We start from the raw sequence: 128,656 nt of genomic DNA on the forward strand, positions 1-128,656 counted from the left end.
AGGGTGTTGAGAGGGAAACTTAGCCAGAGCAAGTTTAGCCAGAGCAAAGTATTTTTCTGTTAGATATTGAGAGAGATTTTAGGACTCCCCCAACTATCCTGTTTTATTATAGCACTGCACTTAATACCTCAGATAAACCATTGAATGTGACACTGCATAAAGCCATTTATAAATTACTTCAGTGTCCGAGCCCCCTGGGAAGGAGGCAGATCTTACATTTTACAGCTGGGGAGTCTGAGAGGTTAAGGCTTGATCAGACTAGGTGCAGAATTTCCTCAATTCCCACGGACTTCAATGGGAGCCCAGGGGGTCAGTTAGTCTCAGGACTGATCTCAAAGTGATACCTGTTAAATCCACAGAAGAAGAGAATGCAGACATCCTGCCTCTCGGCTCTGTGTTTTGTCCAAAAGACCATTCTGCTGGGCCTTTTTATTTGGTTTCTTTGATGTAGCACTGCTGATTTCTGGTCCTGCCTCATGGCACCTCATCCAAAGCACATTGAAGTCAGTGGGTTTGGGATCAGGCCCTAAATACGCTAGAGACTGTTCCTGAATAGCTTTCAGAGTAGCAGCCGTGTAGGTCTGTATCCGCAAAAAGAACAAGAGTACTTGTGGCACCTTAGAGACTAACAAATTTATTTGAGCATAAGCTTTCGTGAGCTACAGCCCACTTCATTGGCTGCATAGAATGGAACACATAGTAAGATATATATATATACATACGGATAAGTTGGAAGTTGCCATGCAAACTGTGAGAGGCTAATTAGTTAAGATGAGCTATTATCAGCAGGAGAAAAAAACTTTTGTAGTGATAATCAAGATGGCCCATTTAGACAGTTGACAAAAAGGTGTGAGGATACTTAACTTAAGGAAATAGATTCAATATGTGTAATGACCCACCACTCCTTAATGGCTCCAGGCCAAAATATTCATGCCTTGCTCCCTCAGGTTAGGTTTCAGAGTAGCAGAATTGTTAGTCTGTATTCGCAAAAAGAAAAGGAGTACTTGTGGCACCTTAGAGACTAACAAATTTATTACAGCATAAGCTTTCGTGAGCTACAGCTCACTTCATCGGATGCATTCAGTGGAAATGCATCGAATGCATCCGATGAAGTGAGCTGTAGCTCATGAAAGCTTATGCTCAAATAAATTTGTTAGTCTCTAAGGTGCCACAAGTACTCCTTTTCTTTTTGCCACAGGTTAGGCTTTTCAGTCTATAATTAGGTGTGTTAGTGGATATGACCTGAGTACCCAGAAAGCCGTCTGAAGTCAGGGGGAGCGCCAGGTGACCAGAACAATTGGGAATCTGATCATTTCTGCTTAGGTGTCTAAATATGGATTTAGGAGTCTGATTTCTGACATATGCTGGAACATATTAGTCCTAATTCCTTCTCTCCAGGAATACAGCCTTGTTGTGGGTTTGGGTTTTCCGGGGAGAGATCAGTTTATTTTTTACTATTTCCATGTTTATAAAGCATGAAAAGGCTATATATTATTTATAGGTGAAAAGGCCAATGAATAAATATGGTCATTAACTTTCATAATGCTGACACTTTTTTCTGCTCTAAAATAACAACATTTTATGTCCATATGAAATATGGCCAAGGATATATTGGCCTTACGAGATCCTGGAAGACTTCTGGTGTTTTTTCAGTGTGAGAGTATTTTCATTGTCAAAGGCCAGCAATCTCCATGGTGTGCTGTAGCCCTTACTCTTTGACTGTAAGTTTACATTAGAAAAATGTTTGCAGTGATGCCCAATCTGTCAAATGGGGCTAATATTACTACCCCACAGAGAAGCTGGGAAGTTGAATTGTTAAGTGCCACAGAAGGAGCTCAGATACCGTGGGGAGGGGGTGAGATAGATTTGTTTAAGGCTTCACTGAGGATTGCAAACCTTTCCGCTAAGCCTGGGGACAATGTATGGTCTCACATCCACACTATGTGAATCTCAAGAGACCTAGATAATCCTGAGTTTCACCTCCTGAAAACACTCCTTTTCCGTGATGCCAAAAACGTAACGGCTAGGCAGCTGGTATCCTGCGAACACAGCCTGTCATTCTGACCAACGCTGTTTCAGGGTTTCCTTGTGTTCCTCTGTCTGTCTGTCTCTATCTGGTGTCTCTTGTCTTATGCTTGCAGTCAATGTTCCCTCTAATTTTTTACATCCGTGTGCGGAATGAATTTTGTTATGTGCACCAATATGGCGGTGATGTGTGGCGGGGGTGGGGCTGAGGGGTTTGGGATATGTGAGGGGGCTCAGAGCCAGAGGGTTAGGGTGTGTGGGGGGGTGAGGGCTCTGGCTAGCTCTGGGATGGGCCTGGGGCAGATGGGTTTGGGGTGCGGGAGGGGCCTCGGGGCTGGGGGTGCGGGGCTCTGGGGTGGGGCTGGGGATGTGGGGTTTGGAACGCAGGCTGTGCGGTCTGCAGTGGGGAGAGAGGACTCTCCCCAGCCCTCTCTCGCTGCAGCATCCCAGGGCAAGTGGAGAGGTGCCTCTCCCCGGCTGCGGCAGCTCCGGGGCTGGGGCCAGGGCGTCTCTCCCCGGCAGCTCTGAGGCTGGGATGGGGGACAGGCACCTCTCCCCATCTGCGTGGCCCTTGATAGTCTGCTGCATGGTTTTCACTTAGTTTGCAGTGTAAGCTCCTTGAAACAGGGACCTTCTTTTGTTCAGCACCTAGGTCTTGGGACTCTTAGGCACTACAATTATACAAATAATTAATCTCCCACTAAGATCTCAAAATACAGCTTAAGTGGAACTCAAGTGGTGCCTGGGTATTGTACTAGACCTCTGCATAGGAGTGATTTCACCCTTGGATTGATTTGATCTTTGTTCACATAGTCTCCCCCACCCCACTCCTACCACCCAGTTTAAGCAATCTTTGAGCAGCACTCTTTTCTCTCAGGAGGAATAGCAGGAGATCATAGAATCATCACACAATCATAGAAGATCAGGGTTGGAAGGTCATCTCAGGAGGTCATCTAGTCCAAACCCCTCCTCAAAGCAGGACTAACCCCAACTAAATCATCCCAGCCAGGGCTTTGTCAAGCCTTAAAAACCTAAAAGGAAGGAGATTCCACCACCTCCCTAGGGAACCCATTCCAGTGCTTCACCACCCTCCTAGTGAAATAGTTTTTCCTAATATCCAACCCAGATCTCCCACACTGCAACTTGTCCAAGTTTCCATTTCTTGTAAGCTTCCTTTATGTGTTTAAGCTCACTGAAGATTTCTCTGTTAAGCCAAGCTGGTCGCCTGCCATATTTGCTATTCTTTCTGCACATTGGGATGGTTTGTTTGTGCGCTCTCAATAAGGCTTCTTTAAAATAAAGCCAGCTCTCCTGGACTCCTTTCCCCCCCTCATATTAGCCTCCAATGTCACAGGTGATAGGTGAGCTGCATTGGCAGAGCAGTGTGGGGATCCGAGCTGGAAGAGCAGGGAGCACTGGAGTTTAGGAGTGAGGTGTATTAACAGAGCACAGGCTGGAGTGGTGCTGTAGACTCCTAGTTCCAATCCCCGCACTTAGCCTCTCTCTTTCAGGAGTGCTAAATTCCCTCACTTCCCCACCCCCAAGCCACCTCAATGAGAATCCAGAGTCCAAGGGGGGGACCCACTTTAACCCTTCTAAGGATGATGGCTCCTGTTCTGCTCCTATCTGTGGCCAAAGAATCAGTCACGTGAGGTAACACTGACGTGTATTTTGCCCCACAGCATCTCAGTCAAATCCGTGGGAGAGGCTGAGTAGCTTTTATTCTGCCACACTTGAGAGGAGAATTCTCATGTATCGTTAAGAGGCCTACCTAAAAGTCTAAGGGTCGAATCCTGCTCTCATTTACACCAGGCTAAATCCAAAGCCACTCTGTTGAAGCAAATGGAATTTGCACCAGTGTGAGTGAGCGCAGAATCAGGCCTGACGATCTGTATGTCACGTCAGCAAAATTAATTTCTTTTAACACTGGCATTATTGAAATGAGCCACATTAGCATTCAACCAGCATCACCAAAGTGTTGATACCAGGTCTGAGAGCCGCATCCTCCCCTGCCTTCCTCTTCCTCTGCTACCCTGGCTTGATCTGGGCATAGCTTACGTCAGTCCTGGAGAGATTTCAGCAAGTTTAAGTGCTTGTGACAGAGAGAGGAAATTGCACGAGTTCCTGGTAAAGCTGCCATGGAAGATGGGGCAGAGCGCTGCCAGTATCTGGCCCAGGAGAGAACATGCACATCCTCAAATCCAGGGAATCAAAAGGAGACGGATGTGTTGCTGCTTTTGCCATTAAAGAGACATTGCAATCATTTAGGCCCCAGTTGGATTGATCTTAACATTCTAACAGTCCGGTAGGGAAGCATCTCTAGACTCCAAGGCCTCCAATTTCAGGCACACCTCAGCTCAGCTGCCACTTTTACAGCACACAGGTTTTCAGGCTGAAATAATTGCAGGTGCATTTTATTGGATTTATGGGTTTAAACAAGTGATTTGCCGGTACTGTCAGGTAGGTAGCTGTCTGCCTGAGCTATCTAGCTCAGCTTGCCTGCTATGCTCATCACCGTGGTACCTGAGCACCTTCAGAGTGCTCTAAAATTCTCCTGCAAGAATTTGAACCCATAAAAGGTTGCCCTTGAAAAATCTGCCTGAGACTGCCAAGAAGATTGCTAATTGTGCTCCCCACTGAGCTGAGAGAATCCCCAGGTAGCCAGAAAAACCACCTTAAAACCTGCTTTGCACTTCTGGGGAGCCAGAGATCAATCTTAATGGCCCAAACTGTGATGTGGTCCTCTGGCCAAAGAGGTTAAAGGAAGACTATTGCCCTACAGTCCTTTTGCCAATGAGGTTTGTTTCTTTTTCGAGTCAATAGAAGGCCAATAAATACAAATGCAAGCCCCACGGAGTGGGTAGTTTTCTGTTACCGCTGAAGTCTGGAAGCACACGTCTCATGATGGGCCTGGACAACACTTCAGGACTGAAGAATGATGCATTTGCTATTTCTTTACTTGAGAGTCTTGTCTCAGAATCCTGTCTCTAGCAGTTTCCAACCTTTCACAACTAACCTATGTCCTATGTTTGTGTGACATGCCACCCCTGTCCTGAAGCTTGATCATATGCATCTATTGTCTAATGATGATAAGACCCAAGCAGGGTGAAGTCTCTAATATTGATATTCAGCCTGAAATCCCCAGTGGTTTTTGCTTGGGATACAGTTGGGTTGGTCTTGCTGAAAGCCTGATTTATTATAACATTGTCAGTAATATTTTACAGTGGATTCCTGGTTTCCTTGATTTATTCTTCTGCCCATGGATGATAGAGTGTCTTTCTTCATGTAGTGGTTCTGTTCTTATGCACTGGCAGCACCTTGTTCACAAGATCCGGGTAGAAGAATTTGAGAGCTGGCTGATTCAGGCTGAGTTTGACTTCTGCTCTTGGCACCTGCCAGGCTCTCTCTTTAAATCTGGCCAGAAATTTGCCCAGGCCTTTTAAAATCCAACCCTGGTAGTGCTTTACCGATGGCAGGATCAGATCAGGATGCAACTTGAGACCTCTAGGGCCAGAGCCTCTGTTGGTGAAAATTGGCATCACCCCACTAAAGTCAATGTAGTTGATTTATACCAGCTGGCAATGTAGCCGATAGTCCCATAGACAGACAGACAGACAGACAAAGAGCCAGGCTCATCCCCTCCAGCAGGGGGCAGCAGGCACACAGACAGACAGACAGAGCCCCAAGGGATAGTTTGCAGAGTAGCAGCCGTGTTAGTCTGTATTCGCAAAAAGAAAAGGAGGACTTGTGGCACCTTAGAGACTAACAAATGTATTTGAGCATAAGCTTTCGTGAGCTACAGCTCACTTCATCGGATCCCTCCCCATTACCCTGCTCTGGCAATGTGCATAGAGACAACCCCGCCCCCGCAAGAGCTCCCCCAGCCCAGGGGTCTCCCCAGCAGGTGTCAGTGCTCTGCACTAGCCCTGCTCCCACCAGAGGAGCACAGAGTAGATGGCTAGACTCTGTTTTCCCTTGGGGGGTCATAGCAGGCCTCTGGATGGCCCCAGGGTATGGGAATCAGAATGGTGGCTCAAAAATTGCTTTAACGCCCCTCCGCTGCATCCCAGCCCCAAGTAGAGGGAGACTCAGGCCCCTGGGGTTTGATTTTCAGGCGTTCTGAGCACCCGCAGCTCCACCAGCAACCCAGCAGGCTGGCCGCACTCCTGAAAATCAGGCCTTAAATATCTGCGGTTGGGCACCCCCACCCCCACCCCGAGGAACACCCCAAACCAGTGGGATTTGGGAATAAAAGACACATCTCAGGCTTCAGAGGGGATGAGTGTCAGAGCCGGGGCTAGAACTCAGCAGTCTTGTCCTGCCCTCTGGCCGCTGGACCATGCCTGGGAGTGTTCAACCATTCCGAGCGATGGATTGAAAACTTGGCCTTGATTTCAACGAAACTCCCCTCTGGCTTCTTCATGATTGGCCGACCGAGATCCAGAGAGGCCACCAAACGGCCACGGGGGATCACTGGGCTAGGTTCAAACTAACCATCTAGAGGTGAAAGGTTCCTCTGCCAGTTACCAACACCCGCCCCCCCATCCCTTCTCTGGTAGCTGACGTGCTATTTCCCTGCCAGTGCCCACAAGGGGCACAGAGCACTCATTCGAGGAGAGTGCTTGCATACTGTGGAGCCGAAGGGCTTCCCTTTGCACAGGGCGAGGGGTCAGCACAGGGGTGCACTTGCAGAAACAGTGATGTTTAGCAGCAGTACAATGGAAGCCTGTTTGCTAAAGATTTAGCTAAGGATTTAATGCAGCTTGTGGGTGCCATGGTGCGTCTCAGATGAGGAAGGGGGAAGGTCTAGCGAGCAGTTAGATTTGTTCAAACCCACATGCTGGCCTCTTGCCTTCCTACCCCTTTACAACCAGCAACAATGCTATGATTTTCTCCAGTGTGGTCTAGCGAACATAATCTGAATGCACAGACCGACAGCCATGGAGAATGAACCCCCTCTCCAGAGAGCAGGCGGGAGTGGTGCGAGACAGCTTGGCTCTCTTTTTTCTGTCCACTGGGCTTTCTGGACACTTCTGTCTCAGACACAAAACAGTTCCACCATTCCAAGCCCCTGTCCCTGCATTTGAAATCCATTGGGCCGTAGTGTTCAGCTTCCCCTCGTGCCTGTGTTTTGGATGCTACTGCTGTTGTTTCTGCCACTTCTGTATATTTACACTGAATGAAGGTTACACCCAGCCCATAACAAGGAGGTTTAGCCCAACCCACAATAGTATGTAGTGTGAGGAGAGGTTCCTTCAGCTGTTGATGAGTCTCACCAGAGAGACAGCAGAAGTCCAGGCACACCAGACATTTATATCTAGCCTGTTCAAAGCACTGGAAAGCATGTTGCAGAAAAGAGGCTGTGGAGGGGTAAAAGGATGGGCAAGTGCTCGCCCTGTTCTGTGACCTAGCTTTCTGTGAATACTAATAAAGGAAAAGGCCATGTGTTTCCAAAGACTGCGGTGAAATTCACCCCAGCACAGAGGGCCAGCCCATGTCCTGCCACCCTTTCCCACCCGCCCTGTCCCTCCAAACAGGATGGAAGTGGAGCCTAGGCCTGGCGCTAACTCACTGAATGGGGTGAATCTCACAACCTTGTGTGCGACATTGACATCTCACCTGCAAAAAAGAGCTCATCCTTCCAGTGCAAGAATGGGTCCAAAAGCAAGAAAGAACTGCCACAGCCCTGTCCAGGACAATGGCAGTCCCCTCCCCACCCCCAAAAAACCTGCCCCTTCTCAAATGACAATGATTCCTAAATTAACACCAGGAAAAGAAAATATTCACATGTCTTTGGGGTCTCAGCCAAAGCCCACTGAAGTCAAGGGGAGTCTTTAAATGGGCATCCTTAAAGAGCTTGCAGTGTAGTGTAGTAGCCTGAGGGATCAGAGCATTCTTCCGAGAAGGGATTCACTCTAACAAGGGACTGCTCTCTGGCGCTGATGTGATGAAATAGGGGGGAAGCACACAAATAAAAGTGTTTTCCTTAGATGTGGTGTGCAAACAGTCCTTGCAAGAACAATCGTGTCATCTCTTCTGTGCTATTGTTACAGGGTAGCCCACAATCATTTAAGGAACAGTACTTATCATCTTGAAATGAATTGTGATGCAGGCATTGAGGTGGAGCAGGTGAGGGTGGGGGCCGCGCTGGGATGTAAAACAGCCTGCTTTCCAGATAGTATTTTGTAAATTAAAATAACTGAATGGAAGACACGTATTAAAAAAAAAATCTATCGTACTCAGTGTATTAGAACAAAACTTCCACCCCTTTAACGCTCATTAAAATGCAGCCAGAATTAATAGGTTGACTATGGAGAAAGGGGAGAGATGTGAGTCCTCATCTTCTGGCAATGAAATATTAGATGATTGTGATAATACTACTTCCCTCCTCAGCACCTTTCATCTGGAGATCCCCAAGTGCCTTATGGGTGAAGTTTGTTCCTGGGCCGACGAAAGACTTGCATGCCACAAAGATGGAACTTAAGTCTTCAAAACAAGGCTTAAGTCTGACTTTTCTGGAGCCTCGGCTTTGATCTGGCATTCTGCGCTGGGGGAAGCTTCATCCTTAGGTTACTAAGGCTCCTGTTTAGCCAAGCGCTTAAGTAAGTTCTTATGTCCTCCGCAGGCTTTATGCATGGGTTTAAAGTTAGGCATAGGCTTAAGTATTTTGCTGAATCAGGACCAATGCCTCTCACTGCCTCCTCAAGCCCATAAAATCTTGTTTTGTAGGTGGGGAAACTGAGGCACAGAGCAGTACAGTGACTTGCCCAGGATCACACAGCAAGTGAGGGTGGAACATAGACTAGAACAAAAATCTCCTGACTCCTAGCTTCCTGCTCTAGCCGAACAGGCAGCACTGTCACAGTCTCCTGACCTTTTCAGTCGATGAAAAGAGTTCTGCTAATTTCATAATGCATTCAAAAAAGTCTTTAAATGAACAGAAGCAGAATTTCAATACTCCAAATGAGTTCCATTCTTCCCAGGATTTTGGAGCATTATGCTGGGCCTGGATTTATGGCCTTATTCCCTTATACAGAGCTATCATTGATGCTTTGCAGCAAAGATTTAGCTTTGTAAGCCATTTGTTTCTGAATTCCTCGTGACCTACTTACTTTAAGTTTCTGTTGCTAAGTGGCTGGGATTAAAGATGGCTGGAGCAATGATGTAACCAATGTCAGACTTTGAGGCTTCGTGGCAAAATGGGACACCAATATCAGCTGTAGGTCAGGGCATTTTGCAATGCACCGCCGGGTTAAATCAATCACTTTGCAATAAAGATGACGAGGAGCCAGCAGGCAGGTATTTTTCACATGGCTAATTGATGCAGTAATTCTAGCAGGAAGCCTTGCTGTTGATGAGCATAAGCTACACCTCTCCATAACAACTGAAGACACAGCAGTAACAAGCATCTATGATAGCACATTATCTGCAGCCTTCATTTCTTCAGTAGCGCAAGAAAGTGCTTCTTGAAGATAGTCCAGTTACTAATTAGCTTCACATAGCATCAGGTGGGTTTTACTTCCACATGAATGGTAGGACCTGGAAGCTTCTAGTGGGAGAGGTGTCCTAGCAGGAAGTAAATGAACTGGGCAAAAATATGTACACAAAACCACACAGAGAGTTATGGAGTCAGGACTCCTGGGTTCTCTTCCCAACTCTGCCACTGGCTTTCTCAAGCTAGTTACTTAGGTCCAGCACCTCACAAGGCCTTAGGCACTGAACTGCCATTGAAATAAATGGGACCTAGGCCCTAAATCCCTTTGAGTACCTGGACCTTAGCTTTTCTGGGTTTCTGTGAAACTGGGGCGAGAATGTTTAGTCACAGGCTTACGGGTCTGCAGATGGAAAGTGCTACACGATGTAAACTGTTGTTAATATACTATGGATAACGCTCAGTCCAGGCTCTAGGATAGGACGAGGCTGAAGGGGCAGACATGACAAAGCACACAAGGCAAATGTTTCTAGTAACAGAACTAGGACACCTGCATTTGGCAGTTCTAGTGAGTAATCAGATTTAGAACAGAACTCGGTACCGTACGGAGGTGCCATCCATAGTCAGTACTAATGCTTTGTGCTTTTAGATCACAACCTCTTTACTTCCCCAGGGAGAAAGAAGTCACAACTCCAGTTTTCTAGCTGGGAAGTGTAAACCAAGAGGGTTTGTCTACTCTGCAGTGTAAGCACCGAGAGGCTGAGTGACCTGCCCCATTTCATACAACAGGTTGGCAGTAAAGCCAGGAACAGAATCCAAGGGTGAAATTCTGGCCTCCATGATGTCAGGGACAGAACTCCCATTGATTTTAATGGGGTCAGGATTTCACCCCAAGAGTCCCGACTCCCAGGTCTAATCTCAACTTGCTAGCCAAGTGTTTAGGTCTCATTCCTCCCAGGTGTAAGCCGTGGAATCACTGGACCATCCTTGGGGCTGTAACTCCAGGGATGAACTTGGCCCTGTGTTGCTAAGGGTGTTATAGATGTTATGTCGATGTTTTTATGAGGCTCTGTTTATTTTTCATTCCTCATTTGTCCTCTCCCTAAGGCTACACATCAGGTTCCCCTCAGTGTCTATCAGGGCCACTCCTGGGTCAGCAAGTGTGGAGCTCAAGGATAAAGCAGCATTTCCTCCCTGCAGGGGCTGAGTGCAATGGACTGGAAGTAGCCGCTCTGCATTGAGCCGGGATGGCTCTCGGAGGGTCCTCCCAGTGCATGCTGGGACAGGACGCCTCAGGTGTTTCGATTAGTATTCTGGAGGCAAGCCAAGCGACGTTCCCTTTAATTCTGAGCAGTCCTGTGTATTAACAAATAGGGCCTCCACAACGCTCAGTCAGTGGAGTCATTGAGGTTGCACACGGCTCTACGGGAGGGCAGAGTTTGGGATTTTGCTCTAAAAATCACAAACGCTGGACCTAATTCTGGGGCCCAGACTCTGAGTCAAGCTAGAGTCTGGCTAGAATCCAGGGGAGCTTTGCTAAAGGAAAGACTCTTGCAGTCAGCTTTACAGTTTGAAAGTAACGAAGATGAATTTAAATGGCTTGGTTTTTCCCATTTGAAAAAGTCCTGTGGAATGTAAGAAGGGAGACACTGAATGGGTTCTAGAGCAATTACACAGCGCGTAATAGAGAATGAGATTTTTGGAGCAATCCTATGGGATTTGATAGCAGGGAGCAAATCGTCTATTGAATTCTGTAGAATGGGCATGGAGGGAGCCAACAGACAGTGGTCACTTTCTACTAAAGTCTAGAAGGCTTGTCCATAAAAGATATTTTAAAAGCTATTTACTTACAAATACTTGCAGGATTCTCTCTTATAATTAATCCAAAACTCTATTGATAATGGGTGTTAACTAGGGTAAGTAAAGCAAAACTAGAAAGGGAAGAACAATGGTCAGGTTTCAATGCTATGTGAGAAAGTCCCCACTTACTCAGGACCAGCATGGAAACTACAAGAGTCCATGTCCATATCCCTGTCCATAATCCCATCCTATGGCCAGGCTAAACAGAAATAAACTAAGTCTCCAGTGGTGCCGGGGGGCTCTGGGCAGGCAGACCCCTGTACCCACCCAAGCCCCACAGCTCTGAGTAGGCGTAGGGGACCCCCTTGGCATCACATCTTGCCCGATTGGGATGTAAATGGATAATATTGAGCCACATTGCTCCTGTGCACGTGTGTGTGTGGAGGAGCCCTCCTTGCAGGCTTTCCTCCACACCTGTGAGGGAGAGGGGTCAGACTCATGCTCTGAGGCGGTTCCGTGTGAGCCCCATTGTTCTTCACATTGCTATTATTAGTACCAAGCATTATTAATTGCAGCAAATAAAACTCTGCATTCCCATGGCACTTTTTATCTATGGATCTCAAAGCATTTTACAAAGGAAGAGAAGAGTATCCACAGCTCGGAGATGACTAAGTGACTCTCCCAAGCGCAGGCTGTGTTTCAGTGGCAGGACTGGGAATAGAACCTGGTTCTCCGCAAAACCACTGTCCTGGACTATCCTTAGAATCACACACAGTCTCCAGCAGGGCCTGGGCCCAGGCCATGGCATCAGAACCTGCCGCCCTTCCTTTGCTTCTGGTAATCTTAAATGTTTAGAGCCAAATTCTTCCCTCAGGTACATGGGCGTAATCAAGTAGCAATCTGCCACCCAGTCAAGAATGGACAACGACACATGGATGCAGGGGACCAGACTCCAAATACAGGGTAGAGTCTGGCTCAAACCATAAACCCTTAGGGACATGGACCATCTCCTTATAAAGCTCCTAGAACAATGGGGCTTTGGTCTCTAGGTGCTATAAACAATAAAACCCCCAACTGGGGCAGGTTGTATCTGCCTCTGGCAGATAACTGCAGTGTCTGTTTCTATTTTACACTTTAGTCATGCTAATAACATCTCATTGAATTGGAGCCCCCATAAAAAGGAAAGCAATGTTGCTGTGTAACTAACATATCCCCCCTTAATGGTCTATTTTCTAAGTTGAACCTCCTATGGAAGCTGTTCCATACCCCTACCTTTTCCAGTGGATCTTTTCTGAGATGGGGCAACCAGGACTGCACACAGTATTCAAGGTGTGGGTGTACCATGGATTTATATAGTGGCATTATGTATTTTCTCTTATTATCCATCCCTTTTCTGGGAGCAGAATTTGGCCCTTATTTGTGCAATGATTTGCTATCTATTCAATATTAAGAGCGAGGTTCTCTCTAAGTGAGGCATTTGGAAACTGTTTAGCACTATCCAATTCCTGACTGAACCCCCTGCATTTTCCCCTCCCTTTCTGGGGAATTTCTTCTGTAGTGAACACTTTTCCTACCAGCATGGGGCATATCATAGAATATCAGGGTTGGAAGGGACCTCAGGAGGTCATCTAGTCCAACCCCCTGCTCAAAGCAGGACCAATCCCCAACTAAATATGCAGTACTCGGCCCTCCAGGTCAGATCCCACCATTATGAGTTCCTGGTGCCTTAATGAGGTTAGTGCTTCAGGGCATGGCACTTCTGATGGTGAGATACTTTGAAATGTCACTTCTTCAGCTAAATGAGTGACAGCAACATCGTATTTCCAGGGCTTTCTTCTCTGTTTTAGCTTCCTGGGCTTTTCTAGGGGTTTCTTGCATTCAGTAGTGTCACAGGGGTGCAAGAGAACAGCCAGGTCCCAGTGCCATACGGGGTTAAGTTCAGCACCTCTTCCTGCTCCCCTTGCAGGAATGCTCAGAATAAGGGCTATAAAGTGTCTGCCTGATGACCTATGGGAGGGTCAGGCTTGACAGCTAGGCTCACATGCCCTGGGTCAGGTGGTATTTCTGTTCCCTTTTCTGCATATGTTCATTTATTTTGCTTGCTTGTTACAAATATGATTCCTTGAGGAAAACACCTTGCTGACTGCAGCTGTTTTCTTTTCAGCAGGCTCATCATTCCACCGGCTGCTGGGGCCACACTGAAACAATGTCACCACACTTCTGAGTTCTGCCAGATCTTCTCAGTTTGTTTAGAAATGGCAGCTAATGCCAGCAACAGAACCTGGACGTGCTGGAAACATTCAGATCAATGCAGCTGCCAGTAAACTTCCAACCCTCTTCCCTGCGGCTACAGGAGGGGCTGAAGAGGAAGGGGGAAAGCTGAATTTGTCTGTCAGGGGGCTGAAGTTTGGGCTCTTCCAGCCAGGTAATGTCCACATGCCATGGTGGGAGAATAGCAACAGCTGGATGTACTTGGCCTGTCAGCTCACTTCTAACATCATGGGACAGTCTGGTTTTTTTTTTTTTTTTTTTTTTTTTTTAAAGATAATTAAACCAGGGAAAATGCTACAAAGTTCATGTTGAACTTCTCCTGACATTCTGTTCCTGTACACTGAAAACCAGTGTGTCACAAACACCTGGCCTCGGATTACAATAGCTTGGAACTATAGAACATCTCTTGTTCCCAGAGGGACTCTTCCAGACGTAGGGAGCTCACCTACCCAACCGCTTCCAGAGACCCAGCCCCTTCTACAGGGCAGCACAGCAACATACATGTAATGGCATGGCACCCCCCTTCTGGCCAGGTGTGTCTGCACTTCTCTCCTTTTATGGTGACCCCTTCTGGCAGTTTCTAGTGACTCAGCCCTCTGGCCAAGTCACACACAGTCTGTACAAAGCACAACTCAAACAGACCCCTTCAGGGGGATTAGTCCACCGAAGTCTTTAAGCACTCCCAGCCCTGGTAGGGGGCTGTGCCCCCAGTGCTTCCTTCTTGGAGACTCTTCACCCACTCTGATCTGTTCTGGCCCCTGCTCTTCAGCTGAGCCTCTTAACAGTTCAGATCCCCTTCTGGGGGTTGATCACTGTCCAGTTGTAGGCCACTTCCCCAGTGGCCTATGGGCAATGGGGGAGAAACCTAGGCCCAACCTCTATTCTGGGTCACTGCCCAGGGAAAACAGGAATAGTAGCCACACACCACCATGTCCCTGTAACAAAATTGCTTTCAATTCCCTGGGCCGCTTCCCCAGAGCCCCAGCCTTCACCAGTGCTTCACCCTTTCCTCAGGGCTCTCCTATGTTCAGGCCCAGCAGCCAACCAGGAGCGCCTTCTCACTCCCCCAGTCCCTGCCAGCACTTAGCTGTCCATAGTGCTGCAGTTCCTTTTGGCCAGCCAGAAACACCCTCTACACTCCTCTGGCTCCAGCAAGGAAATTACTCTGGGCTGCACTGCAGCTCATTTTATACTAGCTTGCAACCCTCTGATTGGCTAGCCCCTTGCAGTCTCCCTCCCAATTGGCTACTTCCTGCGCAGTCTCTCTAGGCTGCTTGGAGGACTTAGTTCCAGTGCTCCTTTCCTGGGATGTGTGTAACAGAACCCTGAGGCCTCCAGCAGGGGCTCTCTGGGCCTGGTCCACCCCATCACAATATACAATACCTTAGCAAAGGAAGTGGAAAAGATTCCCTTACATCATTGGAGTTATAGTATAAACTGAATTGAAGTGCACAGAATGTAACCATACAAATTAAAATTTTGGCCAGGATCTGGGCTCTATAGACCTACTGTTATGAAAGCATTATGGGCTGGGTGTTCACCTGCTTCGCATCTCATGTCTTCATTCACCACAGTGCAAAGTGAGTGTGAACTGCTCCCAAACCAGAATTTGTCACCAACACAGAGGTTATGCTTGGCACGCGCTTTGCACAGGCATGAATAGGGGTAATAACAGGAAGAACTGGAAGTCTTGGTACACAAGCTAAATTATTACTTAAATGGCATCACTGATGGTGGGATAAAGCTCATGACTGGAATCTTGGAGTAGGGGAGTTCAGCTTGTTCAGGAAGAGCTGGAAGGGAAAAAAAGGAGGAAATGTTATATTATACCTCATAAGAACACAAGAACGGCCATACTGGGTCAGACCAATGGTCCATCTAGCTATACCCTGTCTTCCAATGCCAGGTGCTTCTGAGGGAATGAACAGAACAGGAAAATTATCAAGTGATCCATCCCCTATTGCCCACTCCCAGGTTTGATCAGTCAGATGCTTAGGGACATCCAGAGCATGGCATTGCAACCCTGACCATATTGGCTAGTAAACATGGATGGACCCATCCTCCAGGAACTTACCTAATTCTTTGTTTAACCCAGTTATAGTTTTTGCCTTCACAACATCCCCTGGCAACAAGTTTCACAAGGTGGCTGTGCACTGTGTGAAGAAGTACTTCCTTTTGTTTTAAACCTGCTGCCTATTAATTTCATTGGCTGACCCCTAGTTCTTGTGTTATGAGAAGGAGTAAATAACACTTCCTTCCTTACTTTCTCCTCACAAGTCATGATTTTACAGACCTCAATCATATCTCCCTTTAGTTGTCTCTTTTTTAAGATGAACAGTCCTGGTCTTTTTAATCTCTCCTTATATGGAAGCTGTCCATACCCCTACTGATTTTTGTTGCTCTTCTCTGTATCTTTTCCAATTCTAATATATATTTTCTGAGATGGGGTGACCAGAACTGCATGCAGTATTCAAGGTGCGGGCTTATCATGGATTTATATAGTGGCATTATGGAATTTTCTGTCTTGTTATCTGCCCTTTCCAAATAGTTCCTAATGTTCTAGTAGCTTTTTTGACTGCCACTGCATACTGAGAAGATGGTTTTGGAAAACTATCCACAATGACTGCAAGATCTCTTTCCTGAGCGGTAACAACTAATTTAGACCCCATCATTGTGTATATATGGTTGGGATTATGTTTTCCAGTGTCCATTACTTTGCATTTATCAACAATGAATTTCGTCTGCCATTTTGTTGCCAAGTCACCCAGTTTTGTGAGATCCCTTGGTAACTATTTGCAGTCAGCTTTGGACTTAACTGTCTTGTGTAATGTTGCATTGTCTGCAAACTTTGCCACCTCACTGTTTACCCCTTTTTCCAGACCATTAATCAATATGTGGAACAGCACTGGTCCTAGTACAGATCCCCAGGCCCGCCAACAGGAGGGGACAAAGGGGACAATTGCCCTTGGGCCCAGGCAATTTAAAAGGGTCTGGAGATCCCCAGTGGGGCTAAGGCAGGCTTCCTGCCCACCCTTGCTCTGCGCCACTCCTGGAAGCAGCCGGCATGTCCCTGTGGCCCTAAGGGAGACTTGATTGTGATCATCATGGAAGAACTGGTTGCAAATCTGAAGGAGGGAATGGAATTTGGATGACTGTGAGCATGAAATGATAGATTGGTTAATGGTTAGCAGATACGCCACATGATTAATATTAACGAGGAAGAAACTGCAAGCCAAAATAGGGAAAGAATGGGTTAAAGAATAGTGAAATAAGTTAGATGTATGGAGTCAGGAAGGCCTGATGAAATTCATCGGCAGGTACCAGAGGAACTAGCTGAAACAATCTTGGAACTGTTAGCAATTATCTTCAAGAACTCAAGGAGGACTAGAGAAGGGCAAACATAGTACTATCTTTACAAAGGGAAACAAAGAGAACCCATGGAATTATAGATCAGTCAGCCTAACTCCTATGTCTGAAAAGATACTGGAACAAATTATTAAACAATCAGTTTGTAAGCACCTAGAGGATAATAGGGTTATAAGGAACAGCCAGCATGGATTTGTCAAGAACAAATCTTGCTGACCCAACCCAATTTCCTTCTCTGACAGGATTACTGGCCTAGTACATGGGAGAAGCAGTACATGTGATATATCTTGATTTTAGTAGGGCTTCTGACATAGTCCCACATGACATACTCAGGAGCACTCTAAGGTGCTTTTTGTTTTTATTCATCTCTGAGGCCACCTTCCTGGAGTCTGAACCACCCTGTTGGGCAATGCCATGCTGAATGCAGCCCCTCATTTACCCAAAGCCACAGGCTCTGAGCAGATGTCTGCCTAGAGACATGCTCGAGTGGTCCAGGGATGCATCTTGTGCCATCAGAGACTGACAGGTTCTTGGAGAAACAGGGCATTTAAATGCACTAGAGCACTCTTGCCCATTGGATTGCTTTTCTTTTTGTGTTTGAAAGCAAAGATATCCAGAGAGCTCTTACATTTTCATGCTATTAAAGGGGAAACAGATACAAAAGTCAATGGCTTTAAAAGCAATCTGTCACAGGCTAGACAATTTTGAACAGAAGACACATTGGTGAGGGTTTTGCTAGACATATACTGGGGAGAAGGAGTTTACAGCCTTCTAGCACTGAAAGCACAATGGAGGAACAGTGTTTTATTGCAGTGCCATGGATGCTGTCAGAATTCCTGGAATGTCAGCACTTCCCTAACCACCCTCCCTCCTTTCCACACCTGTAGATCACTGTGTTTTGCAAGGTTTCAGAGTAGTAGCCGTGTTAGTCTGTATTCACAAAAAGAAAAGGAGTACTTGTGGCACCTTAGAGACTAACAAATTTATTAGAGCATAAGCTTTCGTGAGCTACAGCTCACTTCATCGGATGCATTTGGTGGAAAAAACAGAGGAGAGATTTATATACACACACAGAGAACATGAAACAATGGGTTTATCAGTTAACAGTGTGTATGATGGTGGCATTTGGCCTTTGTTCCTAGATTTGCTAATATAAATTAGAAATGATAATGACAGGCTTTCATTATGTGTCTGTACAATGCCTAGCACAGCAGAGTCCTAATCCTTGACTGAGTCCTCTGAGTCCCCAAGGGTCGGTCCTCGGCCGGTTTTTCTTCAATATCTTCATTAACGATCTGGAGGATGGCATGGACTGCACCCTCAGCAAGTTTGCAGATGACACTAAACTGGGAGGAGAGGTAGATACGCTGGAGGGTAGGGATAGGATACAGAGGGGCGTAGACAAATTAGAGGATTGGGCCAAAAGAAATCTGATGAGGTTCAACAAGGACAAGTGCAGAGTCCTGTACTTAGGATGGAAGAATCCCATGCACCGCTACAGACTAGGGACCGAATGGCTCGGCAGCAGTTGTGCAGAAAAGGACCTAAAGGTTACAGTGGACGAGAAGCTGGATATGAGTCAACAGCATGCCCTTGTTGCCAAGAAGGCCAATGGCATTTTGGGATGTATAAGTAGGGGCATTGCCAGCAGATCAAGGGACGTGATTGTTCCCCTCTATTCGACATTGGTGAGGCCTCATCTGGAGTAGTGTGTCCAGTTTTGGCCCTACACTACAAGAAGGATGTGGAAAAATTGGAAAACTTCCAGCGGAGGGCAACAAAAATGATTAGGGGACTGGAACACATGACTTATGAGGAGAGGCTGAGGGAACTGGGATTGTTTAGTCTGCAGAAGAGAAGAATGAGGGAGGATTTGATAGCTGCTTTCAACTACCTGAAAGGGGGTTCCAAAGAGGATGGATCGAGACTGTTCTCAGTGGTAGCAGATGACAGAACAAGGAGTAATGGTCTCAAGTTGCAGTGGGGGAGGTTTAGGTTGGATATTAGGAATAACTTTTTCACTAGGAGGGTGGTGAAACACTGGAATGCGTTACCTAGGGAGGTGGTGGAATCTCCTTCCTTAGAAGTTTTTAAGGTCAGGCTTGACAAAGCCCTGGCTGGGATGATTTAGTTGGGGATTGGTCCTGCTTTGAGCAGGGGGTTGGACTAGATGACCTCCTGAGGTCCCTTCCAACCCTGATATTCTATGATTCTATGAGTCCACTATACAAATGAATAACAATGAATTGTTTCTCAGTTCTAATTAGGCTGAGACCTGAAAGGCCAGCATTGTTACAAGATCAGCTGTACTTGAGAAATGCTCCCCAATTTAGGCAGAAATCTTGCAAGAATGGCATATGGGATTTCAGTGCCACTGAGCCCAAACCTGAGTCCTGGTTCTGCTTTGACTCCTAACCTAAACATGATCCAGATCTAAATGCCATCTCCTACTCCTCCACCCATCTCTGGTATATGTTGGGAAAATCACCTTGACGACCTTTCTAGGTGTAGCTTAGTTCCACTTTCCTGCTTTTCACTGACTCTGTCAATCATTGACTTCAATGGAGATGCATCCTCTTAGCTGGGGACTGAATTTGGCCCTTTGCTTTCAGTCAGTATCCTTGGTGATATAATTTATTAAGTGTTTTATGTCAGGACTGTAAGAATAAAGGTGTAATGTAACTGAATACAATGTCATATATTTGTGAATTTCCCAGACAGGAAGCACAATCCTCCCAATGGGTGGGCCAAGGTAAACAGCACAGTGTACGTGGCAGATGATCATACAACCCCCAGGACAGCAGACTGAGCAATACATCCTCAGGCTGAAAAATTAGGCATTAAAAATATATATTGAGAAGAGAAGCAGTGCGGTCTAGTGGACAGAGCACTGGACAGGGAGCCAGGAGACTGAGATTTTTATCATCAGTTTGGCCACAGACCTGCTATGTGACCTAGGGTCAGTCACTTCCCCTCTCTGTGTCTCTCTCCTTTTGTCTTGTCCTTTCACCTGTGTCTCCCACCTTTCACCGTGTCTGTTTAGATTGTAAGCATGGCACAATGGGGCCGTGAGCTCAGTTGTCCCTCTAGGCACTATCGCAATACAAATAATCACTAATGTCCTATAGAACAGCAGTTCTCAACCAGTTGTCGGAGTCTGCGGACTATGTTTAAGGCAATGGTGCCCACACTTTTCCTCTCACGCCCCACCTTACCTGTAATGGAATGTGTCTGTGTCCCCGCCCCTCCCCAGCTGGGAGCGGAGTCGTGGCTGGGCCTGGGCCAGGAACGGAGCCAGAGCCAGGGGCTGGGGCTGGAGCAGAGTTGGGGGCAGAGTGGGACTGGGTGGTGCTCCTTCCCTGTGGGGGCTGGTCCAGGCCCCACCACACCCCCAAAACATTCTTCCATAGGGAGGCATGCTCCACAGTTTGGGGACCACTGGTCTAAGGGGTCCGCAAAAAATATTAATTCTTTTCAGTCTCTCTCTATATACCAGAGGTGGCAAAACTGGCTCATGAGCCACGTGCAGCTCTTTTACAATTAAAGTGCAGATCACGGAGCACCTCACCCCCCACATTGTGTAAGGCTGTTGCAAAAAAAGCGAACATCATTCTGGGGTGTGTTAGCAGGTGTGTTGTAAGCAAGACCCGGGAAGTAATTCTTCCGCTCTGATTAGGCCTCAACTGGAGTATTGTGTCCAGTTCTGGGTGACACATTTCAGGAAAGATGTGGACAAATTGGAGAGTCCAGAGAAGAGCAACAAAAATGATTAAAGGTCTAGAAAGCATGACCTATGAGGGAAGATTGAAAAAACTGGGTTTGTTTAGTGTGGAGAAGAGAAGACTGAGCGGGGACATGATAACAGTTCTCAAGTGCATAAAAGGTTGTTACAAGGAGGAAGGGAAAAAATTGTTTTTCTTAAGTTCTGAGGATAGGACGAGAAGCAATGGGCTTAAACTGCAGCAAGGGAGGTTTAGGTTGGACATTAGGAAAAACTTCCTAACTGTCAGGGTGGTTAAGCACTGGAATAAATTGCCTAGGAAGGTTGTGGAATCTCAATCATTGGAGATTTTTAAGAGCAGGTTAGACAAATACCTGTCCGGGATGGTCTAGATAATACTTAGTCCTGCCATGAGTGCAGGGGACTGGACTAGATGACCTCTCGAGGTCCCTTCCAGTTCTGTGATTTTCCACCTACCAGACTTGGGCGGGGAGGAGCTTGGGGTTTCTGCCCTACAGTATGACAGGGTGGTAGGGCCCACAGGAGGAGCCTTGCCAGGGCTCGGGGCTTCAGCCCCACTCTTGCTGAAGCCCTGTGCTCCAGCAGCTGTCTCCCCTGAATCTGAAGCCTTGCCCTCCACCCTGCCGCAGGGCAGAAGCCCGAAGCCCGGGGTAGATGCGCCCAGCTCTGGAACTTCTTAAGATTATCTCATGCAGCTCGGAGGGGCAGTATGTCTGGCCACCCTGGATATATACGGCACATAGATTTCCCAAGGGGCTGGTGCCTCCCCTGGGAATTTCCAAAGGGTCTGTAATGAGAAGCGGGTGAGCCCCCGGCTATCGGACCAACTAGCAGGGGGCCCAGTGGCAGGAGGAGGGAGACCCCCTAGAGTGCTGCTCTGGCTGAGGTTTAATTACAAGCCTGAGTCCAGGGGCCCATCTCCGAGACCCTCGGCCAGGGCTGGTCCCTGGGCGGTGGCGAGCTCGGGGCTCACCCCCTCCTGGCCAGGGCGGTGCCAGGGATTTCCCTACACCCTGCCCCCCGAATTTCCCCAACACCCCCCTCAGTTTTGTGAACTAGTTACATGAAGTGTTGCCAATTTAGTGATCGTTTGGAAATTTGAATTGAAATTTAAACATTAATACACGCTTTAAAAGCACATACAGTATGTGATAAAATACGTGTATCTGAAAAAGTATAATAGATTTTAAAAGTATGAATATAGACTAGCTTCCTTATATAGCTTTTGTTTTTATGACCATGTCAGTGCATTCATTTCGGTGATGTTGGCCAACCTAATAATTTCAAATGATGATTTGTAAGCAAAGTCTAAATGAGCTCTCGCTGACAGCTAGTGATGAGCTGGGGGGGGAAAGGCTTCAGGACCAGATTGTATTTACATTCACACCTAATCTACCTAGGTATCCAGCAAACAGAGCTGCCTTGCCCAAGTGATAGATTTTGGCTGGGGTTGGGTTACAAATCACTTGAACGCGGGGTGGGGGGGGGTAATGAAATGTTGTTATTCTTATTTCAGAGTAGCAGCCGTGTTAGTCTGTATTCGCAAAAAGAAAAGGAGGACTTGTGGCACCTTAGCGACTAACAAATTTATTGGAGCATAAGCTTTCGTGAGCCTCAGCTCTCACGAAAGCTTATGCTCAAATAAATTTGTTAGTCTCTAAGGTGCCACAAGTCCTCCTTTTGTTATTCTTATTGTCTGAGTATAGGGCAGTAGAACTGTACTTAGCCTGTGCTGATTGAAGGCATCAAGAGAGAGGGTGGGGACGGGTGTTTTGCTTGATGGTCTGTCTGAGTCCCAAGTACTATTTGAGCTGCCCCACTCCACTGTTTAAAGATAGAGCTGATTAGGCTCCATAGAGAGTCTTTTGTTTCGTTAAGTGATCACTACAGCATCCGATGAAGTGAGCTGTAGCTCAGGAAAGCTTATGCTCAAATAAATTTGTTAGTCTCTAAGGTGCCACAAGTCCTCCTTTTCTTTTTGCGAATACAGACTAACACGGCTGCTACTCTGAAACATTACAGCTGAAATCACTGATAATCAGGTCTAAGTGCTTAGATCCGCTGTGGGACAATGTTTCTGTGGCAGAGATGGCCCAGTCTGCCCTAGCAGCGAGGTTCCCCCACTGAGAGTTCAGCTGAAATCACGGAGAGCTGGGTGGAACCTCAAGAGACCAACTCGCAAAGGTCACAGTGACAGGTGGCAGCAGAAGGTAACGGTGCAGGGCCATTGGCAACAGAGCGATGGAGTGAACAGTGGCACAACGAACAACAGTGCCCAGAGCGAACAGTGAGCAGCTGGAGGAACAAGCAAGGTGCCTTCTTGCCCCACACCTGGAAGGTGAACTCATGTGAAAGCACCTCTGAACTCTGAGTCTCCACTGACCAAGGACAACACCGGTGAGCGTTAATGAGGCTGTTAAGAATGCTGGAGATATAACACAGTTCATGCGAACCAACATGGCTGTGGCATCCTACTTTCTATAAAGCAAGAGATACCACACACTACAAACTGGAAGCCAATGTTAAGTGCATTGCCACTTGTTCATCCTGAAGTTGAACACTGGTTCCAAACAAGACCAACAAATGCTCACCTATCTTTCTGCAAGAAACTCAACTGACTGGCTAGAAGCATGTGGTGCAACAGTGAAAGATTCAACAGTTGAAAAAGTGAAGACCTCTCTCACCACATTCAAAAAAATTGCATACATGGCTAATAAATGCACCGATGCAAATGGGCATCAAGTATTAAGTCATTGTGTACGTTATCTTGATGTCAGTAGTATGCCAGTAGATACATTTCTAGATGTTCAAATCACAGAAGACACATCGGCTGCATCTGTGACAACTCACATCTTAGAAGAGTTAAATGCTTGTCAATTGGATCCCAAACAGATGGCTGCTTGTGCATTTGATGGAGCTGCAAACTTCTCTGGAAGACATGGTGGAGCACAAGCTTTGCTCAGAGAAAAGTGTAACCCTCGTCTCTCCTATACACACAGCAGAGGCCATCTACTCCAACTAGCGCTAGTATGAGCTGCAGACTCTTCAAAAGACATTTTAAAAGCTATAAATTTAATGTCTTCATTATATTCTTTTTTTAGCAGTGTCCAAAAAGACTGAATAACTTGAAAAATATAGAAATACACTGGGACTGAAGTTCAGATTAGTCCAATCTGGGAAAACCCTCTGGCTTTCTCATGAGCGATCCCTGGCTGTTGTCTTAAAATTACTCCAGCCGTTATTACTGACTTTGGAAAGTATCTACCAAGATGGGATGGAGCCAAGTAGTGAGGCTGGTGGATTACTTTTGCTACTATGTTCAGAGAAGACTATTGCCATTCTCTCTCTTGCAAGTCTATTCTTGAAACCACTTGGGTCATTAAACAATGCCATCCAGGCATCTGCTACAACAGTAGTAGATCTTTGTCCAGCAATAGAAGCTACATTTGGATCAATCAGAGAGCCTTCCATTGAAAACGTACTGGAAGAAGCAAAGATTTCAGTCCAGAAGTTGACCAATGAAGGCATTTATATTAAATCCTTAAGTGAAGAGGACAAGAAGTGTTTGTTAAGACAACTGAAAAAGTACACAGACTTGATTCTTAAAAATCTACAACAGCGACTTCTAGATTCTGCTCAACCTCTACGTAGCTTTTATAGATGCCTGTCCTACAGAACACCGACAATAGAGTGGAGTGAGGCACTACCAGCAATGGGGCAGCCATGTGCTCAGGACAGAACAGAGAATTTGAACACACAGTAGAATATCATACAACAAATGAATGAAGATTTGACTTCAACCTCTTTTTTATCATCACTAGTGGCTCGACCCGATCTCTGTGCTCTGTTTCCTGGGAAGAACGAAGTAGGAATTCATCTCTTGCTACTCCCAGTCACAACAGCTACAGTTGACTGTTCTTTTGCCTCATTGAATAGAATTTTGTGTTCTGAAAGAGGTTGCCTTCTGCCTGATTATGTGAATGAACTAATGAGCATATCAATTGAAGGAATGGAAGTACCAGACACATGAGAAGCCACCAAAGATGAACGCATTGCATTCAAGAAGTTAATTAACAGAGTTGTGCAAAATTATAACAAGAAACCAAGAAGGATGTAGATGTCGTGCTTCATAGAAGGCTTGAGTAGCCAACTTTAATTTGAAAGTAGCTATACTTGAACAAAAAAACTTCAGAAACAGACTTCAAAGAGAAACAGCAGAACTAAAATTCATTTGCAAATTTAACACCATTCATCTGGGCTTGAATAGGGACGGGGAGTGGCTGGCTCATTACAAAAGCAGCTCTGCCTCTCCTGGAATTGACACCTCCCCATCTCTTATTGGGAGTGGACCCCGTCCACCCTGATCGAACTGGCCCTGTCAGCCAGGCCCAGTCTCCCCTTGTGTCATTATAAAACGTCTCAAAAAAAAAAGAACAGGAGGACTTGGGGCACCTTAGAGACTAACAAATTTATCTGAGCATAAGCTTTCGTGAGCTACCGCTCACTTCATCAGATGCATTGGGTGGAAAAAACAGAGGAGAGATTTATATACACACACAGAGAACATGAAACAATGGGTTTATCATACACACTGCAAGGAGAAAAAAGAACAGGAGGACTTCGGGCACCTTAGAGACTAACAAATTTATGAGAGCATAAGCTTTTGTGAGCTACAGCTCACTTCATCGGATGCAAATGCATCCGATGAAGTGAGCTGTAGCTCACGAAAGCTTATGCTGCAATACATGTGTTAGTCTCTAAGGTGCCCCGAGTCCTCCTGTTCTTTTTGCGACTACGGACTAACAGGGCTGCTGCTCTGAAACCTATAAAATGCCTGCAGCTGTAACTTTCACTCCAGGCATCTGAACAAGTGAGGGGGCTTGAAAGCTTCTGCCCAAATCAATCTGTTAGTCTTTAAGGTGCCAGCGGACTCCTTGCTGTTTTGCGGATGCAGCCTAACAGGGCTACCCCGGTATTTCATGTGCGTGAGGCTTTCCAAACACGAGTTAAATGGAATAAAGCGGGTTATGAAACCTGTTTCTGTTTTTACTGCGGGCGGCACAGAGCCCCCCCCGCCCCAATTCCTGGGGAAGAGCCCGGGCGGTGCCCTGGGGCGGGGCAGGGGGGGCGCCCGCCCCGCTTTTCAGGCCGCACGGAGCCAGCCCGCTCCCGGCGGAGGAGGCGGCTTCGAGCAGCACCGACCCGCGCCTCCCGCCGCCGGATTCGGAGCCGGATTCGGAGCAGGCGCCGCCGCCGTCCACACGGGCTCGGCTGCAATTCGGGCTCGCGGGGCGCCGGCAGCCGCTTGTTGCTCCGCGCGCGGGTGACGCTCACGTGGTTTCCAGCTCGCGGGGGGAGCGAGGCTCGGGCTGCCGAGCCCGGCCCAGGCTCGCCGCCGCCCCGGCGCCTGCTGTGCACGAAGATGGCGGCGCCGCTCGCCGGCAAGCCCGGAGCCCTGGGCGCTCCCTGCAAGCCCGCCGGCCCCGAGCTCGACTTCCGCTCCGGAGCCCGCACGGAGGAGCTGAACACGCTCATCCAGGAATTCTCCAGGCACGAGCAGCGGGAGTACGACGACCAGCGAGCCCTGGAGATCCACACGGCCAAAGACTTCATCTTCTCCATGCTCGGTGAGCGGGGGCCGGGGGGCTCCGGGCCGGCCTGGGCGGCGGGGATGGGGGGGTTGATTCGTTGCAGGTTGACGCCCCCCCCCTTTTCTTTCCAATTCAAGCTCGCTTTCCTGTGCCCCGTGCGAGTGCATGGCACACCTTCCTCCCTGGCCATCGCTGTGCAAGCCCCGAGCTGGTGTGGGCTGCCTGAGATGCACACTCGTGCCTTGGGCGGCCGAGGCCACCCTGCCGCTCCCCGTTATTTATTTATTGCTCTCTCCTCACGTCTGGAGACTAGTGATAGGTTTGCAGACCTCGGGTATAGTTGTAGCCAGATGGCTAGCTGCTAGCACTCTCCCATGAGCTGCGTTTCTAGCCTTGGTCGCAAAACTTGCTACGGTATAAATTATCCTGTGGGAGGGACTGTGGCTGGGCTGGAGAATTCTAGTTTGCATGTAACTTTGATTCATCGCAGGTGGGGGATCCTTAAATGATACTAAAACAAACAAATGGCAAACCAGGCCACTGCTTAAGTCACCCATGCTCTTGGATGACCAAAGGGTTAGCACAGATCCAATGCAGAGTGACTAACGTTTTAACTGCACCTGCAGTCACTGATGAATCTTTACCCTGCATTGGTTAAAAATTATTCATCTAAACAGAAACCTTAAAAACAGGAAAGGATCCTTTGTAATGGACCTTGAAATCAAGCTTTCGGGTTTACATCAGCGTCACGAGCGTTTTTTCATTAAACTAACAGATGAGTGAAACCTATATTTGGCAAGCTTAGAGTTTTATCTGATATTCAAGAGTCTGGGGTCAAGCCATCAAAATAGAATGTAGGGTCAATAAATAGCTCTGTGCTTCAAGGTGTGTGTCTTTCTTTCTCTCCAATACATAATATATGTAACTAAATAGGTAAAGTACGTATGCATGTGTGTGGCTGCACAGAATCAATTTATTAAAAATTAATCTATATTGCATTTGTATATGAAAACATGATGCTATCATATTCCAGAAATCGCTAACTGATCCCCTTCCTCTTTACAGGTTTCAGAGTAGCAGCCGTGTTAGTCTGTATTCGCAAAAAGAAAAGGAGGACTTGTGGCACCTTAGAGACTAACAAATTTATTAGAGCATAAGCTTTCGTGAGCTACAGCATCCGATGAAGTGAGCTGTAGCTCACGAAAGCTTATGCTCTAATAAATTTGTTAGTCTCTAAGGTGCTACAAGTACTCCTTTTCTTCCTTCCTCTTTAGTCATAAATGTACAATACTTACATTAAACAAGTGATAACCAGAGTTCAGCAGGTAATCTAGGATGACTAGCTAATGGGTAATTGCTTGCTTTGGGATTCAGATAGTCAATATTATCATAGGGCCTAATCACATCAGCCACAGTATTAGAGGCTCGTTCACCTGCACATCTACCAATGTGATAGATGCCATCATGTGCCAGCAATGCCCCTCTGCCATGTACATTGGCCAAACTGGACAGTCTCTACGTAAAAGAATAAATGGACACAAATCAGACGTCAAGAATTATAACATTCAAAAACCAGTCGGAGAACACTTCAATCTCTCTGGTCACTCGATTACAGACCTAAAAGTGGCAATTCTTCAACAAAAAAACTTCAAAAACAGACTCCAACGAGAGACTGCTGAATTGGAATTAATTTGCTAACTGGACACAATTAATTTAGGCTTGAATAAAGACTGGGAATGGATGTGTCATTATGCATCCATTAAAGGGAGCTGTAGCTCACAAAAGCTTATGCTCAAATAAATTTGTGAGTCTCTAAGGTGCCACAAGTACTCCTTTTCTCTTTGCGGATACAGGCTAACACGGCTGCTACTCTGAAACCTGTCACCTTACCTGATCACTCTCCTTACAGTGTGTATGGCAACCCCCATTGTTTCATATTGTCTGAGTATATAAATTTCCCCACTGTATTTTCCACTGCATGCCTCCGATGAAGTGAGCTGTAGCCCACCAAAGCTTATGCTCTAATCAATGTGCAAGTCTCTAAGGTGCCACAAATCCTCCTATTTTTTTTTTCTTTTTCATGTAAGGCTGGAGAGAATGTAACTCACTAACTTTGGCTTGAGAACAAGGGCAAAGCACTGAAATGCTGCCTGGCACGGGTTATAACTGCGGTTTGTGGGTGGGTTTTCTTTTTCCTGCTTCCTTTTTTTTTTTTTTTTTTTTTTTTTTTTAAACCCTCCCTACATGGAATTCTGGCCCCAGTGAAGTCAATGGGAGTCTTGCCATTCTCCCCAGTGAGGCCAGGGTTCCACCCACCATCGTGATCTGACAAACCTCTCAGCTGGGATTTTGGGGGGAAAACATCAACAAGTAGAAATGAGCGACTGCCTCACAATAACGTGTCTGCAAAGCTCTTTGCTTTGTAAATAGCGACACAGCACCTATCAGAACTGCCAGACCGTGCAGAAGAGAACACTGTAGCCTTTCTTCACCTTTACGTGTCCCCTCCCCTGGCAGACATTGGGTGCGAGTACAGAAACTTGGGTGGCACCACACCTTCTAGTTCTTCCTAGCCATCCTGACGGCCAGCTGCTCAGGATAGATCAGAAACTCTTGGATATTTGGTGCTTACACAAATTAACAAAGCTTCCTTGCCCATATAATGCCCAAGGGGGACTGCTTCAGCTGTAATTGTGGAGTCTGAAATCTATCAGAATATACATCAATCACTTTCTGTCAGAATGCTGCATGTACTAATCTGCAGGCTGAAGCATGCTGTTACATACTGACATGGGGTTTTCACAGAAGCTAGGTTCTCTCATACCTCACGTCGGGCAGGTTTTGCTTGCGTCCCATCTTCAAAATTAAACCACTTCCAGTGCAAGGAATTTTGCCAGAGAAAGGGGCCTGGGCCTGGAGACCATGGAAGAATACCCTCTCGCATCGCTATTTAAAAGGTTGAATTTCTTGCTTCCCTGTCCCATACGCTTTTTCTCCCTAGCTATTGGACAGCTGAGCTCTGGAAGAGTTAATGAACTGCTGTTCTGCTACCTCAGACCTGGTACCGTGGTCCCAACAGCCCGTGTCCCCAAACGCTAGGGAAGATGTTCGTAGCTGCAACCTTCTGACTCTGACCTAGATGGAGCAGGTGTTTGGATTGTGGTAGCACAACTAGATGCTTTTCCAAAGAGCTTGCAGTCCTGTTAATGATGTAGCACTGAAAGTGTGCGCGCAGGGGAGCCCCTACTGGGTAAGTGACCCTGTTTATGCTGAGCGTCACTTGAGGATTGTTTGAAGTTTAGCTGCATGGTTGTATTTTCTGTCTGTTAAGTGATGGAGATGGATGGGGTTTGCATAATTAGGGCCCTAAATGGGGAAAATTGGGGAGGAAGAATGCTCTTGTACTATTGGGACTTTAGAGATCAGGGTCTAACTTTTAGCTCTGCCACTAACTTCTGTGAGACCTTGGAGAAGACGCTTATACTTGCTCTCGGGTCTCTGTGGATAGGTTAAGGAAAGCAATGGTTCCCGACCTCACGGTGCTGTTGTGATGATGAATTCTTAGTGCCTGACAAGTGTCATGGATACTGTTGTGATGGCGACCATATTAGTATCTATCCATTGGTGTCCATCCAAGGTGGGACTGTTCCCTCCAGAACAGCTGGAGTTGTGGCTATCGCTGCCTCCTACATTCGCCAGAGCAGTTCAGTTCTTCTTTTGTTCTAAACCCCCTGCGTAGATTCTTCCTTGATCCACAGCTAATTCCTCTCTGGGGTTCAAGGCCTGAATAAAAATGTGCCATGATGCCCAGATGTGCAGAGAAATGTTAAAAACATACGCTGAGCTCTTGGGAATAGGAGCCCTGAGTACTAAACCGACCTCTGAAATTCCTAGCGCTGCTGCTGCTGCCTCAGACTAGCCTGTGGTTTCTTTCTTAAGGGTCCCGACTCTTGGATTCTTTTCTAAGGGTGCTGACAGTCTTAAGTAAATCTGTAACTGTCCCTTTGTTCCAGGTGGGCTTAGGCTTGCTCCTAGCCATATAGAGAAGGGGTTGTGGGGTTATTCATGTTGATCCTTTAGTAAGGCCATTTTCACAACCTTGACTGTTTTGCTTGTTGCTAAATAGGTCTAGTCTCCACAGAAGGGAAGGGACAAAACCTCAGCTCCACACAGCTTTGCGTGCGTGCGTGGGTGCGTGCGCGCGCAAGTCCAAACCTTGCAGCTTGAGTCCATTGACAATCTCATGGGCATTTGAAAGGATGGTGGTTGTTCTGTCCTCTGACACTGGGCAGGTGGTGGGGCGGGTAAGATTTTCCAAAGCAGCTCATATGAGTTTGCAGGTTGAGTCCCAGTGACTTTCTGCAAGACCTTTGGCCTTGTCTACATTTAGAAGGGCTTGCTGGGATAGATGTACTGGGGGAGCTATACCAGAAAACCTCCCCAGGGGAGAGACAGCTTATCCAAGTGAAAGGACACTCCTGCTGGTGTGACCGCAGCTACACCAAGGCTTTTGTTGGCGTAGCTATATTGGTTAGAATGGTGTTCTTGCTACACCCTGTGGTCCCATCCCCCCACTTGCTTCTAACAGGCACAGCTAGGCCAGTAAAATTGTCTCACGTAAATCCTGCCTTAGGCTCAAAGACACTTCTCTTAGGCACTCTCGGAAATGTTACCCACCGTCTATTGAAGGCGAGAGAGAGACTTTGATTCTGGTCCTGTACTGAGGAGCAGAAATAGCTACCAGAGTGGAATGATCTCTCTGGAGTCAAGATTTTGTTCCTCCCTCTTTTGCAAGAGAGGCCAATCACGATAGGAGCCTACCGTATTCCTGAGGTCTGTATTACTAAACACGCCTTGCTGATGTGCCTCTGTGCTATTGCATACATACTGCACAGCTGTTAAAAATAACCTTATTCTGCATCACAGTATCCTTCGTCTCTGGCTTTTTCTGGGTCCCTCTCCCTGCAGGCCATGTGTGTCTGGATTTATATTTAACCTGTCCCTTGGGTGCAGAAAATGGTAGCTATCTCAATACAAAATCCTGATGGAAACAAGGCATAGGTAGCTCATACCTCGATGTAGCTAGTTGAAGTCAACCCTCTCCTTATGCCCGCCCCTGCTCCCCCCCGGGAATACTGTGATGTGGCTTGTCAAGATTTAAAAGACGTGGCTTGTCTCTTTTATCTCAGTATTAAAAACCCTGCACCTTTTGTGCAGTGAAGTCAGCCTTGAAAGCTTTATCCTACCTGCCTCTGAGACAGGTGAGCGAATGAGCTGGAGAAGTCACTCAGCTACTATTTTGAAAGGTTAGGTGGTGATGCAGGCAGTTTAGTTTAATAGCTAAGAACGTGTCTTCCGGGCACAGAAATTCTCAAGGCGGGATTGTCAAGAACTTGCCCAAGAGCCGCTCTTAAAGGCCGGGGAAATATTTGTAAAGGATTTTGGGAATTCTTGCCAAGCCCAATTATGCTTTAAAGGCAATTGATGATTATGTTCCTACAGAAGGATGGTAACTAGGATACGTGAATTGTTTTTTTTTCTCTCTTCCACATGACTTTGCATGAACACCTAGCACGAAAGCGGCATAAACAAGACAGATGCGATTACCAGACTTGGAATATTTCTAGCCTGGAAACAAGTTGTTCAGCTTTCTCTTAGCTAGCTGGTTAGTTTTATTTAGTAGATCCAAATCAAAGGGGAAGCAGAAATAAAGAGCAATGACACAAGTGGTAGAGTTGCTTAGGAAGGTTGGTGGGTGGGGGGGATTAAACTTTGCAATTCCACCTGAAGATTTTTTTCTCTAGTATGCAAAAATGTCTCTCTAAGAAAGCTATTGGTGGCAGCTCTGAAGCTTAATGGAAATTTCTGGGGGCTCTACTCTGCAGTTTGGCCGTCATTTCTCTTGCTAATCACTGCAGAGGAGACGTTTGATTTAATTCTAGCTTTGAAGGTTTTCTTTTCACACATTCAGACCCATGCAGTGTCTCTGCCGGTGCATACAAGATGTGTCCATGTCCAGGATTTCCTTCGGGGTCCACGGCTATAATCGCATCCCACTTCAAAAGTATTTTACAATCGGGAAAACGGGGCTCTAGCCAAATTGCATCTTGTTTGTCACAGAATCGTAGGACTGGAAGGGACTTCGAGAGGTCATCTAGACCAGTCCCCTGCACTCATGGCAGGACTAAGTCATCATAGTTATCAAATGACCACAACCAGAATTGTCTGTCCCTCCTCAGGCTCTCAAGCCCCCAAACACGGGGGAGGCCTGGGTAATATGGAAGGCAGATTTGAACAACACTTACTTTTGACTTTGCAGACTCCAAACCTCTGCTGGTTTTCCCTATCGCTGAACCCCGTATCAAGTCCATGGACAAGTGGTATCTAAGTTGTGTCTAAAACTTGCCGATTCTGTCTGCATAATGTCTCTGAGGTCTTGTCTACACTACAGAGAAAAGTAGATCTAAACTACGCAATTTGAGTTACAGGCATAGCATAACTCAAGTCGACGTAGCTTAGATCTGTTTACCGCGGGGCACACACCACGTGATACTGACGGGAGAGCGATCTGCAGTCAATTTAGCGGGTCTTCACGAGACCCGCTAAATTGACCGCTGATGCATCGATCGCTGCATGTCAATCCCCCAGTAAGTGTAGACAAGCCCTAAGATACAGCCTTTACTGTCCACCCACACAGCTAAAACTCCTTGTCCAGGCTCTCGTCTCCTGTCTCAATTACCACGACATCCTTTTCTCTGGCCTTGACAAATGCAGTCTTGCCCCGCTCGTCCATTCAGAATGCAGCTGCAAAGATCGCTTACGTAGCTTATGGCTTTGAGCATGTCACCCTCTCTGCATCCCTCCACTGGCTCCCTCTTTTTCGCATCAAACAGAGATTACTTCTATTCACTTTCACGGCTCTTCACGGGCTGTCCTCACCCCACCCATCATCACTCGTTCAGTATTGAGATGTCTACTCTTGCCTCTGATCGGCCCATGATCTCAGCCTCTGTCACTCACTTGTTAAATTTTCAAGCAAGCACCATCATGTTTTCTCCCATGTTGACCTGCAAGCTGGTGAGGAGCTCCCTGTAGACATCCACGAAGCTACCTTGTTATCTTCCTTCAGATTCCTCCTGGAAACTCTCCTTTTCCGTGATGCCTACAAAAAACATGACAGTGGTTAGGCCGTTGGTGTGCTGAGGCCACTGCCTCACATGCTGACCAGTGCTGTCCCGCATGCTCCTCTATCCATCCGTTGTCTCCTTTTACTTAGGTTATAAGCTTTGGGAGAGGGGACCATTTTTTTTTTCTTCTGTTTGGACAGTGCCTAGCATAGTGAGGGTCCTGGGCCATGACGAGGGCTCCTTTGTAGTACAATAATACAAATAAATAGTGACAGCATGTCCACTTGGAACTTCATGGCGGCAGCAGCAGGGGTAGAATCCAGCTCCCATTGTTTTTCAAGCACAATACCTACCCCTTGACTAAGGAAAATTACTGATGGCAATATAGGGCCTATGTCCCAGAGTTGAGTGATTCCGATTGTGTCCATGAGACGGCAGCGATGGATGCTAGCCTGTTCATTGGAGTAAATAGCTGACATTAAAACAAATCATGGAACTACCAAAATGAGATTAATGGTTTCGGGAGGAAAGAACCATATCTTCTACAATTCTTCAGCCCTTCTTTTCAAGCAGGAGATCCTTCCTGAGCTAAACTCTCCTTGATCTGAATTGGGAAGGGGCGGGGGGAGGGGAATCATGTTGCACACTTTGGAAAACACCCATCTTAATTCTGCCCTACTCTTCACCACGAATTGCCTACCATTCATCTAGTAAGGAGATACATCTCTCTCTCTCTCTCTCTCTCTCTTTCTGGGCAATGTTTTTTTTTAAATAGCCTCTGATTATAAATGAAAATGTAATAATCTTCTGTTCGGTAAAGAAGTTGTGTGCTAGCTTAGTTGAATTATTGGGGCACTATGCGGTTTGTAGGTGTACGGGGCTGTGTGGCTGGCGTGGATTGGGAGGGATGGAGCCAGGCGGCTGCTCGTTCTGAGGTAGAGCTGGGGAGCTGTGATGGGCGTTGTCGCACAGGGGCTATCTTGCAGCGTGAATGCGTGCATACCAGCGCTTACTTAATGAGGGAGGATGCATTGTCCCAGCTGGCTGGTGGATTTGGTGGATGGGAAATGACTCTTGGGCAGATGTATCAAACCACCAGCCCCAGGACTCAGCTTGGGCACTGAAATGTGATATGGGCCACATGTAAGTTCAAGTTCCTCTCTGTACGCGGAGACTATTAGAATATGTATCTACACTCCCTTCACTGGTCAAACCAGTTCAAATGCTTTGGGGGTCTTTTCTGAACTGGATAGTTCCTGTAGATGCAGAGGCTGCAGGTTTTAATAATAAAAATCTATGGTAACCTTAACGTACCAGTAACAAAGATGTGGGGGTTGTCTGCTGGGTGCAACTTGTAACCTGGTTTCTTCCAAGCCTTCAGAATAATTCTTCCAGCAGCTGCTGCTATTCTGACTCGCGGATGATGGCGTGGATTGCACTCTCATTAACAGAGAAACTCCACAGCTTCCTCTTTCATCTACGCTGCTCTGATGTGTTGCTTTTGACTGCAAATGGCAAAGTGTTCTGCAGTGAGTGGGCAAACGTATCCTTGCCCTCCTTTCAGACTTCTGATCTGCGGGTCTGTATGTGCAGCGATCTCGAGCTTGCCTGGCCTGATCCCTATGCTGCGTGTACTCCTTTTGGATACATCCTCTTTTATTTTCAAAGACCTGTTTCAGTGGATCTCCTCTCTGTCTTCTGCAGTAGCTTAAATTAGAAGGAACAAACCTTCCTTGAACTGATTTGTTAAACAAACGCGTCAAAGGTACCCTTGATGCTAAGTAAAGTACAGTGGTCTTATTAATGTGCTGTCTTTCATCTGTCAGACGGTATGATTTAGCCTAATTTAGAGCATTAATTAGAGTACAGTTCATGCGCTTTGTGCTGATTGGGCTGGTGCGGAAAGTACAATGCTCTGAATGAGGAGTGATTACTTAATGTTAAGGTGCAGAAACCCCGAGGCTGGGATCTGGACTAGCTTTTCTTCCCTCCTGCTCCTTTCCAGGCCTCTTTGGAGAGGAGGCTGCTAATAGTGCTGTGCTGCCTGGCATCCGGGCATAGAACAACGGAGACTGACGACATCGACTTGAATCACTGCCTCAGAGACTATAGTTAAGGCACTGGATTGGGAATCCTCAAACCTGGGTTCCGTTCCCAGCCCTACCCTAGTTGGGCAAGTGCCTGAGTCTATTGACTTTCAGTGGGATTGGGGCATTTTTGGAAACTTTACCTGTCTGTGCCTCAGTTGCCCATCTGTAAAATGGGGATAACAATTCTTCCTCTACTTGTGCAGCCTGTTCGGCTTGGTAGCGTCGGGCTGGCTTGGTGTGTCTGTATGGCCTATTGCAAGGGGCTGTTATCTTGGTTGGGGTCTCTACAGGCTGTTGTAATGTCAAAAGTGAGATGTAACTGCAGGAATATGACAGTTGTGGCCCAGAACTGCTAGCAACCATGTTCCAGGCAATGTTAAAAGGGAATAACATTTTGAAGACTAAGATCATGACCTTTAAGATGAATACTTCAGTTTGCTGTACTATTAGTCTAAAATAAGTAACTCTGCGTCGTATTGCTGCAGGTCTTGAGCAGCAGGACGCTGTAGGGCAGTTCTTTCTGCTAAGGTTGTGGTGAGCCATATCCGGCTTAGGGCATGCATTTCTACTGACCAGCAAGCTCCAGAAAGTATTCAAAGAAACATTAGAGGAAGGTACTGATGTGCCCTCCTTGTGTGCTGATCAGGTGGCTTGGCCTCAGAGAAAGATTACAAAGTGGCCTACTTTTTAAGGTCTAGCAAATAATCTTAGGTCTTATGCAGTAGGTTCCCAAAGCTCCTTACAAACTACAGTTAAAAGTACAGTCCTGGCTTCAGCCGGAGCTGGTGTGGAATGTGTGGGTCCAAGCTCACAGAGCAGCAAGGTGCTGCAGTCTGGGACAGAAAGTGTTAACTATCATATATTGTTGAAACCACAGATACTGATGTGGGTAACCACAAGGACCCAGGAAAGAGTGTAATCACACTGTGTGACAAACACGCAGCCTGCGGTTGTGATTTGAGATATGAAAAGCAGAAGTGGTTGAATGTAGGGTTTTTTCCTTTTCCAAGTGTATCATGCTAAGTAGAATACTCCCACCTCTTGACACAATGGGCACTCATTAATGAAAGTTAGCTTGTCCAGAATTGCTGAGCACGTACAGAATATTGTTGCTGGATGCAACTACTGAGAAGTACAAATATCTGTTCCTGCCACAGAGCAGGAGAGCTTGGACTGAGATACTAGCCCATGTGCTTTCATTCTAAAATGTCTCTTGTCTGAGGCCATCACTAGCAATCTTACAGTAGCACAGCTGTCCAGATGCAGCTGTGCCACTGTAAGATCGCTCGTGTAGCTGCTTCATGCTGGCGGGAGAGCTCTCCTGCCAACGTGTGCTGTCTGCGCCAATGCTTCTGTCGGTGTAACTTATACATTCCTCTGGGGGGTGGTTTTTTCACACCCCCGAGCGATATAAGTTATACGGACAAAAGTGGTAGTGTAGACATGGCCTTAGCTTTTCCATGCATATGGTGGGACCTTTTGAGGTTGTGCTAAGAACCGGCCTTGAGGGAAGGAGGTTAGTCAGTGTGCCCCTGTACAGAAAGTTTGTGATTGTAAGGAAGGAATGATTAGTAAGGAAACACAATCATAGTCTCAAAGGTTCAGACAAACGCAATTAACTTCTCTGCTTCTCTTCCGCCCCTTTAAATCGCTGCTTTTTGGGGCAGCTAGTCCCGGAATCCACAAGAGGAGAGGCAATTCTTGATTTAGTCCTATGTGGCGCACAGGATCTGGTCCAAGAGGGTAATAGAGCTGGACAGCGTGGTAATAGTGACCATAATATAATTATTTAACATCTCTGTGATGGGGAAAACACCACAGCAGCCAACACTGTAACATTTAATTTCAGAAAGGGGGACTACACAAAAATGAGGAAGTTAGTTTAACAAAAATTAAAAGGTACAGGGCCAAAAGTGAAATCCCTGCAAGCTGCGTGGAAACTTTTTAAAGACACCATAATAGAGGCTCAACTTAAATGTATACCCCACATTAAAAAACACCATAAGAGAACCAAAAAAGTGCTACCGTAGTTAAACAACAAAGTAGAAGCAGCAGTGAGAGACAAAAAGGCATCCTTTAAAAAGTGCAAGTTTAAATCCTAGTGAGGAAAATAGAAAGGAGCATAAACTCTGGCAAATGAAGTGTAAAAATATAATTAAGAAGGCCAAAAAAGAATTTGAGGAACGGTTAGCCAAAGACTCAAAAAATTAATAGCAATTTTTTTTTTAACTACATCAGAAGCAGGAAACAAGCTAAGCAACCAGTGGAGCCACTGGACAATTGAGATGCTAAATGATCACTCAAGGACGATAAGGTCATTGCGGAGAAACTAAATGAATTCTTTGCATCGGTCTTCATGGCTGAGGGTATGAGGGAGATTCCCAAACTTGAGTCATTCTTTTTAGGTGATTAATCTGAGGAACTGTCCCAGAGGCATCATTAGAGAAGGTTTTGGAACAAATTGACAAAATAAACAGTAATAAGTCACCAGGACCAGATGGTCTTCACCCAAGAATTCTGAAGGAACTCAAATGTGAAAATGCAGAATTACTAACTGTAGTCTGTAACCGATCATTTAAATCAGCTTCTGTACCAAATGACTGGAGGACAGTTAATGTGACACCAATTTTTAAAAGTGCTCCAGAGGTGATCCTGGCAATTACAGGCCAGTAAGCCTGACTTTAGTACTGGGCAAACTGGTTGAAACTATAGTAAAGAAAAGAATTGTCATACACCTAGATGAACATAATTAGTTGGGGAAGAGTCAACATGGTTTTTGTAAAGGGAAATCATGCCTTACCAATCTACTAGAGTTCTTTTACGGGCTCCACAAGCATGTGGACAAGGGAGATCCAGTGGAGATAGTGTACTTAGATTTTCAGAAAGTCATTGAGAAGGTCCCTCACCAAAGCTCTTAAGCAAAATAAGCTGTCATGGGATAAGAGGATAGGTCCTCTCATGGACTGGTAACTGGTTAGAAGATAGGAAACAAATGGTAGGAATAAATGGTTAGTTTTCAGAATGGAGAGGTAAATAGTGGTGTCCCCCAGGGGTCTGTACTAGGACCAGTCCTATTCAACATATTCATAAATGATCTGGAAAAAGGGGTAAACAGTGAGGTGGCAAAATTTTCAGATGATTCACTTGATGAATATCTGTTCTGTTCATTCCCTCTGGGGCACCTGGCACTGGCCACTGTTGGAAGACAGGATGTTGGGCTGGATGGACCTTTGGTCTGATCCAGTTTGGCCATTCTTAGGTTTGTATGTAAAACCTACATTTACAGCTGCATTTGGCTCTAATACATGAGGCAGATGTTTGGAGATGCTTCAGATTTATTTATTTATTTTTTTTTTTAGTTCCTTTAGTAAATCTGTAACTTAGAACAGCCGGAGAGCTGCATTTGCTGTCATTTCATGATGTAATCATTTAATCCTTGTGACACGTTACTGCTGAGTGTCAAAGTTGATAACTCTCTAATCTCCATCCTTGCCTTAGTGTGGCCGAACTACTGGGAATTGTTCAGGAACCTGCAAACTCTCGTGTGTGGTGAGATTGATGTCCATAAACTTGTTTTGCTGCTGCTGAATGAGTTTCTCTACAACACAGTCCAGTGCATTGAAGAATCTGGAGTTTACAGCAAAGAAGAAAGAAGCAATTGAGTGCAAATTAAGTAGGACTTTGTATTCAGGAAATGCCTTAATCTCCTTTTAAATGCACTTCTTTTGCCAACATTCAGAGTTATACCATTTCTGTGGCTCAAAGGTGTCTGAATTCACCTCTCTTCCTTTCTTACAATTCTTACAACCACCTCTGCTAGACCTGCACGTTGGGATAATTGTTGTGCTGTTTCCAGTTTTTCAATTGCTGAAATATTAGAATTCAGACTCGCTATACTGCCTGTACCGATCGTCAGTGAGTGGTGACTCACTACTATTCACAACTCAAGTAGTGTTTAGTAACTTCATATTGTTTGCCATGCACAAAGACGTGTTTGTATGTATATGGGGAGACAGGTAAGGACTGGCATTCCAACAGCTCTTCAGTCCTCTTTCCCAACTGAGCAGTAGTCTACTTCCCAAATCTTCCTTTAGTTCGCTGCACACAGTGCAGTTTTTAAAGATTGGTTTCAGAGTAGCAGCCGTGCTAGTCTGTATTCGCAAAAAGAAAAGGAGTACTTGTGGCACCTTAGAGACTAACAAATTTATTAGAGCATAAGCTTTCGTGACCTGTAGCTCACGAAAGCTTATGCTCTAATAAATTTGTTAGTCTCTAAGGTGCCACAAGTACTCCTTTTTCTTTTTAAAGATTGTAGGTATCCCTCAGCTCACTGGGCCAAACCTGAAGTTGATGGGGGAGGCGCTGCCTGCAGACATTTTCTAGCCACATGCTAAATGACTTCTAGACTAGAGACAATAACAAGAAAGAACACAAGTCTGAGTGCAGATTGTATAAGCTGCAGCAGCTCAGAAAACTAAACAACTGCTTTCTCTGCATGCAGAGGTCTCAGAAACTTAACAGGGCAGTACACAGAAAACAAAGGTATGAGGATTTCATAGCATTCATCTGTCAGAGGGAAGAATTTCGCTTGATTATATTTTTTTAGAGAAACCTGATCAGAATAGCTCATGAAAGTGTTCAAGTTCTTGATGTTGCATTTCTAATGCAAGTCAGATTCCCTAATGGCCCTTGTGGATATGTAAAGAATGTAAGGTTTCATAAAACCACACGTTCCCACTAAATTTATTGTTTTGGGAATGCGTACTCTCTTAGGGTGTCTGCCCCCTGGACATTGCAGCATTGACAACCTGAAGGCAGCACTGCCGACCCCAAACAGTTACGAATCAGAAGTCAGCCCCCAAAATCATGGGATTTTTTTTTAAAGGGGGTATCTTATTTGCCTTCTGGCTTTTGAGCTTTTAGGGTACAGTTGGGTCACATCTTCAAACTTTAGAATTAGCAAACGTGTATTAGAATTGGCTTGTTAAGAGCAGTTTTCAGCTTTAATAATCTAAGACACTTTATTATGCAGGCAAATAAACTTGCTTCTCTATGATGTATCTATTTTAAGATGACAGTGTTGAGATGGCACTTCTGTATATTGAATTTTGCACACTGAATTCACTTGATCTTTCCTATTTGATTAAACACACACATCTTGTATCACTTAAAACCAACAAAAGAAATCACTTCTTCAGTTGGGGCCTGATCCTACTCCCACTTGACATGGAGTGGCAACCCCGGATGAGCTCCTCTGGAAAGGGATGTATTTCTCTAATTTGGTGTCTGAGTGGGTGGAAGTGGAGCGGTGTTTGTCCTCGAACAGGCTCAGCCCACCCTGGAACTTCAGCCCCCTTTTCCGCGGCTGCGTTTGGAGAGAAGAAAATACAGCTTTTTAAGAGACCCCCTGTTGTTCTTAATTTTCCTCTCTAAATAGCACTGCTTCTACCCTTGTACACCAAGACAATAATAAATAACAATCCTCAGCATTTATAAAGCACTTTGCCAATTTCAAAGCATTCTAGGTACATTAACCAATTTGTCTAAGATGCAAATGCTCCCTCGCTGAAGATACTCTCCCTTCTCCCTAAGGGAATCCGCTATTAGAGCTGGGTCCAGATTCCGCCCCGTCCCCACCTTTCTTTAACTGCAGCTAAGAGGCATCAAAATTCCATTAAATTATGATTGCCACATACGCAGTCCCGTACAGCGGTCCATCAGCATATCTTCATTTTACTGCTGGGTAAAGCAAGATGCAGCAATTGAATGACTTATCCAACGTTGTGCGTGGAGTCAAGGGCACCATTAAAAGTAGAACTCGGGCATCCAACTCCCAGCCCCACAGCTCTAAGCACTGTTACACACTCAGTAAATCTGTAAGTGTCTGGTGGGGAGCTGCCAGGGAGAGGCATTGATGAGGGCCTCTGTTTGTTCATGCCCAATACCATCTGCCTTTGAAGCCCCGTGGAGCTGGAGGGGATGAGTGTTGGGCACTGGTGTGGGTCACTCGTGAACAAGGCAGCAGTGACTGAGGTCATTACGATCTTGTGCTGTTAACAGCTCTTGTAATTCATCAGCCCACCCGGCGGCCATAGGGTCACCAGCATTTGCAAGACCATCACCCACTGGGCGTGGCAGTACTGAGTGGAGATCTTGAGCCTTTAGCAGTTTGGGAGTGGTACCGTAATAAACCAACCCCATTTTAAAAAAAAAAAAAAGTCTGTCCCAGTAGGAGAACAAGGGACAGACTTTGTCCCTACTTTTGTAGCAGACAAGCCAGGTCCCCAGCAGGACAGAGGTGGTTCTGCCACAGGTGAGGTGGGGTATAACTTTAGGATGCCATGGAGGAGAAAAACCAAAGGTTTTTAACACTATCAGGCACAGGTCGGGGGGCTCACTGCACTCCAGCACATGAGGGGGCGGGGTAGGGTGCTTGGGAAGGAGAGACATGGACCAGTGGGTCCATAGCTAATGTAAGCTGGTCATTTCCTCACCCAGGGCTGGGGGTGGGGGTGGGGTGCGGTGCGTGTTAGAGCCGCAGTAATGTCTGCAGTGCTAAGCTGCAGCTCATGGTTTGGGATTACTTCCCTTCCCAGCTTGGTGCAGAGAATAGACGTGTCCCTGAATGCACAGAAATCTTGCATTTACATGCATGTCAGGATGGATGCTTCAGGCTCTAGCCACTTGCCTAGTTTGTCCTATGTTCTACCACCAACTTTTTAATAGCTTTAAATAACATTAACTAAAGTGAGATGTTAAATGCTGACGTTCATATGAATTGTGTACCTGCAGACCTGCACTGAAATTTCCAGGTACGCTATTGGACCCGAGCTAGCGTGCCTTCTCATGGGCCAGTGCACTGTGCAGAGGATACAATTAAAAACCCACAATTGCTGCATCAGCATGTTTCTAACACACAGGGAGAGAGACCAAGGAGAAAGTGGACAGACTATCGGTAGCATTTCCCCATCTGCCAGAGGCACAGTGTGTCCCCCTCATGGGCCAGGGGTGTAGAGACAGCCAGCTGACTGCTATGAATAGGGAAATGAGGTGGGGGAGGGAATATCTTTTTTTTTTTTTTTAATTGGACCAGCTTCTGTTGGTGGGAGAGACAAGGTTTCAAGCCTCACAGAGCTCTTCTTCAGGCTTCGGAAAGGAACTCCCAGTGTCACTGCAAATTGCAAGGTGGAATGGATTGTAGGTAGCACGTATTATAAGGGACTATAAAAGGCAGGGAGGCCCGTTAACACGTCTGCAGTCATAAGACAAAAAGAGAAGGTTAGTGGGTTACAGATTGTTGTAATGTGCCATAAATCCAGTGTCTGTTCAGTCTGTGATTTTTGGTGCCTGGAAGAGTAATGAATTTAAACTCCCAGGCTTGTCTTTTGGGGTGTTGTGCAGGTTTCCTTTGAGGATGAGGACTGATAGGTCAGGTATAGAGTGATGGCTTTGGGAAAAGTGTTCACCCATGGGTGATAGGGGTTTTTGTCTTTCTATCATTTTCCTGTACGAGTTCATCCGAGAGCGCAGTGATTGTCTGATTGTACTACATACTGTGTGTTGGGGCATTTAGTGCACCAGATGAGGAACACGACCCATTGTTGTGATAGACACGTGTAGGATGCCTGGATCTTGAAAGATGTGTTTTGGGGGGTGTTGATCATTGTAGCAGGGGAGAGCTGTCTGCAGGGTTTGAGCACAAAAGGCCTTGAACAGAGAGCACCATCACGAGCTGCCTGCTCCCATCAGCCAGTGGCAGACCTTCCATCAATGTGAACAGGTCCAATCTGAGCAGCTAGAAGCCGTCCCAGAGTTAAGCAAGACCAAATGAGATTAGAGTGCTATGGAGGGAGGGAACAGGGGGAGGATGCCAGTTTGTCTCCACCTTTTCTGCTCCATTTTCCCCACAGATTCCTTTTACCTCCTTCGACAGAACAGTGAGACCAATCCCCAGTTTAAATTACCCCTGTGATTTTTGGCGTTAAAATGTTAACTGCAGCCTCTTCACTAATCCGCAGTCACTGACGTCTGAAAGCTTCTAAAACGAGGGGGTGGAGAAAGACTCTGCGTTGTGCTAGGGACGGCGGAGAGGCCTCTAAACCAGCCCTTTGATGCTGGGCTCCTGCTGTTCCAATGCAACTTTCACAGGCAAATAAATCTTCCATTAAATAACCCTGTAAACAATTACAATGGGACTGGAGCACCAAGATCGCTGCCCCATTGAAGCTTTTTACATTTTTCAGTCAGAACGGAGAGACTAGAGGTAGCCCAGGCCACATTCCTCAAATACCGCCCCAGAGGAGCTGTGCTTAGAACAGACCACGCCTGGGGCTTTGCTCAGAGCCCACGTTCCCTGGGCTGGCGGTGAGTGGGGTGTGGGTTTTTTTAACGCCCTGTTTGTGAGTTAGGACCCCACAAGATGATGGGTTAGTGTGCACATGCAGGCAAGCTACTCATTGTCTCATAGCCTAAGGCACAAAGCCATGAACTCCTGCTGAGCCTGATGCCTCAGGGCTCGGCTCACTCTCTGGCGCCCATAGGCTTAGTTCGCGGGCTCTAGAAGTGGGAGCCATCCTTGGTAGATTCATTTGTAGGCCTGAGTTTGAGCCTCCAGAGGAAACAGCCACTGTGGAGGGAGATTCCCTGGCCACTTTGGCTGAGAGGCCAGCTGGTGTTTCCCGGGTGGCCCATTTCATGGATATGGAACAAGCCAGGGTTCACAAACACATTGTCCATCACACTTGGTCTGGGTGTCTTTGATGGGAACATTTTGCACAGGGCAAGAGATTAACCACTTTTCCCAAGACAACTGCTATATCAAAAAGAGCTGAAGGGCTCTGCTCCACACTGAGCTAGGTCAGCATAACTTACGGCGCTATTTTAAACTGGTTGAAAAAGGCTGCGTGGAAGTTTTTTATTTCAGTGTAAACCAGGTTTACTTCTGTTTAACTGGAGTCAGCTAGGAACAGGTGTAAGCTAAACCAAAATAAACTGCTCTGAAACCAAAATAAGATTTCCACACAGGGGCCTGCACTGTTTTAACTGAACTGCTGCAAATGCATGTATGTAGACAAGAATGAAATTGCATTATTCATGGAACCGTTTTCTGGCCAGTCCAGACCTGCACATAGCTTCCCTTATCCCATACAGATAACTCTGCTTTGGCAGGAAGGGATTCGGGAAAAGAGAGGACTCAAGCGCTGAGCACCTTCACACTCACTCTCTCCCCTCCTTCCCTGCCCCCCAGGACCCTCAGCTCAGTCTTAAAACATTTCTCCTTAGCACCCTCATGAACAGCCTACCAAGCAGTGTCTCCCCAGAGATGGAGTCAATACCAACTGGGGCAGAAAACACCAAGACCACGCCTGTGCATTGTGCCGCTGAAATGTGGTCCATGCAGAATTGCCTAGACCACTGCAACACACTCATAATAGATCAGATTTGGGTTTTTCCTTCTTTAAGTAATTTTCTAACGTGACTGTGGCCAAGAAAAGTTTGAAAAATGTGACCTGAGTGCATCCTAAAGGCTTGAAGAAAAGAGGAGACGTAGAAGAAATTTTTTTTTAATCTCATAATTTTTTGAATTTTTGCAGTTGACCATACTGCTTATCTGACCTTTCAACTTTTTGGGAAGAAATGGGACACGAACCAAGTGGTCAGATAAAACTGTTTGTTTGAGTTTTTGGCCCATCTCTGAAGAGGAAATAAACTAACTCCTGATACATTTCAAATCATTCTGCTCTTTGTAGTTTAGACATGAGCACAAGTGATGCAGAGGACTCCAATCTTAAGTCAAGAAAAAAAAATTCCAAAGTTCCCAATATACCCAAAATATTTCCCAAATATAAAGTCTTTAAAAAAAAAAAAAAAAAAAAAAAGTCTAAGAACTATTTTTAAAAAGGCGTGGAATTGAAAGCTGAAACTTGTACAAAATAATTGTGATTAAGAAAGTCTGCAGCAAATTAAATCCCAGCATTGCAGTTCAAATCACTCAATTCTTTCTTTTTCTTTTTAAGTCCCGCTGGTCCGGTGTTTAATGGGAACATTTTTCACTGTCTTCGTCTCCATGCTATATTTGGAAGCTAAAAAGCTAATTTAAAATCCTCTTGCTCCTACAGTCGACCATCTCCATTAAATGTCACATGGCAGAAGCAAACGTTCTGTTTGGCCAAGACAAACACATAACTCGCAATACATCACATGCAGAGGCAGCTCAGACAATTGTATTGTGTGATTGCCCCTAGCAATCTACACAGGAACCACAAATATACATCTATTTAGAGGGTTAATGTCACTGTCAAAACATGTTTTTTTCTGCCATGTACAGCTGGACAGAGTTCAGGAAAAGCCATAACAAACAGAGTTTTGATCTGTGAAACTTGTTGCCAGGGGATATTGTGAAGGCCAAAAGTATAATTAGGTTGAAAAAAGAATTAGCTAAGTTCATGGAGGATAGGTCCATCAACAGGGGGCTGGAACAATGTTTATAGAGGGGGTGCTGAGAACCATTGAACCAAACTATATACCTTGTATATAATGAAAATCACTTCAAGCCAGAGGGTGCGGCAGCACCCCTAGTTCCAGCACCTATGTCCATCAATGACTATTACCCAAGATAATCAGGGATGCAACCCCATGTTCTGGGTGTCCTAAATCTCTGACTGCCAGAAGCTGGGAGTGGATGACATGGGATGAATCACTTAATAATTGCCCTGTTCCCTCTGGGGCATCTCTCTCTGACACTGTTGGATGAGAGGATACTGGTTAGATGGACCATTGGTCTGACCCAGTATGGCTGTTCCTATGTTCTTATCAAGGTTGGTGGATTGAGGCAATTCAGCTTCATGACCTGTGTTGGGGGAAAATTAGTTATCAGATGGAGATTCAACCAACTCCCCCACATGTTAGCCAACATCTCCTCTGCTTGAGGAATGTCTGAAATCTGGATCCAAATGCTGCATCTTGGGCAAATGTCTACGTATTATTATTAGTATTTAGAGATCCAACTGAGATTGTAAACTCTTTAGAACAGGGCCCATCTTTTACTGTGTTTTGAATCCCATTGTGCTGGGAGCTGTACAATCTAATGAGGCAGGGGAGACAAAAGTGTGTAGGGGACACAGGTGTAGAGAGGGGAAGAGACTTACCCGAGGTCGCCTAGCGGGTCAGTAGTAGAGGCAGGCATAGAATCCAGGGTTCTGAGTCGTCTTGCCGTGCAATAACCACTGCAGCGCCATGCCTCCCAACGCTAAATGCTCTGCGTAGCATTCTTCAGCTTCCCAGAGATGATTGTACAGAGTTTTTCAGTGAGAAGTCAATATTGCTGTCCCATTTCCTGTGTGGGGAGACTTGGGGAGAGATTCATTGATCTGCCCAGCGCTCTCAAAAGTGGGGCACCTGTCGCTTGTTTCTGTGTAGCTGTTAGATGAATGGAGATGGAGAGATAATAGAACTTTCCATGAGTGTGAGAGCACAGTGGTTAGGGTTACCATATTTGAACATTCAAAAAAGAGGATACTCCACCAGGGAGGGGGGGGGGGTAATTTGCTAGCACCCCCGGCCTCATCCCAACTCCACCCATTCCCATGTTGCAACTAATTCCATACGTTCCATAGTAATTCCATACATTCCATACTAATTCCCTACATTATGCAACAAATTCCATAATGAGCACAGTAAGCTGTAGAGTAGAGCAGGTGAGAACATGTTCATGACGGTCTTGTTGTATGTATTTAAATGGAATACGTGGGCCAAAAGTGTTAACGTGATAACATATCACATAACAGTGATAAACAAGGTTCAGGGTTTTGCATACAGAGACTTCAGCCTGCCTGGCACCATGGCAAACCCCTATTAAAAATCTTTTAAACCTTTTATTAAAGATCCAGAAAAGAAGGGAAAACAGTTAAAGCATTTGAAATGTGTAGTATTAAGGCTTTCATTTTAACGGCATCCCTTATCCCCTTTCCTTTTAGCTGGAGAGTTTTTAGAAGGAAAACCCCCCTTGTTTGACAGGCACTTAAATGGTGTCAAAGATTGTAATAATGGTGCTTTGGGGGAGAAAAGAAGTTAGCTGGGATGGGCCAGAGCTGCAGCTGTTGTTAATCTGATGCCATTTCATCTCAGGCAGCGTTTGGCATTCAGCTGGAGCTGGCAGAGGTGGAGATGTCGTCTGGGTACCTCTCTTTTGCCTGTCTGGTCAGGGCACCCCTGGAGATCGGGATGATGAAGGCCCAGGGACTTGGGAGATAGTGAAACATTCTCCAGTAGCCACTTTGAGGAGAAAAAGTCTTTCTTTAAGAATACCAAAAGAGGGTGAGGGGTGCAATTGCCAGTCCCCTCGTTACTTTGTCGATCAATTTGTCCAAGTTTCCAATACACAAGTTTTGGTTCACGGATTTTGGGTCCCACACTTCTCTTGTTTTTCAGGCCTGATGTTAACACAGCCCTTGAGTTCTATCAGGAGGCATTTTTGTTTGGATTAATTCAGTCTGTCTCGTTTTCATACCTTTTTCCCATCAACATTTATTTGTACAGCATTTGTGACATCTTTTGAATTTTCACTCACTCTTCCCAGTTGAGCTCACAATTTAGGTAAATTTGTAGACCCAATTATTGTAACAGTCCTTCCCTCCTAATGTTAATATCCCAGGGTAACCTGCTTCATCTGCTAAATTCTTAGGTAACAGGAAGAGTTTCCCATTAAAATGGCGTACCAGATGGGTACCTAGATTTCTTAAAGCACCCAGGAGTTGTGTGCATGAGAGCAAGGGGTTTAAACCAAGAAGGTGCATAGCAAAGACTGTGCAGAACACTTACTGTAGAGCCTCAACTGGGCTTGGCTTTCCCATCAGGAAGTCCTGTGGAATTTAAGAGGGGAAAAAAAAAAAACACCTACAGAAACTTGAAGATGGGCTATATAACATGAATAGAATTCTCTTTTTGAATCTCTAGGCTCTAGTATATATGGCACCCTACGTAACTTCTGGAGAGTCCGCTTGCTTTCATGTTTATAGGACAACTTCATACAAAAGTCATTATCTGGCTTCAGTGCATACAAAATTTACCTCCTCTGTCAGGATCAGGCCACATACAAGGAGGGGGTAAATGTAGCAAGAGCTAATGCCTAGAATGAGCCTTTGGAAAAGCTGCACCATGCTCCCCATCTTTGTTTAGGAAGGAGTGGGGAGCTTTGTGCGTGTGTGAAGCTAGGCATCACGAGATGAAAACGCTCTGTGTATCTATCTGTAAGGTAACATCCTGCTCCACTGAGAGAATCTTCACACCCATGTGTTACTCCATCGACTCCAATGGGATTGGCCTTGGAATTAATCTGGTGAAGGGAGGAGCTTTAAGGAGAAAAATTGATGGGGATCTTGATCCTACATTAGTTGAGCTTCCTGTCTCTGACTGATGTGATCAATCTAAACATGCATTTTAGAAACCATTGAGTTCTGCTAATTGGCTTTATCCTTGTAAATTAAAATTCTAGAGAATCTACAAAGAAACTGCTTATTTGTCAGTAGATCTTCTGGACACACATTGGTCACTAATATCTGATGCTATTAAGGGTGTAGCTAGAATCCAAGAACTTGCAGCAAATCTTGCAGGAAGTGGACCCCACATCTCACCAGGAAGAGCAGCAGGCTGGGAGCCTGGAGCTTCTGAGTTCTAAAGCTGGCTAGGACAGCGACTCGCTTTGTGACAATCTCTCTGCCTCAGTTCCCTGTCCATAGCCTGAGCAGGTGATAGCACTTGGATTAAATTACATCTTCAGAGCCATTTGTTCCCTAAAGTGCAGCAGGATCCTGTGAGCACCTTGTAACTCTAGGGCCCAGCTGAGCCTGGAACCATAGGGTGTTTGGCACTCTGCAAACTCTTCATGAGAGATGGTGCTTTATGCCAGCAGAGGGTCGGAGAAATGAAATGCTCTTATCCCCTCTGTACAGGCAGGGGACGAAGGCACGGGGAGAGCACAAGACTTAGTCTCTATTGGTGTAAATGGGTGATGCTACACTTTAATGCTGTGATGCTCAGCTCAAGTACAGATCCTGACTGGCTGTTGCTGACAGCCACACGGGGCTTGTGGGACACCTGGGCACTGGACCTGATGGCCCGAGTCCCGGTGTGGAACATCTAACCCAAAGGACACCTTCATAGCAGCCTTTGCACTGACCCCAGCATAACCTCCAGCTGCTAATAGTGTAGGTCGGGAGCTTGAGATCACCTTTTAATTCTGAACAGTTTCCCCCCGCACTCCACCCCTCAGATGGTTTTTTCTTCAGGGTTCTTTTTGCCCTGTGTTTGATTTGGACCCTTTTGAACATGGAAGAGGCCCTTGAACTTCATTGGGGAGGGCAAGCTGTGATGCTAGCAGGAGAAGCCACTTCCACTAAAGAAACATATTTGTAAAACGATTATCATCAGGTCAGGAGAAATAGAGGCTGTCGTACTTTATTGCTTATTTTCACAACCACCATCAAACAGCGGTAATAGGCAGTTCTAATAACCATATTCTATAGCTTAGTCTCTTGGTAGAGAAGGGGGACAGATGACTTTGGATACCATCTTAAATGCGTGCCTCTGTCTGTCTTCTTGTCCCATCAATTAACCAGCAGCTGACATTAATATTTGAAGGTCAGCAGTTTTATAACCTAATATTACCATATATTTTTTTCCCTTGGCCTATTATCTCCTTCCAACCCGCCATCTGGCGTGAGCACACAAGGGAGAAAGATTAGAGGGGACTAAAGAGGCTTTGTTCGTTTCCCCTCACTGGTGCTTGGAAGGAGGAATCAGCACTGTTTTATGATGTTGAATTTTATGTGGTGGGGAGGGACTGTAGCATTTTACCTGGGGAGGGGGAGTGGGGAATACAGCTAGCGGACCTATCCACAGTTATTAGTGATCTTCCAGAGAGTCTGTCAAGCCCAGTGATTAGGCAGGAATCTGCCTGTAACCACTGAGCACAATATACAAGCCTTATTCTGGTGGCCTACTTTACCATAACTGTGTCTCCCTTCTGTCAGTTGCTGAAGCACTTCTAACAATCAGCACAGTGGGCTAATGATAGCCAGAGCAGACTGCAATCCTCCTATGACATGCATCTATGGTCTTTTTAATCCATTTATACTGGACAAAATCACCCCGACTGGTTCAGTGTAAATGCATTACATTGCATAGGGACACCAATGTGCTCCGCCTGATGCTGATCACAGCTAGCCCAAGCTTCTAGGGCCAGACTCTGGGAGACACTGAGCATCTCGGACAGGCTCTTTGCTTCCCAATTTGCATTTGGGTTTGGATCCAGACTCAAGTTTGGGCCTTGGCCATAGAGCCAACAGCAGGTGGGGATCCTCTACATCCAAACTGGGAGGGGTTATGTAAAAACAAATGGCTGTTTCCTTATTCCAAGAATAGAGAGGTGTCAGCAGTGCTTGTCTCCCAGACATCTAGCACGAGATAAAGAAAAAAGAATAAAAAAAGAAAAAAGATGCTGGGTGGCGAATCCTGTGTTTGATTGCTCTGTTAAATCAAAATATCTCTGGCCATAAATAGCTGACTTACATTTAGATACTTAGAATAGATGATTGCCACATGCATGAAGCCACTGATTTAAAGTCTATTCTGGTATCTGCTAGAGGTAGGGGTACAAAGAGAGAACACAAGATCTGAACATCCAAGCCAGGTTTTGAAGACGTGCGGATTGGGGATCTAACTCCAGGATTTGGGGGGAGTTTGGGTGGGTGTGGCAAATAACACACATTCAGACTGTCTCCATTTATCCTTCACTTCAGTATAGCAAAGAGCCATGTTGCCCGCTGTCATGATTCTATTGTGAGTGGCAGGATATTCGTTTTACATAAATTCCCCAGCTCCTAGAGACAAATGCCTACATGAGAATTTCCACTTCCATTTAAAAATAATAAAGTGAGTTTGCAGGGGAAGAAAGCTTGAAAAGGTGACTCAAGTGGAAAAGATTAAAAAACCAAAAGGCAAAGAGAAAGGACTCAACACCACTTTCTTGGGGGTCACACTCCAGATTTTTCAACCTCTGGGGCTAGCAGTGCTGAGAGTTTTTCTCATGTGATCCTCGCTATTGTGCCATATGCTTAGCAGATCACAAAATGAAAAGTGTGTTACAGGGAGGGGGAAACAAGTCAATTCTACAGCTGAAGAGAGGTACTTTTAATGTACTTAGACCGTCTCAGATATGGTGTCTTGTACATGCCCGCACCCTTCAGCAGAAAGGATCCTTGTGCATTAAGTACAGTAAGGGAAAAGGCTAAACTCTTGTTCCAAACAGTCTGCGATTTTTCCATCTGATGTGAACGCTCGGCACCTTTTGCTCGCAGGTATAAATACCTGACCTAATGAGTTTTCATGCTTAATTACAGCCATTAAGATGAGGCGGCTTGAAAATGAAACTGGTGAATGCATACATAGCCTGCCTTTGGATTTGACTACTCTGACTTGATTGCTTTTTTTAGGTCACAATCTAAAACTCTGCAAGCTGTGTAATACGAACCAGGATAAGAGTAGCCACATAAAGGGCAATATGCCAGTGTGTGTGTGTATTTTGTCTGCATAACTGTGTGTGGTGGTTCTTATGGAATAAATTATGTTAAGGAAACGTACACAGTCAGATAGGTAAGCAGTTGAGTCAGGAAATGTCAGAATTCAGGTTTCCATGTACATTCTACATTTTTGTATCCCCCTTTCTGTGTATGCTTTGATACAGCTCCATATGCTGTAATGTTTAATTATCTCCCATTAGTTCCTATATACAACAATAAGAAAAGGAGTACTTGTGGCACCTTAGAGACTAACAAATTTATTAGAGCATAAGCTTTCGTGAGCTACAGCTCACTTCATCGGATGCATATACAGTGTTTTCTGAATGTTAGATAAATGTGTAGCATCTTTGCAGCATACCATGATTTCTGAAGATTGTTTGTATTGAAGATACATGCTAAATAAGGCAAGAATTCCTAACCTTCCTACAGGGTTGTAGGAAAAAATTGTGCTTTACCAATGGTATATGGTCACTTAATAGGACTGCCCCATAAATACAAAGGACCTGAGTTAAGATACAAGTGTATGTTGAGCACTTGCATTTTGTGGATTTGATGTGCTTAATCATGTAGCCATTGCTTTCTAGGAAAGTGTGTGTCTTTCTCTTTAAATGGAGAAGAGAGGTTTTGTGTGTGTGTGTGTGTGTGTGTGTGTGTGTGTGTGTGTTAGATTCCAATTTTCAGTTTTAAACCAACACACACAAACTAGCAAGATGCATCAAAATTTTAGAAGAACTGTTTTTTAAATGGTTTTAAAAAGTAACCTTCGATGGAATTCATTCTCAGGTCTCGCTGTCCACTGTCATCTACATCCGATAGCCCATCCTGTTGATGCTCCATGGTTCAGTCCTATTTTACATTACTAGTGCTGTATGAGGGAGGGAGTGTACTTACACACAGTGGAGAATGCAGGATCAGAGAACAAGACTGCTGAAGTATTTGTGTATGTGAGCATGTGAGTGTTTTAAACAAATCCTGAGAGTTATGCAGGTGTAATTCCTGTGGACTGGAATGAAAGTTTTCCATAGGCAAGGACTGGAGAGAGAAAAAAACAGAGTCTGGAGCTCAGGACTGGGCCCTCGGGTTGGGTTGTAAAACATTCTCTGGTGTGTCCTTCTGGTAGAACATCAATGTATAAGAGAAGGGTTAAATGTGTCGTGGTTCCACACCTGTTTTAGCCAGCAAACCCCCTTTTTAAGAGATCCTCTTGTTTTGTAGCCCTCTTTTGTTACAAGGGTATCAGATTTTATATTGCTGCTTGCCAGGCATTGGGGAGGTTAACTAGTGCTCTTTCAGCAAAAGTGGATTCAACCCAATGACTTCAATATATGTCTATACTTCTCTCCTCCCCGCCCCACACCCCCTCTTGCTCTGTGACCGTGAGAGCTTTTGCCAGCCCTTCGAAATTGCCATGAGCAGTCTCCCATTGGCATTACTGATTTGTCTTTTACTTGGAATTCTGTTTCTGTTTAAAATGGTGGTTGCTCCTAGTGCCTAGTTCTTTAGCTCTGCTGAATTCTTGCATAGCGTGTGGGTAAACTCCTAACTCGGCAACGTTCTACGTTGCCATTTCTCAGCAAGGAAATGTTACTCTTATGATGATTGATCAGATTAATGGATTTAAATACAACATTAATATTCATCTTGTCTGACTTGTGCTGCTCATACTGTCAGTCAATCCTTTTAGCATATGGTGATTGACATGCTCTGTCTTCAGAAGCACCCGGTTTTGCCTAACTCAAGGCTGTGTTGGCTTCTTGCCATGCCTGACTTGAATAAAATGGACCAGGTTGCAGTTACTCTCCACTTCAGCGGAGATGGGTCCAGTTCCAAGCCCTGATCTGAACTGCCCCCTCATCTTCCCTCCCACCAACCCACCATCCCAAATTCTGTAGCGCTGATGCACCACTTCTAGTAAGACGTATAACTTCTGGGAGCTGGCCCCAAGCCCCAGGTTTAACAGTGGGATTAACGTTCTTGGACTACAAGCCCCAGGGTGTATTTGTATCCAGACCATGATTCTGTACATGCGGTCAACATACGCCAGTGGTGAGGAATAGAGCCTGTGGCTCTCAACGCTACAATCCCAAACCTAGTGTGCCTGTATTAAACTTTGTCTCCATTGGTTACGTGGACATGCCTGGGGCAAGCCCTCTGGAGGGAGGTGAGAGTGTGGATCAGGAGTCAGCAGAAGAAAAGGCGTATGGTATTGGCATGAGGGGATACAGTACCAAGTATACAACAGTCTGTTCTTGGCGATCCTGGGGCCAGTGTGGACCATTATGATCTAGTCTGACTTCCTGCATAGCCACAGGTAGGAGAACCTCACTCTGCAGTTCTTTCATTGAGCCCAGTAACTTATGGCTGAGCTGGAGCAGATCTTTAACAAAGGTCTCTAGTCTTGATTTTAAAGATCCCATGTGAAAGAGAAATTTACCCCATCCCTTGGCAAGTTGTTCCAGTGGTTAATTACCCTCATTTAGATGTGCCTTGTATTGCTAGTGTGAACTTTTCTGTCTTCAAATTCTAGACACTGACTCTTGTTCTGTCTTTCCTCATTAGATTAAGGATCTCTCTTGCATCAGATATCTTGCAGACCACAATCAGGTCACTGAAAGGAGTTGGCTCAGGCAATGGGGTCTCTTAGCTTTTGGTGCTGAAAGTCCCAGGTTCATTCCCTACTGATGCCCATGGCACCAGATGATGTTTATGCAGCCATGAATTGCTTACATTTTTAGTTGATCCTATGCATCGGGGGGGGGGGAATGTTCCATTATCTACTGTTTCCTGTTCAGTGCCTGGTAATGTTCTGGCATATGCCAACTTCCTTTAGTGATCATCCTGCATTGTCTAAGGCTGCTTTCTGTAATGCAATTGCAGGTTCACTCAGCAGTTTTGTGCTCAGATTAAAAACTACTCATTTTTTCTTCTCGCCTTCTTCAGTTCATAATATGCCTTTCCATCTTGAAATGGCTCTCTGGCTGTTTGGTGGTGGTCTTTCAATTGGTTTTCTCTGAGCAGACCTTCCAGACTCTGTTTCAAGGACCGCATGAGATGATTCCATGGCTGGGGTCTGTGTGGGAGGGGAGGATCCCAAAGCTGCTCATTCATGTTTATCTTTTCAGTCTCTAGTTTTCCTCTTTTCTGCTGTTGAAAGGACTCCGTCAAGGTTGATGGGGACAAAACTTAAACAATAACTGACAGACTGAACAAACTGTATGAAATTAAGTAAAATCTTATTGAACTAGGGTTAATACCTTTGGAGTACACTGTATTAAAAATGCAGTTGGGTATGTATTTGTGACATTGTCTGTATCTTTATAGTAGGGAGGGGATGCCAATATATTTCCTCCATTATCAGCCCTTTGAAGCCATCTCCCTCGAGAGGTGTGGATACACTAGTTCAAACTGGATTCTCCAGGGACCAACCAGTACATAGCCTGGTTTTAAACGAGCTTGGGGCCTTCTTCCTGATTGCGCAAATGAACAGGACCCCTGATCCGCCAAGGGCCCCCCTCCTTAGGGAGTGATTGGAAGGACTGAGCCCTTTGAGCGCCATGAGACTCTGACCTGAAGCGCGGTTGAACTTGTAACCACAAGAAAACCCCTTGGATGGAAATTTGAAGGACAACTCCTGCCAGAGCCATGTTTAAAGCAGGGGTGAACTCCGGTAAGCTTATTAACATAACAGGGATAACAGAAACATGGTGGAATAGTAGTCATGACTGGACTACAGGTATTGAAGGGTATGTGCTGTTTAGGAAAGACAGAAACAAAGGTAAAGGGGGTGGAGTAGCATTGTATATCAATGATGAGGTAGAATGTAAAGAAATAAGAAGCGATGCAATGGATAAGACAGAGTCCGTCTGGGCAATAATTACATTGGGGAAGAAAACTAGTAAAGCCTCTCCTACGATAGTGCTTGGGGTGTGCTATAGACCTCCGGGATCTAATTTGGATATGGATAGAGCCCTTTTTAATGTCTTTAATCAAGTAAATACTAATGGAAACTGTGTGATCATGGGAGACTTTAACTTCCCAGATATAGACTGGAGGACCAGTGCTAGTAATAATAATAAGGCTCAGATTTTCCTAGATGCGATAGCTGATAGATTCCTTCATCAAGTAGTTGCTGAACCGACTAGAGGGGATGCCATTTTAGATTTAATTTTGGTGAGTAGCGAGGACCTCATAGAAGAAATGGTTGTAGGGGACAATCTTGGCTCAAGTGATCATGAGCTAATTCAGTTCAAACTAAATGGAAGGATTAACAAAAATAAATCTGCAACTAGGGTTTTTGATTTCAAAAGGGCTGACTTTCAAAAATTAAGGCAATTAGTTAGGGAAGTGGATTGGACTGAAGAACTTCTGGATCTAAAAGTAGAGGAGGCCTGGGATTACTTTAAATCAAAACTGCAGAAGCTATCGGAAGCCTGTATCCCAAGAAAGGGGAAAAAATTCATAGGAAGGAGTTGTAGACCAAGCTGGATGAGCAAGCATCTTAGAGAGGTGATTATGAAGAAGCAGAAAGCATACAGGGAGTGGAAGATGGGAGGGATCAGCAAGGAAAGCTACCTAATTGAGGTCAGAAGATGTAGGGATAAAGTGAGACAGGCCAAAAGTCGAGTAGAGTTGGACCTTGCAAAGGGAATTAAAACCAATAGTAAAAGGTTCTATAGCCATATAAATAAGAAGAAAACTAAGAAGGAAGAAGTGGGGCCGCTTAACACTGAGGATGGAGCGGAGGTTAAAGATAATCTAGGCATGGCCCAATATCTAAACAAATACTTTGCCTCAGTCTTTAATAAGGCTAAAGAGGATCTTGGGGATAATGGTAGCATGACAAATGGGAAGGAGGATATAGAGGTAGATATTACCATATCAGAGGTAGAAGCGAAACTGAAACAGCTTAATGGGACTAAATCGGGGGGCCCAGATAATCTTCATCCAAGAATATTAAAGGAATTGGCACCTGAAATTGCAAGCCCATTAGCAAGAATTTTTAATGAATCTGTAAACTCAGGAATAGTACCGAATGATTGGAGAATTTCTAATATAGTTCCTATTTTTAAGAAAGGAAAAAAAAAAAGTGATCCGGGTAACTACAGGCCAGTTAGTTTGACATCTGTAGTATGCAAGGTCCTGGAAAAAATTTTGAAGGAGAAATTAGTTAAGGACATTGAAGTCAATGGTAAATGGGACAAAATACAACATGGTTTTACAAAAGGTAGATCGTGCCAAACCAATCTAATCTCCTTTTTTAAAAAGTAACAGATTTTTTAGATAAAGGAAATGCAGTGGATCTAATTTACCTAGATTTCAGTAAGGCATTTGATACCGTGCCACATGGGGAATTATTAGTTAAATTGGAGAAGATGGGGATCAATATGAACATCAGAAGGTGGATAAGGAATTGGTTAAAGGGGAGACTGCAACGGGTCCTACTGAAAGGCGAACTGTCAGGTTGGAGGGAGGTTACCAGTGGAGTTCCTCAGGGATCGGTTTTGGGACCAATCTTATTTAATCTTTTTGTTACTGACCTTGGCACAAAAAGTGGGAGTGTGCTAATAAAGTTTGCAGATGATACAAAGCTGGGAGGTATTGCCAATTCGTAGAAGGATCGGGATATTATACAGGAGGATCTGGATGACCTTGTAAACTGGAGTAATAGTAATAGGATGAAATTTAATAGTGAGAAGTGTAAGGTTATGCATTTAGGGATTAATAACAAGAATTTTAATTATAAGTTGGGGATGCATCAATTAGAAGTAACGGAAGAGGAGAAGGAGCTTGGAGTATTGGTTGATCATAGGATGACTATGAGCTGCCAATGTGATATGGCTGTGAAAAAAGCTAATGCGGTTTTGGGATGCATCAGGAGAGGCATTTCCAGTAGGGATAAGGAGGTTTTAGTACCGTTATACAAGGCATTGGTGAGACCTCACCTAGAATACTGTGTGCAGTTCTGGTCTCCCATGTTTAAAAAGGATGAATTCAAACTGGAGCAGGTACAGAGAAGGGCTACTAGGATGATCCGAGGAATGGAAAACCTGTCTTATGAAAGGAGACTTAAGGAGCTTGGCTTGTTTAGCCTAACTAAAAGAAGGTTGAGGGGAGATATGATTGCTCTCTATAAATATATCAGAGTGATAAATATAGGAGAGGGAGAGGAATTATTTAAGCTCAGCACCAATGTGGACACAAGAACAAATGGGTATAAACTGGCCACCAGGAAGTTTAGACTTGAAATCAGACGAAGGTTTTTAACCATCAGAGGAGTGAAGTTTTGGAATAACCTTCCAAGGGAAGCAGTGGGGGCAAAAGATCTATCTGGTTTTAAGATTCTACTCGATAAGTTTATGGAGGAGATGGTATGATGGGATAATGGGATTTTGGTAAGTAATTGATCTTTAAATATTCAGGGTAAATAGGCCAAATCCCCTGAGATGGGATATTAGATGGATGGGATCTGATTTACTATAGAAAACTCTTTCCTGGGTATCTGGCTGGTGAATCTTGCCCATGTGCTCAGGGTTTGGCTGATTGCCATGTTTGGGGTCGGGAGGGAGTTTTCCTCCAGGGCAGATTGGAGAGGCCATGGAGGTTTTTTTGCCTTCCTCTGTAGCATGGGGCATGGTTGACTGGAGGGAGGCTTCTCTGCTCCTTGAAGTTTTGAACCATGATTTGAGGACTTCAATAGCTCAGACATGGGTGAGGTTTTTCATAGGAGTGGGTGGGTGAGATTCTGTGGCCTGCGCTGTGCAGGAGGTCGGACTAGATGATCAGAGTGGTCCCTTCTGACCTTAGTATCTATGAATCTATGAACATGTATGTAGGTTCTCTTACTGTTTACAGTTTCTCTGTCATGCTTTTTGCCTTAAGGATAAAGTGGGCTTGTGTACGAAGTGCTGTGTGGTACCGTATAACTGTAGCAATTACACCTGTTATCTGTCTCTGACAAAAAAGCAAGCAGGTGTCCTTGGGCAACCTGTCTGTGGTAGGAATAACACAGTGATGGCAGGGAACTGTTCAGCCGGGAGAGTCTCTTCTGGGCAGGGAGAGAGATGCAGGTCTCCACCCAAGAGAGGTGAGGGCCAGGGAGGCCTTGCTGGACCTCTATGGGGAAATTCAGGCACAGTTGCCCTGAACTGTGACAGTGGCCAGTTCCCATTTCAATCTCTTCTGTTTTTAATTTAGGAGTGGCTGGGAACAGGCAACATTTCTAATTTCATCCCCAGGCAGCAAGAAGGTTTAATCTGCCTTTGACACGAGGGCAGCGTGGTCACTGCACTGAACGGTGTACTGCATCCCTGGCAGTGCTGACCCTCCTGCAAGGGAAGGGTTCCTGGGCCACTCTCCTCCAGGCTCCACGTTGTTCCTCTATCTGGATGGGAGGGGAATGGATGTTGACTAAGTGTGGTTCCGCCAAGACCTTCAGCCAGGGTCTGAGCCCCCTGCAGCTGGGGTCTACATAGACTCCTATGAAGCCCCGGTCCCTGCCTTGAAGATATTTCTAGAGTGTTGGTAACAAAGGTGTTTTTAAAAAATGGTTTTAACCCTTGTGCCCCTCTGTGAACTCGCTTTTCACTGGTATGGAGCATTAACTCGATGGTTCTTCTTTGCCACTTGCATAAAAATCCTCACTGTTTCATCGTTCCTCTTTGCGTCTCATGTAAAACTCCCCACTATTCCTGTTTCAGGGTCTGTCCTGCTCCTTTCAGGAAGTTCTTCAGTTTGTTTTTTGCTGCCTTTAGCAACCACAGTGGTGGCTTTCTGAGTTATGGGAAACAAAGTGAATTGATTTCCCCTTTTCCAACCTGGAATAGAAACTGTGATTTCCTCTGTCTGCTCTGTGCTCGAGGCCACTATCCATTTTACCTTCTTCTCCTGTGCAATTGCTGTAGAAAAGATGCTTTCCTGATCATGTGTGTGGAACTAATGTGGTTTGTATTATCAGATGACTTAGATAAACTGGGTGCCAAAACATATTCTAGAATTCTTGACTGGCTGCCAGGTTGAGCAACACAGTAATGCGATTAAAATGCTGGCCAATGCTCAGCTCTTGATGTGTCTCTATAACCACATACCTGCCAGTCCCGTTCCCTCTTCTCTCTCCAGTCTAACGAAGATGGAAAGGAGCAGCCAGAATGAAGGACATACGCACACGTGGGTTCTTGGGTAGCTGTGGCTCACAACAAATATTGATCACTTGTTACCGCGAAGCACTCATCAATCTAACCTGTCACTTTTTCTAAGGTGCCGCCTGCTGCAGTTCTTCAGCACTCTGCAAACGCTGGTCTAATCCTGAGAAGTGCTGAGCACCCTGAGCTCCCACTGAAATCCATTTGGCGGTGACGGTGCTCAGCTGCTTGCAGGATCAAGTCCATTATTAATAAATTCTCATAACCTCTCTGCAAAGCAGGGAAATGTTATCCACTCTTTGTACAGTGGGAAAAAAATCAAGGTGAAGATGTCAAAAACCAGGGAGGACATCCGTGTTGGAGATGGTGCTCAGCACTTCTGGGCCTCGGTGGCTCAAATGGGGTACTCCAAATGAATGGAACCCTTTTTTCCTCCATTTCCCCACTTGTGAAATGGGGATAATAGTCTAGCCTCACCACAGCCTTGGGAGGAAGCAAAATTAACTAATGTTTGAGGCCCTTGGCTGTCGTTTAGTTACAGTATTTTCTGTGTCGCCTATCAGCATAATATCGATGTGTCATTGCAAACACCCTTTGACCGGGCATGTGAGTAATACATGGGAGTGTGCAGGCACACACACTCTGTGTCCAGTTCCATACATTGCTTGCCCCTTTCCTCCTCAAAGCATTAATTTATCTGTAAATCTGGGGGAAACACCAGCACCACAAGGGTTAATCAGGGACTCTCCGGTCTGCTGCATTTCCTTCCAGCTTCTGTTCACATGGAGGAAACTATTTTCATACATGAAAATGTGATTAGCTCACCTCTTCCTATCAAGCTGGCAGCCTCCCAGACACTAGCTGGCAGAATCATTTCTTGGCCTGGGCACTTGAACAAGCTCCTGCCACTGATGTAAATGTGCAGCTGTTCTGAAAGTCCAGTATTAGAGGGAAAGCGGGTGTGGTTGTGTGGTTCCTTTAAAAGCTCTCTGGAGTCTGGAGAATGAGTGGAGGTGCAAAGGTAGGAGGTTTTCTTCTTAACTTTACTGCTGCTGCTATAAATCAGGGGCATTTTAACCTCAATCCAGGTTAAACTTTTACACTGACCTCCAAGGCCTCCTCGTTGCTGCCTGAGGGAGTCTAGCTGAATGAACGCTGATTGGCTGCTGGAGCCAGTTATTGCTAAATATTAAGCTGGGATGCTGTGCCCTTGAATTAGAGTGGTTTCTACAGCACAAAGGGCACTTGTGATGGCTATGTCATTGCAGAGACTTAATTTAGCATTTGGTTAAAGAGACGCAGGTTTTTCTGTCAGAAATAGTGCTGGTGTGGAGGTGTGTGCAAAAGGGGTGCAGAGCTATTACTGATTCACCCTCCGCCCAGGTAGCCAGGTCCTGTTAGTCTAGCATAGGAGCATAACAGGGTTTGAGTATCTCTGGGATTGCGCAGGGAAATCCATAAGAACAGGCAAGCTGTGGCAAAAGTTTAGACTGAGGGTTTTACATTGTTAATAAAGGAAACCTCACAAAGGGGATAATTCTGGAGCCAGTTACGCATATGAGCATGCTATGTTAGGAGCAGAGTGGGAATGCCACATGTCTACAATACACAGCCCTTCCCCCCGCCCCCTTTAATAAAAAAAAAAAGGGGGGGGAGGATACCATTTGGTTAAAATGAGATGATTGCTCAGCATCTTGAGGGGCTGGGGCTGGGAGAGGTTTGGCACTCTGTACATGCAAAGGAACTGTTTTTCTACTGCTCTGTATTGCAGCTGTCTCTGGGGTGGAGCATGGTATGTTAGTGGACAGCAACAATAGCCAGGTTCCTAAGGAATAGTGACTCTTTTTTCATGAAGCCAGAGAACTGTCTTGCTTTAGAAACCAGAATCACTTCCCACCCCAACCCTCCACTTTCAGCTACAGTATATGACTGAATGAGGCCAGAAGCATCCTACTCGGTAGAGTGCAGACTGTATGGCTTCCCTCCAAAGAGCACAAGGAACAAAGAGCCTGTGATGTGCTGGAAAGAATTATGCGGTATGCCCTCTGCTGTGTTCCACTGTGGGTAGTGGTGGCAGTGCCCCCAACTGCTGAGGCTGGCACCTGCTCTTACCCAGTCTTCATCCTGAACTTGCACGGAACAAGAGCTCTGCACTCTGATGTCTCTTAGCAGGGCATGTGCTCTCTTAAGCTGGAAACTGGGACCTCTCTGCCACCTTGGCCGACTGACTTAACCTCTTTCTGTCTCCGTGCCTCAGTTTCTCCTTCTGGGAAGAATGGGAAGAATACTGCTGCACCATGTTTGTGCTAATGGCCGCCACCGTGTGGAATCAGAACTGTTTGGTCGTTATAGAGCCTGTGTTGCAGTAGCCATTTAAATAGTTTTTGAGCCCTCTAGCGGTGCTCACTGTGTTCTGGATTTTAGAAGCCACCAGGACCCAGCCAGAGTAGCTAGGGCTTGCATGATTGTGTCTATTAAACACTGTTGGTTGGGACCTAGCTGTGAACCTGTGGCTTCATTGCTTTGTTGTGTAAAGAACAGCAGGCACAACAACTGCTAATGGAGTCTCCGTTAGCTCAAGTGACCAGAACTGGTGGCTTGAGAACCGATGGCTTGGTTCTGTCCTTGCTGTCACTGCAGTGTCAAACTATGTTGTGTGCAAGTGTAATGACAACAGTGAAGTCCGGGGCCCGGCCTACACTAGGAGTGAGTTCTCCAGGAGACTTCTTTCTCGATCCTACAGTCCACTTGGCTAGTCTCTTACAAAGGGGGAAGAAAGAATGTTACCCAGTAAATGATACAGGCTAACAAGTGAATGTCCTTCATTGAAGCTCTCCTCCTCTACCTCCCCACCCACCCCACCCCATCCCATCACCAAAAAAGCACAATGAAGACATCTGTTCCTTTGAACCCACTACCAGACTTACTGGTAATAAAACGGTGGTGAGGAGAGCTTGTCCTGGTTGTTCAAGTGGCTGTTAATCACAGATTAAGTGCCGAGGGGGGCAAGCCATCATCACAATGACCCTCTCTGGGGATGTTGAAAGAGGCTGGCACCCAGCTAAGATTTAAACCGGGGAAATTGGTCTCTTTTATGCCCTGTCAAAGGGAAGGTCTGGGCACAGCTCTGTTGGAGCAGGAGCACCGAATGGGCGGGCTGCTTCTCTTTGGCTGCAGTTGCTCCATCAAACTGCTCGGGCAGCATCTGTCCCTAGTAAATGGCCATGCTCGTGCTGGAGCTGGCAAGAGGGCAGTAAGCCAGCTGATGGGCTCTGCAGACAGAAGAAGCCTCTTGTCCCCTGGATCAGACACTCGTTGCCTGCGACCTCCTCCGAGGATTTTGAAAGGCTTGTTGTCACGACCGTGATGTGGTGCCCGTCTCTCCCTCCCCTTTCTCCTCTCAGCACCCTGCATAATCTCATTCCCCTCCTTAGTCACAGGAAAGACAATTCTAATGGGTTTAAGTGCCCCCGCCCCTTCCTGGGGCTTTGTGGGTATATGGGTGCTTTGTTTGGGATGGGATGGCTGGTGTGAATTTCACACATTTTTGGCTTGAAAGCACCATTATTGTGTCAGCAGGTCTACACATGGATGTTGGGTTTCCAGCTTGAGTATCACAATAACAAACTGTAGCAGTTTGGGACACGCGCTCCCCACTTGCTGTGATGATGATGCACTGATCTCTTAGCTGATATGATGATATGACTCTGAACAGTCTGGTGAGTTACCTAATGGGTGCAAATGCAACAGATCTCCTAAATGGGTTTCTGGAGACCACCAGAGCAGAGACCGCTCATCGTGGTACTTATTAGTGCCAAAGATGTAGCAGAGAGAACCTGAAACTACACTTAAAAGATTGACTCAGTGCTCCTGGGGTAATTTTCTCTGGCATTCTGACGGTGCCACGCAGAAGACCCATTAAACAAGGGAAAACTTTGAAACAAGGGAAAACTTTGGTTTGAAAATGTGCCATTAGTGACTAAGGCTATGTCTGCACTACAGCCCATGTCGGTAAAGCTTATGTCGTTCAGGGGTGTGAATATTCCACCACCGCTTATACTGCTCGCAGAGATGTTTTTTTTACACCGAGGGGAGAGCTCTCTCCCATCACCATAGAGCGTCTTCACCACACATGCTGCAGTAGATGTATATGTAGACATAACCTTAGCAGCACCAGTCTCATTGAAAGTTCCTGGGACTTGTCACGTAGACTCTTGACCTCCAACCATTAAATAACGATAGGTAAAAGGCCAAAAACCTGTCTGCACCAATGTGAGAATTTCAGAAGCAAAATGAGGTGAACTAGATTGCCTGGCAGTAGAAGAGGACTCTTGACACAGATGTTACTGTGAATGATTAAAATCGATGCGAGTCCTGCAACACATGGCTATAAACTACACAGAAAGATCATCTTAGGCGTAAAGATGAGGGAGTAGCATTATAGCTAAAAAGGCTCTCTGGAATCGAATCCTTGCATAATGACAGGTTTCAGAGTAGCAGCCGTGTTAGTCCGTATCCGCAAAAAGAAAAGGAGTACTTGTGGCACCTTAGAGACGAACAAATTTATTTGAGCATAAGCTTTCGTGAGCTACAGCTCTCTTCATTGGATGCATGCAGTGGAAAATACAGTGGGGAGATTTTATATACACAGAGAACATGAAACAATGGGTGTTACCATACACACTGTAAGGAGAGTGATCAGGTAAGGTGAGCTATTACCAACAGGAGAGAGAAAAAAACATTTTGTAGTGATGATCAAGGTGGGACATTTCCAGCAGTTGACAAGAACGTGTGAGGAATGGGGGGGGGGGGGGCGGGAGAAATAAACACGGGGAAATAGTTTTACTTTGTGTAATGACACATCCACTCCCAGTCTCTATTCAAACCTAATGTAATGGTGTCCAATTTGCAAATTAATTCCAATTCAGCAGTCTCTCGTTGGAGTCTGTTTTTGAAGGGTTTTTTTTGTTGAAGAATTGCGACTTTTAGGTCTGTAAGCGAGTGACCGGAGAGATTGAAGTGTTCTCCAACTGGTTTTTGAATGTTATAATTCTTGATGTCTGATTTGTGTCCATTTATTCTTTTACGTAGAAACTGTCCAGTTTGGCCAAAGTACATGGCAGAGGGGCATTGCTGGCCCATGATGGCATCTATCACATTGGTAGATGTGCAGGTGAATGAGCCTCTGATATTGTGGCTGATGTGATTAGGCCCTATGATGGTGTCCCCTGAATAGATATGCGGATACAGTTGGCATTGGGCTTTGTTGCAAGGATAGGTTCCTGGGTTAGTGCTTTTGTTGTGTGGTTGCTGGTGAGTATTTGCTTCAGGTTGGGGGGCTGTCTGTAAGCAAGGACTGGCCTGTCTCCCAAGATCTGTGAGAGTGATGGGTCATCCTTCAGGATAGGTTGTAGATGCTTGATGATGCGTTGGAGAGGTTTTAGTTGGGGGCTGAAGGTGATGGCTAGTGGCTTTCTGTTGATTTCTTTGTTGGGCCTGTCCTGTAGTAGGTAGACTCTGTCTAGTGGCTACTTTGGCAAATCATAAACCTCTCAGAAGGCAGGCCTGCCCGTGAGCAAAAGAAGCAGGAAAACAAGGTTAAAACCCAGTGTGGCTTAAACTACAAGGGTTGAGGTCATTTCAGATAGCAGGTACCCTCCAGAAAATGGAAATTCACAGGACACCAACACAAATAGGGCTTGTCTGTGGTTGGAGGCCATCAGCAAAGAGCCCAAAACAGGCAAGAAGATCTATTGTCAGCAGGAGGAGGTCTGCAAAAAAACCGGTGGGTCCACAGGACTAACTGGGATAAGACAGCAGCTAAGCAGGATAAGGACGCTGCAGAGAGCCGAGCGAGGGCTGATAGCAGTGTTGACCTAGTTTCTGGGATGTTGGCTATACAAACCTGTTGGTTTAATTTAGTAGGAGGCGGGAAGGAAAAGCAACTGGGAAGGAAACCATGGCTTGAGATAACTTCCTGACAGTAAATGCTTGTGCATTGTTCTGGGACAACAGCAGAGCCATTGGCACTGAGGATTCTGGCTCCACCATCTGCTGAGCCCATCGGAGATTTGGATGCGTGGGGCCAAGGCCTGGAAACCAATCCAGTGAAAACTGGCTCGATTGTAAGGAGTGTGAATGTGTGTGCGGGTATGTGTGTATGTGTGCGCACGCTCTCTGTCTCTCGCTGTCTCTGACAGTAGCTGTCAGGGGGGCTGTTCAGTGAAACCAGACTGGCACAGATTCTCCCTGGGTTGTCTGAAGAAACTAGGTCCTAGGTTGCCAGTTAGGTAAGATTGCCATGGGTGTTCACTGTTAGAAAACCCTTTTTCTATTGACTAAATGTTCCTATTAACTAAAATTTAGGGATCTGGTTTAAGGCACCTGCCTGGTCACTCTACTAACCACTGGTCACAGACCCCCGAAGGGAATCCTCAGCAGTACCAAACCCAGTCCAGCCGGCTGGGTAGGTACAGTTGATCCCCGTGGTGCTGTAGGCCAGGGCCTGCCTAAGAGTAGGAGAACTGCGTAATTCCAACCCCAGAGAGGCACAGGCAGGCAGTCTGGTGCCAGAGGGGGTATGATGCGCTGAGGACTTACAGGATTCCCAAAACAGAAGCAGTTCTTCCATCCAGAGCTCTTCAGGCCCCAGGCTACTGCCCCCTTAGCAAAAAGATCAGGAGAAGAATAGCTTCCAGGGTTTTGCTTTTAGTCACCTATAGTTGTGCTGGGTTAACAAAATGAAATCTCTTTGCAACCTGGCTTGCCCATGTCCCACTTCCAGGTGCAATATTGGTGCATGTCCCAGTAGGAGAGAGGAAGCGCAAAGAGAGAATCACGAACTGCTATATAAACTACTGTCTGTCTGGCTTATCATGGCGTTCTAAATAGCAGGAGTGATTCTATTAGTTAGCACTCAGCATCCTCTGAGGTGTGAACTTTGCTGTTCACACCAGTGAATGTTGTGAAGAAACCCTTCAACAGCAGTCCTTCTGGTCTGGCTGGGAGAGATTTTTTCTTTCAGTTTCGTTTAGTCCAGATTATTCAGCGTAACAGGCAACTCTGCAAACTGAAGTGCTACTAAGGGTACGTCTGCACTATGGGGCCTATACGGGCATAGTTCTGCCGACACAAACCCATAGTGTAGATGCAGCCTACACCAACTTCCCTCCATGCAGGAACACCCCCTCCCTGAACAGTGGTAGCTACTTTGCAACTACGTTGACAGAAGAATGATTCTGTCAACGTAGTTGCATCAACATTGGGGACTAGGTTGGCATAGCTGTGTCATTTGGGGTGGATTTTTCACACCCCGTCTAGCGTAACTGTCAACCTAAATCTTCAGGTTAGACCAGGCTTTGGTAAGTAGCTCAGTGAATTTAGTGTCCTCACACTGGGAGAGGAAGTGCCATGGGCAAGGGTGATAAAACTGGGCCCTGGTGTCCAACTTCACATCTGTGTTTCGTTGTGTGGCTTTAGGCCGTTTTTGAAAATGGTGGTGTGCCTGCAGTTACCACTCTCATTGAACGGCTGGCTCCTGGGGTCCCTTAAGCAGAAGCAGATGGGGCTGCTTGTGAGAGTTAGGCTGACCGGCTGGAGAGAGCGTTTGTGGGCAGGCTGGGTGTCTTTCTGGCTTCCTGACAGCTAGTTCCACCAGGTAGGGATTTGACAGGCTCTGTCTCTGAGTCCTGCAATGGCTTAGACGGTTTTAGGGTGAAATTCTCTGCTCATGCATGCAGCAGTCCCCTCCACAGAACTCTCACTAATTGGGGTGCAATATCCGCCATTGAGAGAAGAGAACACAACATCTGCTCTTGGAGATATGTGTGTGTGGGAGGAGTGGGGGGAGAATTCACCGCCCCCAAAGCTACAGTAAATCTGTGGTTAGAGTGTGGGGCAGCTCTACAGACCTCATTCACCCCAAAGGTGGACTAACAGGTGCTCCTCTGGTAGGGTCCCAGTAACTAGGTCAGTGTAACCGTAGAGCCAGTGTCCACTGCTTTGGACCACTCCCTTTGGAACTGACAACAAGGTGTGGTTAGGGGATATCTTGTATTTAGCCAACTTCCACTGGTGAGAGAGACAAGCTTTGGCGCTGGGGTAGAGCTCACCTGGCAGGGCACAGGATATGCAGAGCCTGCTTGCCAGGGATGTGATGGATTTTCTGCAACCAGGAGGGCAGGCCCTATGCCATCCCACAAGCTTCACAGCATGAGATCAGTCTCCAGAAGTCGGGAAGAAACTTCTTCTGGTGGCCCGGTATTGCTGAAGTAGGTCACCAGGTGGTGTTACGTTCCCTCTTGAAGCATCCAGGTCGCCTGGCTTTGGAGGCAAGGTAACAGACTCGAAGGGCCATTGCTCCTCTTTTGGTGTGAGGGTGCCGATGTAGCAACGTGTGGACTGGTTCATCGCCACCAGGGGGCTGACAGGCTTCCACTAATAAACCACAGTCTCTCCCTCTTCACCCTGCCAACGTGCTTCTAGTGTAACTTCTCTTACAAATTCCTCAAATATCAGTTTGAATTTAGCAACAAACCAACCTGAAAGTTTCTTTCCCCCGGAGCAGAATTGGATTATCCAGCGGTGCTGAAAGGAACGTGCATGTCAGTGTCTCTCGGCGCTTCCCTCTTTCTCGTTATGCAATGGCTTTGGCTGGATTGGTAATATTGAGATAGTTTACTGGAGCCTTCGGCCTCAAGCGGTCATTGTCTGGTAGAGAAGACATAGACGTTTTACTTTCTGGACTGGATCTTAATATAATCCTGCCTTTTCTTTTAAAGTGTGGGATGGGAAGAACTTTTCCATAAGGATCCTGCTCTATAGAACTGGAAATGGTTTAAAATGCGGAACCTTTGCCCTGTGGCATTTGTTGCAGTGTTCTGGAATAGAACGTCCCTTTCTGCTGATCTGCCTCATCCCTGGAGCCTGATTGCAACTTTCTCTCATACCACCACGCTCTGCCTCACACTCAGCTCTTGCTTGGGCTCCTGTGTCACAGCAACCCCAGTTGGAGACATCTGCGTGATGCTTCCAAATCAACGACATTAAAGTGAGCCCACAACGAGGACAGTCATTCCAGGGTGGGTGGTGGGGGGCGGGGGTTTGGCAAGCAGACATGAGTATCGGGAGCAATAAGTGTGTCTAAAAACCAGTCTCCTCGCACAGACACAGATAAGCAATCTTGCTTTTTCTCCCTGATGTGAACATGTCCAACATGGCCATTGCCATAGTATTTAGGAGTCTGACACTCCCCTCGTTTCTCCTATCTTGCTGTCTTTGTCACATGGATGATATCAAAATGCTTTAAAGAGATTAAGCCTCTCCGCAGCCCTCTGGAATAGGGAAGGGTTATTACACCTTAGTTTATAAGAGAAGAAACTCAGGCCACAGAATGGTTGTGAGTTACCCAAGGTCACCCCCAGAGATGGGTATAGAAAGCCCAGGACTCGGAGCCTAGTGCAGTCACAACCAACTGCCCACGTGGTGTTGGCCCTATGCTAGTATCTGAGTGGCTGTCTTGTGCAGTGGACACAATGCCTGTATTGCATCAGCTAGGGAGGTTTGCATGAAGGCTGGGGCAATGAGCTGTGCAAGAGGTTCACAGCGAAATTTAATACTTTGCAAAGCTGGCCTGGTTCTGGGCTATGCATGAGATTTCTGAGCCAACTTGATCAGTTCTGAGAAAACCCTATGGGGGCGGGGAGGAGAGGGGTCAGGATGGACACATTTCTCGTTTTTTTGTTTGTTTATTTTGTTAGACTTGAGATGCTGGCTTCGCCAGCCTTTCACTCTGTTGCTTGGGTCTCTTTGTGGGAACAGCCCCCTTCGGGAAGGAGGATGCTCCACATTCCATGTACCACATTCCAGTACCCAGTGGCTCTGAGATTGCCAGTTGTGAAGGACTTGTCGATTGCAGCTGCAAGGAACTGGACTGAAACCTACAGACATAATCTGGCTAGATTGCTTAGCAGCCACAGGAGGGCAAAGACTTGGTTACTGGAGGTATGAAATGGCACCTTAGCACTGCTAGATGTGGGATTTCATATCCCAATATCACAGTGATGAGTCTGACATGGCATGTGATGATAGCAGCTGGATTTTTTGTTTTCAGTTGTCTCTTTATTATTTAATGCTTTTTCCCTTTGCTCTGGGCCACTGTTCACACCCTAGTTCTTTGTGCTTTCTTTTGTGCAAGAATCACTTAGAATTCAAGTAGCAGTTTAGAAGACTACTGCGTTTATTTGGAAGGTGTTGCCGCCTGTTCGGGCTGCAGTGGCGAGCTCACAGATGGCATCGTGCTGATCTCCAGTACACATTTTTTCAAATCAGAGTCTTTTTCTGTGAGAATAAAGACTACAATCTTTAAAGCTTTTGCTTTGAACTCCTCTTCAAATATTCCATTAAAATGCCACTCTGAGCGCACAGTGAGCGTGCTCTCTAAAGCTTCCCGCACCACGAGCCCTGACATGCATGACGCAAAAGGAGATGTTAGTAATTGTGCTCTCACCCTTAGCTTGATCCTGGTCCTTTCTGTGCAATACCCAGCTATGAATCCTCATCTCTGGTCTTATTTCCTCTAGATTGGGGAAAATAAATGCACTCTATATTACTGTGTATGTAGGGTAAACCCCTCCATATAATCTATTAACTAAATATAGGCTGTACACCGTGTTATCTTATGTAGTCTGATATGATTAATTTTTAGGGCCTCAGAGTAGCAGCCGTGTTAGTCTGTATTCGCAAAAAGAAAAGGAGTACTTGTGGCACCTTAGAGACTAACTCACGAAAGCTTATGCTCTAATAAATTTGTTAGTCTCTAAGGTGCCACAAGTACTCCTTTTCTTTTTAGGGCCTGATTCAGTTCCCACTAAAGCCATTGGAAAAATCCTATTGACTTCAGTGGAGTTTGGATCAGTCCCCTAATCCTATAAAAGAAAGTGGCTGTATTCTTGTGATGTTCATAGCATGACTGCATGCTGAATACCATAATGACTGTTGCGATAATAACCCGAGTATTTTCCATCTGGGTGTGAAATCATCTTGATGTTTCAAACCATTGCTTATCTCAGCATGGGAGTGTTGTCCCATAATAGCCTTGGGGTGATTGAATATTGCATGCCTCACAACCAGGCGTTTCCCCCCTAATCCACTGAGTTCCTAGGGTCTCTTTGAAAACTTGGATAAGGAAAGGGGAGGAGGATTGGAACAAGACTTTAAAAAGAATCTATAATGAACCTTCACAGACAGAGAATTGAGCATTGTAGTAGGTCTGTTAGTGTGGCTTTCGTTCTACATTGACTGATGTCTTACTTTGAAGCTATTCTGTAGATTTCTATCATATTTTTAATCTTTGTAGCATTACTAAAGTGTATCTAAAAACTGTCAGGAGGTCGTCCCGATTCATAGAGCTTTAGGCCTTCATTGGTCATGTTTTAGTAACAATATTTGTATATGTTTTATCTCATGAAGATGAAAAAACATTTTAAAAACAATTTTCATTAGGTGTGTTATTAATGACCACCTTCGATATTTTTAAAAAACCCTTTCTGTGTGACCAGTCGGAGTTCTCTGCTTCATGTTGGCAGGTTTTACTCCTTGCCCTTCACTCGTCTTGGAGAGCTAAGCACAGGCTGGCCACTCCCACTCCTGGCGTAGTCAGTTTCCCTTTCTGGTTTTCATGCAGTGCTAGCACAAGGGTTACTAACACTACAAAACGACACAACTCCTTTAATGAACAGTTATTAAAAACAAACAGGCAAATCAAAAAAACTTTCTGGAAATGTATTGTTGCCCTCTTATTAAAAACGGGTTTGTTTTTAACCAAGTTTACATCATTAAGTGGACGTACTTTCCTTAGGTGCCAGTTGTGACTGACAGGCACAGTTTAACATACGCTTTTGTGAGGGAAAATTCCTTGCAGTATGGTTTTGAAGTCATTCAGTTGTCAACTGTGTCTGATACCCATTGGCATGAAAGGGGGGGACCACTAAATGCCACACACGGAGTGAAGTGCATCGGATAGCAGTGGGCCACTTAGCAATGGAGCAGCTTCGAGAACTCTGACAGGAAAGCTGGTGTATCCAAGTTGAACTAGATTTTGGTCTTCTTCTCGCTTGCGGGACAGGTCCTCCTTTCGTCTCTGACTGGCAGCATGACAACCAGAATCTCCCCACACAGACACACCATCTTGGGACAGTTATTTGTACCTGGCACTACTGAAATGCAGCAACTGTCTGGTGCCGCTTGGGCTCCTTGCTCTGCACCGTACGTTTTCTGGTGAACTGAAGTGCAGAGAGCCGTTAGCTGGTACGGAGAGGCTAATGAGTACCTGACCTCATCCCATGACTGCCCTTCCTAGGCAGGCTTGCTCTTCATAACTCCTGTATCTCCCAGCAGCCCTGAGCTCCAGAGCCGGCTCCTTTCAATGCAGCTTACAGGGAGCTGGCAGGGACAGTTTGGGGAGATGGCTGAGCTGAAGCCCTGCTGCACTCGTGTTGGTGCCAGATGTCAGCCTGTTTCTGATTATGGGAGCGACGCCAGCTCCTGGGGAAGGGATGGGAAGGAAATAGATTTGGAGGGGAAGGGAGAGGCTGCTTGGTGGGGACATGGGTTAGATGGTAGGGGTCAGTCTAGGGCTAAGCTTTGATGCTTTGAGGCAAAATCTAGACTAGCTAGCTACTGAAATGGCAGATTCTTGGAGCCCAAGTGCTACTCTCTGCTCCCGTTCCAGTCTCTCCTCAGAGACGCATGAAAGGTTTGCTGGCTTGTCTGCAGCCCCTCAGCAGCCTCTGCGTGAGCATATCTGAGCTGTCCCGCTGTTTTTAACCCTGGGGCATGTGACTGAGATGAAATCCATGAATTCTGAGGCTCTGCCAGGAATGCCAGCACAGTTGGTACTTGTGGCACCTTAGAGACTAACAAATTTATTAGAGCATAAGCTTTCGTGAGCTACAGCTCACTTCATCGGATGCATTTTTTGCGAATACAGACTAACACGGCTGCTACTCTGAGCACAGTTGGTGCGAGTCAAATCCAGATCCTGGGGTCGTGCAGTGTAACAATTGGTTCCTCCCTGTCTCACCTTGGAATGGGAGCAGTTGTGGTGATCATAGAATCATAGAATATCAGGGTTGGAAGGGACCCCAGAAGGTCATCTAGTCCAACCCCCTGCTCAAAGCAGGACCAAGTCCCAGTTAAATCATCCCAGCCAGGGCTTTGTCAAGCCTGACCTTAAAAACCTCTAAGGAAGGAGATTCTACCACCTCCCTAGGTAACGCATTCCAGTGTTTCACCACCCTCTTAGTGAAAAAGTTTTTCCTAATATCCAATCTAAACCTCCCCCATTGCAACTTGAGACCATTACTCCTCGTTCTGTCATCTGCTACCATTGAGAACAGTCTAGAGCCATCCTCTTTGAAACCCCCTTTCAGGTAGTTGAAAGCAGCTATCAAATCCCCCCTCATTCTTCTCTTCTGCAGACTAAACAATCCCAGCTCCCTCAGCCTCTCCTCATAAGTCATGTGCTCTAGACCCCTAATCATTTTCGTTGCCCTTCGTTGTACTCTTTCCAATTTATCCACATCCTTCCTGTAGTGTGGGGCCCAAAACTGGACACAGTACTCCAGATGAGGCCTCACCAGTGTCGAATAGAGGGGAACGATCACGTCCCTCGATCTGCTCGCTATGCCCCTACTTATACATCCCAAAATGCCATTGGCCTTCTTGGCAACAAGGGCACACTGCTGACTCATATCCAGCTTCTCGTCCACTGTCACCCCTAGGTCCTTTTCCGCAGAACTGCTGCCGAGCCATTCGGTCCCTAGTCTGTAGCAGTGCATTGGATTCTTCCATCCTAAGTGCAGGACCCTGCACTTATCCTTATTGAACCTCATTAGATTTCTTTTGGCCCAATCCTCCAATTTGTCTAGGTCCTTCTGTATCCTATCCCTCCCCTCCAGCGTATCTACCACTCCTCCCAGTTTAGTATCATCCGCAAATTTGCTGAGAGTGCAATCCACACCATCCTCCAGATCATTTATGAAGATATTGAACAAAACGGGCCCCAGGACCGACCCCTGGGGCACTCCACTTGACACCGGCTGCCAACTAGACATGGAGCCATTGATCACTACCCGTTGAGCCCGACAATCTAGCCAGCTTTCTACCCACCTTATAGTGCATTCATCCAGCCCATACTTCCTTAACTTGCTGACAAGAATGCTGTGGGAGACCGTGTCAAAAGCTTTGCTAAAGTCAAGAAACAATACATCCACTGCTTTCCCTTCATCCACAGAACCAGTAATCTCATCATAAAAGGCGATTAGATTAGTCAGGCATGACCTTCCCTTGGTGAATCCATGCTGACTGTTCCTGATCACTTTCCTCTCCTCTAAGTGCTTCAGGATTGATTCTTTGAGGACCTGCTCCATGATTTTTCCAGGGACTGAGGTGAGGCTGACCGGCCTGTAGTTCCCAGGATCCTCCTTCTTCCCTTTTTTAAAGATGGGCACTACATTAGCCTTTTTCCAGTCATCCGGGACTTCCCCCGTTCGCCACGAGTTTTCAAAGATAATGGCCAAGGGCTCTGCAATCACAGCCGCCAATTCCCTCAGCACTCTTGGATGCAATTCGTCCGGCCCCATGGACTTGTGCACGTCCAGCTTTTCTAAATAGTCCCTAACCACCTCTATCTCTACAGAGGGCTGGCCATCTCTTCCCCATTTTGTGATGCCCAGCACAGCAGTCTGGGAGCTGACCTTGTTAGTGAAAACAGAGGCAAAAAAAGCATTGAGTACATTAGCTTTTTCCACATCCTCTGTCACTAGCTTGCCTCCCTCATTCAGTAAGGGGCCCACACTTTCCTTGGCTTTCTTCTTGTTGCCAACATACCTGAAGAAACCCTTCTTGTTACTCTTGACATCTCTTGCTAGCTGCAGCTCCAGGTGCGATTTGGCCCTCCTGATATCTTTCCTACATGCCCGAGCAATATTTTTATACTCTTCCCTGGTCATATGTCCAACCTTCCACTTCTTGTAAGCTTCTTTTTTATGTTTAAGATCCGCTAAGATTTCACCATTAAGCCAAGCTGGTCGCCTGCCATATTTACTATTCTTTCGACTCATCGGGATGGTTTGTCCCTGTAACCTCAACAGGGATTCCTTGAAATACAGCCAGCTCTCCTGGACTCCCTTCCCTTTCATGTTAGTCCCCCAGGGGATCCTGGCCATCTGTTCCCTGAGGGAGTCAAAGTCTGCTTTCCTGAAGTCCAGGGTCCGTATCCTGCTGCTTACCTTTCTTCCCTGCGTCAGGATCCTGAACTCAACCAACTCATGGTCACTGCCTCCCAGATTCCCATCCACTTTTGCTTCCCCCACTAATTCTACCCGGTTTGTGAGCAGCAGGTCAAGAAAAGCGCTCCCCCTAGTTGGCTCCCCTAGCACTTGCACCAGGAAATTGTCCCCTACGCTTTCCAAAAACTTCCTGGATTGTCTATGCACCGCTGTATTGCTCTCCCAGCAGATATCAGGAAAATTAAAGTCACCCATGAGAATCAGGGCATGCGATCTAGTAGCTTCCGTGATGTCATCCTGCATTCTGAGTTCAAGTGGGCGTTAATTAGAGATCCACAAATGTTCTGTCTGGCACTTTAATAGGTCCCTGTGAAACCCCAGCACTCACCTTCTCATTAGTCTGTCTGCTAGGAACCCTCCTTGCTGCCTGCCACAAGCCCAAGCTCCGGCTTGCACAAGGCGTATGAAAAAGCTGGTGACCAGAGTGGCTGAGCTGGTGGCTTTTTCAGAATTAGCCGCCCAGGGTTAAAAACATCCCCTTTCTCTCTGAAACCTTAGACCCTGGAGCCGCGGCATTGGAGTTGGGGCTGCCTGACGCCCCCAGCCCCCCATTCTATTTCATGCAGTTCTAATAATACCAATAACTGCCTGGACTCTCCTCTGAGATGCACACCACACAGCTAGTGGACAGGGGCTTTAAGCCAGCTTCACGCTCGGCTGGTGTCAGGGAGCCCCTTCGGCCAGCACCTGGTTTGATGTCGGAGCTGCTGCAGGGGAATCCACCAGTAGCTGGGGAAGCCAGCGTTGGGGCAGCTGTGCGCTGCCCGAGTGGCCTTTGTATAGGGACCCTGCCCCATGGGCCCCACTGGGCTGTCTGGACCTCTGGCTCGGCTGTGTCTGTCGCAGCTCAGGCCTGTCCCTGCTGAATCTGGGGCAAAGGTTGGGCCTGGTCAGACACGTCAGAAGTAAAGAGGAAGCCATCTTCTCCCCCAGAGCTCCATGGGGATGTACCCACCATCCCAACAACTAGGCCAAATGAGAGGTGGCAGGACAGGCCTGTGGGGCTGTGGGGAAAGAGAGCTGAGAGTAAGAAAGGGCCTGCTGCAGTGGTTGCACTAAAAACCGAGATCTTTCCTGAGTGGTAACAGCTAATTCAGACCCAGTTTTCTGGCATGTGTCGTTGGGATTAAGCTTCTTGATGTGCATTATTTTCCACTCATCACCATCAAATTTCATCTGCCGTTTTGTCACGCGGTCACCCGGTTTTGCGAGATCCCTTTGTAACTCTTCGCAGTCTGCTTTGGACTTTACTAGCTTGAGTCATTTTTATTGTCTGAAAACTTGGCCACCTCCTGTTATCTGTGTGACACCAGGGACCTCTGGCTGGGTCCCCTCCTCCATGGGAACTGTCAGGGAGCCATAGGGATGTGCCTTTCTTATTGCCCTCCAATTCTTCTCCCCACTCGTTTGGGGATTTCCTTCTGGCGAGTGTTGTTAGCAGCTTGCCCCAGGCCTGGCTCCAGCTTGGTCTCCCCTCAGGGCTGGCAGTGGGTGCCTGGCATTACTGGCCTGGTGCCCTCTCTCGAAGTCTGTCGAATGGGGGTCACTGAGTTGCTTGTCCTCAGTGAGGTGAGTGTGGGGTGGGGACGCACACCACTGCCCCCCGGGTGGTTGGTTGGCTTACAGACAGTAAGAACTTGCCCATGCTGCCAGCGGCTAAGAGATTGCCCTCTCAGCCGAGAGAGACCCCTTTTGTTTTGGCAGCCAAAGGCTGCTCAGGGAGGTATATTCAATACCGGATTTGTGTACTCAAAGTACGTTTAAAATGGAGTAGGTCGGCTTTTCCCTTTGGGCTCGTAATAAAACGCAGAGAGGTCGAAGCGATATTGTGATCTTGGTTGGAGACTGGTGCCGCAGTGCTTGGGCCACGTTCTCTAACCCTGCACTTGTCCTGCCGCTGTTGTTGGTGGGAGCCCCCTGGGGCCCATCTGAAGTCAGGTTAATTCCTCAAGGCCGGATTCTGTGCTCGCTTGCCCTGGTGTCAGCACAGAGCCTCTTGCACTGGACTCAGCAGAATCCCCAGCTTCCCACGACTGTAGCTGGGAGCAGAAGCTGGCTCCATCGTGACGACTCTTCCTGCGGTTTAACCTACTTGGGCAGGAGTCGTAATAGCCATGTTATGGGGAGCAGAATGTAAAGTTGGTTTGACAAAGTCTCTCTCTTTACATGGAACTGCTACAAATAAAATGTCTTTAAACTGCTCTCAGCTAGTCTGCATTAGGATAGAAACAGACACTTCCTACGTTGGTAGAGGGTAACCCACCTCCCCGAGCGGCATCAGCTAGGTCCATGGAAGAATTCTTCTATCTATTTAGCCGCATCTATGCTGGGGACCAGGTCAGTTTACCAAATGACACACCCCGAATGACGTAGCTATGTCAGTCTAAACTCAAAATATAGGCCAAGGCCACAGATGCATTCTCTGTTCAGACACAGGCCAACTGCAGCACTTGGACTTCAGAGAGGGAGCTGCATGCCGTTAGCAGAAAGTAGAGTTACTCCCCATAACGTAGGTTGGTTCAGTCCAGGCCCCAAAGTCTGCAAACTTTGGCCTAAAGTACCAGTTGTAAAACTAGGGAAGAGTATGCAAGAACCTCTTGCGCAGTTCACTTGACACTGGCTTTATGGTCACAAACTCTGAATTAATTTTAAAAAACACTTGCTGAGAATTCAGATTGCAAACTTAGGAGCACACTCTGTGCTGGAGCTGGGGATCAAACCCAGATCTCCTGAGTCACCATTCAGTGACTTTGCCACCAGACTGTCCTTCCTTTCAAATGTCACGCTCCATGGCTTAATACCTCTTAACTCCATTTGTCTCACCAGCTCCGATTGATTCTTGAATTTTGCACCGCGTTTCGAATGTGCCGTTGTCATAAATATAAAGGAAGGGTAAACACCTTTAAATCCCTCCTGGCCAGAGGAAAAACCCTTTCACCTGTAAAGGGTTAAGAAGTTAGGATAACCTCACTGGTACCTGACCACAATGACCAATGAGGAGACAAGATACTTTCAAAAGCTGGGGGGAGGGAGAAAAAAAGCCTCTCTCCCTGACTGTGTGATGCTTTTGCCGGGGACAGAACAGGAATGGAGTCTTAAACTTAGTAAGTAATCTAGCTAGAGATGCGTTAGATTCTGATTTTATTGAAATGGCTGAGAAACTAAGTTGTGCTGAATGGAATGTAGATTCCCGTTTTTGTGTCTTTTTGTCACTTAAGGTTTTGCCTAGAGGGATTCTCTATGTTTTGACAGGTTTCAGAGTAGCAGCCGTGTTTGTCTGTATTCGCAAAAAGAAAAGGAGGACTTGTGGCACCTTAGAGACTAGCAAATTTATCTGAGCGTAAGCTTTCGTGAGCTACAGCTCACTTCATCGGATGCATTCGGTGGAATGCATCCGATGAAGTGAGCTGTAGCTCACGAAAGCTTACGCTCAGATAAATTTGTTAGTCTCTAAGGTGCCACAAGTACTCCTTTTCTATGTTTTGAAACTGAGTACCCTGTAAGGTATTTACTATCCTGATTTTACAGAGGTGATTCTTTTACTTTTTCTTCTATTAAAATTCTTCTTTTAAGAACCTGATTGCTTTTTCATTGTTCTTAAGAACCAAGGGTTTGGGTCTGTGTGGGTTTGGGCCTATGCAGGGGTTTGGGCCTATGCAAATTGGTGAGGATTTTTATCAACCCTTCCCCAGGAAAGGGGCTGTAGGGTTTGGGAGGATTTTAGGGGGGAAAGACGTTTCCAAGCGGGCTCTTTCACTGTTATATATTTGTTAGATGCTTGGTGGTGACATCAATAAAGTCCAGGGGCAAAAGGTAAAATAGTTTGTACCTTGGGGAAGTTTTAACCTACGCTGGTAAAAATAAGCTTGCGTTGGGGGGTTTCATGCAGGTCCCCACATTTGTACCCTAGAGTTCAGAGTGGGGAAGGAACCTTGACAGCCGTATATGAGAGAAACTGCACCAAATAAAGCCGTGTTGTGGTAACTGCCGGTGGATTTTGAAATGGGGGGTGTGTGTGTGTGTGTGTGTGTGTGTGTCAGAACCACCTGCATTCCCAGCGAGGCTATTCCTTCAGGACCTGAGCCTTTGACATTCTTCTTGAAAAATGGGAGATTAGCGCTGTGCTGTCAGGTGCTGGGAATTAGAAAGAGATCAGCTGACTCCTGCTAGTTTTGCATAATTCCTTCCTTTGTTGTGACTGCTCCTGTTTCTACCTGTGTTCGGAAACGCTTGTGAAATGCCTGGGCATCTGCCCACGCTCTTCCTTTCTCATGCTGTTCACCTTCTGTGCCGAGGAGCCCTTCCCTGTCTGGCAATGCTCTTGGGAGGGGCTGTGTTTGTACTGTAGGGGGGGTGCAAATGGCAAACAGAGGGTTCTGCTGTTGGTCTCCTTCACTGAATCCCGTCTCTGTGACCGGCAATGCTAGAAATGCAGAGGGAGGTAGAGAGGAACTGGAGGAGGAGGAGGAGCTATTCCTGCAGGTGAAGGCAAAGGATGAGACATTGTGGCCTGAGATTTCTCAGGATTCCCTAGGGAAGAAACTCCCTGCTGTACCTTGGTGAGGTGCTGTCCACTTACAGCACGGGTCTCGTAATGCACCTTCCTTCTGCTCTGTCTTGCACCTGCCAGTGTCTGCTTCCAAGCTCAGTGGACCACTGATCGATAGGACCACTCTTGCATTCTCTCCCAATGTGTGGTTCCATTGCTATTAAATTTCATCTGTCCCCAATGTGTGTGGGGACCTGAACAGACCAAGGTGAAGACACAGGCCTTTCCCCAGCTCAGAGTCTGTTTTTAGTTAAAAGAAAAGGAGTACTTGTGGCACCTTAGAGACTAACAAATTTATTAGAGCATAAGCTTTCTTGAGCTACAGTTCACTTCATCAAATGCATCTGATGAAGTGAGTTGTAGCTCATGAAAGCTTATGCTCTAATAAATTTGTTAGTCTCTAAGGTGCCACAAGTACTCCTTTTCTTTTTGCGAATACAGACTAACACGGCTGCTACTCTGAAACCTGTTTTTCGTTGGAACGTTATAAGCTTATAACACACGGGAGAGTCAGGAGAGAGAGCAAAGGTCACCGTGAAGAGTCAGATTATGGGATTTTTCTGCAGGTTATCTGTCTTTCCTGTTGGGAGAGGAACGGGTGTGGGTGGGGATGGCCTTGGCCAGCAAGAAGAAGCAGGGATGGGTGTGAGAGGGACATCTCTGAACAGGGAGGAAGGCGACAGACTGAGCGGCCGCTGTTTATGCCAAAGTGTGATGTCAGAGAAGGGATCTCTGCAGCTTTGCCGTGAATGCGGGCTGTGGGTTGGTCTGGTAGGACGATACGGGAGAGCGAAGTGAAGATGTTCTGTTGTCACAGCCAGTGTGTGACGTCCCACGCTTCAAACCTGGGCCCCCAAGTGCATTTAAAACCACAGTCAACGTTCACTGAGGCTTGAGCTGAGTTGGCTAGGTCAGGCCTGGTAGTGAGACAGTGAGTCCAGCCCAGCTCAGTCTGGGTGCTGAGAGGTCTCTGATGGCTGCTCAGCCGTGTCCTGCTATGTGCAATAGGCTGGGGGTCTCAGTGCATTGCTAGTGGCATTGCTCATGAAGCACAGATCAGCAAAGCGAGCTCTCCTGCGGAGAGGCCTGTTGCTGATCTGGCATGGAACCTGAGCTGCCCTGTGGCCCCTGGAGCTGCGGGAGGCAGGTTAAGTGCTGTGTGCCCTGCAGCTGAAGGGGCTGGAAGTGCTGGAATGGGAGGTCCTAAATGCACATCTCTTTCTGGCTGCCGACTAACCCCTGCCCTGGTTCAGTGCCGAGTCGGACATGCGGAGCCCTTCCAAGTACTGCTTCCAAGCTGACTGCTGCTCCCCTGAACACATCTGAGCTGATGGCTTCAGAGCTGAGTCCAGTCTGTGCATGTGTCAGGGAGAGTGACCGCCTGGCAGGCGCAATCTGCTTCAGCTCTGAGCTGAAGACCCAGGAGGGGACTGTGTGATCTTAGCTGGTGAGCAGAAGGGAGGGAGTGCTCTGCAATTCCCAGCCCAGCTTGTCCCTGGAGTGCAGCGCTCTCAGCAAATGCCTCGCTGCAGCTCTGAGTGAATTGTGCTGTGCTTTGTCACATCCAGACTGTGGGGCCTTCCTGTGACGTCCCCCTTCATTCCCTGTGGGACTTCAGAGTAGCAGCTGTGTTAGTCTGTATTCGCAGAAAGAAAAGGAGGACTTGTGGCACCTTAGAGGCTAACAAATTTATTTGAGCATAAGCTTTCGTGAGCTACAGCTCACTTCATCGGATGCATTCAGTGGAAAATACAGTGGGGAGATTTTATATACATAGAGAACATGAAACAATGGGTGTTACCATACACACTGTAACCAGAGTGATCACTTAAGGTGAGCTATTACCAGCAGGACGACCCATCACTCTCACAGATCTTGGGAGACGGGCTAGTCCTTGCTTACAGACAGCCCCCCAACCTGAAGCAAATACTCACCAGCAACCACACACTACACAACCGAACCACTAACCCAGGAACCAGCTTTCCTTCTGGTAATAGCTCTCCTTAAGTGATCACTCTGGTTATAGTGTGTATGGTAACACCCATTGTTTCATGTTCTCTATGTATATAAATCTCCCCACTGTATTTTCCACTGAATGCATCCGATGAAGTGAGCTGTAGCTCACAAAAGCTTATGCTCAAATAAATTTGTTAGTCTCTAAGGTGCCACAAGTCCTCCTTTTCTTTTTGTGTGACTTCAGACTCCCTCATTCCCCCCACCCAAGGAATCATACCTCTCTCTGTTGTGGAAAGAGACATTACAGGCCCTAGGACAAAGCAGAGCTCCCTATTTCAACATGTACTCAGCTATTGAATCCAATAGGAACCTTGGGGATGTTTAAAGGAACTAGAGCACATCCTGCTTCCCAAAGCGGGAAAGGAAGCTCTCAATCCTAGGAGACCCCTACCCTCCAGTGGCCGCTCCTAGACTTGCAAGCAGCCCTGGCTACAGAGGTTTTTGTGCTGCTCGTCCTGTGGGGATTGTGATACGCCGGACTCTGAGCACCTTCTACAAGGTGGTACCGTGGACCCCGCAGCTGTGCTTATCAAGGGTGGCTGCTATGCACCTTAGTCCACACCTAGTGAGGTCAGGCCTCTTGCACACATCACTGGCCTACACAATTGCCTTTATCAGATAAATCTGTGGGCATGGATGGGTGTCAGCTGTCCAGTGGGAGAGCGTTATGGGGAATTGGTTACTGGGTGCAGCATGGCTGACCCCAGGCAACCAGGAGTCCTGAACTGGGCTCCAGAAATAAAAATACCTCTGGCTTTCTTTATTTCCTTCCTGCTCTCTGAGCTTTCAGGTCTCACTTGTGTCATGTTTTCAGCATTTCTCTGGTGGTAGGCCTGGTAAATGGAAGCTGAAATTTGCACATCATCACCTGATTCCAGGAGCTGGGAGTTATGAGTAAAGAACCAAAGACCATGAGACTTGCGAGAGTTGGCAACAAGCTGTGTGTGTTAAAGGTAGTCAGTGCACGTGCTCATTGGCAAAGGCGTACCCTCTCCTAGGGCCAAATCCTGCAGCCCAAGAAAAGGATGTTGCATTTCTGCTGCTCAGGGGTGCAGGAGTCTGCATTCTTCAGAGCACAGCGATGTGGATGGAGGGAGAGGGGAGGGGAAGGACAAAGGTGGCTCTATAGTTACAGGCGTGCCTTTTGTAAGACCTGATTCAAAACCCAGCCTGGAACGCTTCCACCAAACAGCCACTGTTGTTACAGGACAAACAATGCACCTGCTGCCAGACCTGGTCACTGGGGAGCACAAAACATGGCTCCACACCAGGATCTTGGAACCCATCTCTCATTGATGTGCTTTGAGATTCTGAAGTTTGTTCCCTTTCACTCAGGAGGTTCAGATGCATGCAGATCAAAGGTGATCAAGGGTGTGTGATAACTGGGAAAGAGAGAGCTGCTTGTTTTATAAGTAGTGAATGCAGAGCCGATGCTGGTTTGACTGTACTGAAGGCAGAAGAAATTTAAACTATAAATAAACACTTTCACTTAAAGCTATTTGAAGCCTGTATTTTTCATGTGCCCCTGGGAGCCTGGGATACAGTGGAATGTTACTTATGAAAAACTACTAAAGAGTAAAGATCAGATGGGAGAGGGAGGGTGCGATGCAGTGTAGGCTTGTCACATGCCTAGATCTCATCCTGCAAACAGTCACATGTGATTTAACTGTCCATGTGAGGTAAGTGCAGTGAGATCAGTGGGGTGAGCATGAGCACATGTCTATGGCATCAGAGTCCTACTTCAGAGACTCCTCTATCCCTGAAGTTATTGAAATGAGTTGTGCTTGCATTTGCTGCAGCAGAAAGCATTGAACCTCCAGTCTAATGCACTGGCTCTGTCCTTGATACTGTGGGGTTGTCTGTGTGGACATGGTGGTGTGCTGGAGGGAACTGCATGCAGGGTTTACTCAGAGGAAACTTGGGCACAGGTCTCTAGAGGTTCCAACATCTTAGTCATTCAGCTGGGTACGGGGCAAAAAGACGTCATCTGACACTGTTGCCATCTCTGGTAATATTTGACTGGAGCAAGCTGTGGCATGCTGGCTTCTGATTGAAAATGCTCAGTGTGTATCCGGCTCGCAGGCCGGATAAGAGCACTAAGCTTGTGGTGCAACCTCTGTGGATTCAGGTCACCTTGGTCAAGCAGAAGTAGAAACAAATGCAGAGCTGACCGTTGCCTAATCCATTAATACAGGAATGCGGTGGCTTGGGGCCCGCTATAGCTGAGGTAACTTTAAATGCTGAGCATAGCAAACATCCTAGGCAGGCGAAGGCCGGCTGTCTCCCAGCGTTCCTTGATGGGTTTCCTGGTAATGTTCACTATGTTCTCTTCCCCATTGCCTGCCCCCTGCATTTTCTGCCTCTAGCGGTTTAAGCCAGCGCTTCTCAAGCTATCTGACGCGGGGGACCGACAATTTTATTTTCCAATGTGCGTGCAGACTGGCAGCCGATGGCTTGCGGACCGGCAGCGGTCCGCAGATCACCACTTTGAGTAGCCCTGGTTTAAAGCAATCTCAGCTCCTTCATTTGTTTTCACTTCTGCCTCTTCGTTGTGACCTGGATCTGGATGTTACCCAAGATCTCTGATCTGTGAGCCAAACTGCTGTGTGCTGCGAAGGTCTGGATTCCTAGCCCCGTGGCCAGAGAAAACGCAGCTGGCTCCTTTCCCCTTTCTGAGCGTATTGGAGCTCCACAGTAGGAGACTGAAATGAGGAGCCTAGTCCCTAGCACGATTGTTATAGGCCTAAATCTACCTTGAGAAACCCTAAGAATCCACTCCTGGGCCTGTATGACCCCACTGAGTTCACTGGCAGCTTCACCTGTGGCAGGGCTGCCAGTTTTGTCTCTGTTAACATCTGGTTTACTGTGGCCAGACACTCTCTTCACCCTTGTAGGTTGCCCTGTTGAATGCCTGTCTCCTGGCTCTAGGGACTTGTGCACGTACTCCAGATGCACAAAGCCAAGGCTGATGGTCCAACTTCTGATGGCTGATCTGGACACACGGACTCCCACTCACAATATGCAGAGCGTCCTGAGAGAACGGATCATGCAACAGTCCCTCCAGCCCGCAGAATACTGGCTCTGCTCCACCACAAGGTTAGGGGAGGGTTCCAGATGCCCTGTTACCTTCCTCCTTATCCTACAGGTTTCAGAGTAGCAGCCGTGTTAGTCTGTATTCGCAAAAAGAAAAGGAGTACTTGTGGCACCTTAGAGACTAACAAATTTATTAGAGCATAAGCTTTCGTGAGCTACAGCTCACTTCATCGTACAGCTCACTTCATTGTAATGCATCCGATGAAGTGAGCTGTAGCTCACGAAAGCTTATGCTCTAATAAATTTGTTAGTCTCTAAGGTGCCACAAGTACTCCTGTTCTTTTTCCTTATCCTACAGTGCTACTACCATGGGGGGACAGGGACCCAGCCCAGTGTAGCCTTTCTGTACCCATGCCACATTGCTCACAGTTGAGAGTCTACATTTTGAGTTCCTCTGAAGTCAGATTAGCAAGATTTTAATATAATTTCTTTAACTAAAATGCTAATCCTGGCTCCCAAATGCCTCATTAAATTAGATGCACTTTTAATTAGTTTTAGTTCAGAATCTCCCAAGTAATTGAAAGCTTTATAGACTGGATTCACACATTTACACCCTATTTTACAAGGATGCTGTCAATGTCTCTTTTAGTCGTCCCCCCTCACACCCCCAAATTGTAGATTATCAATTCAGTGTAGAACCAATGAATTCCAAAATCCCTGCATTTTTCCTCCGATTTATAATCCAAGCCTATGTAATAAGTAACATCTTGCAGTAGTTCAACAGAAACAATGTTAAATCTCTCCTTTCTCACTCATTATTAAAGCTGTTTGTTTACTTTGTCTGAAAAGGGTGAAATGCAACCAGACGGAAATGAAAGTGACTGGTGGGTCTATTTCACTTTCTCAGTGTTTGCGTTGCAGTCACCTCTATTTTAAAATAAAATCACCTGCTTCCACTGAAACTTTGAGCTATTTCTCCTCCTAGGTTTTTTGTGAATGCTTGACTTTTATTTCTTAAACAACCTATACCCTAACTTTTTGGATCAAGTTTCACTTGCAATTGCCCCTGTAAAGGTGATGGTTTCTTTTCCTAACTTAATATGCATTAGCAATAAATTCTTAACAATGCTGCTATAAACAAAGCCTGTTCTGTTCTCTGGCTCTGATAAACAGTGCCAATTGCCTGTTCACTGCTTGGATTTTATGATGCTATAAAGCACCATAAAGTGGCTACTAAATACTAAAATAAAACCAACACAAAAAAGACCTTGTAAAGGTGGTTTGGCCAAAATACCAGCCTTCCTTGACAGTTATTCCACACAGACATTCTTCTCCGTCTCTTCTCATCGCCCTATTTGCACGCCCTCCACCCCGCCCCCCCACACGGTGGTATGGCACTAGCTAAGGCACTCTCATGCTGGGAGAAAACCCATAATGGTGCTGTGAGGACCTGACACTGTAGGTGTTTTTATCTCCACCTGCCATGATTTGGTGCAGCAGAACTGATTTAACGTGCTCCTTAACCCTCTAATGGGTGGGGATCTGTCCTAGCCTTGAACAGCTCCTAGAACTGTGATGCCACATCCTCCCTTGGCAAATGGCCGGTCGGTCAGTTATTCTGTTCTTGTAATTCTAATACATTGCCTTGGGGTTTCACCTGGATTTCCTTGCCATGGCTTCTAACTTCTGTTCTGGGTGATTCCTTTGTGGTGGGGGGAGGGGTGGGCGGCGAGAGAGATTTCTCCTTCCTTCCCCAGAGGTGCAATAGGAAAAACCTAAACCGCCTTGTTTTCAGCTCTTCGCTGTCCCCACCCCCCCTTCCACACATCTGCTCTCTGCAGCCTTCAATGCGTTTGCTCCATCTGCTGATTGAAGAGGTAATTTCACAGTAAGGAAACTGCTGTCTTCTTGCTGTATCTTTCACAAGTGCTATGGGGATTGCTAGGGGTGGGCGAAGATTAAGAAATGGCATGGATATTTCCCTTCCTTAAATCTTGGATTTTAAATGGTTTGGATTACAGGTATGAGATCAGCAGCTGACTATAAAACTACATGTTTTGGATGCTTGTAAACTACCCATCAGCCTGGAAAGATTTGCAGAATAACTGACAAGTTCTTACATCAGGTACTTGGATGGATAGGGAATATAGACGGTACACACACGAGCTCTCTCGCTGTCTACTTTGTGATGTACCCCGAAGGCCAATATGATCCCTCCTTCGTCCCATCAGAGGGAGCACGCTCCAGGAGCTTTGGACCCCACCGTCTTCCCCTCGACAGTTTCTCTGAAGTCACCCCTCCCCTGTGGTCCTTTGGGGAGGGAGGGGGGCTAGAGAAGGGCACGCTTGTGGCTGCTGAACTGCAGTGAAACTTAGACATGGGTTCTAGTCTCAGTTCTTGCCGTGTCAGTTAGGTCGCTGGGTCTCATTTCCCCATCCACAGCACTTCCCTGCTGCTCGGGGTGTTGTGAGGACAGGCCCATTGAAGAGTTTTCGGAGACTAATGATTACGCTGATGAGAAGCACAGAAAAGCCTGTGAATGGATAAATAAACAGGCTGCTGTGTTTTATTGTGCACTCTGGCTTTGTTCTCTCTGTTTTATGCTTTGGCCCTGCTGGTGGCGAGGCCGGCCTTTGAGAGCTGGTTCTTGCAGGGCCGTGGGTGCTGAAGGCACCTGTTCTGTTGAGAGTGTCTCTGCTTTGTGTCGGTGTGCCCCAACACTCTCTGCGTGTGTGCAGAGCAGAAATGAAAGCCTGGGCGTGTATAGCAGCTGTCTGTCACAGCAGGATCTCTTCAGCTAGGCAGAGCGTGGCTCTCAGTACATGACTTGTGTTTGCTAGCTCCTATTTGCACGTCTTTTATTTGTATCCACTAAAAAGCAAGGGCTTCGTTCTCTTCTCAACTCTTCCCCAAAGCAGCCATGTTTGTATAAACAGGATTCTGGACACGATTTGGCTTCCTCATTTTGATATTTCTAATACCGTGCCCTTCTTAAGGGGCCAGTCTCCACGTTAGTACTTCTGCTTCTGGCATACACAGTTCTGTTGAATGAGATAGTGAATTGGGGAGGTCTGTGATCTTTCTCACCATGGGGTCCACCTGTCGGCAGGGGAGAGTGAAGTTGCTATTATCTGATGCCGTATATTCGGCAGAATGGTCTGCTGATAGTGTCCCTACCGAGGGACAGCCTCTGTGCTGGGGATGGTGAGTGCTGCGGAAACACAACCTCCGTAAGGGCACTTTCATCACAACAGCTATAAAAACTAGACCTAAAATGTTCGATTTCTTTGAGGTTCCTAATTTTGATTGTACCTGTAAAGATGATCTAGATCTGTCATATACCTTAAGCTTTTTCATCCGCCTTCTCTATTGTACGTTTCTTATGAGCAAAGCTTTCGTTTCAATTTGTTTAGTTATTAACATAAATCTAGAAACTGTTGGGGTTGAATGTCTTGGAGCAACATATAGTGAAAAAAGATGGTCTTGTGGCTAAGACAAATTAAACTAAATCAGCCAATCTGGCAATATTTGATGCTTTTTCTTGAAGCCCCAGCTTCTGGAGGCAATGATAGCATGAGAATCTCAATTTTCTTTTTTATAAAAAAGTTTTTTAGCCCTCGTATTTGCAGAGAAAAGCTTGAAAATGTGACCTGAGTGCACATTAAAGGTTAAAAATCCAGAATCAAATGAAAAGACACCCCCACCCCCCAAAAAGAAACCCTCATGATGTTTAAAACAATTGTCTGACTTTTTGGGGCCTGACTCTTTTGACCATATGCTGGCTTAGCAGTTCTGCAGCCTGAAACTCAGTGAGCTTGTGAAAAATTATCCCAATCTCTCTGTGCTTTTCTGGTTTCACGTGGGAACTCTGAGGTATCCAGATTCTGTGAGAGAAGAGAGCATGAACACAGTGTAACCAGCTGGCTCCAAACTCAAATGCACTGGCAATCTGGCAAGGTTTGCAGCTGGATTTCCTGACTAAAGAACTTCTTTAAGAAGAATCCAAGATTGCAGAGGTTTAACAGAATCTCCTGATTCTCTTGATGGTTGCACTGCTCTGGCCCCAAACTCGTGTTTTTTGCACAATCAGTACTACCGCTGGAGGGGGCAGGAGGGGGGTGGATGCAAAAGGGAATGTGGGAACCAACAGGCTAAAACAAATTGATTCCAGGAATAGCTTTTCCTGTGGGTATTTTTCATCTTTCCATCAGTGAAGTTACTGGTATCTCACCAGCTCATCAAGGCAGTAGGTGCTCTCTAGCATGATAGTGTGAGCTTGTGCCCGTTCTAGGCTTTGTTCTGGAATAGATCAAGAACGAAGAGATTAGACCTTACAGTGTATTACAACCAGCCTGCGGCCGCCTTGTATTTCCCCTTCCTGCTATGCCACACTGAGTGGAAAATGGTTGGTCGTGGGGGGGAGAATCCCCACTAGCTGACAGCAACATAGCCACACAGCTGAGCAATTCCAGCCATATACAACCAGCCAGTTGGTTATAGTATGGAAGGGATGTGATCAGTGGAAAACAGAGAACCTGTGAAGAGCAGAGTGTGACCAGTGCCAGGGTGTTACAGTAGCAGCTGGCTAAGTGACTCCTGAAACAGTCTTTATATTGTGGAAGTATTAAGCCTCTGGATGTGCCACAGCGCTCAGCGATATCGCCTCTGTGTTGCAATGCACCTGTCAATGAGATAGAGGTAGCTGGAGCTGCAGCACTTACACTCTCTGTTTTATTGACTCTCTAATTAACCTTTGATGGAGGAGCAAGAGCAACGCTGCAGCTGCCGTGCGCCTGTCAGGCCATTGTTCTCAGGGAGTGATGGACCGCTAGACGGAGCTAGTGAGTGTGATTCCCTCACTCTAGCTCCTGATAAATTGACATGGCAGCTTCTGCCAAATCCTCTAACACAGGGATTCTCAACCTTTTTCTTTCTGAGCCCCCCAGACATGCTATAAAAACTCCACGGCCCACCTGTGCACAATAACTGGTTTTCTGCATATCAAAGCCAGGGCCAGCGTTAGGGGGTTGCAAACAGGGCAGTTATCTGGGGCCCCACACAACAGGGGCACCCATAAAACTACATTGCTCGGGCTTTGACTTCAGCTCCTGGTGGCAGGGCTCAGGGCCCAGGGCTTCAGCCCCATGCGATGGGGCTTCAGCCTTCTGCCCTGAGCCTCAAGTGAGTCTAATGCTGGGCAGATTCACTTAGTCTGGACTCATAGTCCAGCTTGGCAGACTCCCTGAAATCTGCTCAGGGCTCCCAGTTGAGAACCACTGCTCACCTTAAGTGATCACTCTCATTACAGTGTGTATGGTAACCCCCATTGTTTCATGTTCTCTATGTATATAAATATCCCCACTGTATTTTCCACTGAATGCATCCGATGAAGTGAGCTGTAGCTCACGAAAGCTTATGCTCAAATCAATTTGTTAGTCTCTAAGGTGCCACAAGTCCTCCTTTTTCTTTTTGCGAATACAGACTAACATGGCTGCTACTCTGAAACCTGTCACTGCTCTAACAGATGACAACGTTCATTTGCACTTAAACTTCTAAATGACTATAAATGCCGAGAATGTACCAATGGCAAAACCTATTAGATTATCCTGGCCATTCCTCCACTCTTTAGCCTGGGGAAGCAGGGCGGGCGTTCCCACAACGTCACAGAACAGGCTTAGTTCATTGGCAGAAGTAGCAACAGCCCCACTTAGTATAACCTCAGTGCGATAAAACTGGAACAACTGCATGTGAGGATGCATGAGACTTGCAGCCACTTCTCAGGGGCTGTCCCCAGGGTAGTAATAAGTTCAGGGTTGTGGGGGAAATCCACTTAGATCCCCTCCAGTGGCTACATCTGTAATACTGTCTTAAGTGGAGCTGCACCATTTTCCACTATCTGAGAGTTTGACCCATTCTTGTATTCTTCCTTGTACATCAGAGCTAAGGAGGGTATTTAATAGACCTGATTCTGTAAAAATGTGGCTCTTGCCATTCTCTGCTGTGCTAAATAACCTGAGTGCCCCTGTTTGCTCTGCTGGGGAAAGATCCCCCTCTTCAGATCCTGGGGCTGCAGTCGCAGTTGTGTTTATTTCTGCCTTGATGCTTTGTATAGGGGTGTGGAGCTAGTTATTGCCTTCTGACCCAGGACCCAGCTCACCCCCGCCCACAACAAAAGTCTTGGGAGGAGATTTTTATTATTAGGAAATCTCTGCCACCCCAAAAGATGCCCCTTGGTTATCTGATCAGACAGGCCAAGGGTCACACGTGCAGTAGGTGGATTCTAGAGGATCTGTGGGAGGCCAAGCCCATCCTCCAGGGATGCTCCATTTCCTCCTCCCCCATTGCTCTGTTCTCTGGAGGACTTCCCCTAGTGTAGCTCCATTGGACCCCCCCCCATCATGCTGTCTGGAGCGCACTCATGATGGTGAGCACCAGCCTCAAGGCAGACTCCCCAGACTGGCTGCATGTTCTACAATTTGATTTCACCAGCCCGGTAACAGATGTGAACACCTGAAGCAATGTAACCGTCTTACCAGACAGTCCTCTTGGGCACTCCGGTCTGTCGTGCCACCCAGGCAAACTGGACTTGGTGATAGTTGCAGTGCGTCAAAGGGTCACAAAACATTCAGGTTGCTCCCAGTCCCAAGAGACCAGTCGCTTACCCCAGGTCAGTTTGTATCTCAGATCTCTCACCAAAGACAACACAAATAGTCCTATAGTAAACTAAAAGTCTGTCTACACAGCAAAGAAAAACCTGCGGCTGGCCCGTGCCAGCCAACTCAAGCTTGCAGGGCTGTTTTGTTGCTCTGTAGGCTTCTGCGCTCAGGCTGAAGCCTGGGCTCTAGGGTCCTCCCACCTCACAGGACTCAGGAGACCTGAGGTCTGTTCTTGACTCTGCCACTGGCCCACTCTGTGACCTCTGTCAAGTCACTGCACCTCTGTGTCTCAGTTTCCCTATCTGTAAAAGGGGGAAGAAAGACAACAAACTCATTTTACCCATGTGTGGGTTTTTCTCTGCTGTGTAGACATACCCTAGCTAAGGCTTTATTAACTAGGAAAAATAAATGAGTTATTTACAGGTTAAAGCAGACAAACGTGTGTGTGTGTGTGTGTGTGTGTGTGTGTGTGTGTGTGTGTGTGTGTGTGTGTGTGTGTGTGTATATATATATATACACACACACACACACACAAATGAGTTACAAATGGTTCCAAAAGGTAACTGAGTTGCAGTAATCTGTTAGCTCTGAATGTCTTTTAGGGCTAATCCAAGTTGACCCTAGGGTCTCTGCTTCTGTTTTGTAGCTCCAGCCCTGTGAAAGTCCAAACAGCCAAACTTTTCATGTCCGCTATCTTTATTTCCTTCCAGAATTTAAGTTGATGGGACAAGCCCTTGCACATAGCCCGCGGAGGGGCAATTAGCAAAGTCTTTGTATTGTGACATTGCACAATGGTCCATTTCATTCTGATAGCCCTTCCTGATGGGCAAGAGGCTCATTGGGGATTGTCAGGGTTCCCTCCCCACTCTGAACTCTAGGGTACAGACGTGGGGACCTGCATGAAAGACTCCCTTAAGTTTATTTCTACCAGCTTAGGTTAAAAACTTCCCCGAGGCACAAATCTCTATTTGTCCTTGGACTGAGGTATGCTGCCACTACCAAGTGATTTAAAAAAGAACCAGGGAAAAGGACCACTTGGAGTTCCTCTTCCCCCAGCAATCCCCCCAAGCCCTACACCCCCTTTCCTGGGGAGGCTTGAGAATAATATCCTAACCAATTGGTTATAAAATGATCAAAGACCCAAACCCCTGGGTCTTGGAAAAATCAATCAGGTTCTTAAAAGAAATATTTTATTTAAAAAAAAAAAAAGGTAAAAACGGTAAAAATCATCTCTGTAAAATCAGGATGGAAAATACTTTACAGGGTATTCAGATTTAAAACACAGAGGATCCCCCTCTGGGCAAAACCTTAAAGTTACAGAAAACAGGAATACACCTCCCCCTTAACACAGGGAAAATTCACATAAAACAAAAGATAAACTGAATCGCTTGCCTGGCTTACCTCTGCTGGTTGCAATATTGGAGATTTGGATTAGGATGAGTTGGAGAAGATGGATTTCTGTCTGGCCTCTCTGTCCCAAGAGAGAACAACCACGTAAACAAAGAGCACAAACAAAAGCCTTCCCCCTCCCCCCCCCAGATTTGAAAGTATCTTTTGTCCCCATTAAGAAAAGGAGTACTTGTGGCACCTTAGAGACTAACAAATTTATTTGAGCATAAGCTTTCGTGAGCTGCAGTTCACTTAAGCTTATGCTCAAATAAATTTGTTCGTCTCTAAGGTGCCACAAGTCCTCCTTTTCTTTTTGCGAATACAGACCAACACGGCTGCTACTCTGAATTTTGTCCCCATTGGTTCCTTTGGTCAGGTGCACGCAGGCTATTTGAGCTTCTTAACCCCTTACAGGTAAAGAGGGATTTTAGGCTACCCTTATGGTTATGACAGGGATTTAGCATTTTAAACGAGGTTGTCTTGGTTGGTGAGTTACACTGTTCAGAGCAACCATTTTACAGCTATAGCAGAAACGCTTCAGTATTACCTTACGGCACGGGATACAGGCATTGTAAGTAGGGTCAATACAGGCAGCAATTTACAAGCATTCCATAAAGTCTAAACACATTTCTTATGAGTCCACTACCCATCTTAACCATACTACCACACAGGTGAGCTGGGCTGTTTTGCAGCAGTGCTGAGGCCTAAAGCCAAGGCAAGAGCTGTCACCTGGTCTGCCAGTGCCCCCCACCCCCATCTCTGGCTTCCCCTGTCCCTGGGGGTAGATCTATGAAGCAGCCCCAGCCTGCTGTGCCTACATTAACTGTTCCTGTTTTCTGAGAAACTCTGTGGTGTTGAGAGAGGATATTCCAGTGTCATCTCCTCCCCATTTGCAATGCAGGCCCCTGGCCCCCCGTGGCAGCACTCCTGGAAGGTATTCAAGTCCCCTTTGCATGCGGGAGCAATTTGTGTGTGGAGTGTCCCTCTCAGTGTGGCTCTAAGGGGGTTGGTGGAAGGGCGAGCTGGTCCCTGGAGGTGGGGCATGTTGAGGACCTGTGCTGGTCTGTCAAGCACATTCAGCTGTTTAGGGAGAACCACATTCCAGGTGGATCCTAACCCCTTGCTTCCACCTCCTCGGTGCCTGCAGGTGCCTTGTGCCTCTTTTGTACCAGTTGTCGAGCCAGGGTTCTAGCTGCATTCACTCAGTGGTGATGAACACCATGGAAATGCCTGGAAACAATTTTAGAAACAGAATGCGTACCTAATATAAAGGTCAACACAGACTATTAAAGGGATCCTCACTGGGTCATCTCTTGTAGTAAAAGATTCTGCATTGGGACCGTCAGAGATGTCACAAATAGGAAGACGAGGAGGAAGAGAGATTTTTGGTGGAAGGAAATAATATGGGGGCATCTCTGTCGCTCCCACCCATGTTACAAGGAACCTGTTGCTTTCTAATAAATACCTTTCCTGCTCTCGCAGGCCTCTCCTGTCTGAGGGGGGTAATCTGGGATTCTCATCGCATACAGTGTGCTCTCAGGTGTCCCATGGTATACAGCCCAGTAGACTTAACCATAGGATAATGGAGGGTGTGAGAATGGTTTGCTTGCATATGAGCTGCTGGTTTCATGCTTGAGCAGTTGTTGCAGGGTTATCAGAAACTGGACACTAAATACCGAAGGATGTGATCAGGTCTCCCTCTGTTGATTATTTGTTCCTTATACAAATGATGGTGTGGGGGAAAAGGGAGTATAGCAAGTCTTAGGGCTGGTCTACACTAGAAAGTCAGGTTTCAGAGTAGCAGCCGTGTTAGTCTGTATTCGCAAAAAGAAAAGGAGTACTTGTGGCACCTTAGAGACTAACAAATTTATTAGAGCATAAGCTTCCGATGAAGTGAACTGTAGCTCATGAAAGCTTATGCTCTAATAAATTTGCTAGTCTCTTTTTACTAGAAAGTCAGGTTGACTCAGGTACTTTGGTCTCGGATGTGAACAATCCACATGCCTGAGCGACGTAGTTGAGCCGACCCAAGCCCCAATGTAGACCGCAGTCGGGCAATGGAAGAATTCTTCAGTGAATCTAGCTACCGCCTCTTGGGGAAGTGGATTTACTACCGTGATTGGAAAAAACTCCTCCCGCTGCTGTAGTGAGTGTCTACACTGAAGCACTACACTGAAGTTATTCTTGCCAAATGGTTTATGGGAGATTTTGTGAGGGAAGGACCCAGATCCTTGTGTTGCCCAGTAGCCGGGAAGTATTATTTTAGAACAGGAACATATCGGTGGTGGGCGTGGCAGGCCCACGTTTCTAGGAGGAGTTTACCCTGTCTGTAAGTAATTGTGTTGGGTTCCCCCACCCTGGGGTGCCACCTGGAACGGGGGTACCACTGAGCCCTCTGACTCCCCAGCCTGAGCTCCCTCTCCCACAAGCTGCAGATCCTCTCCCGGATCACCCAGCTGCAGTTACATGCAGGCTGACCAGCCACTGCATGAACCAACAATAGAGAGGCTACAGCCAGGATAATCCCCAACCCCGCAGGCACACATGCAGAGTGAGCCCATTTGAAATACAGATCCCTAGTCAATATTAGTGATACATGCAAACAGCAAATCATCACTTTTCCAATGATACCTCACAGGACCTGTCTTGTACAAAATGCGTCACAATTATGCCATAATCGTAATAATATTACTATGAAGAATATTGGATGCAGTGTGTCAGTAGTCTCCATAAAGAACAGCCAGACTTGGATACGGAAGTGAAATGTCATGGCTGGGTCACTGGAGACAAAAATTGTGTGAGATATCCATGTACAGGCCTAGCAGTAGCAAAACAATGTCTAGTTCTTATATAGAAGTTTTTATCAGTTGATCTCAGAGTGTTGTACAGAGGGAGTCCAGTATCCGTATCCGCATTTTACAGATAGTGAAACTGAGGCACAGAGGTGAAGTGACTTGCCTGAGATCACACAGCAGGCCAATGGCAGAGCCAAGAATAGACTCCGGGTCTCCTGAATCCCAGTTGGGGGCGCTATCTCTAAGCCCCACTGCCTCTCGCATTCGGTGCACCCCTGGGTTCACACTGACTGAAAGGGGGTGGGGGGGAACACTGGGTGTGGATGCGCTTCTGTCAGCATAGCACACGTGAGCTGTCTGCAAACAGGGCTCTGTGGACTCATTTAGCGATTTGTACCTCTAGGGACTAGAAGACAAATAGCAAACTGTATGTACCCAGGGCAGTAAACCATCCTGGAGAAACCCCAAGTGCTGTGCGTACTCTGGTCAAAGTCTGACCTGATGGGACTGTGTGCCCCTCTCCTTGGCGTGACTGGGAGGCTCCTGGGAGTGACTACGAGTGGAATTTGTTCCTTGTGTGGGTATAGAATTGCTGTGACCATCACTGGGAGGCAGCTGGACCTGCAAGCGGAGACACCTGGCAGCGACTGGTCAGTTTTGAGCCTGCGCTGGGTTTCCATTGCATGAAACACTGAGGGCTTTGAAGTCCTACTTCAGTCTCTTCCCAGGTACAGCCGCGGCAGCCCTCTGTTTCAGTGTCCCACATGATGCCACAGGAGGGCACCTCTCACCGGTAGCCCATGCTGAACCGGTGGACTTGTTGGGGAAGGCGGAGAGACTGTCCGCTAGGTGGGGCTTGGTGTGTGGTAAAAGCTGCGTCCCAGGGAGCAGATGAGCTGCAGACCAGGGCTGAGTTAACGCTACAGCGTCTGCCAGGCCAGATGACTGAGGAGCTGGCCAGGGGTCGGGAAGAGCAGAGATGCCGCTAACAGTGCGGGGACTGGAAGTACTGAATACAAGTCATAGGGGTCCAATCCTGGCAGGTGCTGCTGAGTCCTTCCTTCAAAGCACTCAGTCACCTTGCAGGACTGGGCCTCAAAAGAGTAAACGCCTTGAGTCTCTTCCAAAGCAAAACCTTCTGGGCTGAAGCCTCCCTCATGGTCACACCTGAGCAGCACCCCAGGGGCATGGGTGTGTTCTAATATTGCTTCTGGAGCTTATTTGGGATGCAATCTCCGCAGCAATGCTGAGAGGTTGGAAAACCCAAAAAAGATAAATGCTGTACCAGGGCACCAGTTAGGTAGTAACTTGGGGGTGCAAACATCTGTAGCTTAAAGTAGTTAGTTGGCAGGTACAGTGATTTGAGGTGTATACTACTTATGAGACTTTTTTAATGAAAATGCTGCCCAAACTATGTACTGGTGCCATCAAGATCAATGAAATTCCACTAACTGCTCTGTGTCCTAATCCTAGACCTGCAGCCTTATTTTGGGGACGGCGTGTGGGTGAATTGGATGGCTGGCGTCTCCAGCTCTTGGCTCTTTCAGAGTCATTATTTCTTTCCTATTGGCTCATGCTCCTGGCATTACATTACCCAATTTCCACAAGGTAGCAACACCTGACTTTTGACATGAGGTTTAAAAATAGTTTCCCAAAATAATATTTAAAAAAAAACAAAATTCTCTTGAGCTCTCCTTCAAAGGGCAGGTTCATTTAGTGACACACACTTTGAAAGAAAGTGGCAGTAAAACACTTCCTAAAAAAAGAGATTGAGTGAGATTACCAGAGCCTTGTCTGCAAAAAGCCACTTTTTGTCCCATCAAATTCAACAAAGATTTTGCCAGAGACTTCAGTGTTTTAGCCTAGTTTCTTTGGCTCCTGACAGGGGAGTTCAAGGTGTGTGGGTTTTCGGGTTTTTTTGTTTGTGCCAAAGCAGCTCACCTCATTAAGACTCGTGTTTCGTGCCCTGTTGAATAAAGGATCCCTTTTGAACTGGGTCACAGAGGTATCCTAAGACAGAATTGTCGCCACCTTCTATTTGGTTTGTAAATACCTGTGCAGGTGGAAGAAGGTGCATTTCCATCAGTGGAACAATGATGACTGAAAAGATAACTTGAGTGTTTATGAGAAATCATATTCTGCTTAAATAAACGGAGGCCCAATGTCAAGGAAACAGATTTCAAGGATAAAAGATACTATGCTTTCTAATGTTAAACAGAGCACCATCAAGCTACTTGCTGATTATATCTTTTCTATCCATTCTCCCCTCTCCCCTGCTTGGCTTCTGCCCTCCGAACTCATGGTCCTTATTCAGACCATGATATCCCTCTGTTCAATTTGTGATCCTCTTTCTGTGCTTTGCTTTCAGGGCCAGATTCTGATCTCAGCTTCCCTGGTGAAAATACGGGGTAACTCTATTGGATGAACAGCGTCGTTCCTGCACCATGAGTTGGTGATCAGAATCTGACTCCCAGAGTCTAATTTACATTTTTCCTATCACCATTAGGCCTCAACATACAGGATATCTGCTCACAGTAGGGATTCTGACAGAGGCATGCAGTTAAAAGAAAGAAGTGTCCTAGTTTCTTCCTGAGCTTGTAAAGAAAGCATAGAGATAAAAGCTTGACTTTTTTTTAAAACAAGATGCTAGTTACCTGCTAGGTCTGCCGCCTGCTCACAAAAGATGGCTAAAAGGAGAAAAATCTCTAGGGCTCCAGCATAGCAATCCACAAAGAATTGCTTGCTTGGCTTGCATCCCATATTGGACTGAATTGGCATCACATGGCTTATTCTCTCCATCCTGACTCCCCCAAGAGTGCTTCTGTCAGCACTCCCCTAATATGCGCTTTGTAACTAAAGACTGTTTTAAAGAGCTCACTCTTCTGTTTGCTCAATAGAATGGGAACTTGCACTGATCACAAATAGATTTACAATTAGCAAGAGGAATGGACGAATCTGTGCATACCTTCCCTGAGTGCACATCGCTTGCATTAAAGCAGACACATCAGCCTCCTTTAATGAAGCCCTTGGAATTAGGGGTGAGTCACTCTAGGGCAATGGTTCTCAAAGTTATTTGATCGGGCCCCACTTCTTTGTGTCTGTAGTCATTTTCGCTGTCCCCTGCCCCACAAGTAGTGCCGCCCAGCTCTGAAGGCAGAGCGGAGAGCAGTGGCTGCTGGCCGGGCACCCAGCTCTGAAGGCATGGCCGAGCCAACAGCAGCACAGAAGGGAGGCAATATGAAAAGTGTTATCTATCAATATCACTTTTCACAGCAGACTTAGCACCCCATTGCCACCCTTTCATTTGTGCTGCCGCCACCCTGGAGCTGACAACCAAAGTCCTGCTGCCTCCAGGTGAGGGATTGGAGTGGGGAGAGCCTGAGCCAGGGCTGCCTCCCAGTGAGGGATTGAGGATTGGAGAAGGGAGGAGAACCCAGGTGGTAGGGCTCCAGCTGTCCCCTTTATCCCCGCCTCCTGGGTGTGCCTGGCCCTTCTGCATGACCCCCAGCCATCCAGGGCTGACAGTCAAGGGGTGGGGGGAAATAAGCACACAGCTCGCGCCTCCCATGACATGTTCCCACACCTCCCTTCGGGGGCCCGCCCCATCGTTTGAGAAACGCTGCTCTAGGGGAAGGTGGGAGAACGCTGCAGTGGGTTTTCCTTTGCAGAATGTTCCTTCCTGCAGCAGGGAGAACGGTCCCCAGGATTTGCTGTTTGCGGCAGGATTCCCAAAAAACTGCAAACCGCCGGCTCCTTGCGCTCCTGTAAATGACCCTGGCCGTACCTACGTAACGAAAGCTGTGCCCCAGGTACCCTGCCTGAGCTAGCTTGAATCCAACTAGTGCGGGGACCAGTAGCAGTGAGGGCGGTACAGAACAGGCTTCATCAAATCACAGAAGATCAGAGTTGGAAGAGACCTCAGGAGGTCACCTAGTCCCCCTCCTGCTCAAAGCAGGACCAACCCCAACTAAATCATCCCAGCCAGGGCTTTGTCAAGCTGGGTCTTAAAAACAGTCTAAGGAAGGAGATTCCACCACCTCCCTAGGGAACCCATTCCAGTGCTTTACCACCCTCCTAGTGAAATAGGTTTTCCTAATAGCCAACCTAGACCTCCCCCACTGCAACTTGAGACCATTGCTCCTTGTTCTGTCATCTGCTACCACTGAGAACAGCCGAGCGCCATCCTCTTTGGAACCCCCCTTCAGGTAGTTGAAGGCTGCTATCAAATCCCCCCTCACTCTTCTCTTCTGCACCCAGTTCCCTCAGCCCCTCCTTGTAAGTCATGTGCCCCAGCCCCCTAATAATTTTTGTTGCCCTCCACTGGACTCTCTTCAATTTATCCACATCCCTGCTGCAGTGTGGGGGACCAAAACTGGATGCAGTACTCCAGGTGTGGCCTCACCAGTGCTGAATAGAGGGGAATAATCACTTCCCTCGATCTGCTGGCAATGCTCCTACTAATATAGCCCAATATGCCGTTGGCCTTTTTGGCAACGAGGACACACTGCTGACTCGTATCCAGCTTCTCGTCCACTGCAATTCAGAGCAGGTTGGCAAGCAGAGTACATACCTGGGGTCTGTGCTGAGCTGGTACCTGCCCATGCTGCCCGGTCTTCCCTGTTGTTACCTGCCCTGCTGGATTTGAGCTAGCTCAAGAAGGCTGGCCTGGATGCAGCTCTTGTTCTGTAGACAGAGCTGATGTTTTGTTGATTAGTCTGGAATTTCACGGCATTTCCCCCAGCAGCCGAGTGTGAGAATTGCCTGGGGAAGTGAAATGGTTTTATATTAAAGATGGGGAGAGTGAGACAAGGAGAGGCTATGTGTTGTGCTTGAGGTTACACAGCAAATCCAGCGGAGAACCCAAGAGTCTGACTCCCAGTTTCGTGCTGTAACCACTAGGCTGTGCCAGACCATGGCAGTGGGGGACGGGGGAGGCTCCCCTCTCATTCAAGGTGCAAGAGGCAGCAGCCCAGTGCCCCTTGGTTTCCCGAGGAGCAGCAGCAGCAGGGACCCCCTCCCCGTGGGGGCAGCAAGGATAGATATCTGCAGGGGTCACCTCCTCCCCCAACTGCCTGAAGGGGCCGGGGCGGCAACAGGCAGTTGTCCTAGTTCGTACTCCAGTGGCTGGGCTGTACCTGCTGGGTGCGGGGACTGGACACGCTGCACTTTTCCCCACCTACCACATGCAGCCTCTGCTGGGGTGGGGTTGTCAGGACACCTGCTTGGGCCTGAATCTTAACACCCATTGAGATGCACGAGGCAGTCCCATCTTTTCCCAGTCTGTTCCAGGCTCTGTGCAGACTCAGGCAGGCACCTCTGCCTCTTCCACATCTGGGTCCCATGGCCAAGCTTTTCTTTCCAACAGTGTGGGCTAGAAATGGGCATTTCTGTTTTAAACGGAAGCTGAGCTGTTGCTTTATGTGACTTCAGGAGCGGTGGCTGTAGGCGTGGGCCAGCAGTGCCGTAGCGCTGTCTCCTGGATGGTTCTGGGAGTATCCCAGGGTCAGTGAGTCTCCATAGAACACACCCAAATCCTAGGCCAAACGTGGGCAACCAGCGGGAGTGGGGCTCTGTGCACACGCCGGGGGGCTGTCTTTTCCAAGCTACACAAGGGCTGAGGGGCAGAAGCTGGGCGATTATCGTGTGGTGCAGCTATTTTTAACAGTTGATGCTATGTGGCTCTGTGCTTCGCCTCAGGTCCTATTTGATGGCAAAGTCAAGAGGTGACTGGAGAAAGTGCAGTAGCAAGGCATAATGGCTGGTTAGCACAGCTTTCTTGTTGAACTCCAGTGCACTGCTGCCAGCAGGCTGCATGCACTCACTTCCCATAAACTCTCATTTGTTTTCTTCTAGCAAGTCTCTAAGCTCTTCCCTCATGACCAGCCCCTGCCCTCCCTGCAGTCCTGGGTTCGCTGCTGCTGCTTTCACAGCAATCCTTTACCAGCTCTGGGCCATATGCTCTGTAGCAACTCGGGCTGGCTGATTTTCAGATGCTGCAGAGTTCAGTGGACTAGTGCTTGCCCTGTATCCTAGTAGGATATAAAACAGGCAGGGGTGGGGGAAACAATCTGATGCTGGACTATGTTAACACCTGGTTTAAGACAAAGCGTGGGGCCCAGCATCTGGGAAGATATGGCAGCTCAAGGTGCATGCTGCCTGGAGGAGATAGTCCAGGCTGAGCAGTGGGTGACACTGGGCTGGGGGGAGCCTGGCCGAGGTATGCATTTGCTTGGTACATCCCTTCTGCTGCTTCCACCAGCAGGCCACTAACAATCTGCGAAGCAACTTTCCCTGTCGCCTGGCGGAGATGGAAACATGGCAGATCTAGCCCCTGGAGCTCCAACTTGTCCCAGAGAAGCAGTGCATATTCTGATGCTTATCCAGAGCACACAAGAGACTGGGCTGTATGCTTTCTGGGGGGGCTCTTCCTCTTCCCCATGCAGCAGAAAGATGGCTTTTCTGCTGCATTCTGGGTACTCGGGCTGCACTAGAGGTCACAAGGTTTAACCTGATGAGACCAGGTTGGTCTTATTAGTATAGCCTATCTCCCTTTTTTTCAGGCTGGTGCTTGCTTTCCTTATTCTCTAGCTATAGCTGCTTAATTAAGACATCAGGACTAGATGAAAGATCAGGAAACGAATGGATGTCTGAGAAGACGTTGGTGTTTTATTTCATGGTCAGTTTCTCTGTAGAGGGAACTGTAAATCTGCTTATTTGCTTGAAGTATCTCCTTGGGTGGAAGCAGAGCCCTGCATGCACAGCGGCTGCTGTGAAATCAATTCACATTGAAATACCGTAATGGGCTGAGAGCTTCTCAGCATTACTTAATGTACAGGATACGTTGTGTCTTGTGCTGTGAAGCATCCCAGTTCATTCAAGGGTATATCCCAAAAGGAAAAGTTAGGTAAAGCTCGCCCCTCCTCCTACTCCTTTTGTAATGCTCTGCCCTCCTTTCCCTTGCAGGATGTGGGAATAAAAATAGATCACGTTTCCTGTTATTAAAAGGACAGTGATTTATTTTAACAAAAATAATCTCTCTTGCACACACAGTGTAGCCTAGTGGAATGCGCGCTAAATGACAAGCTCTGTGACTGTGGGCTCTGGTCCCAGAGCTTCTACTGACTGCTGGTTTTAGTACTTTTATGTTTGACATGAGGAGCCAAGATTTCATACCTTGGGGCAGTACTTGCTAATTTCATAGGTAAGAAAACAGAGTTTCTGTGATGTCACCTCAGACAGAACTGGGAAAAGAATCCAGGTCTCTGAAGCCAAGTAGCTACTTGCTGAACAAGCTTTCAGAGAGAACATGCCAAAACAAAGTACTTCTGTAATCCACTCTGACAACATATGGCTCTCTGTTACCCTCTAGCAGCAAGGCCATAGGTAGAGGTCTATGACTCCTCTCCTGCCTTAATGTTGAGAGATCAGATCTTTGATCCCAGGTGATTGAGGCTCATGCTTTTGCATCCACAGGTCCTGGGTTCAGTCCCTAAAGATGATTCAAACAGGGACCCTGTCATATTTCACTGTCTGTAACCTCTAAACCACAATCTGCTCCCAGAGCCAAGAGGAGAAACCAAGAGTCCTGATTCCTGGCCTTCCACAGTTGTTTCTCAAATATTAGGACTTTAGTTCACTTGGACCATATCCTGCCTCTTTAATATTCCCAGCTTTGCTAGGCTAGATCGGCCTGAGTCAGCTGGGTATACATTTGCTACTTTGGATACAGGTATTTGGCCCAATCAGTTGTGAGGCTTGATGCCAAAATAGGATGCTCAGTTTACTGTTTTTATGTGATATTCCTTTATATATTTTCAAATACTCAATAGAATTGTAAAAAAGAGGGCTGGTTTGAGTGCTTAGCAAAGTCCATAGGCCTCCTTAAAACCTCACTGAATCTTGTACGTGACCAGCTCTGCTCTTCACAGAGCCTTTCATTTATGTCTTATGTACATTTTAAATGGAGGAGACCCTGTTTCAAACCCCTACTTTGTGGTCTTCAAATGTAGCAGCATTGCTGGTCCTAATCACTCACGGAGATTCCTTCTCTGGCTGCATGCTGGAGCTCCTGGTATTTTTGATCAGCGGGTGCTCATGTTGCAGTATCTGGAGGGGAAAGGATGCAAGCTTCAGATGGGCTTGGATTTAAAATCTGCAGTTCTCCAGGCAGAGAGATTTTGACAGACCATTGGTTCATCTGTAGCCATTGTGTGGACCTTAATGCTTCGCAGTTCCCGACGGACTGGTAGATCCAGATGTCTGCAAGGAAAAGAATGGCTGGTGATTTATTACACTTTCTCCTTTCAAATTTCTGCGAACTTGCAGACTAGCCTGCTAATGGAGCTCACACACAGGCTCTTATCTCTAGAGGAATTGCAGACTGCTTATCAAAAGCACTCTCTGACTGCTGGCATTTCAGATGGCTTTACAATGGGAAACGAACACTTCCAGTTTTGTTTTACCATGGGGGAGCAGAGGGGCCTTGTCAGCTGGGGTGCAAGATGGTCAGGGGTCCTCTAGCTGTACCCAGGGGGCTTCAGCCCTTTAAAAGCTGCAACTTCTTATGATCACACCACAGCCTGGGCTCAGAAGAGGCTTCTTCCCATCTGAGCCCAACGCTGCTGCTGCAAGCCCCACCACTTTTGGCTCACAGGTGGTTCCATCTTCCTCTGTCCTAGCTGTTGCCCCTACTGAACCCCACGGGTTTGAAGGTTGGTTGTTTGGGTTCATCCACCACCTTTTTCTACCACGAGACAAGACAAGTGACAGCTTGTAAAGGTTCACAAAGTGTGTGTCTGTCTGTCTGTCTGTCTGTCTCTCTCTCTCTCTCTCTTTTACACACACACACACACACACACACACACACACACACACACACACACACACACACACACACACACACTCTCTCTCTCTTTAATTCTGGATGTGCTGAATATTGGTGGGTTTAAACCTCAGGATGGGGCTGGTGTTGTATGTTTTGCTTTTAAAATATTTTTCTGTCTTTGCAGCCAGTTTTTTGTGTTTTTCTACAGAGAAATCGCCAAACCCATTTACATTTATATAGAACTTTCCAAGTGAGTCTGGCTGGTTGCTGTACATCAGACGCAATTAGTCAGTGATGCTGAAAGTGCCAAATAAGTGTTCCATGCTAACATTCTTACCTGGGCAGAAGTCTTGCCCAACGAAACAGTGAAAGAGTCTTTATGTTTGGAATATTAGATGGAGTGTTGTTCTGCCCAGACCAGGGCTGTAACAGCCAGGGACTCTGTGCTCCACAGGACTAAGTTGTAATGCTGTGATATCTCTTGTACTGTACGTAGGTTTTGCGGACCATCCTATAGAATTTAATAGATTATTTTTATCCCTCCTGTAGCACACTGCAAAAAGTATTTAGGAAATATATATTTGTCAACTTCTGCAAGTTTTAAGAGTAATTTCTGTAGAATTCTCTTACATCCTGGCCCCGGGAATATCTGAAAACTTACCCATGGGTGGGGGGGATAAGTTGTGGTCCTATGTTAGAGGGAGTGTTTGGACCAGCCTACGGGCAGGATTGGTACCTAGCAACTTGTCCTGCGTAAGGGGCAGTGTGTAGGGCAACACAGGTCATAAGGAAGAGCAGGGATCCCATTAACTGTGCCAGAGTCACAGTTCTGGCCCTGCTTGCTGGGGGGAGTAAGCTTTTCCAAGCTTACACCAGTGCAGGTTGCTTCTCCCTCTGCCCTGGCTAGGCGCTGCTGGCGGGTGTGTGGGGGCGAAGGAGGAGAGGGTGCATTGGCTGGTGTGTTGGAAGGGGGGGACTGTCATCCTGGTAGTGGCTGCTCCCCTCCTCTCATCATGACCCCAGGGTGTGAGTAGCCCGGGTAGGCGAGTCAGAGGGAGCCATGTCCCCTTTTCCCCCCTGCATGGCTGTGTAGGCCGGCTGATGACTCTGCCCTAAAAAGCAAGCATTTGGGGGCAGAGTGTCAGGGCAGTGTCTGACAGTGAGGGCAGCTGGACTCTGCTTCGGATGCACTTTACAGATGAGCCTTTTTTGGACACTAGGTAAGAGTGAGCAACACTACCTGGCCCAGGGAGACGGGCCTGGTCCCCAACTCCACCCATCAGGATAATACAGCCCACCATGTAACTAAGCCCCCCAAAACCACCTTCAGGGGTGACAGCAGGGGCCACGTATGGGGAGATCAGAGCAGGGAAGGTGTGAGGGAGGCCAGACTCTCACTCTCTTATGGAGCCATTTCTCTCCCTGAGGCCAGGACTCTGTGGAGGGAAGACAACCCCGGCCATGGGTCTCAGCTGTCAGGAAGGTGACCCCGACTTGGGGCAGGGAGGGCAAAGGGCACTTGCAGGGAGCAACTTCAGTTCTCCAGGAAGAAATTGAAAGCTGAATGGAGATGGAGGCGAAACGTTAAATGAGGGGGAGAATTGTTGGGAATCTGTGTTAAGACCCAGAGCCAACTCTCTGTCCAGAGGGTGATTAGAGTTTGTCTTCAGCGCAGAGAGAGACCAGAATCTTACTTGAGGTTGTCCCAAGCCCTTTCCCATCCACACACAAAACCCTCTCACTCAGGTGTTGTGGTGCTTTCACTCAGGATAAACCTTGCAGTGAAGTGTCCCTTTGTGGTTTCTGGCACCATATTGCATGGCCTTTAGTTAAAGACCAACTGTTTTTCCTCTCTCCACTCCACTCCCCCTCCTTGTCAACTTGCTCTCCTTTGTGTTCTCGTTTAAGCTTGGTGTCATCGTAGTGGAAGGGTTCAATCCGGCATCAGTAATGTAGATGGAAAGAAGCGGGGCACGGAGGCTACTTTTATAAAACGTGTGCCAAGAAATAAATCACTCCCAGAGTGACACCTCAAAACGTGTAGTATGTACTGGTGGTCCGGGGGGATAATGCAACTGTCAAGTATCTTATAACTGCAGATCTCAAAGCAAACTAAAACCATTGACGAAGTGGGTGAGTATCATGATCCTCAGCTCACAGATGGGAAACTGAGGCACGGTCTGGCTAACTGAATTGCCAGAAGTTATACAGGGAGCCTGAGGAAAGCGTAACTCCCAGTCCTGAGCCTTTAACAACAAGACCAACTCAAATAGTGACACTGGCTTTCAAACAGTCAAGTGGTCAAAAGAGAGCTAACTTTTAAGCCTAAAATTTTAAGTTGACTTAGAAATCGAGTGCAATGTGGTGTGTTGTTCTTTTGAAGGTTGCAGTGATTAAGTCTCTCCTGTTGTTCTTAATTAACAGTTTTAAAAACTCGTCAAAAATGAAAAATTTTAACTTCTGCACTGTATGAGAGCAAAAAAGTCTGGTGTGGTTTGTTTAGCAATGACAGTAGGAGCCCAGTATTCACATTCACGTGGGAGCTAGGGCAGGTCATTCAGGGAATGCCACCTCCCTTGCAACCTGAAAGATTAGTTTCCAAATTAAGTTAATCAGGGTGTTCAAGTGGAGTTACTCTGTGAAATTCCCTCCCATAAAGATGGGAAAACAACCACAGACCTCACTAAATTCAAAACTAAATGCAAAGTCCATTTCTCTGGCTTAGCTTTCCCTGTAAGTTCCACAGAGACACTCAAACACAAACCAAAAATCCAACCTGCTAATCCAGCTCTGCCCTTCCCCTGCGGGAACAAGAGAGGTATGGACAGAGAGGGAGGTGGTGTTAACATTCATATTTTGAAATTAGTGGGAGGTGCTTGGCTACTAGCAATGGGAGCCCTACTAGCTAGACAGCTAAACCTGGTTTTGACAGGGTTTAACGGGAGTTAAATTTAGGCGTAGAAATAACCTGACAATTTTTTCCAAAGCCTTTGTTCTTTCCATCCAGTACTGCTAAGTATGATATTCAGAATCAGTCTGTTTTAAGTAGACAACATATCCCTGCGTTGAAGACAACATATCCCTGCTGTTGACTTCTGTGGGAGCAGGGACTGGCTTTATCCTTGGCAGAGGCTCACTGTCCAAGGACTGTCAGGATGGAGCGTTAGTGTGCGGCAAGTGGGCCCGTCAATGTACAGAGCAGAAGTCTGCCACACACTCAGCATCCATGTGGACCTTGCTATCGTGCACTAAAAGTTCACTAGCGTGCATTGACCTGCTGCTGTCCAAGCACGCTGGGGAACTTTTAGTGTGCAGTAGAAGTCTCCACAGGGCCAGTTAGCATGTGGCACACCCGTGCGCTATAAATTTCCACCCCAGCTTGCTACACTAACTCTTCTAGGCAAGACCTCAGACTCGTGTCTCCTGTAGCATATATGAGCAGTGCTGGATTTCCATGGTGGTTTTATGTCATCTTTGACACACAATAGCTTTTAATGTGAATTAAACATGCAATCCAAAAATCCGTCCCGCTTTCTGACTCTGGCTTCTCTTGCAGGGATGGTGCAGAAGCTGGACCAAAAGCTCCCAGTAGCCAACGAGTACCTGCTCCTTTCAGGTGGGGTCCGGGAAGGTGTGGTGGATCTCGATCTCGACGAATTAAATGTTTACGCTCGAGGAACGGACTATGACATGGACTTCACCCTCCTGGTGCCAGCGCTGAAACTGCACGACCGAAACCAGCCAGTCACGCTGGACATGCGCCACTCGGCTCTGTGTCACTCGTGGCTGAGCCTTCGGCTGTTCGACGAAGGCACTATAAGTAAGTGGAAAGACTGCTGCACAATTGTGGACCATATCAATGGGGCCACCAATTATTTCTTCTCTCCTACGAAAGTGGCGGACTGGTTCTATGACTCCATTAGCATTGTCCTGTCTGAGATCCAGAAGAAGCCGCAGCGAGGGATGCCCAAAGTAGAAAAGGTGGAAAAGAATGGAACTATAATATCCACCATCTTGGGAGTGGGTAGCAGCCGCATGCTGTATGATATTGTCCCCGTAGTGTCTTTTAAAGGATGGCCAGCGGTGGCCCAGAGCTGGCTGATGGAGAACCACTTCTGGGATGGGAAGATCACGGAGGAGGAAGTCATTAGCGGGTTTTACCTAGTGCCTGCCTGTTCCTACAAAGGCAAGAAGGACAATGAGTGGAGGCTGTCGTTCGCCAGAAGCGAAGTGCAGCTGAAGAAATGCATCTCCAGCAGCCTCATGCAAGCCTACCAGGCCTGCAAAGCGATCATCATCAAACTCCTCTCCCGCCCCAAAGCCATTAGTCCATATCACTTGCGGAGCATGATGCTGTGGGCGTGCGACCGGCTACCAGCCAACTACTTGGCTCAAGAGGATTATGCTGCCCACTTCTTACTGGGGCTCATTGACGATCTGCAACATTGCTTGGTCAATAAGATGTGCCCCAATTACTTCATCCCCCAGTGCAACATGTTGGAGCACCTGTCTGAAGAGACGGTCATGCTGCATGCCCGGAAGCTGTCCTCGGTCCGCTCGGATCCTGCAGAGCACCTCCGAACTGCCATTGAGCATGTCAAAGCTGCTAACCGGCTGACGCTGGAGCTCCAAAGGCGAGGAAGCACTAGCAGCATCCCCTCCCCGCAGTCAGACGGAGGGGACCCCAACCAGCCTGATGACCGATTAGCCAAAAAACTGCAACAGCTGGTGACTGAGAACCCAGGGAAATCCATCTCAGTCTTCATCAATCCAGACGACGTCACGAGGCCCCACTTCCGAATTGACGACAAATTTTTCTGAGCTTTCGTCAACATTTGTTTTTATTTTTTTTAAAGACTTTACAAGGTGTAGGTTGTTTTTTTTGGTGACACGGTCCCTTGTTTTTTACATATCCAGTGTAGATTGGATTTGTCAAGAACAAAACGAACACATTATAATTCCTGGTTCTGCTGGACAGTGCAGACTTTGAAACAGTATATTACTATTTCATATGCTGCTTTGATTCTCACCCACCCCCCATCGTTTTTGTGTGTAGTTTTTTAAAAGGAGAACTTGAGCCATAAACACACATGCCCACATCATTTTTTTTTTTCAAGCTTCCATAATTATGCACAACTTGTTTGAGTGGGGAGGAGAGAATTCATCTGCCTTTATGTAAAAAAATTCAGTTGTTCTTTCCAGGAGCTTCCATCACCATAAAGAAATTGGGTGAGATTCCAGATTGGGAAGCGCTACTTGGCATTTTTTGCTGGCCAAACCCCCACCTCCCGCCATAGTGAATGTACTGTGTATCTGCTCTTCACACTTTTCTCACACTAAGGGAGCAAGGAGACTTGAAAGAGCTGATGATGCAACAAACAATTAATTGTTTGGTTTTTTCGGAAGCCACCTCTTCTTGAATGTAATTGTTCGTAATTGAACCTTGTAGGGCAAGGAGGGTTTTCTGCCACTTTTCCATGTGGAATAAGGTTATGGAATGTTAGTTTTAGTGTGTGTAATTATTCAAAGCCTTATTTAAATTCTCTATTAAAGAACATACCATTATAAATGTTAATTGCACTAATGAAATCTTTTGCCATTACCTCAGCACCACTGTTTGTGTTTCTTTTATGATTAGCATAGATTCTTAAGGCCTTATTCTGCAAGGTGCTGAGCACCCTCAACTCCCGTTGTCTTCAGTGGCACTCCTACAATTTGGCCTTTCGAGAGGGTTCTGGCTTGTCATTAGTCCTGTTACACTCAAGAACACAAGTGGGGCGGGCAAACTTTTTGGCCTGAGGGCAGCATCAGGTTTCGGAAATTGTATGGAGGGCTGGTTAGGGGAGGCTATGCCGCCCCACACAGCCAGGCGTGGCCCAGCCCCTGCCCCTTATCCCCCCCCGCTCCCTGTCCCCTGACCGCCCCTGGAAGCCCCACCCCTGACTGCCCCCTGCGGCCCCATCCAACCCCTCCTCACCTTCCTGACTGCCCCGCCAAGACCTCTTCCCCCATTCAAGCCCCTCCCCGCCTGTTCCCTGCCCTCTGACCGCCCCGACCCTGGACCCATAACCTGGACCATGATTTAGATCAGCAAATTCAGTTTGTTGATCAGACCAAAATAACTCCTCCAGGATCAATTTTGTTCGCTCTTTAAAATGTGGTGATTAGAGCTGGGATTGAGAAGTTTTGAAAACATTTCACAAAAACAGAACATGCTTTTGTGAAAACGTTTGCAAAAAACGTGCCTCTTTTTGACCCCCTCTCATGAATGTGTGACTGGTTTCCTGGAACAGCAGATATCTGCTTTAAAAATTGCCTTTTGTCTGTTAGACGATAAGGGTAAGATTTTTTCAAAAGTGACTTTAGCGCTTAAGAGCCCAAATCACTTTTAAAAATGGATTTAGGCTCCCAAGTCACTTAGGCATTTTTAAAGATTTTTACTCTATACCTGCATCAGGTAAAATAAACAAAAACCTTCTGAAATCTGCATTAGATAATTACCTGATGGGAGCGGTTAGCCCTTGCAGGCTCGATATCAATGTTTAGTTTCAAAGGTGCCAGGTTGATAGGATTAAAAATGAACATTAGATCCCAACACTGCGTCCCTTGTTGTCAGTAGGAGTAATATGATCCCTAGTGCTCATCACTGGGGAGCTCCACTCATCCCCCTCCCCCAGGTTCAAGAACGCACAGATGCGTGAGTGCTCATCCCAATACCACACCTAGATCCTGGGTGGAGACGCGCCCCCGCGTTCCCCAACCTCGGGAAGTTGGGACCCTAACTTTGGGGGTGACGGGGGGCATGTCAAAATCTGGATTAGATTTTGCTACTTGGCCCAATCTCGGTTTGACCCAGACTGACATAAGCAGAGATCAGTACAAACTGGAGCCTCTGTAAAAATCAGCTGGTTGTTGTAGACCTCTTCTCTCTCCCTTCCCCCGGTACAGCTGCACTGGGCCAGTTTCTCAGAAGTATTTAAGCACCAAGTGGAGTTTTCCAAAGCACCTAAGCAGGTGATGTGCCCAACTCCCCTTGGTATCTCCCCACACACCATTGATTTCCATGGGAGTTGAGCACCTTGTCTTTAGTGTTTTTTGAAACCTCCACTAAGCACTTGCCTGTGGTGTTAGAGGCCTAAAGAACTTGGAAGATTTGGCCCCTAAAGGTGTAAAGGAGTGACTCTGCCTTCGCTGAATATCAGGAGAGAGTTTGTTTGACGTGGGCCCTATTCTTCCCCTGTGAGATTTCACCCCATGTGCTGACTTTTGGGGCCTGATCCTGAGCGTTGCTGAGTTCCTTTGGAGGGAGCCAAACAAAGATGCTCAGCACCCTTCTGGATTGACTACGCTAAGGTGCTGGACTGGATGGGATGGGCTCCCTCCTCCTCGGACACCGGCTCCTCCCTGCCCACTTCCACTTGGCTCCATTCTTGGCTTCAGTGGGACTGAGGTGATGAGGCTGGGACTAGATGCCAGCTGGAGAGGGGGCTGGAGGGTGGTGCTGAGAACAGGGTTCTCAGCCTCTCCGTCGTCATTGCCGTGCCCTTCCCATTGTGCTGCCAGGGCCCTGGTATGGAACAGATTGAGAGCCACTGGTAAAACTGAAGCCCCCTGCGGTTTCTGCTCGTTGGGTGCTGAGTGAGGCTGTCCTGGCCCTCCGGCCGCGCTCTCTGCCTTCCTGTTCCAACCCGTTGCTCCTCCGGGCGTTTGGCCCATGGCAGCGGGAGGAGCTGCTGCTTTGTCCTTCCATCTCTCACCTTTGCCGAGGCATCTACTTCTGCCCCTGGGGAAACGCGCTGTGCCAGGAGGGCTGGCCAGTCGATGGAAATCGTAGAGTGGCATGTTTCCCTCCCTCTTATTTTGAAGCGGCCTCTGGTGCCTTGAGTTAGGAACAGAGCCCAGGGCACAGAGGCAGCCTGGTGAAAGGCTGCAGCGTTGCAGCTCCCTCATGCTTGAGGTGCAGGAGGCTTAAGGCTGGCTTGGCTGACCATGGCGAATGGGTTTTTCTGTCTTGCCCCAGTGCCCCAGCGCATGGCAGCGTCTGTGCCACCTGCAGCCAGCAGAGTGCTAACGAGCTTCTGTGTCTCGTTCAAGAGCTCAAGCAAATGCTGGCAAAATACATGTGGAGGTTTTAACCCTTTCAGTGACTGCAGACTAATACTCTTCCCAAAGGCAATTAAAACAGCAGGTTTTTTATAAAGAGTAATAGAAGCAGCATCTCCAACTCAGCCTCGTGTCCGCGTTTGAAATCTCATTTTGTCCTAGGTGCCAGCCCAGCAGTTTCTGACCATCCCTTGCTTCCCCCAGGTCATTGCCGTGCTGTGCTGTGGCGGGGCAGGGTCACTCAGCCTTCCTGCCCTCTCCTGCTCTCCCTCCTTGACCTCCCTCTGGAGACTACCACCTAGTGGGCTCTGCTGTCACAGTGGTTTGCGGTGTAGACGCCTGCCCACTAGGAAGTGGACAGAAACCAGTGACTCACATGGGCCATTAAACAGCTTTGGGATGGTAACAGCGGTCAATTCTGGCCTGATGTGGACTTGAAGCCTTGCCCTGGAGGGCAAGGCCGTATCTGCTATGGCTGATTTTTCTGAGGCTGGAAATCTGCCCCAGCTGTCAGCGGCCTGAGATAATGGACCACGGAAATCATCCAAAAACTCCATTCTCTGAACGGTGTATATTAAAATAATTGCAGACCACCTGGTTTTCCAGTCACGGAGTCAGCTTACAACTGCTAGAGGCCTTTAATCTGCTGGTTCAAATGCCAGTAAGTTGGAGACGGAGATAAAAACAAGTATTAAAAACGCCTTAGAATGATACTGATTCTCAAGGCTCATCTCCTTCTCCTTTCCAGTGTGCCAAATGGCTGCCTCCACCCCAACACACTCAGCGGCATTCTGCAAAAACACTTGGATGTCCTCAGTACTCCCTCTGGAGTGTCCTGTGCCGAACGCCGGTCGGAGGTCACTCGCGGTGTCCGTGAAGCATTTGGAGGTGTGGGGCAGTTAGTGGGGCTCCACTTTCCAGGCCCCAATTAAAGCCTCTTGGAGTTTATTGGGACTTGAACACATGCTTGAAACTAAGTGAGTGCTTTGCTGAATCGGGGCCACAGTGAGAGCTGATGTTTGACATGTGGGAATGAACACCTGGGGCACTTGTGCTTGCTGAGATCTGGATCGATGCACAGTGGGTTGGACAGGGGACCTCACCACCTAAAAGCATGCACTGCTACAGCTTGCACTAAAGAGCCACAGCTCTGTAGCTGGGGGCTGTACCAACTCCCACCCTCTGTGGATCTGCACTGAGCAGGCCCTGTCACACACACATGCTCCCCAATGGGTTGCACGCTGAGCTGTGTAAAGCAGCAAGTGCTTTGTAGCATAGCAACTGCAGCAGTGGGGAGGGGGAGGCGCTTCAACAATCATTTTGCAGGCGCATTTTTATTCTAGCATAATAAATACTCGGAACGAGTAAAGAATATTCCCTATGTACCTGGAACACTCAGCACCAAACGTTTTGTCAAGGGGCTTTGTATTATTTTTAAGTGGTTGAAAGACCATCAGCAGGCTGAATGCAATAGAGGTATAGATTCTTTTGGTGTCATTCAGTGACTAGAAATCTTCAACGTGCAAAAGGCTCGCAGTCAGCCTGCTTGGAGTGCATCGCATCTTTCTCCCGCCAGCTTTGTTTAGGAGAACCTAATGAAAACCAGAATGTTTTCGTGCAGCTTACAAACTTAACCGCTGTAGGAGAAGTTACCTAGAAATGAAATTAAGCATGGTGGAGCACAGATTAAAAAGGAAAAACAACTCAGTCTTGAAAAGCTGCTCTGCCAAGGTCCTCTTGCTGGCACCTTTCATCATTGGGAATTCAGCTTTATCCAGAGCACACTATGGCTTAGGGGAACTGGACATCACATGGAACCTGATTATTCCTTTTGAATGCATTTAGCAATGGTGATAAAGTGCCCTTCCATCCCTCTCCCACCCTTCTCATTTGTAATCTATTATTTAGAGCTGCTCTGAGGAACTATTGTGTGTGTTTTATTGTCACTGTTCCTGGCTTGGCATCCTGCTGCTGCTTCAGAGAACTGAAGCTGCGTTTGGGCTTTTTTGATCCTTTTATCTTTCTGAACTTCTGGTTGCAGTGTCGTGTTCCCATTCACGCTGCAGACACGGATGGATTCGTGCTGGGGAGAGGGAGTTGAAATCCAGCTCCACTTACGGTGACTTTTCCTTTTATAGCTCTAAAAAATAATAGTTGGGGTTCCCGCGAGACCTCTTCCACTCTGTTCCCCAAAGCCTCAGCTTGATTCCAGGCTCGTCACGCAGGTTCCCTTGTTTGGCACACAGCAAAGCTACGTGGAGTTGCTCGGACTCAAGCGTAGGGGGTGGGCATCGGGCATACCACACCTCCTGAGTTACCCAGCAGGCCTCTTCCTTTATCTACATGTACACATTACATGCCATTTCCTGCACATGGCATCACACACTTGTGGACCTGCTCAGGCACTTTGTAGGCACCAATCCCCTGTGCTGCCCATGCACAGTTGGTGCAGGGATGCTGGAACAATTTGTATAGTGGGGGGGGGGGCTAGGCGCTGACTCCGTGGGTGCTCCGGGGTTGGTGGGACCCACCGGCAGCTGCCCACTCCACCCAAGCTTGCTTCCACCTCCTCCCCTGAGCACGCCACGTCCCACTTCTCCCCCTAGCTCCCAGCGCTTGCTGCCGCGAAACAGTTGGGAGGGGTCCAATAGGGGCAGGGACTTTGGGGAAGCGGTTGGAACGGGGGCGGGGCAGGGCCGAGGCACGAGCACCCACCGGTGCCGGGAAAAGTTGGGGGATGTGGGTGCTGAGAGGCATTTACCCAAACTGTAAACCCTGTACATGATGGAAACCACTTCCAGCCAGCACCCCTAGTTCCAGCACCTATGGGTCCGTGCACAGCGTACACATCTTACCTTCCAGCCTTAGCTTAACCATTGTTCTCTTGGCCCTGGGTCCCTGGGTATGCCCCCTTCTAGCTAGTCCAGATTGTCTCTTTCCAGCCCGCGGATGCATTTCACTCCCTGTTCCTGTCTCCCAAGAAATGAGGCCTCGCCCATGTCCAATGACTCCTGTCAAGCCAGGCCAGCAGTGTTTCTGGGGAACGTGACTAGATGAGCCGGGGGTCCTGTCCGGCCATAAGCTTTGTGACTGAGGCCTCCTCTCTGGGTCCGGAGAAGCCGTGGGCCAAGGTGAGACTTTGGTTTGCAAGTCTTGGGTCCTAGTATCACCTGAAACCTTTGTTTACAAGGTGGAGGCTGGGCCAAACTGTCTGCTTCACAGCCTGTTGAACCCCTCGCTGCAGCTTTCATTCGCTGGCCTGGCGCTGGCTGCCTGAGGGGTGCCCGCAGGGCTCCCTGTGGTGCTATGAAGGCCTCTGCTCCCCTCATGAGAGCCGGGTGGCCCTATGGATTTGAACAGCTGACAGACCCATGCCAAACCAGAACATGGAAGAGCAGTGGGGCCGTGTTGCTGCATCCTTTTGACATGGGGAAGCAGCAAGGCTCGTACACAGCCGCCCTGAGGGTACCCTGGGGATGGGCCTGGCATAATGGCTCGGTAGAAGAGAGGGCAAAGCTCAAGCCCACTGTAGTTCAGGCTGCTTGGCCTGGTCCCCCCTCAGCTGTTGTGGAAGGCAGGGCACCAGGGACTGAACGCACCCATGGGTGTGGGTGAAGCTGGCTGGGTGCCGACTGTCACAGTGATGGCAGGGCAGGAGGCTGCCTGCCATGCCCCCGCAGCTAATGTAAAGGTAAATCAGCTCCTCTAATGTGAACCTGCCCGGAGGTGAACCTGCCCGGAGAAGAGGGGATAATCCTAGTGCTAGGAGTTCCCCCCAGAAACCCTGCTTCCTTCTCCAGCGGCAGTGGGCAGGAGAAGGTCTCTCTGGCTGCTGGCACCCTGGGGAGTGGCCCTTTCATGGGTGTCTGACACTCAGCTGACAGTGTCCTGAGGTGATGTGTGTGACTCTCCCTCCTTCCCCCAAAGGGGCTCAGGGGTCTCCTCACTCCCTCCCTGCCCTGAGGAGGGTTCTCCGTGGGGCTAGCCCCGAGGAGAGGGCTGATGGTTGGGGACACACTGTACACGTGCTGGCCCCATGAAGATCCCACAGGCAGGCAAGGCCCTGGGGTGAGTGGTCCTTTCCCCATGGAGCTCTTCCATGGGGGGTTTCATGTCCCTGTTCAGAGGTTCCAGGACAGCCATAGCTGAGGGAATGCCTCATCCTCAAAGCGACAAAGATAATATTTCCCCCCCTCATCCCTATGAAGCATGCAGATGGGCAGAGGGCCTGATCCTCCCCAGCCTGGCACCCTGTGTCACTGTTTACATCTGTGCACGGTCCGGGTAAAACATAGAATCATAGAATCATAGAATATCAGGGTTGGAAGGGACCCCAGAAGGTCATCTAGTCCAACCCCCTGCTCAAAGCAGGACCAAGTCCCAGTTAAATCATCCCAGCCAGGGCTTTGTCAAGCCTGACCTTAAAAACCTCTAAGGAAGGAGATTCTACCACCTCCCTAGGTAACGCATTCCAGTGTTTCACCACCCTCTTAGTGAAAAAGTTTTTCCTAATATCCAATCTAAACCTCCCCCATTGCAACTTGAGACCATTACTCCTCGTTCTGTCATCTGCTACCATTGAGAACAGTCTAGAGCCATCCTCTTTGAAACCCCCTTTCAGGTAGTTGAAAGCAGCTATCAAATCCCCCCTCATTCTTCTCTTCTGCAGACTAAACAATCCCAGCTCCCTCAGCCTCTCCTCATAAGTCATGTGCTCTAGACCCCTAATCATTTTTGTTGCCCTTCGTTGTACTCTTTCCAATTTATCCACATCCTTCCTGTAGTGTGGGGCCCAAAACTGGACACAGTACTCCAGATGAGGCCTCACCAGTGTCGAATAGAGGGGAACGATCACGTCCCTCGATCTGCTCGCTATGCCCCTACTTATACAACCCAAAATGCCATTGGCCTTCTTGGCAACAAGGGCACACTGCTGACTCATATCCAGCTTCTCGTCCACTGTCACCCCTAGGTCCTTTTCCGCAGAACTGCTGCCGAGCCATTCGGTCCCTAGTCTGTAGCGGTGCATTGGATTCTTCCATCCTAAGTGCAGGACCCTGCATTTATCCTTATTGAACCTCATTAGATTTCTTTTGGCCCAATCCTCCAATTTGTCTAGGTCCTTCTGTATCCTATCCCTCCCCTCCAGCGTATCTACCACTCCTCCCAGTTTAGTATCATCCGCAAATTTGCTGAGAGTGCAATCCACACCATCCTCCAGATCATTTATGAAGATATTGAACAAAACGGGCCCCAGGACCGACCCCTGGGGCACTCCACTTGACACCGGCTGCCAACTAGACATGGAGCCATTGATCACTACCCGTTGAGCCCGACAATCTAGCCAGCTTTCTACCCACCTTATAGTGCATTCATCCAGCCCATACTTCCTTAACTTGCTGACAAGAATGCTGTGGGAGACCGTGTCAAAAGCTTTGCTAAAGTCAAGAAACAACATCCCAATGCTGATCTGGTAGCAGCGGACACCTGCTTTGCACTGAGTAAATGACTGCAGAAGGGGCCGAGAGGTGGAGAATCAGGAACAGGAACTATAGCTTTCAGAGATGTGAATTCACCCCTTCGTCCCCTAATGCTACGGCTTTCCGCTCCGAGTGCCTTTTCATCCAAGGAGCTCTACATCTTGCTCAAACAGCAACTAATTCCTGTGGGTGGGTGAGATTCTGTGGCCTGCGTTGTGCAGGAGGTTGGACTAGATGATCAGAATGGTCCCTTCTGACCTTAGTGTCTATGAATTCTCTCCAAAGCTGGTAGTATGGGGTCCATCCATCTGCCAAAAGGCTGCAACTAAACTGGCGTACTGCTTAGGGGGTGTACCCAATGTGACACTAGACATTTCTGCTTAAATTCCCATTGCGGTAGTTCCATCACAGTCTGCAACACTGAGAGCTCTAGGGTAGAGAAGGCTCCTGTGGCCACTGGTGGGGTTAACCCGTGTTCTCTATCTGCTGTGAGCAGGGTGTGGATGAGACAGCAGGCGCTGTCTGTGCTAGCACTGGCAGAGTTGAACTGGAAGTAACAACGGTGGAACTGTTTTCGTTTTTTGATGTCTAGCACAGACATGAGCCACGTTGAGTTAAGGGGAGGGGCAGAAACAGAACCCAGGTGTCCTGAATCCCATTCACTCTTGTCTGACCACTGGACTAGGCTGCCTGTCAGTGACTTATGTTACCAGGTCAATAGTACAGAGTCAGTCTAATTTCCTCCGTCGTTCATCCTCTGGCCCATGGTAGGGCTCTCCACATCACAATGCTGGGCCCTGCAAACTGTTACTCCATTGGACCAGCCCTGTGCCATACGGGAGCAATGATGGGAACAAAGCACAGTAAATAAATGCTGTGAATGTACTCCCCCCACAGTAATAACCCTACTGCAAATAAATTGCTGCTGTGAGGGTCTTGATAAATGTCCTGTCATATTTCATTCAAATCATGGAGAACCACTTAATTGTCGGTGTCGTCTGCATCTCTGGTTTGTTTGCAGTGATACAAGCATCACAGTGACTGCAAAAAAAAGAAAAGAAATACAAGTTCCTCCTAGAGTAAATAGTTCAGAGGCACTGCTGGGGTGCAATGGTCCAGCCAGATGCAGAATGTCCCATTTCTTTACTAAATTACCCAGCAATCTGCCAGGATTTTAATTTTCCTCTGGACTTGGGCTGCAGGAAGGTAGTGGCAGTCTGAATGCACCTGGTCCCCTGCGGATGAGGGCAGTGTAGATGCCTAGCTAGTTGCATCCAATGAAGTGAGCTGTAGCTCACAAAAGCTTATGCTTCAGATAAATTTGTTAGTCTCTAAGGTGCCACAAGTACTCCTTTTCTTTTAGCTGGGTGATGTGTTTTTTCTGGAGATTTTTGGTGTGGTGGTGAAGTGTCTCTCTGTCCATCTTTACACACAGGTATTTGGTGTTCTATTGTTCTATATAAGCATGGGGGTGATTGATCGGTTTAGGCGTTGGATTTGAAAACAGACTGAGTACTAGCATGTGAAATAAAGTGCCAGAAAGATCTCCAGGGTGCTTTCTGGAAGCCAGACGATGTGATCAAAAAAGGGCTTCCACCTTTTTTTTTTTAAATTATTATTATTTTTGCCTTTTATGGCTTACTGTTCTGTAGTGCTGAGACAAATCCACACCCCCTTCTCCCAATACCACATGGAACAGGAAAAGGCCAGCGGATACCCCACTTGGTGGAGTGTGAGACATGGTAGAGAGCTTTCTGAGCTAAATGGAATATAAGTGGAGACTTCTCAGAATGAACAGAAATGGTACAGGTGCATTTCTCAGTGCAAGAAATGCCCCCCCCCCGGGGGGGAAGGAATGGAAAGGGCTTGGAGGCAGGCAGGAGCCCCTACCCACTAGGCTAAAGTGGCACCTTAGTGCAGACCCAGTTGTGCGGCCAGATCAGCCTTTTGCCCCATTGAAACTGTTCCATGATCCCACCTGTCTCCCACCACTGCTGCCCAGCAAGAAGTCCTTGACTTAGAGGCAGCATTAGCGTCCTGGGACGTTGGATCCCTGCTGTGGGCATGAGAAGACTGTAGCAGCGCAAACAGCGCGAGGTGGCAAGCACTCGAACATCGTCCCTAGCAGTGTGAGATGAGCCACTGGACTTGATTTCCTTTACTAGACGCAGCTGCATAGCGAGCAAGGCTTGAGTGCGGAACAGCACCAATAACCGTGGAGAGAAGGTGAAGAACTCTCGGTACCTAGGACCATCCAGCACCCCCCACACTCCCCGGGACAGCACAGTGCTTCGACCAGCCCCCTCTGATATAAACCCAGAGCCGCACGGACCTTGACAACCCCCACAAAAACAACCCGTGAAAGAAACCACTGTACCGTACACAATCCTCCCTCTAGGGAGGAGATGAGAGAGCGAAGGAACCACATCTGACAGATGTTAGTCATGTTGCTTAACGAGGATATCTAGCTCTCAGATAAGGCTTTTCATCAGCTGATAGCCAAGGGCTTTACAAAGTAGGTCAGTATCATTATTTCTATTTTACAGATGGGGAAACTGAGGTACAGTGAGGTGAAGTGACTTGCCCAAGCAGCCAGCAGGTCCATGGCAGGGCTGGGAATAGATCCCAGGTCTCCAGAGTTCCAGTCAGTGCCCCTACCCATTCACACAACTGTAAGGGGCTCAGATACTGCAGAGACGAGGGCAGGATCAGAACCTATATATAGAATAAAATAGCAAAGGGTAGATCTGGTGTCCAGCTACTCATCTGTGAAGAACTCCATCCCAATTCATTCAGGCTGGCTAGCGCATGTCTGGAGGCTCTGCTCAGAGAAGGGCTTTGTCCAGGCGGGAACCCTGTTCCACAGTTCCAGTCCAATACAGCGGGCAGCTGGTGAGTATGCCAGCTTATGTCAGACATTTTAGCTGGATATTTTTCCAGCTCACTGTGCAGATGGTGTGTTAATATTTTACATAACATCTTCCCCTTCGAAAGGTGCTAAAATTCTTTAAAAAGTAAATGCATTCTGTAGTAGTCTTCCTTGCTGAGCCCAGCCCCCCCCCCCACACACACACACAAAATCCAGCCACTGCTGGGGTGGGAGGACCATACAGCCCCATGCCTAGTGGTGTGGGGACAAGGAATCTTAGCAAGGTATGTCAAGCAACTCCTACAAAATATGCCATGGGATCCTTATGGTCTGTGTAGAACAGAGGGGAGGGGACTTGGGGTTTTAGGGTCTCATCCACAAGACCCACTACCATTCCATTCACAGTTGGTGCTTGTCTCAGCTGGGGTTTAAAGGTGTGCCATGTGTTGGCTCTCACATGCTAACTGGCTTGTTCTGAACCTGGAGTTAGACAGGCAGGGCAGCCTGGATAAGGTCCAGCTGGTCAATGTGGCACCTAGGTTCCCCCCACAGCCCCATAGCTAACCCATCCTAACCTGTGCTACACAGTGGCATGTGACACAAAGAGCTAAACTGGTGCAGCTCCACTGGGATCGCAGCACAAATGAATTTGACACTAGTTATTTACCACTGTTGAACAGAGGGCTGAGTTAACCCTACTGGTCACTGATCCAAATCTGAGGCTTAGGAGACCAGTAAGATGTTAAGGTTCTCTGCCCCCCTTATTAGATTGTTCGCTCTTTGAGGCCTGGCCCTTGTCTTTCTGTACGTTTGTGAAGTGGAAGGGTGCCTGCAGTGCTGTATAATAACTCTCATCCCTCTGGCTGGTTACGGCTCCTGGGTCCAAATGTCACCATCGTTACTCGCATGCCGTCTGACTGGGGTATGCTCCTTGGGAATCCAAATGCCATTTTTATGTTGAGATCTGCCACTCTTCTGCTGATTGTTTTTATAACGCGGTACTTAAACATGAGTGCAAACTGCTTCATGCTGTTCACAGGAGCTTCTGTGAGGAGCGGAAAGCACACTACAAACATCATCACGGTACTCCGCTCTGAGATCGGGAACGTCTGGTCTCCAACTGAGGCACCGAGTGATTTGCCTTGGCTAGCACAGCAGAGGTAGGAACAGAGCCTGGATTGCTTATTTTCCAGGGCTGACCTTCATCCGGTGCCTGGTGCTGCCTCCTATATTATACTATGTTTTAGAACCTAAAAACCCTCAATGTTTTTTGCAATAACTACCTCATCCTTATGCTGGTTGGGAAGGACTTTCCAGCAGCCTACTTGTGGCCACACTCTTCCCTATATCTGGTAAGTTAATAGTATCTTTACCGATGTAGGGATGATTTCATAAGGAAAAACCTGCCTCTCTCGCTTTTATGAGTAGTACCATCATGGTCCCCAAGTGCATGGTACTCAGACAAATGTCCCTGTTTTGCCAGCTTGAGTACAAATGGTGGTGGTGGTGGTTGGAGAATGAACATTAATGTGAATTCCTGGATGCATTTGTAAAATCATCTCTCAAATATGTACCTCCTCATTTCTAGAGGTGGATTTCTATTCCAGTCACATTGGGATTATGTTGATTTGTGCTTTTGCAATTGTCTAAATTCCTCTGCAGTCAGTTAGGGCCAGGTTTCCTATTTTTCAAAATATTGTTCTCTAGGTTCATCTGAGAAGAGTGATAATGTGTCATTGTTCCGCTTAGGGACTTAGCTTCCTGCAAATTCGTGCCTGCCAACATACATTAGAGCTGGGGTAAACAGGAGTGATCAACAGCCAGGCACACTGCTATTGGGGCTGCAGTGAAGTGCAGATCTAATGGTACTTATTCAAACTTTAATAACCACAAGAGAGAGAACTCCTGTTGTAAGAAGCAAAGGAGTAAGATCAGCTGTTCTCCTACTTGCTGAACGAAAAGGAGTACTTGTGGCACCTTAGAGACTAACAAATTTATTAGAGCATAAGCTTTCGTGAGCTACAGCTCACTTCATCGGATGCATCCGATGAAGTGAGCTGTAGCTCACGAAAGCTTATGCTCTAATAAATTTGTTAGTCTCTAAGGTGCCACAAGTACTCCTTTTCTTTTTGCGAATACAGACTAACACGGCTGCTACTCTGATACTTGCTGAACAAATGCCAGTGTTGGTTTGCATATGTTAAGAGAGGTTTCAGAGTAGCAGCCATGTTAGTCTGTATCCGCAAAAAGAACAGGAGTACTTGTGTACCTTAGAAACTAACAAATTTATTTGAGCATAAGCTTCTGTGAGCTATTTCTTGCATCCGATGACGTGAGCTGTAGCTCACGAAAGCTTATGCTCAAATAAATTTGTTAGTCTCTAAGGTGCCACAAGTCCTCCTTTTCTTTATATGTTAAGAGAGTGGAATGTGATGGCTCAGGGAGCTGGCAATGGGGTTATAGACCTGTATTAGCAAAAGGGCCTCTAGTTTTTTGGGGTGTCTCAGTTTCTGGGAGCTCAACTTGAGACATCCAGAGCCAGATTTTCAGAGGAGCTGAGCACCTGCAACTCCCCTTGAACTCAGCTGAAATTGTGAGTCCCTGGCCCTGCTGGAAACCAGACTCCTTGTGTGTGACATGCACAAGGCAAATAGCCATTCCATTAGTGCTGAGCACAGGGCGGATGCATGGAGAAAGGATGGGGGTGTGGGGCAGGCACCAGACTGGGGACCTTGAGCTGGAGTTGATTCCTGACGCTGATGCGGGTTTCCTGAGCAACTTTCGACAAATCACTCCATGCATCAGGTCCCCACCTGTAAAATGGAGATTAATGACGGTCCCCAGGAATTATGAGGTGCTTGGTACCATGGTGATGGAGGCCATGTAGATACCTAGGACAGCAGAGAAAGTAGCTGTCAACACTAGAGCCGTTGGAAAGATCAAATATGCTGCTGTCCACCTCTGCTATGGAAGGAGCCTCATGTTTTTTTTTTAAAAAAAAAAAAAAAAAAGGTTAATCACATGCCATGCATGGAATTTGACTCTATCTGAATTACCATGCAGGCTGCCATGCCAGGAGTCAGATCCTGCATGAGTCTGGCTGGGTTCTTTTGCTTTGGTTTTGGAGGTGAACAACCTCAGGAATGTTAGAGTGGAGCTTGCTGTTTTGTACAGGAGACCTGGCTATTTGAAATTGCCGCTACTTTGGTGATAACACTGGCTCAAAACCAGAAACAATTGTGTACAATAATCAGCTGGGAAAAGGGATGTGATCAGAATGCAAAGAGGGGACATATATGAGAAATGCCAGGGCACAGCACAGTTGTAACCTTTTTAAGCTCATCATTCATGATCGAGATCAAAGCATCAGCAGATGTTTAGTGTCTCTCACAAAGCATTGTCCTTGTGACCTGTCTCATGGGAAGACCAGGAGATTCCTTGGTTTGTTCTGTGGCAAGCAACCAATAAGTGCTCAGAGACTGAGTGAGAGTGAAAAGAGCAAGCAGCTGATGCTCCATACTTACATCAACCTACTGCAAACAGGTTTATTGTGGCAATTAGAGTTGAAACCACATTGCTAGTTTGAAAATGGGGAAGGATCCAGGGGGAGACAGCAGAGAGAAGTGAGGGCCCCAAACAATCCCGGTATTTCTGTTATTCCATTGTCCTCCCAGCTCAGTCCAAATTCTCCCCTCACCTAGCTAACAATTGAACCCAGATCTCCTGGTTCAGGACCAGATCTCTAACCACAAGACTGATCATCTTCCATAGGGACCAGAAGTCACTTGAGTCTTGGACCTCCCTGCTGATAACTAATCACAACAAGGTCCAGCAGTGTCAGTGCTATGGGTGTCTCTGCACCAGGAAGTGTAGAGACATGGCCAGCCTAGAAGGCCCCTTCCAGAGTCCCCCCCCACAGCCCTGATTTCTCACGTCACATGTGTAATGTTTCTTGTTTCCTGGTGTGTTCTCCTGAACACTGAGTAGGGAAGGGCTCTTTTCATAGGTGTTTCCAGGCAGCCTCCTCACTCCTTGGACATTTCTGCCTCTAAGAGAAGATGACTTGAGGACAAACATAACTTCATTCCCGTCCCCATCCCCCCCCCTTTGGTCGGGCACAATTCAGCCTCTGGGCAAGCTGGCAAGGACAATGAGGAGGGAAGCCTTCCAGAGGTCTGAGCCTCATTAAGGCCCATTCTAGGTCTCAATGAAGCCAATGGAAAATCTACTTCTTCCTCTGCGTGTCTGGTTCATCTGTCATTACGTTTAGGGCGACTGGACGATGAGGACCAAATTCTTCCCTTAGTTATGCTGCTGAAAGGCTACTGCGGTTGGGGACACTTGCCTTGTGCTGTGTTCATGCTGGTTAGCAGATTACAAGCATTGCTGGCTGCTTTGGTTAAAGCTGATCACTGCTAGAGCCAGTGCACAATTCCTCCTCTTCTTCCTCCCCACCCTCAATCACAGCCTCAGAAACGACTTACCCGCCTCCGAGCAGTGCTGTCGTGCTTAAGGAAGGGTCTCAGAGGAGTTACAGCTGTGTAAACTGAGGTTCGGGTTTGGCCCTGAGTCAGCCTCTAACATACACCAGCACAGCTGCTTCTCAAAGACACGCTCCATCACTTGGCTTAGCAAGTTCCCAGGCTCCAGCCAGAGCTCTGCTCGCTGTCAGGTCACCGAATGGCAGTTTGCCGTTGAGCAACGGATCTTGGTAGCCTCGTGGCGTGTCTGAGCCCTGTGGAGCAGGGAGCCGTTGTGTGTGTTACACCTTTCTGACTGAGCCGGGCCAGAGGCAGCTTCCATTCCCAGCTCTCTGAAAGGTCGTTCCCTGCAATGACAGACTTAAAAGATTTTGTGTGTGTGTGCGTGTGTGTGTGTGTGAGAGGAGAGAGAGAGAGCGCAAGCGTGCACTGGATCTATTGTGGAGCTGGGCATGAAGAGGAACATGGGATCAGAAACACCACTTCTTTCCCCCCTCAATCCCGCCGGACTCCAGAAGCAGTTGGGCCCAGACGTGAACTTCTCGATATAGCTGTGGCAGGTATTGCAGCCGCATGCAGTATCATTGGGGGAACATATTGTATTACGTGTGTGTATCGCTGTGGGCCAGAGACTGTATGTATGATCATGTTCTTCTACATCCGGGAGAGTTAACACAACTCCTCCAGGGATTAAAACAGTGGGGTGAATCACTCAGGCTGCAAACCCCTCCTGAGAAGTAACACCCCTGGGCTGGTTTGCATAGATTGGTTCATACTGGGTTTTCCAGAGACCAAGAGACAAAGGAAGGACTTTTGACAAAACAAGGCTGAGTTGAAACTGATTCAGAGCCTTCTTTCTGACACAGCAAACAGACAGGACCCCCTGTCCATGGGCCCCAATCCTTGTGGAAGAGTTGGAAAGACTTTGACCTACAATGGCGCCATCAGACGGAGGGTGACCTCTGGAAAGCTGTTAGCATGTGCACAGGAAGTTTTACAGCTTTTTACATGTTTTCGCTGTTATGCTTTTACCTGAAGAATAAAGGTGCTTTCTTAGACAGAGCTGAGTTGTCCCTTGTAACTGCAGACAGTGCACTGTTTGTAACCTGCAGAGAGAAAGCAAAGCCCAGGCACTGACCATTAGATAGACTGGCTTTCTGGAGACACCCCACTGTAAGGCAGGGAGCTCTGCAGCCTTAAAACCCTGTTCAGGAGGGGAAAGAGGCATGGCTCTTCACCCAGTGATGGTTGGGGGCTGGAAACCTCAAGTGGCTACCCTTGAGGGACCACAGAGGGGAAATACAGGAGCAGCTACTCTGACAATGGGCTGAACCAAAACTCTATATCCAATCTCTCGAGTCAAATTTGGGCCCCTATTCAGTAATGCACCTGCTGTTAGCTTTTGTCATGATGATGTAAAAAATTATAACTATTCTGAATATGCATATATCTTGCAATCATGGATATTGAATAGACATGGAAGTATGGATATGGAGGTATAGACATAGATAGATTGATTATTACTTGTTTTGCAATAGTGCCCATGGACCCCGATCAGGGGTCAGAGCCCCTTGTGCTGGGCACACACACTCTCTCTCTAAGCCCTGGTCTACACTAGGCATTGAGGTCGAATTTAGCAGCGTTAAATCGATTTAACGCTGCACCCGTCCACATGATAAAGCCCTTTTTTTTTTGACTTAAAGGGCTCTTAAAATTGATTTCCTTACTCCACCCCCGACAAGGGGATTAGCGCTGAAATCGTTTTTTCTGGGTCGAATTTGGGGTACTGTGGACACAATTAGACGGTATTGGCCTCCGGGAGCTATCCCAGAGTGCTCCATTGTGACCACTCTGGACAGCACTCTCAACTCAGGTGTACTGGCCAGATAGACAGGAAAAGGCCCGTGAACTTTTGAATTTCAATTTCCTGTTTGGCCAGTGTGGCAAGCTGCAGGTGACCATGGAGAGCTCATCAGCAGAGGTGACCATGATGGAGTCCCAGAATCGCAAAGGAGCTCCAGCATGGACCGGATGGGAGGTACAGGATCTGATCACTGTATGGGGAGAGGAATCCGTGCTATCAGAACTACGTTCCAGTTTTGAAAATGCCAAAACGTTTGTGAAAATCTCCCAGGGCATGAAGGACAGAGGCCATAACAGGGACCCGAAGCAGTGCCGCGTGAAACTTAAGGAGCTGAGGCAAGCCTACCAGAAAACCAGAGAGGCGAACGGCCACTCCAGGTCAGAGCCCCAAACATGCCGCTTCTATGACAAGCTGCATGCCATTTTAGGGGATTCAGCTACCACTACCCGAACCGTGCTGTTTGACTCCTTCAATGAAGATGGAGGCAACACGGAAGCAGGTTTTGGGGACAAGGAAGACGATGATGATGAGCTTGTAGATAGCTCACAGCAAACAAGCAGAGAAACCTGTTTTCCCGACAGCCAGGAACCGTTTCTCACCCTGGACCTGGAGCCAGTACCCCCGAACCCATCCAAGGCTGCCTCCCAGACCCGCCAGGCGGAGAAGGGACCTCTGGTGAGTGTACCTTTTAAAATACTATACAAGGTTTAAAAGCCAGCATGTTTAATGATTAATTTGCCCTGGCATTCGCGGCTCTCCTGGATATACTCCCAAAGCCTTTGCAAAAGGTTTCTGGGGAGGGCAGCCTTATTCTATCCACCATGGTAGGACATTTTATCACTCCAGGCCAGTAGCATGTACTCGGGAATCGTTGTAGAACAAAGCATTGCAGTGTACGTTTGCTGGCATTCAAACAACATCCGTTCTTTATCTCTCTGTGTTATCCTCAGGAGAGTGATATCATTCATGGTCACCTGGTTGAAATAGGGTGCTTTTCTTAAGGGGACATTCAGAGGTGCCCGTTCCTGCTGGGCTGTTTGCCTATGGCTGAACAGAAATGTTCCCCGCTGTTAGCCACGCGGTGGGGG

The 128,656-nt window shown here is 47.1% G+C and overlaps 1 protein-coding gene across 1 annotated transcript; it reads left to right on the top strand.

Annotated features, from left to right (window-relative positions):
• Positions 1–25,569: 25,569 nt before the first annotated feature.
• MB21D2 (Mab-21 domain containing 2) lies at positions 25,570–109,884 on the top strand. Its single transcript, XM_038417129.2, has 2 exons — positions 25,570–26,263; positions 108,328–109,884. The coding sequence occupies exons 1-2, from the start codon at positions 25,585–25,587 to the stop codon at positions 109,590–109,592; spliced, it is 1,944 nt and encodes a 647-aa protein (XP_038273057.1). The 5' UTR covers positions 25,570–25,584; the 3' UTR covers positions 109,593–109,884.
• Positions 109,885–128,656: the final 18,772 nt, after the last annotated feature.

This window comes from Dermochelys coriacea, chromosome 9, assembly GCF_009764565.3.
Source record: "Dermochelys coriacea isolate rDerCor1 chromosome 9, rDerCor1.pri.v4, whole genome shotgun sequence".
In the NCBI taxonomy this organism is placed as follows: domain Eukaryota; kingdom Metazoa; phylum Chordata; order Testudines; family Dermochelyidae; genus Dermochelys; species Dermochelys coriacea.

Excerpts from the sequence above, each read along its gene's own strand:
- MB21D2 (XM_038417129.2), top strand. The coding sequence starts at position 25,585 with ATGCAGCCTAACAGGGCTACCCCGGTATTTCATGTGCGTGAGGCTTTC. Across the intron at positions 26,264-108,327 it reads CTTCATCTTCTCCATGCTCG|GGATGGTGCAGAAGCTGGAC; the intron begins GTGAGCGGGGGC and ends CTTCTCTTGCAG.